Source organism: Perognathus longimembris, chromosome 4 (genome assembly GCF_023159225.1).
Source record: "Perognathus longimembris pacificus isolate PPM17 chromosome 4, ASM2315922v1, whole genome shotgun sequence".
Lineage (NCBI taxonomy): Eukaryota > Metazoa > Chordata > Mammalia > Rodentia > Heteromyidae > Perognathus > Perognathus longimembris.
The window spans coordinates 36,893,611-37,013,675 of NC_063164.1; the positions used below are offsets into that span (position 1 = coordinate 36,893,611).

Below are 120,065 nucleotides of genomic sequence, written 5' to 3' on the forward strand. Positions count from 1 at the left end.
TTTTTGTAAGTCTTGCAAGGGGTCTGTCAATTTTGTTTATTTTCTCAAAGAACCAGCTTTTAGTCTTATTTATTTGTTGAATGGTATTTCTATTTTCAATCAGATTTATCTCTTCTTTAATCTTTGTGATCTCTCCCCTCCTAGTCGTTTTAGATTCTGTCATTTCTTGTTTCTCCAGTTGTTTTAGTTTCATCGTGAGGGTATTCACCTGCTCTGCTTCCATTCTTTTAATGTGGGTGCTGAGTGCAATGATCTTGCCCCTCAGTACTACCTTAGCTGTGTCCCATAGGTTTCTTTGTGAGGTGTTTTCTTTGTCATTGTGGCTTATGAATTCGTTGATTTCATCTTTAATTTGGTCTGTGGCCCAAGTGTTGGATAGCAGCGTGGCGTTTAGCCTCCAAGAGTGTGTATAGCCTCTGTGGTATCCTTTGTTGTTGAGGGTTACCTTTAATCCACTGTGATCAGATATAATACATGGGATGACGTCAATACTTTTGTATTTGCTGAGGTTCTTTGTGTGGGCTATGATGTGGTCTGTTTTGGAATATGATCCATGGGCTGCTGAAAAGAAGGTGTATTGGGTCTCTGTAGGGTGGAAAGTTCTATATAGGTCTGTTAGATCCATTTGGGAAATGGTGTTATTTAGGTCCTCAGCTCCCTTACTAATCCTCTGGGTGTTGGATCTGTCTCTTGGAGAAAGAGGAGTATTAAAGTCACCCACTATGATTGTGTTTGCGTCTATCTTGCTCTGTAATTCTGAGAGAATTTGCTTGACATATGTAGGGCCTCTTTTGTTCAGTGAGTATACATTTATCACCGAGATTTCTTGATTCTGGATTTTTCCTTGTATTAATATGTAGTGTCCTTCTTTGTCTTTTTGAGTGGACTTTAATGAGAAGTCCAGCTTGTCTGAGCTCAGAATGGCTACACCTGCTGTTTTGGTGGGTGCATTTGCTTGGTAGATCTTGCTCCATCCTTTCATTCGAAGCCTGTTTTTGTCCCTTGCTGTAAGGTGGGTCTCTTGTAGACAGCAGATGTCAAATTTTTGTTTGCGAATCCATTCTGCCAGTCTGCTCCTCTTTATCAGGGAGTTTAAACCATTTATATTTAAAGAGATCAAGGATAAGGGTGTTTTTTCTCCTTTCATTTTCTTGTTGGGCTGTTTTTTCCTCTTTTTTTTTTCCTGTCTTTAGTGAGCTGGTCTTTCTGCTGGACTTTGGCTATTGAAGTTTCTTTCTGATTCTGTCTGTGTGTCTTTTACGATCTCTGTTGGGTGGGGTTCCCCTCTTAATATTCGCTGCAGGGCTGGTTTTTTATTCACATACTCCTTTAGCTCCTCTTTGGTGTGGAAAGATCTGGTTCTCCCTTCGTATGTGAACTCCAATTTCGCTGGATATTTGATCCGAGGTTGTAAATTGTTATTCTGAAGTACTTGGATGGTGTTCTTCCACTCACTTCGAGCTTGGTAAGTTTGTGTGGATAAGTCGGGTGTTATTCGAATCCTCTTCCCATTGAAAAAAGTTTCCTTCTTCACTTTGGCTGAATTCAGAATTTGCTCTTTAATCTTGAGGTCTGTAGTCTTGAATATTATGTGCCTTGGGGTGGCTTTCCTGGGGTCTGGCCTGCCAGGTGTCCTATAGGCTTCGGTTACCTGGATGGGGTCCCCTGTGAGATTGGGGAAGTTTTCTGCAATAACTTTATTGAGAACATGATTAAGCCCTCTGTTCTGGTATTCGGCTCCTTCTTCTATTCCAATTATGCGCAGATTATATCTCTTGTCTTTGTCCATTAGTTCCTGGATTAGTCTTCCCTGAAGCTTCACCTTTTCTTGGAGTGTGGTCATTTTCTGGTTGTTGTCAGCTGCTTCATCGTCCAGGTGAGAGATTCTGGATTCTATATGGTCCACTCTTTGTGTTATGGTTTCAATTGCGGAGTTTATGTATGTCAGAGAGCTATTTATGGTTGTCATATCAGCTCTGATCGTGGAAATTTCTTCCTTTAAAGAGTTGTATTTTAAATCTATTTTTCATGCATTTCAATTCTCAGGATGTGGAGATTTTCTTTAAAGGAGGCTTGCATTGTATCCATTTTTGCTTCCATTTCTTTAATTGAGGCTTGCATTGTATCCATTTTTGCTTCCATTTCTTTCTTGGCTTCCTGGGTGTCCTTCCAGATTTCCGCTCTAAACTCCTGGAATTGTTTTCTGATTTCATTTCTGACGCTTTCGATCATTCCTGTTAACATGGCCTCATTTGCTTTTTTAGTCTCCATCTCTTCTTCATTCGTGTTGCTTGTTGGAGCTGGCGAGTTGGCTTGTCCTTTGATGAACTGAGTTATGTTTCTTTGTGATTTGCACATCTGGAGGTCTGTGTAGATCTTCCCTCCATTCTGTGTAGGCATGTCTACGGCAGCAGGTGCTGTCGCTGTGGCCCCGCCCACCAGTGCAGGGTACGCCTACCAGAGCAGGCGCTGTCACCGGGGGGCCCGCCCTCCTGTGCGCTGTGGATCCACTACAACAGGCACTTTAGCGGGATATGCCTCCCAGAGCAAGCCCCCGGTTGTTGGGTTGTGCTCGCGCCCTCCTGCGAGTCCGTTGGGGGGGGGCGGTATGTGTGGGGTCCAGTGGGATCGACTATCCAGGTGTGGCTTGGCACCCTCAGACCTCGCCTCCGCTGCGAGGGGGGGACGTGATCAGGCTCAGGTGACCCTGCTGGGCTGGTATTGCCCACCAGCGCCTGTGATTTTAGTTGTAAGAGTCTGCTAGGTCCAGGCGCCTCGGGTGGGGTTTGCACTGCCCGCCAGTTCAGGAACCTGTGGGGCTTTGGGGCTGCTCCGCCCTTTCCCTGCTAAACTGACTTCCCAGCGCCTGATGGGTGCTCCCCGCCTGATTTGGGGGTTCTTTGTTCCCTCGGGGTGGGGAGGGGGAGGGAGGGAGATCTAGCTTCTTTGTCGGGCTTGGGTCTCTGATAGCTGGTCTCCCGTTGGGGGAGGGGATAATGGGGGCACTCACAGTTGCTGCTTTGTGTGTGTGTCCCGTGAGCCGTTGGCCCTTCAGGGGTTGGCGAAGTGTCGTGGTGGCTTTCCCGGTTCCCTCTTTCTGCCACTCTGGGTTCCCTTGTCCGAACCTGGTGTGGACCCGAACTTCTCGTCGCTGCCGGTGTGTGTCTTGGTCCACACCCTGCCTTGTGTCCGTGGGGTCTCCCGCTATATGAATTCTGTGCTCCTGGCAGCCTGTCTGCTGATCGCCGGGTTCCCCTTTCCCAGCCTGGCCCTATTTGGGCCAGGGTCGGCTGGTGGGGGGAGGGTGCCCCGGAGATTCTCCGGCTCTGTGTAAGTTTTCGGTTCTTCTTTTTTGCTCCTTTTTGTTTTCCTGCGTTTCTCCACTGCTTCTGGGTGCTGGTTTTGCTGGGTTCTTGATGGGGTGTTGGGTGTTGGAGTTCCCAGCTCGCTATTCAGTTGGAGCGAGTCGGGGTGCCTCCCTATTCTGTCGGCGCCATCTTTCTCTCCCATCTTCTGGTTCTTATCAGCTGAATCATCATCCAAAAGAGAGACTCGAGATTCAAGATGATCAATTCTTTGTGATGTGGCTTCGAGTGTGGCTTGCATTGAGGCAAGTGAGCTGTTTAAGGTTGTCAGATCAGCTCTCATTGTGGTAATTTCTTCTTTTAATGAGTTGTATTTTGATTCCATTTTTTTATGCATTTCATTTCTCAGGATGTTAATGTCTTCTTTAAATGAGGAGTGGACTGTATCTATTTTTGCTTCCATTTCTTTCTTGACTTCCTGAACAGCCTTTGAGAATTCCATTCTAAATTCCTGGAATTGTTTTTTGAGTTCATTCTTGACGCTTTTGATAATTCTGCTACCTTAGCCTCCAGTGATTTTTATTCTCCATCTTCTCTTCATCATATTGTTTTTTGGAGCTGGCGAGTTGGCTTGCCCTTTCATAAAATTTGTAATATTTCGCTGTGATTTATGCATCTGGGATGAAGAAGTTATAGATTGATTCCCTCCTGCATCTCCTTTCAGGCGCCTGTAGGTGGCGACCTTGGCTTGGCTTTGTGCTGGTTCCTGCTGGTTTGCCTGTGGGGACTTGTTTGTATCGAGCTGCTGCCTTTAATGCCTGGCTCTGAATAGCCTGTGGACTCAGCAGGGCAGGGTGGCCTGTTTCACCTGGTTGAGAGCTGCTTGCCCTGGGGGAGGGTCCTCCCTCCTGGGCAGAGGGACCTTCTCCTGGGCGGAGCTGGCTGTGGAACTCAGCTCCGTTTCTTGGTGGGAACTGGGTGTCCTCTGTAATGGGGCGTTTATCTGTCCCGGCACTGCTTACTCTCCCATCTGATTGTTCCGTGCTTCCAGTAGCTGCTCGCCACTTTTGGTTTGATTTTAGAAATTCAGGCTGCTGGAGAGTTGGCAGCTACAGGGTCGGTGGGGTGGGGCGGGGCACCTCTGGCTGAGTTTACCTTGAGTCTGTGAGCTTTGGCCTGGGGGCGAGCCTCCCGACTGGGTGGGGGGTGGGGGGGAAGGATGTACTCCTGGACAGAGTTGGCTTTCACTGTTCAGTTACCCTTGCCCTTTTCAAAGATGGTCCCTTCATCCTCTTTCCCCTGGCCTGCTTTAGTCCCAGTCTGCTATGACCGGATCTATGCCAGAGTCAAAGATGGCACTTTGCTCTGGCAGTGGGGGGAGGACTACCTTCCAGATGCTTCTCAGTGGGTGCGAGTGAGAATGTCTTTCGTGGGGTACTCACGCTTTCTCTGTGATTTGGGCGTGTCAGTGCTCAGCCTGCGATCCGCATCTGTCTGCTGCTGTCTGGAGGGTTTCTTCCTGGTGGCCGCTGTGTGCTTTAGGTGTGCGGAGTGCTGAGCACTGTGCAGGCACCAGTGCCTGCATGGCAGCAGGATGCCACCCGGAGCTCAAATCTGTGTTTTCAGGCCAGCAAAGTCTATTTTTTCCTTCCTGGCCAGAATCCCTATACTGTTATAACTTACTGGGGCTGTCTTTCTAGGAGTAAAAGTTTCTCTGGAGTGGTAAAACTGGGATGTCAGAGGGAGCTTTGCTAGGGCTCTGCTGCTCCTCCGCCATCTTCCCAGAAGTCTCTTTTCTTTCTTTCTTGTAATGTGGTTATAACTCAGGACTTCCATATTGCTAGCAAGTTCTCTATCACTTAGGCCACACTCTAGTCCCTTTTGACTGTTTAATGTCTTTGTTGTTGTTGTTGTTGTTGTTGTTGTTGTTTTTTGGCCAGTCCTGGGGCTTGGACTCAGGGCCTGAGCACTGTCCCTGGCTTCTTCCCGCTCAAGGCTAGCACTCTGCCACTTGAGCCACAGCACCGCTTCTGGCCGTTTTCTGTATATGTGGTGCTGGGGAATCGAACCTAGGGCCTCGTGTATCCGAGGCAGGCACTCTTGCCACTAGGCTATATCCCAAGCCCTGTTTAATGTCTTTTTAAAGATAGAATATACTCACTACTTTTTGTCTGGTTGTCCCTAGACCATGATCCTTCTACCTCTGCCTCCTGAGTATCTGAAATTACAGGCATGTGCCACCCAGCCCGGCTTTGTATCTTGCAATTTGTGGTTGAGCAGAAGCAGACCCTTAATGTAGGAGTATAAACAAATGTTACCAAATATTTTGTAACTCTCTTGACAATGTGTGTGGCATCACCTTATTGTGAGAACTTTTAAATATATGTCTCACTGTCCAGACATTGAAGGGGAGGCTGGAGGATGAGAATACAAGCATCATGTGTAACCAGTAGACTATCTAGAGTGCTAAGAAGGTTGCATATCATAATAGAGCAGTGTGAGGATTAGGTAGACAATGTGTATGACATTCTCAGCACTATGACAGGCATGGAGTTAGAGCAAAGTTAAGTGAATATTATTGTTGGAAAGAATGGCGAGGTGTGTATTGCAAGATCTCAGAACTGTCAGTAGAGGGAGCACAGTCACTGGGAGGTAGAACAACAACACAGGAAACCCTTTGTACAAGACTCCATTCAAGTTTGGTGAAACAAGTTACCAGCACACAGATGAGCTGGTAAGACCCACAGCAGACTGTCCTTGGCTTATCACTCACTAGCTACTTGGTTCATAATCTAGGTGATACAATGTGTCTTCATGTATGTACATATTCTGTCTGGCCAGCATCCAAACCCAATGCATGCTACTTCAGAAAGCAGCATGGAGGAGAAGCAAGGTTCTATCACAAAACTAAAACATGACCAATGTATGGTATGTATGAGATGGGAGAGAAAGTTGAGCTGGCTCACTCTTGCTGATAGCAAAAGAGACAGCCATTTCTCTTCTTCTCTGTACTATTATAAGCAGCTCTGCTCAGCATAGTGAACAGCACAGCCAGGAGAACAGACATGGACACCATTGTTATTTGTCAGTGTGAACCTGCCTAACTCTCTGGACCTGTCCTCTCTCCATCTCCATTGGTCCATCGGTACAATTAGGGGGAAAGGAAGGGTCCTGGGTTGATCACGTGACCTCCAAAGTTCCTCATTTCAGTATTACTTTCTTACCAACAGCTATTGTTTACAGAGTATTTCCTTTTAGCTCATTAATTACATTGGATCTTTGAATCAATGTGGGATATAACACCCCCATTTTCTACGGACAGGGAATCTGGATCCCTGTGAATTCAGGTAAGTTACCCAATCTTGTACTGTGAGAAAGTGACTCACCAGAATGAAAAATCTAGTTTCCTGCAAGCCTATAATCTGGAATTACCCTTTAAGAATGAAGCCACAAAAATTTAGGAATAGGGCTTATGATTATAAGGGTCTTTTTAAGAGAGGAGAAAGGAGTTTGGGGGGCTTTCAAATTGGGGAAACTATAGGGAATTCATTTTAATACTTAATTCTTCAATCAAGGGAAAAATGTTCATTTGAGCAGATTTCCTCATGACACACACCTCCAAGCAAATCGTTTCCAGTGGGTAGAGTATTTCAAAAATAGCAGAGGTTGTCTGCATATTTTTTTAAAGTAATATGAAGGCAACTTTGCCTTTCATTTTATCTGTACTAAGATTCGAACTCAGGGCCTCACATTTATTGTTTTGACTTTCCACTGTGCTGATATATGCACCAGAGAAGCCAAGCAACTGGGCTAAAATTGTTGGTGCCTCCATGCCAAGTGATATAGCTGGTTATTGGATTCTCTTCCTCATCACACACTTCCATGAAAAATGTAAAATACCAGTTTAACTGAAGAATGTTCCTGTGAGGTGGTAAGAATGAATCATTTTTTCTGAATCTCAGCTCTCAAGGATATGTCTTCTTATCTATGTGAAGAAACAGGAAGTACACATAGAAAGGTATAATAGTTATCTGCAGGAGTGACAGTTGTACTGTTGTGTGAGTTGCCAATGTGAGCCTGTCACTTCACTGTCTGTTTCCAATAATAAAATTAAACCTTTCCAGCCAAAATTTAGGAAGACTTTGTAGTCATGAACTTGACTGTGCCCCAGTACTTAGAGTGCTTTTCTGATGAGATCAGTGATGTTTCACCCACTGTGACTTTCTGCTATTGTGAGATGAAATGTTTTGGCTTTGGAAAACCTGCATCGTTCAGTGGACCAATATTTTCCAAATGACCAATATGCCACAAAATCATGTGTGGGTGTAATTTCCATTCACAACACAAGGCAATCCAATGAATTTTAATGTCATTATACATCTGAAGTTGGTTGATAAGAGTTTCAGATCGCACAATACACCTAGCCTTTACTAAATTGCAGCAGACTGAGTTTCTATGTGGCATCATAGGAGAAATATTTTGTCTGAAAAGACAATTATAATACACTTTCCTTTTCAAACTACATAGATGTGTTCTAAAATGCCATTTAAAACTTATTAAATGAAGAAGCAGATATTAGGATTCAGCTAGCTTCTCTCAAGACAGATATAAAGAGATTTAAAAAACTTAAGTCAGGGCTTGGAATGGCACTCAATGGTAAACACATACCATGGATAAGGCCCTGGGTTCAATTCCAGGTACCAGCAAAAGAAAGAAAAGCAATGTCATTCTTCTCTATTTTTATGTTGGGAGGCAAACTTGTTTTTCATAAAATATTGTTTAATACATAATGGGCATATCACTGGAATTTTAAATGCATGTTTTTTGGAGATGAGGTCATGCAAGCTTTACTTCCTGTGTGAACAGTGACCTGGGTGTCAGTCTCCTGAGTAGCGAAGGTTATAGGTATGCATCCAGCCAGACTTAAGTTTTCATACAGTAAACTGAAAATTCATAAATAATTATATGCAAGAATTTGGGGAAGTCATTAATAATATTTTGAAAGGATGCAGTATCTTAAGACAGTTTGACAGCAGCTGGAGGCATCTCAAGGTGCAGTCCTCACAGGAGAAAGGGAAAAACCCTTAGCTCGTACAGCAGGCACTCAACCGTCACGCACTACGGCGACAAGGGCATTCCAAACCAGTGTGACTGCACACTCCCAGGAAGTGAAAAGTGCCAAATGAGTGGTCCACACCTTTGCCGTCCAGTTGACAGCCACCTGCCTGATGTGGTTTTTCAGCACTTGAAGCTGGTCTGAACGGAGATGGCTGTAAGTGCTGCAGAATATCCACCAGACTGCAGCAATTTAGTAAGAAATAAAAAATGCAAAGTAGCTAATAATTTTTTTACATCTGTATGCTGAAATGTTAACATTCGTGCATTGGGTATTTGTAGTACTAAGGGTAATTTCACCTATTCTTTTTCCCTATGAAATGTGGTTACTGGACAATTTAAAGTTCCATGTGTGTCTTGCATTTTATTTTCCTTGGACAGTGCTGGTTTGGGCAAGAAGTGTGGTAGCACTGGAGGGAAGGGGGAAATTGCTCCGGGTTGCGGGAAAGGCTTCACCAAGGACAGGATGTTAATGAGTGGACAAGTTGGGAGAGGACTCTCCAGGTGAAGGAAAGAGGAATAATGAACAGCAACAGGTTCATCTGGGGAGCAGAGGAGTTTGGACTGAGTTACACCATGAGATCCTGACAGGAAACAAATGTTTCTTCCACTAGGTTGGGACCAAGCTGAACTGAAGTTTGAGTAACAGGATAGGGACAGGATAGGCAGTGGCTTGAAGAAAAGGAGACTTCCAGTTAGGATGGAATAACCAGACTTAGGTACTTTCTTCATAGAATGAGTACCTAGACACTTGTGAGCTGGACGGAAGTGACAATTGGGCTGACCTGAATAGTATATTTAGAGCAATAAAAAATTGACATAAGGGTGGATTAGCCTTGAGGGGGATGAGAGGAGAGGTGGAAATGAAGTGCACAATAATCATGTCACCTGGAGTGGAGGAGACCTTGGAGGGAACATTTATGTGGCAGCTGCTCAGAGAGTGGTGGGGCAAGCCTTTTCCCTGTGTGGATGGTTCTAGGTGCCTGTGATCACACTGAACCATGCTTCTACCTTGCTTCCTATGCCTTTCACTTCCTTTGCCTTCATGTTACCAATTATTTATAGAACTCTCACTTCATTCCAAGGAATTCACATGTGACTCTAAGTAAATGAGTTGAAAAGATCACTGATGTCACTTTGGCCATGTATCTGATCCTCAGTTTCATGAAACAGGATGTAGAATCTGATTGGAACAAGGCTCCCTCCAGCTCTGGGATTCTAGAACCATGTGCATGTCACAAAGGGCTAAGAATCCACCTGCCCCCTTCCCAACCAGGTACAGAGCTCTTAGTGCAGGAGGATGCTGGCCCATGAGGGCCGACATTAATGACCTGTGCAGGAGTTGGCCCAACCCCCTGGGGGAGGCTGTCCTCCAAGTGAGCAGACCCGGCTAGAATTGAAACACAAAAGTCTATGAGTTTGGAGGTTTATGAATTTAGGGTTAGTGATTGTGGCTACCCACCGCTTCTATCCCAGGGGCTGCCCTACCAGGATGTGTGGAGTTTGAAACTAGGAACACAAGGAAACAAGGGCTTAAGCTCTAGGTAAGTTTTCAGAGGATCCTGGGTTGTGTATGGAAACCACTGAAAAAGAAAAAAGGAGTATATGTCCCTGATCCTCCAATTTCTTCTGGCAGCCTTCATACTCTTGAGAGTAGGGAGTAGGGAGCTGATGTCCTGCAAAGGGCCTTCAGCTTGGCTCAGCTTTTTTTTTTTTTTTTAAGCCTTTCTAGAATAGAGTGAGTGGGAACGACCCAAGTAAAGTCCCTGGACTCAGATAGTGACGCACAGGAAAGCCTCAAGTGGGTGGAGAAATGCAAATCCCCCTCTGACATGGCATCAGTGGCTGTGCCCTGGGGACTCTGAAGGGAGTTTGACCTTGAGGGCTGTGCTGCGGGGACCTGGGCTGAGAGCCAGGTAAGCTAAACTGGGCAGACTCAGCCTCTACTCAGGAGGATCTGCTCCTGCAGGGTGAAGATAGGGCTTTCTTTTGCACTTGGAGTTTGGCTTCTTGCTTCTTTTGAACGAGGAGGGATGACAGTAAGGAAGGAAAGAAGGAAGGAAGGAAGATAGAAAGGTAGAAAGGAAAGAAGGAAAGGAAAGGAAGGAAGGAAGGAAGGAAGGAAGGAAGGAAGGAAGGAAGGAAGGAAGGAAGGAAGGAAGGATCAACCAGGAAATTCAGATGGGCAGGTCTCCCAATCAAGGCCAGGAATCCAGGGAGGCTGAGCCCGGGGGCTAGAGGTTGTGGCTGCAGTAGAGATGGGTCCTGGGGGCTGAAAGGAACCCCCTCTTCACTTTTGTAGCCAGTGCTAGAGCTGACAGAGTCTGACATGAGTTTGGCTTATAAGAGCTTCAGAAAGAAAAGCCTTCTGCGAGGGTAATGGGTGATTGTGGTTTTTGATAAGTGATCTTAGGGCAAGCCACCTCCTTTGCAAGAATCTGAGAAGCCAAGGCTCTGAGAACCAAGGCTATACTACTAGACTTCAAAAGGTGGAACGAAATGTCCCCCACCCCCAAAACAGATAGGTATCCAATTTTCAGAAGCTAAGACATAATTGTTTTAGCACAGAGAATTCACCCTCTATCATAGAGAACACACTGGCCTGCAGGAGGCCTGAACACATTTATTTCTCCAGGCTTGCCACAGACAAGAATGTCTTAAGCTATTTCCCCTTCTCAGCTCTTATTTCAGCTCTTTGAAAAAGAATTTCAGGTTTTCATAGTGCTTTAAGATAGATTAATTCTTCCTTAGAAAACAGATTTTTCATCCAAATCATAGCCAAGACTTCACAACAATAGAGTTAAAATTGCAATGCAATTTTCAGTTCCTGCCCTCCACTGTCATTATCTTGAATAAAGTGATAGAGCTATAGCAGGGCAATGTTGATACTAGCCTAGAAAGAGATATTCCTGTTTTATGTGTAATGGCATGTTCAGCTAGGATCTGGAAAGTTCTGCAGAGGGAGACCTCAGGTCTATCCTTAGGAACTGTATGTCTTGGGCAGAAGTCATTTTACCTGTTTGGTCCTTAGGTTTTTGTTTTTAACTTTTGAAACTGAATGTTTGCAATCCACTTCCCTATTCATAACATTAAGAATGCTAGTCTCTTTTCATTTAATAACATTTGCTGAGCTGCCTACATTATGCCTAGCATTGAAGTATGCAAAGGTTTCATAAATTTAAAGTAATATTAAATTAAAGTTAGCTTTTCCCCTACTTGCTTTCTCTTTGACAAACCATCAGAAATAGTTTTCTTTCTATGACTTTCGATGACTTACTGAGAGCTCAAGCAAACAATGCTCAAAAATGGTTCATTATGAAACCTGAAGAATGCATATATGAAACTTACTGTCAAGGTTGTTGTAGAAGCATAAGTAAACCTTAGCTTTTCTTTACAATATGTTGAAATATTGTGGTGATTAATAATCTAAAAGTTTCTTTCTCTGACCTAGTATTTCTGACAAAACAGTAAAAATTCTACATTAGAAGAAAGTGAAGTGTGGTAATTTTAGGTGACAACATCATGTAAGTTTTCTGGAGTTCAAGAACGAGTTCACAGCCTCTGTACTTGGTTGGAGTGGGGTTATGTGGAGGAAACATGTACTTTTTGTTTTATGACAAGATGTCAAATATGTGTCAAGTGCGGCTTGTTCCTCTTTAAGGAACCTGAGGGTTACTTAAAGGTGCTACCAAGTACTATCCAGATACGCACCAGTCAAATCAGAGGTAGACTTAAAAAATTTTGCCTAGATATAGTAGATCACTATAGAGGTGAATATATTTACTGGTCTAGAAGCATTTGAACAGATATAACTATAAACCCATGAAAATAAATGTATGAAATTCTTCAAGAGGCTAATACAGAATCACACCAAAATTTAGGAACATTCAGCTGACTCTAGAAACCAGACAAATCTGAAATAAAGAAAAAATCATTCAAGCATTTTCATGAAATAGAGGTTTTAGCATAGTCTTGGTTGTGATAGCCAGTGTTATGCATGTATTATCTGTAAGTCACTCAGAGTCTAATAGTTCAGCAAGGGACAAGAAGAGGGCAGCTGGTTGAGAATACAGATTCCTATAAAAAGTTGGGAAACTGTACATTTGGTTGTGGGGTACAGTTAAAGCTTCCTGGAGAAGGGAACAGAACAAATGGTTATGCTAAGCAAGGTAACATGAGGTTTGGGGGCAGAGGAAAAACACTGCCTTGTTCATTAGTGATAACTTATGAAAAAATAGAGGAATTGCTAAATCAAAACAGCATTTTTCTGTCTTTGAATGACTGTAAAAGTAGAGAAATTTAGGGTTGGGTAAAGTGGTTCATTTCAGATATTCTGGAGGTAGAGAGAATTGTGGTTTCAGGTCAGCCCGGGGCAAAAGCATGAAGCTGTAACTCAAAAATTAAGAAAAGCAAAAGAGGCCAGCAGTTTATAGGCTCAAGTGGTAGTCTAGCAATGAAACACATATAGTTACTACCAACCAACAATATTTAAAAACTATTATTTTATCCCTTCTTTTTATAGCATGTCTCAATGGAATCAAGTCCAACAGTTAGAAATCAAGTTTTTGGAGCAAGTAGATCAATTCTATGATGACAATTTTCCTATGGAAATACGACATCTGCTGGCCCAGTGGATTGAAAATCAAGACTGGTATGATTGAACATTTTCCCTAGAAGTGATTGTACAAATGCTTTATGCTCTGCCCGTGTGGATTTATTATATGATCTGCATTTGACTCAGTAGATAAATTCTTTTCAGGTGAAGAATTCTTCAAGGATTTAAAAGGCTTTCTTAACAGAGGAGAGCTAAGCTAGCCTGGGCAGGACTCTCCATGAGACTCTTTTCTCTAATAAATTACTTAAAAAGTGGGAAGTAGAGCTGTAGCTCAGGTGGTACAGCACTAGTCTGGAGCAAAAATAAAAAAAGAGAAAAGAAAAAAAAGTTTCTGAGAGGCAGCACCCAAGTCCCAGAACCAGCACAGAAAAGAAGAAAAGAACTGTTAACCTTTGCATCGATGAAACCTTGGTGGTTTTGATGTATTGTTTTTTTGTAAACCAACTCTCCTGAATACTTTATGTCTTAACCAAGAAAAGATACTGTTATGTCTTTATCACAGACTGAATGTGATATCTTTTTTTTTTTTTTTTGCCAGTCCTGGGCCTTGGACTCAGGGCCTGAGCACTGTCCCTGGCTTCTTCCCACTCAAGGCTAGCACTCTGCCACCTGAGCCACAGCGCCCCTTCTGGCCGTTTTTCCATATATGTGGTGCTGGGGAATCGAACTGAGAACTTCATGTGTAGGAGGCAAGCACTCTTGCCACTAGGCCATATTCCCAGCCCCAAGAATGTGATATCTTGATAGCACACTGATCAATGAAATGTTCTTTTCAAGAACTCTTGTTTCACCTTTTCTGGAAGCTTTCATTCCCCAACCCCTGCACATGCCTCATCCTGCTCCAGCTAGCCATCTAATAGACTTGTATTCTCAATACCTTTCTTGGCCTTTGTTTTCTCTACCCTATCAAAATTGGAACAACTTCAAGGCATTGACTGTACTGACTATAATGGGCCTTTGTAGGTGTGAACTACTTCTGAAGAGCTGCTTTGATGAGAAACTATGCACAAATCACAAAAGCACTGTTCACCTTGTACATTTAATTTTTTTGCTTCAATTATCTTATTATTGTTATTATTTTTGCTTTTTCTGAACTTCAAAAGGTTTTACAGGGGGTTACAATTGGACATGTCCATCTAAGTGTCTAGCACTTCCTTTCCAGAGTCAACTCTTCCATCATTCTCCCTGTGTTTTCTGTTCCTTCCCCTGACCCCTGGACTTCCTCCACATTCCCACTTCCTTTATCACAGAGGTGTACTGAGTATTTTTCAATCATCTTTTTATTGTGATGTTGAAGTTCAGTTCAGTGGCATTCAGTTTATTCACATTTTTATGCAATTGCCACCATTGTTTATCCACAGAACTTCATTTTCCCCAACTGAAACTCTTGTACTCAAGCAACAATAATTTCAGTTTTCCCAACCCCAGTCCCATTCTGCTGTTGTATTTTTTTTTAATATTTTAGCTACTTCATATAAGTGAAATCATACAGTTTTTGTCCTTTAATATCATGTTTTGAAGCAGTAGTATGCTGGTCACTTGGTGTAGTGTTTTCCAGATTGATTCATGCTATTGTTGAATATCTTTTATTTCTTTTTCTTTTTGTGCCAGTTCTGGGGATTGAACTCAGGTCCTGGATACTTTCCCTGGGTTTATTGGCTCAAGGCTAGAGGTCTACTCAACACTTGAGCCACAGCTCTACTTCCACATTTTTTTGGTAGTTAATTGAACATGAATCTCATGGACTTTCTTGGCCAGTCTGGCTTTGAACTTCAAAACTCAGCACTCAGCCTCCTGAGTAGCTAGAATTACAGGTATGAGACACTGGCATTTGGCTGCACAGATATTATTTTTTTTATGTCAAATAACATTTCATTTAACTATTCATGTTTTTTTCAGTCCATTCATTTCAATGGACATGGGGATTGTTTTCCCATTTTTGCTACTGGCAATGAAGTTGCTGTGAACAGAGCTATTCACGTATTTATCTGTTTGAGTCCTTGCTTTCAATTTATTTTGCAAACATGTCCAAATGTAGAATCATTGGCTCTTATTGTAATTTTATTTTTAGTATTTTGAGTAACTTACATACTGTTTTCCACAATGGTGTACCATTTTACATTCTCATCAGCAATACAGGTTTCTATTTTGTAATAATCCTTGCCAACACACATCATCTATTTTGTTTTGTTTCTTTGGTTTTGATAATTGGCATCCTAATAAATGTGAGGTGGTATCTATAGTTTTGATTTATAGTTTCTGAATGATAAGTGATGTTGAATTTTTTCCTGTGTGCTTTCACAAAGCTCTAAGTGGTTATTACTGTGGAGCAGACTTAACATTTTAAAATTCACATTGCAAAAACGTAGATATATTACTAAGATTTTTCTTGGTGAGTAATAATACTTTTGTTTTTTAGGGAGGCAGCTTCTAACAATGAAACCATGGCAACAATTCTCCTCCAAAACTTGTTGATACAACTGGATGAACAGTTAGGCCGTGTTTCTAAAGAGAAAAACCTGCTCTTGATACACAATCTAAAAAGAATTAGAAAAGTTCTTCAGGTGAGAAAGCATTCTATTTCTTTGAAAATATTTGTATTTGTAAGGCTTAAATTTAGTAAAGAGAGTCAAACATGCATCCTGAGGTTATTTTTAAGCCAGATTTAAGGGCATAACATTTTTGGAATTCTTTCATTGTTTAAAACTTTACAGAGGGGTTTATTCTTCATGAAATTTTAAATCTAAGATAAGTGTTACTTATGTGGATTGTTTGCATGTCATCATCAAGTTCAATAGCACTGGAACAGGGATTTATAAGACAGTACTTTCTGACTATTGTCCAACCCTCCCCTGCTTCTGTCCCTTTATAACAATTAGAGTTAGTATTATTCTCACTCATAAAATGAATGGAAATATCCTATGAATATGTTGCAATTGCTGAACTAGTATGAATACGTTCTTATCAACTTAAAATACAAGGCTTCATTAAGATTCATTTTTCTGTGGGCTGGGGATATGGCCTAGTGGCAAGAGTGCTTGTCTCGTATACATGAGGCCCTGGGTTCAATTCCCCAGCACCATATATACAGAAAATGGCCAGAAGTGGCGCTGTGGCTCAAGCGGCAGAGTGCTAACCTTGAGCAAAAAGAAGCCAGGGACAGTGCTCAGGCCCTGAGTCCAAGCCCCAGGACTGGCCAAAAAAAAAAAAAAAGATTCATTTTTCTGCCAATAATTCTATGGACTTCAACAAATATGTAATGTGGTGTGCCTACCACTACAGCATAGTGGGGAAGAGTTAATTGGCCTAAAATCTTCTATACTTCAGTTATTCATGCCTAGAAATCTTTTTACTCTCTGTACAATTTACCTTTACTATAATGTCATACAGGTTCATCCATCAGCATATAACCTTTGTAAACTGACTTCTTTCATTTAACAATAAGCATTTAACTTTCCTCTACATTTTTTATGGTGTGATAACACCTTTCTTTTTGCCACTAAATAATGTTCCTTTCCTGGGTCAGGGGCTAGGACCTGTAATCCTAGCTATTCAAGAAGCTAAGATCTGATGAACAAGGTTCAAAGCCAGCCCAGTCAAGAAAGTCCATGAGACTCTTATCTCCAGTTAACTATAAACAAAGCCAAAAGTGGTGCTGTGGCTCGAGTAGTAGAACACTGGTTTTGAACTAAAGAGCTTAGGGAGAGCACCCAGGCTTTCAGTTCAAGCCCTAGAACCAGCACACACAATAACATAGGAATATTCCCTTGGACTTCAATTGGAAGTACCAAGTTTTACTCATGTTTGGCAATGCTGAATAAAGTTGCTATTAGCATTCATGTGCAGATTCTTGTGTGGATATAAAATTTCAGTCCATTTGAGTAAATACCTAGAATTATAATTTCCAGATCCCTGTTCTTGGACTGTCTTGCACGTACATTTTCTTTATTCAATTTCCTTTCTTTCTCCTTCAGATAGAATGGCTTCAAAAAAAGGCAAAAGGGGGGCTGGGGAGATAGCCTAGTGGCAAGAGTGCCTGCCTCGGATATACGAGGCCCTAGGTTCGATTCCCCAGCACCACATATACAGAAAACGCACTAGTGAGCTGGAAAGTAATTTATTGTGTTTGCTTACTTGTATAAACACGCCTGGACACTACAGAATTGAGTGTATTTAACATTAGACTTTTATAGTTGGGGAATTTTTAAGTCCTTCCACAATTAAAAAAAAGTGGGCTGGGAACGTAACAATGCAAGAGTGCTCGCCTAGCATGCACAAAGCCCTAGGTTCAATTCTTCAGCACCACATAAATAGAAAAAAGCCGGAAGTGGTGCTGTGGCCCAAGAGGTAGAATGCTAGCCTTGAGCAAAAAGAAGCCAGGGACAGTGCTCAGGCCCTGAGTCCAAGGCCCAGGACTGGCCAAAAAAAAAAAAAAAAGGCAAAAGGTGCATATTTTTAATTTAATAATTGAATTCATTTAAAAATACAAGTAAATACGAAATAATTCAAAACCTACTTCATAGAAATAAGCACAATAATATTGGATGAGCACTTATTTTCCCTCATCTTTAATGTTTTTGCATGTTTCTCTTTTAGTTATCACTTGCTAACTAGTGAATGAATTCATCCTTTCATTTCTGTATGTCATTTGTACCATCTTTTGTAGATGCTATACAGAAAAAAAGCTTTTTATTTTCTCAACAAATATTATTGAGCACCTATTATATATTTTTAATGCTATATTATTATATATTATGTTATTAAGCTTTGACTCACATGTTAAGTACTAGAAATACAAATGAGGGAAATTATGAAGCTTATAGTAAAAAATAAAAGCCCTTCATGATTCATGTGTTTTAGTTTTTAAGTTACAAAACCATATAGCTATTCCTCAAAAGTCAGTAAAGCAGGGGAAAGAGGCATCAGCAGTTTCATCTGATAAGGGACATATTTTTTCTACCAACTGGAACACTTGGTTGAGAGTTTTGGTATCATTCTGTGGTTAGTGATTTTTCTTAGACTATTATAATGTCTCTATCAGTGAGAGTTTTTAAGTCGGTGGGTGAGGATTACTGTCACCCACATCTCACTGTGGCCCTTTACTTGGAGGGCCTTTCTGTGTGTTAAAAGCTGAGAACTCTTTGAAAATTGAACCAAGGGTGGGTCCTTTCTTGTGTGTAGTCTGTAAATCCATTGTTTGACTCTGAATATTCATTGCACTGAGACTGTGAGGGTACCATGGTGTACTGACACATTTTACAATATCACAAGGAAAAGAAAAGAAAAAATATCCAAACACCTTTGCTTTACCCAGTGTCTTCTCTCATGTGAATCTGTCAGATTGTATCTACTAACCCATTAGCCCCTCTTTTCTTCCTTCTGTGCCACAGCCAAGGAATGGAACCAAACTTGCAGCCACCTTGTATAACTCTGAGTGAAAGGGTTAGTCTTCCTTCCCACTTTGCTATTCAAAGGTGGCAGCCAATTTGTCACTCATGACACAGTTATTTCTGTAATTACCCCCAAATATACAAAATATGTCTTCTTTTAAGATAGCCTGGTGCCTATATCACAGCACTTGTGTTTTAAGGGTATAAACCAATGTTGCAGGATGCTGGTGGCTCACACCTATAATCTTAACTTTTTTTTTTTTTTTTCTGGCTGAGAGCCAGAGAATCAAGGTTCAAGGCCAGCCTAGGTAGAAAAATATGCATGATTCCAAGTCCAAAACAGCCAGCAAGCAAAACAGAAGTGGAGTCATGGTTTAAATGGTAGAATGCCAGCTAAGGAAGCAGATTGAGAAAGACCTGAGTTCAAATTTCAGTACCACCAAAACATATTTTGTTTGCTGAATTATTTTCAATAGCCAACAGAAGGTGGATGGTATGCATTGTAATTCAATGTGCTGGCCACACAGCACCAAGACAATTAAATGTGAAATTAAATTGAAATTTCTTTCAGGAATCATTTTGTGCAGATTCCTTCAATTTTGTATCTTGTCCAAGACTAGATTATTCTTTCTTCTAATTAGTTAATGAAATCATTATAAATCCATAATACCTGCCCAAATTCTGCCTTTCCATAAAGTTTATTCCAGAGCCGGGGGCTACTTTATGGAATATGTATAGTGAGCAATTTGCTTTCTAGATGACAGTTGGGGACTTGTAAAAAACAGAGCTTATATAGTTTGGTTTGGTATTCAATGAGACTACCACATAGCATTTATTAGTCTGGTTCTCTTACTCAGATTGTACTTCTACTTTTCGTATGTATTTAGTATGTATTGACCTGAAGTCACAAAGTGAAGAAGGCTTTGACAAAGCTATTATGGTCAAAGACTTTGCAATCTAGAATGCAGACAAATATTTATTATAGAGTATGATAAGCATCAGGGTAGAGGTATCTATGATCATACCTTTCAGAGTTGGTAACACTCAAAGTGGTTCTAAAAGAGCAATTTAAGAAATCTTAGATAAAAAGAAAAGCAAGAGCAAGCACATGACAATTTGAGATTGTCTATCTTTGCAAACAAGTGAGGCAACTGAACATTAAAAGGAGGTTTATGTGGAAGTTTAGTATTAAACTAAATCTAGATCTAGGCAGTGGGGAACCATCAAAGGTTTTCTAAACCAAAACATTAAATGAATATGTGCTTTATTAAAACCATATGCAGAGCTAGATTTCTCTCTAAGAAGAGTTAACCCTGTATACTGAAAGTTATCATCATTTCAGCTCCTTTTTGATATGTCCTCATATCATCCTAACTATATAGATTTTATATTCCTGAATATAAATACTAACTGTAATATAGCAAAAGGAAAAAGTACCTTAAACTATTTATTTAACAGAAGTCAGGTATGAGACCTGGTTTAGAAGCATGTCTTCCTAGGTACTTGTAGCTCACACCCAGGCACTGCAACCAGTTTCTCCATCAGTTCCTGGATGAATTGTATGAGCTACAAGTATCTGCTGACCCAATGAATGTAACAGAAGCTCACAGAGGAACTTCCAACCCAGCACACAGCCCATAGCCAAGAAGAACTTTAGATTTCTACAGCTTTTAATGACATAACTGACCACTCCATACAGAAACACTTCCCAGTGGGGAAAGATATGAAGATACTCAATGCCATTTGTTGACTTTGTCCATCTATTGACTTCACTTGTTGGGAGTACCACTATAGGAGAACCGTGTCATTTTGCTAGAAGCTTTTACATTTTTTCTCAAAATAGTTTCCTATTTTAGTTGTTCCCATGGCATAGAGATAAAGACCAATAAAAAAGCTGTCTATGCAGTTCTAAATCCATTGTGATCTGCAAACTTATCTAAGAGATACTTAAACCCAGATGGAGACAGTTCACAAGGCTTTTTCCTTTTTCCAGTTTCACTTTTTATATACAATTTGTAAAAGCAAGCTTAATAAACAAAAGCATAAAATGGGAAGAATAAATATATATTTCTTGTAAACAAAGTCAATATACTCCAAACCAGTTCAAAACTTGTTATGTTTTAAAATTGTGATTTAAATGAGTAATAATGAAATCAGTGAGGTAGTTAGTATGCAATTTTAGTTCATAGGAACTGAGCAATTGCCTTTAACTGGTCTAAACCAATCCCTTCAAAGATATCCATTTTAAATCACCAATGAGAAGTACATGATTTGGGAGAGATGTTGGTTTTCTAAGTTACAAGGCATCCCAGGAGTCTTTAGTCTTACCTTCTATGGAAGTGATCTGAGAACAATAGATTTTTTTCTCCACAGACTACTATCTTTCATCAAATAGTCCCTTTCAAGAATTAAAACTCAGGGCTGGGAATATGGCCTAGTGGTAGAGTGCTTGCCTCATATACATGAAGCCCTGTGTTTGATTCCTCAGCACCACATATATAGAAAAAGGCAGAAGTGACACTGTGGCTCAAGTGGTAGAGTGTTAGCCTTAAGCAAAAAGAAGTCAGGGGGCTGGGAATATGGCCTAGTGGCAAGAGTGCTTGCCTCCTACACATGAAGCTCTCAGTTTGATTCCCCAGCACCACATATATGGAAAACGGCCAAAAGGGGAGCTGTGGCTCAGGTGGCAGAGTGCTAGCCTTGAGCGGGAAGAAGCCAGGGACAGTGCTCAGGGGACAGATTCTGGGGCCCAGGAATGGCCCCCCCCCCCCAAAAAAAAAAAGTCAGGGACAGTCCTTAGGATCTGAGTTCAAGGCCCAGGACTGGCAAAAAAAAAAAAGAAAAGAAATAATTGAAACTCAGAGTGAAGGATTGTAGATGACTGATCTTGTGTAGTCTAATACCATAATCTTCTGACTGCCCACTTTGGTTGAGAGTATCATAATCTCACCCTCAGCTGGCTCAGTGAGCTCAATGAGGAATAAATATAGGCACAGATAGCAAGAGCTATGATGATACCTGAAAAATGGTGTCAGTTATATACCCATGACTGGAAGAACCTGGTCTTCTTATTTTATCTGAGAATCTGTGCCTCAGTAGACAGATATGGGGATGGAGAAATAAGTCATGCTATATGAATATATATAATTATATGTAAACACATATGTTATATATATGCTAAATAAAAGGACAACTTCCTTGTATAAATCACATCACATCTATCAGGATTTATATTTAAAGTTATCTCATTGGCTTTCTGTAGCCAAGCATGTCATTTAGTTAACTTTTTATACAAACAATATTGTCTTCCCAGAGATGTAGAAAGGGATAGAAGGGATAGAAAGAGGCAGGGATTTCCATGTAAGGTGAGAGAAACAGGCATAGAAAGGAGAACTAGGAGAACTACTTGGAAATTATTAAAAGTTTCAGTGAAAAGGTACAGAACATTCCCCACACCCCAAAGTCTTTCCTGTTCTCCCAGACAAACCCCATGCACAAAAATGACAGCCACTGCTGTAGTTTTTTTTGGCTGACTTGAAAGTCATGTGAATAAAATTTTACAGGATAATCTTCTGGGATTAGGTTAATTTGATTCTAGATTATCAGGTTCATCCACTGAGCTAATTGAGTGGTGATGGTGATGAAAAATGTGTCACAGAGTTTTAAGATAATTTGGCACAAAAAATTGACGTATACTGAGTGAATAAATATGAACTGTGTGCAAGAGTGAAAAATAACAGGGGACTTAGCCATTTAACTTGGGTGATTACAAAGATGTTGATGTATAATGAAGATTAGATTTGGGAAAAGAGGCAGGGTAACAAAATGAGTTTGATATATTCTACATGATGTGCAGTAGAAAGCTAATAGTAACTAGAACTAACATGACTGTATATTTTCTTGTCTCCTCTACAAACATGAACTTGAGTGCATTAGTTTTTTTATTCTCAGTGCTTTACACAAAACCCTGCACACAGCAGGGGCTTTGTGTGTTACATAATAAATGAAAAGTGGAATCTTGTTTTATTGCAATGAGTACCCTTAACTATCGGAACAAGCATTACCATTGCAGGCGTAGTTTAATCAGGATCCATAAGTGCTATTTACATTATGATCTTTTTCTTGCTGAAGTTTCTTGTGAGGATGGAAGGAATTGGCTCTGCAAAGGAGTGTGTTTAGAACCACAGTTCCATGTGAGAGAAGGACAGGCTAGATGGGACTAGAAGCAGGAAATGCTGAGGAAGTCTTTGACAGTGAGCATCTGGCAGCTGAGAGGAAGTACACTAACTCTGAAGAGGAAGAAAGAACTAGGCTTCACCTTGGGAAGGGAAGTGATCTTTCTGAACCTATACTAACTCCCCAGGAACTAAGTAAGTCAAGAGTTCTCACTCTTTGAACGAAAGGAATACAGAAGATTTTGAAGTTCCTCACATACCAAGATACAGTACAATGACAGTGATTGTTAGAGGTTCACTTAGAAATCACATAGGAGGATTTCTGCCACTTTGTAACTGGCCACTCTGCTTTCAGGAGAAAGTAACAGTCAAACTGAAAGATTTATAGATTGAGGTCTAATATTGTATCATATTTCTGCACAATATTAGAGCAAAGTGCATCACTTTAAAAATGTATACACAGAGTATTATACTCAAATCTTGGATGGACATCTCAATGGTCAAGATACAGAATTTTCCCCATGCTTAGAAGTCTCTTCCATATTTTTACCTAGTCTATACCACTCACAAAATGACAATAATTGTGATTTACACTGCTGTAGATTTCTTTTGGCTGTCTTGGAATTCATACAAATGAAAATTTACAGAATGATTTTCTGGGATTGGATTATTTATATTCTCCATTGTAAGATTTATCCAAATGGTGTATACATTGATATTTTTCTTTTATCAGTTATATATAGCTTTGTAACTGATGATAAAAATATAATGCAACTTATCCATTCTCATGTGAGTGGAAACATACTTTTTGTCTAATTAATGTACAAATTTTGTACATTATTTATAATACATAGCTTTTGGATATTATGATTAAAACTTTTAAGTATTATTATTTGTGTCTTTGAGTAGGTATAAGGACTTCTTTTGAATAGGGTCCTGGAAGTAGAATGTTTGGGTTTAGGAGATGATACACCCAAATTTCCACAGTCTTCAAACTATTTACACTACCACAAAAGGCATTGTGGGTTCAGTGGCTCTACTTCCTTTACCAACTTATGTTGTCAGTTTTTATTTAGTTGGGTCATCTTCGTGTGTTTGTAGTGCTGTTTCATTGTAATTTTCATTTCCTTTCTCCTGATGACTAAGCAGGTTAAGAATAGTATGTTAGGTGGCTATTTTAATATCCTCTTTTCTAAGTGCTTGTTGACATTTTTCCCATGTAAAAATTGCTTTGTTTTTATTGATTGTAGTCCTTTATATCCTCAAAATGAGTCCTTTCTTGAATACATGTATCATAAGTACTTTTCTTCTACAGGGTGGTGACTTTCATTTCAGCCTTCTGAAAATGACATCTTTTAGTGAACAAAAGCCCTTAATTATAATGAGATATATTTTTAAAAAAGCTTTAAGCTTAGTGTGTTTTGATCACTGTCTTTAAAATCTTTTGCTTGTTTCCATCAGAAAGATGATCTTCAAAGTTTTCTTCTGAGACCTTTATTGTGTTAACCTTTTAGAGTTTGATCTTTTGGAATTGACTTTTGTGTCTGGTATATGACCAGAAATCAAGGAAGATTTTTTCATATAGATAAGGCAGGTGACCCTGAAGTATTTGCTGATATAATCATATCTTTGTCAGTGTATTGCAATAGTATTTCTTTCCCTGGATCAGGTGACTTGTATTTATGTGGCTCTTTGTTAATCCATCTTTCCTTGTACTTATACAACTAATTTACAGAATTATAATGTGATATATTAAAGGTCCATACATCTTGTTCTTTTTCTTTAGGATAGTCTTGACTTCTTGATGCTTGCAACATTCATATAATTGTTAGGAATATTATCAGGAAAACTAATAACAATAGATGTCAGCTCTAACTTTTTTTTTTTTTTTTTTTTTTTGGCCAGTCCTGGGCCTTGGACTCAGGGCCTGAGCACTGTCCCTGGCTTCTTCCCGCTCAAGGCTAGCACTCTGCCACTTGAGCCACAGCGCCGCTTCTGGCTGTTTTCTGTATATGTGGTGCTGGGGAATCGAACCTAGGGCCTCGTGTATCTGAGGCAGGCACTCTTGCCACTAGGCTATATCCCCAGCCCAACTCTAACTTTTTAACTCTACTAAATTTAACTTGTGAATAACTTTGGTTTGAGGTGTTAGAGCAAAGGTAGGCAAGTCTCAGAAGTTACTGAGCCAGCAAACTTCATGCTTCCTAAGCCAGGCTGAGGGATTATTTTTAAGTTTTTTCTCTTTTTGTTGATACATGTTAATATTATACTTACTGTCTTTTAAACAACTTGTTACAAGGGGGATATATAGATATCTCTATATAGAGATGCATAGATAGATAGATCTCCAACAATGCTTCTTAAAAATAGACATGCAAAAATCTTGAATCCTATCTTTAGCTGATAGCTACAGTGAATATTATAGTATATTTCCTACCGACATTAACTTACTTTAAATTTAATATTTTATAATTTCCTGTCCTAATCCTAATATTTCCTTTCCTAATCCTAATATCCTATATGTATAGTAAACATCTTCTATGAGATTAAGCATTATTTCAGCATTATTTTCATCTACCTATTGGACACTTATTATTTTGTACCAATATTATCAGGTGATGCATACAAACCTATTGTTAAACTTTCATTCACATTTATGATTAGGTTGCTAGACAGTGAGTTTTTACCCCATGCATCAAAATCACTTGGGGTGGTATAGTTTTACTACCTACTAATGATGAGTCTAAACTAGTATATTAATGAGGACAACACTAGCTACTGTGCTGTCAACAAAATTTTATTTACTGTGCCATTAACAGTCAAATGCTTAATATTCTGGTAGGTAAGTGGGTGGCTTTCCTTCCTTTGGGAATCTAAGTTCCACCCAGTAGAATTGTGCTCTTTTTAGGGGACCAGAATGCTTCTCCAGAGAAAGAGCTTAATGTCACAGCTCCCTCTTACCTACCTATTCATTCTATGGATGGTGCTATGAAAAGATTAAAATTCCAATAACTAATATACTGGAATTGACTTTGGTCTATGTAGTTCTTTTATGATAATCTTAAATAAGCCTCTTTTTATTTTTATTATTTTATGGTGGTACTAGAGTTTGAACACGACAGTCCCTCACATCTCTTTAATTGCTGAGTCTACTGCAGATGTGATTCATTCCACTGATATGGGAGGATGACTGTTACTGAGCCATCAAAACACAACACCAGGTTTAATGATGGCCAGCTGGCACTGGGGAGGAAGTAAAAGATGAGATTCTCACCAACTATTGACATTTCAATTATTTGAGCTCTTAAAAACTAAGCCCAACTGGCCTATGTATTTTTTAAAATCCAGATTCACAGACTTCATTCCAAGAATGTCCAGAATGTAGGGCCTAGAAATCTGTAATTCATAAAGGTTTCACTAGTGATTCTGATCAATATAGTAAGGATAAAACCACAGCCTTAGGATAAATTTCTAAGCAGCGGAATTACTATGTCAAGGGATATGAAAAATGTGAAGGCTTTTGATAAGAATTGCCAAATTGTCTTCTAGTGATGCATCAGCTTATGTGCCCACCGCTGTGTGTAAAAGCTCATCCCCTCATCAACATCCAGGACTAGACAGTGTTTTAATCTTGGCCAGTTTTATGAATGAAACATGGCATATCTGATTTATTCCAACAGAACTGCTAGTTTGTTGCTTTGGTTCTCTTTGAAGACAGGCTCTGTCCCATCTTTCTTTCTTCTTGAACTGTGTAGGCAGATTCATCTTCAGTTAGGATTGTAGATCCTGCAGCCTCATTTGCAATTCTGCTGGAGCAGGTGGAAGGTGGGGATGAGAAAGATGGGTAGAGCAGGTAGGATCCAGGGAGTTTACGAAGCAGAGATGTATCCCAGGTAAGCCCACAAGAACTGAAATGAGCAATGGAAGATTTTGGATAGGGTTATTTTGTATTCCTAGTCTATGCTCTTGCTCATGTCTTGCATGCCACCATCAGCCTCCAGCCCACATCCTGCTCCGTGTGCCATTAAAATCCACATTGATCATTCCCTCTCCTGCTCTCTCACAGCTCTTCCTGTCCAAACAACTCATCCTCATACTTAATCACATGCCGCAATTGAGAATCAACTCAAAGTAGTAAAGTTGTAATGAAAGTTGTAGATTTTAGGATAAGAAGAAAGCCTGAGGATAGCCTGAAAAAGAATCCTGTAGTCAGAGCAGCCTCAAAGAACTAGAAACTAAGCCAGGCACCTGTAATCAGAGCTACTCAGGAGGCCGGGAATTGAGGATAATAGTTCAAAGTCAGCAGGAGCAGGAAATCCTATGAGACTCTTATCTCTAATTAACCACTAAAAGGCCAGAAATGGAGCTGTGGCTCAAGTGGTAGAGCATTAATTGAGCAAAAGTATTCAGGGACAGTGCCTAGGTCCTGCATTCAAACCTGAGAACTGGCATACACACACACACACACACACACACACACACACACACAGAATTAGAAATTAGTGTTTCTTTACTGACATGAGACCACATATACATCAATGTATATGTATATACATATATATATATTTGTTGTTATTGTTGTTGTTTGTTTTTGCTAGTCCTGAGGCTTGATCATAGGCCTGGACGCTGTCCCTGAGCTTCTTTGTGCTCAAGGCTAGCACTGTACCACTTGAGCCACAGTGCCACTTCCAGCTTTTTCTGGGTAGTTTATTGGAGATAAGAGTCTCACAGACTCTTAGGCCTGTGTTGGCTTCAAACCATGATCCTCAGTTGGCAGCCTCCTGTGTTAGGAGGATTATAGGCGTGAGCCACTGGCACCTGGCTACACACACACACACACACACACACACACACACACACACACACGCAATTGTTTTGCAACGCAAAACAACTATGTGTAGATTTCACATATAGAACATTAATCTTGGTCTCTCCCAAATGAAGTTATGTTTGGGTTGCCTTTCTAGGAAGTGATAGATTTCCAAAGCCTTAACTCACCCCCTATGGTCATCTCTAAGAAGTTGGAGTAAATTTACTTTCAATCATTCTCTCATCCCACAAGTGTGTACTGAGGAGATTCTCTGCAAAGACTACTGATGTTGAGAATGCAAGAGGCAGCAAGCAACAAGGACTCTGGAGGTGGAGATCAGAATGTTAATAGTTCAAGACCAGTCAGGACAAAAATTACTAAGACTTCCACCTCAATAACAAGCTGGGGATAATGTATTATGTTCAGCCATGCAGGACACATAAGTAAGAGGATTATGGTCTGAGGCCAGCCCTAGACAAAAAAATGTGATGCCTTACTGGACAAAAAAGTGTTAGAAGCATTAGCTCAGATGGTAGATCACCTACCGTGCAAGCATGAAGCCCTTGATTCAGACCCCAGTACAAATAAAAGGCCCCAAGCAAAGGTATCTGCTGTCTGCTCTCATGATGTTTATAATCTGCTAAAGAGGAAGACAATAAACAATGCAATAACCACTTTAAAATATTCTAAATCTATTAGGCTGTTCTTTCTAATTTGTCATTGATCTATACTGATTTGTTTTTTCCAATCCTGGGGCTTGAACTCAGGGCCTGGGCATTGTTCCTGAGAATTTTTTGCTCAAGGCTAGCATGCTCCCACTTGAGCCACAGTATCATTTTCAGATCTTTCTGTTGATGTGGTATCAAGGAATCAAACCCAGGGCTTCATGTATGCTACATAAGCACTCTACCACAAAGCCACATCCCTAGCCCCTACATTGATTTTTATAAGCTAATTGTTTTTTAGGTTACTTGGTTATTTCTTTCTAAGCTGAAATATCATTAATCACTTTTTCTTAGGCTCTTCTTTTAATTGACTTATTTATTCATTTATTTAGTTAGTTAGTGCCTGTTCTGGGGCTTTTTTCATGATTAATTGGAGATGGGAGTCTCACAGACTTTCCTGGATGGACAGGCTTTGAAATCATATTCTTAGCTAAGCAGCTAGAATTACAGATAAGAGCCACCAGTGTCAGGCTACTTAGGTGCTTCTTTATTATAACGGAACTGATTCTTCTTTAGCTAAACTTTAGCTTGCAAAATAATTGCATAGCATCAAGAACAGTTGAGGGAAAGTTTAAGTCTGCACTGGAATGTAGCAAGTGACAGGATCTTACATACAGGAAAGTTGGTAGCACACTGAAGGTCTAAAAGTGAGGCACTGATGAAACATTTTGCTCTTGTCAGCACCCGTGGCCCAAGGAGTACATGAGAACTTCACATTGCCAATGGAAGTAATGCATTGTGTCATGACCCTTATCAAAATGTCCATGGTCAAAGGTAGAGTTCATTATAAGCATATGAATGTTGTTGTTTTTCTGACAACCCAGAAGAATCTTAAGATTCCATGGTTTCCACCAAAAGGTGCATTTAACCAATTCCTTGCTCCTCCAAGAATTAAGCACCACTATATAATCTTTATGATCTTATTTCCAAATATCCCTGCTTGAATCATCAAGAAAAAGCTTAGTATTTAAAACCAGTACATTTTGAACCTTCCTCAAATTGATGAGTGTGGATGAATATAATGTTGATATAACATAAAGAAGACACACATTTATCAAGGACTTCTTCACTTTGTGCAATGGCAGGAAGTGAGCCTGTCTGAGGACACAGGTCATTAAGCTGCCTGGACTGTAACGTATTAAGTGCCCCATGCAATCTGTCCTGGAAATAGGGAGCTATGAGCTACTTTAATTTTGCTCCAATGGGAGCAGAATTCTGTCTAGCTGTGCCTTAGTGAATAATGGCCAGATAAGACACAATAGAAATAGTCCATAAACTTTTGGGAGAATCTGATAAGATAACATCACAATCAAAACAGATGTTTACAAAATAGCAGAGCTCTGCAAGGCACTAAAGCATGGCTCACAGTTCCTGTCATGCACAAAGGAGCCAGGCAGAGAGATGAACTGGTGAGGAAATCCATCCTATACCTCTCTTACAAAGCTGGGTCCTGATGCAATAGCAGACTGCCTGGGTGGGTCTACTGTAAGGCCAGCATCTGCCGTTAATTAATCTCCTCACTACTATGAGAGTCCCTGCCCTTGCTTGACTGAGACACACCCAGTTTCTTGGACACATGGGTTGATGTTGTCTTTGAGCCTCACTAATAGAAGGGATGCAGAAGAGAGATCCTAGTATGCGAAATTAGTGATTCCAGAGGCTGTTGAAGTCTTCTCATGAGGACCAGCTTATGAGCCCATACAATTTCAGTCTTTCACATGCACAGCTCTGTTAACAGGCCAGGAGCAGGAATATAAGTTGCTTTTTGTTTCCATGGGTAAAGAGACTGTTGTGCAAGTAATTTAAAAAATTCTTATTTGTACAAGGGGAAAAGCATGTAGGTGGAAAGGAGACTTTCCTTGTGCTTAGTTTGGAATGCAGTCTTGTCAAATTGGCTCTAAGAAAATACATTTTTTGTCACTTTGCCCAAAGTGATGAAGAAAACTAGACAACCCAGATGAAACCTAACTCCTCCAGCAGAACCTAGCTCAGATCACTCCCACATTGAATCTATCCCTAACCACCTACACAGGACAATTTTCTTCTCTGAGACCGGAGCTGTTGCTTTGTTCATGCCACTGAAATATCAGGCATTTGTGGCTTCTTCTATTGATGTTGTCTCTTAGCTTGTGAGGTTTGGAGAGGGAACAGCCAAGAATCACTTTGACAAATGGGTTCTTGGTGAACTGATTCTGGAAGAATCAGTGTGAAAGCAGAATTGTATTTATTTCAACTCAGGATCCTCAATAGTGAGCCTGGGATCTAGCATATATGTTTTGGAATTGAAAAACAGAGAAATGAGTTTTTTCCCCTGTCTCCAAAAGTAGTATGTAGAAAGAACCAAATACAGAATATAAAAAGAAATCAACATTTTTTGACAGTACTGGGGTTTGAATTCAGGGTCTTATGTTTTCTAGGCATGCTTTTCTGTCCTATTTTTTGCTGATTATTTTGGAGTTGAGAGTCTAGAGAATTTTTCTTCCCAGACTGATCTCAAATTGCTAACTGCTGGAGCTCAGCCTACTACATAGCTAGGATTGCAGGTGTGTGAACTACCACTACTCTGCAAAACTTTTTCTTCATATTGGGGATTGAACTCAGGGCCTCATCAAATGAAACTTCTTTTTGAGCAGTAGTAGGATTTGAACTCATGGCCTTGAGCTTGGTTAGCAGACACTCTACCATTGGACTATGCCTCCAGCAACCCATTAATATCTTTGATTACACAAACTAAGGCACATCAGTAGATTGGTTTTGAAAATAAAAAATGATAATAGCATTGATGACAGCACATAAATAAAAGCCAAGGAACTTTTGTCAGTGACAGAGGGAACAAATCTCCTAATCTTCTCAATCAAACTAGCCAGCCTATGTAGATGGAGAAGTCTGTCTTCTTCCATTTTTACATTTGCCATCTCTCCACTCTATGATCCATACAACACTAGCTTTGTGGGGAGGAGAGCCCCAGTACTTTGTAGACAAAAGTGCTATCATGCTTGGTAAGATGTGGCATAATACAGATCCCACTGGGACTGACTTCATACTTTCAATAAATAATCAGCTGAAAAATAGAGAGTGGAAAGCACAGTTATGTAATTGAAAGTGGTGACTTCCTGTTAAACCTTATGGGGGAGGTGAGAAGAGAACAGAAAGAAACTATACTTAAATGCTTCATTTTTTGAGATTTCATTTCTTTTGCTTTCACCATTATTCCAATCTGCATTGTGTATTCCCTGTTTCTTATTCTGAATGCAGAAGAATCTTAGAAAAGTAACATTTTAGATACAGAAGGCACCTTATAAATAATTGTTGATAATCACTTCTCAGCTTTTTAGCAAAAATTTAATGAATGCAACAAGTAATCATCAAAACTTACTTTGGGGGAAAACATCTTCCTTTTGATATGTGGTATTATTACCATGACTTTGCTGAGACTTTAGGCCTACAGCTTATGTCTTTCTTAGCTTTAAAATCTATATTAAAAACTGAATACAACAACAGTTAAGGCCTGAGTTTTTCATTATCCTCCCTGGTTCCCCTACCACTCTCACAATTCGCTTTGATAAAGTCTAAAAGGTACCTAAATTACAAAACAATTGTAGCTCAGAACAAATTATAACAGCCACTTCCTGCATATCACACCTTGCTCAGACCACAGCTTTCTTCAGAAATAATGTATTTTAAACATCAGATCTGATTAGATATAAACTCTAGGGAACCTCTTGTTTGTGGTGAATGGGTAGAAGGAGGGAGAATATAAAAAATGATACACAAGAAAACATTTTCTCTATATAATCCACTTTCTCTATTGTACAAACTACTGACACTTATGTAACATTTTCTGCTGCTCTTGGGAGAACTACTATGGAAAAAAGAGTACTTTGAAAAAATAAGAAATTTCATTGTTTACCTTTATACTACTTTTCTTGACTGCCTGCTGAAATTCCAATATGAAACATTCTATAATTTATCTTTAACCTATTTAATCTCTTCCACATTGCATCCAAAAAGCAAACTTGGGCCTAATGTTAGCTAGTTGCCTTCTTACATCTTCCTGAGAGGCAAAAGGTTTCCTTAAGTCTCTTACACCAACTCAACCTTGAATTAAAGTTTGATTACCTTGTGTAGGTTCTCTGAGCCCTTTTAAAATAAAGTATTTTATTATTCTACCAAATACAGCACTTCCTTTTTGTTCAATTCAGGGAGTTCTGAGTAAGTACTGATCTCCGGGGACTGAAGCCCTGAACTGTGTGACCCTGCTGCAGCTCTCAAACGTAAAGGAGTAACCAGAAAGGAAGGGCAAATCAAGAGAGAGAGGAAGTGAGGCTTGGTTGGAGCTTTCTCAATATCCAGATGAGAGTGAGACAAAAATGGTCACTCAGTACAAATTTGTGGAAAAAAGTAAACAAAGAATGCAAGTGCGGGCTTTAAATGCATGGGAAAGATAGTCATAAAGAAAGATGTGAGCAGGTCTTAAGGTGAACTGTGCTATTTGTGAGAAAAAACAGTGGTAGAAAAGCAATGGAAGGCTTGAACAAGCTTGAACTAGGATAATTAGTGAGTACATTTGGCTGTCCACTTGAGTTGAAGACAGGCAAGAGCAACTTAATAAGATTGACCTTTGCAGAAGAGAATGCAGAGTTGAACAATTCTTTTAGCATTGTTGTTGTTGTTTGTGCCAGTACTGGATCTTGAACTCAGGGCCTACATGCTGTCCCTTAGTGTTTTTCTTCAAGGCTGCACTTGAGTCACAGTTTTTTACTGGTTAATTGGAGATAAGTCTCACAACCTTTCCTTCCCTGAGTTCAGTCTCCTATGTAGCTAGGATTACAGGGGTGAGCCACCAGTACCTGGCTAATATTTGCTAAACTATGGAACTAGACATTGTGTGTTTAATTCTGAGGCACAGAATATTTGTTATTTTTGAGAAATTTCCTTGAATTTCCTCTTACGATTTGTTCAAAAAGCCTTAGACTTGAAGATAATGTCTGACTCTACTTCCAAATCTACCACTGGAAACTAGGTGACTTTCTCCTTTTTTTTGCTTCCATGTTCTTAGCTGCATAATGGCGGAAGTAATGTCACACATAATTGTCAAAATTAAGATTGCCAAGATTATGGTTGGGAAAACTAATAACAATAATGAATGAAGCTTTTAATTTTTATAGACCAGTTTACTATTTCTTCTAATTTTACTATAATCCTGTAGTACATATAGATCATGCCACACTATTTGTCTTAGCAGAAAAGAAAAAAATGCAATCACATATCCATATAAATCCATCCATCTTAGAATAAAGGTGATGCTTACTATATGGTTGGTATACAACTCTACTGGGTAGTACATATTTTCTTTACCTCACACAATACTTGCAAAAATCCTAGTAGATACAATCAGGAATTGTGGCACATGCTTATAATTCCAAAATCTGGCCAAGGAGCTGAAGAGTTTAAGGCCAGTCTAGATTCCGATGAGACCCTGTCTAAAAAGCAAATTAAAAAAAACCCTGCAAGGTATTGACTGCTACCTCATTTTACAAGGGAGGTGATTTAGGCTTGGAAAGGTTACATGAGTGTGCAAAGTCACATAACTAGAGTTGAAAGTACTAGATAAAATCTCCTTTTCTGGGGCTGGAGATATGGCCTAGTGGCAAGAGTGCTTGCCTCGTATACATGAGGCCCTGGGTTCAATTCCCCAGCACCACATATACAGAAAACGGCCAGAAGTGGCGCTGTGGCTCAAGTGGCAGAGTGCTAGCCTTGAGCAAAACAGAAGCCAGGGACAGTGCTCAGGCCCTGAGTCCAAGGCCCAGGACTGGCATAAAAAAAAAATCTCTTTTTCTGAGTCTGTAGTTTATGCCCAGGGTGTTACATTTGTAAGTAATTTCCCCAAATTTGTTTTCGTATTTCTTCCCAAAAAGGACTTAATGCTATCGCAACTGTACTGAGGTATAAAGATACACAGGGAACATGCACTTCCATGAGGCTCTACCCACAAGACCATCACCACAATCAAATAGAGAACATGCTCCACTCCTCATTTTCCTCATGCCTTTATAATCTCTCCCACCTCCCCCTGCCTGATTGCTAATCCCCGGATGATGGTCTCTGTTTTGTTTGTTTGTTTTTTGGTACTTTCATTTAAACTTGGGTATCACTGGAATGAGAAGAATTGAAGGCAATGGAAACATTAAGGATGGTTAACATATTTAAGCTTCTCCTTACACTATTATAGAAAGACTTCTGGGTAGCATTTCAAGCCTTGGTTGAGTTCCAGACAAACATCACAAGGTACATGACTCCTAGAGGCCACATGATTCATAGTAGCTATGTTACCAGATTATTTGAAGGACTAGTTAGGCCAAGAATAGACCTAAACAATGTGCACAGGACTGTACACATAGTAGGTCTTTGTTGAGTGAACGCCTGCCTGAAAGGGATCTCCTCCTCTTAGCTACATATCTGGAAACCATCACTCCTGCTCCCCACTTCTCTTGAATAGAATTTCCTTTTAGTCTCTGTTTAATATCTATAAATTGGGGAATAATTACTCCCAGAGATGCTTTGAGAACCATAGATCAGCAAGTGCTCAATAAACAGTGAAAACGCTTCTTTTCTCAGTAGCAGAAACATCTTTCTTAGTATATCACTGACACCTTGTCACTGTATGAACTACTCAGTTGGCAAGTGCATTTGATAAATAAGAAAGTAAATAAAGTAAATTTTTGGTGATTTTTTCCAGTAGAAACCAAGAGGTTTCTGTTTTTGCCAAATGGAAAAAGGGTTGTCACGCAAACAGCTTTTTCTTTTTTCAGATCTTTTAGCAGGCATGGAAAATTTAGTTAAGAAAAATTACTTTGTTAGCGAATGTCTTTCTCAAATGCTAAGCAATGTGCACTCAGTGTTTTAGAAACTTAGGGGGCTTTCCATTGTGAATCGTGCCTATTTATTTTAGCTGTGACCTTCTGGCTGGGTTAAATCAGTGAGGCCTGACCACAGAATCATGGTCATAGGGCAACTTGTGTCCTCCTTTTAAGCGATTCATCACCCATTTCTTAGATGCTAACCAAGAGGTATCCTTTCGCTTTAAATGAGTAACTTGCATACATGACCTGGTGAAGTGAAATCAGCAGTACTGGTCTCTCTTCTTCTTCATTGTCTGCTGATGCTTCTACCTTTTAAATTTGACTTCTTCATCCTGAACACGTAAAAGTCAGTTTCTGAATCTATTTCTCACCACTGCGCATCAGAGAGTATCTGTTTTCAAATGGATATTCATCCACAAAGAACAATACTGTCATTAACATTCAACTACAGTACACTGTTCCTTTTTTCCTAAACAATTTCTGTGGGGTTTTTTGTGAGTTAAAATGATGGATAATGTCTGATAATCAATAATATCAATATTGATATGCTTCGTGAATGACAAGAATAGATTTTAGATATTATGAAATGACTTTTTATTAAAAAAATAAAATGTGGTGGTTTGATAAAAGAATTGTTAGATACTTTGGGATCTTCATCCTGTGGAAATTTTGGTACTTCCCGACATAATAAATACTTGCTGGAAAAATAAGAGCTACTATTGAGATTCTTGTCACGCTCCATCAGAACATCAGGAAAGGATGAGGAAATTTAGGTTGAAAAACAAATTATATCTGGAACCTAATTCTAAACTGAATGTAATTATAATCTGAGAAAACTGAAATCACACTTTCTAACCCTAAAAACAAATACCTTACCATATTAAAAAATCCAGAAAAAAATTAAAAGGAATAGTAAAACACTTAAGTATATTAATTCACAAATCAGACCCACCAGGATTTGAATACTGGCTCATACCATAGGGTGGTGATGAGGACTATATGACATAAATCATGGAAAGTTTCCAGTATTACCCTCTCAAACAGAATGTAGGATGGCATGTATCTCTAAAAGCAAAAACTTATAAAGAAGAAAAGGAAGGCTAGTAATTTTTCATTATTCAACTTCCATATGGAGGCCAGTACTGGAGTTTGACTCTGGTGTTAAAATGAAGAATATCACACCAAAGACCTCACCAAAACTTCTAACTTCTGAAACCGTTAAGCATTTTTCATCTTACTAATGTCACTTGGACATTGTGTGAGAGAGAGAGAGAGAGAGAGAGAGAGAGAGAGAGTGTGTGTGTGTGTGTGTGTGTGTGTGTGTGTGTGTGTGTGTGCATAGCAGTCCTAGGGCTTGAACTCAGGGCCTGGACATGGTCCCTAAGCTGGCACCCTGTCCCAGGAATGGAGTGTTGTTCTGCTCAGGAAGGTGTATTTGCTTTTCCTAAAATGATTGGCTGGCTCATAACATTCCCACCCCCCCAAAAAAATCTACTGAAATTGGACATACTCTTTTTTCTAAGCACCTACTACACTATGAAACTTAAATGGAATTTGGCTTGTGTTTTTGATTTTCTTCTGCTCTGCCAAGTTGGAAATGTTCCCAGGCCAAGTAATTTGCCAAAAAAAAAAAAAAAAAAAAAAAAAAAAAAAAAACCCACAAAAGCACAAATGAGAAACTCAAAGAGTTACAAGTTCTTTAGTAGTGCCTGTATGCTAATGGATAGGTAATTACTTCTGGCTTCAGACAGCTGACATCAAAACAGAAAAATTAAGAGTTAGAATTCTAGTGCCATTTAATCCAACACTCTTCATGTTTCTGACGATTCACTCTAGGCCATTATGACTTAACCAGAATTCTTCAGTAGCAAAACACTGCCCAATTTCTCTCTGATCCTGCTTTTTGCCCTGCAGTCTTTGCTGAAAGTTCAGTGATTCAGCCACAGTCTCCGGCCACCCCCTGCAGGTTCCTGTGCTGATGCCAACACAATTCCATTGTGGAGACTAGGAATTATTTCGTTTCTGTTCATGCCGATTACCAAAGACAATTGAATACTAGGTTTATAAGTCAGGAACAACATCCATATCTACAACAATGAAATGACTCTATAAATTGTGACTTACCCTAATCATTCAATAGCACGTATGTATGTACGTATTTATTTATGATGTTTTAAAAAACAAGCAATATAGAAATATTAAATACAAACTATGAAATACTAACCTGCATCCAGAGTTAACATAGGATCTATTTATACCAGGGAAAAATTAAACTGGAAGGAAATACATTAAAAATGTTACCTGTAAATTAAGAAAGAAAAGGGCTGGGAATATGGTCTAGTGGCAAGAGTGCTTACCTTGTATACATGAAGCCCTGGGTTCGATTCCCCAGCACCACATATATAGAATATAGCCAGAAGTGGCGCTATGGCTCAAGTGGCAGAGTGCTAGCCTTGAGCAAAAAGAAGCCAGGGACAGTGCTCAGGCCTTGAGTTCAAGCCCAGGACTGGAAAAAAAAAAAAAAGAAAAAGAAAAAGAAAAAAGAAAAGTTACCTGTGTTTATTTTTAATTAAAAATTTTTAGGGTTTATTTTTCTATATTCTTCTTCAGTTCCATATTTTCTACAATGGTTATGGAATTTATTTATAATATAAAAGAATGCTGTTTAATAGAATCTAATAGTCTCAGAATCAGTACAGAGTATTTGGTAGTTGTAAGTCCATTATCCTCATTTTAAAAAGTAGCATGAACTTACTGCATACTATATATGTCATCCACACATGACTTTGTTCTGTGTAGAATACAATTTGGCTTTTATTCTGAGCCAAAAAGCCATGGAGAATTTGGATAGAGAAATAGCATAACTCAATGTGTGTGTATAATATAAAATACATATTACATAATAATATGTAATATATTATATAATATAAGTATATATATATATATATTAACAGGGACATTCTTACTGCCTTGTTGAATGAAACTTGGTGAGCCAAGGGCAAAGGCAGGAACTGAGTTTTACATAGATAGGAGGAAATCAGGTTAAGCAGTATGGTAATGATAGAGGTGGGGAGGATTCAGGATAATTATCTATCACAGTATTAGACTGTGAAACCTACTTTCCCACAATCTGTAATTTATCATATACAACATTTAATATGTCTTTTATTATGTTTTTAATGGTGCAACCTGTGGTAAATCTACAAGGCTTTAAGTACAAAAGAACCATGTCTTAGTCAAGGGAGTTCCCAAAAAACAGTAAGGTACTACTTTTAATAATTTTCATCATCTACCGGTAAAACACAGGAACAGTAGAGTTTTTACAATGATTCCTTTAAAGGATAGTACTTTATACTATAACAATATATATCCTTTTGGTCATGGAGTTTTAAAAAATATATTTATATCAGTTCCAAAACTTTTATGCAGTTTTCTGGTCCAATAAATCCCCAACTCTAAAAACAGAGCATTAATCTTCATATATGCCCATTGTGAATTTTATTTTCTTTTTTTGGTAATTGAAAACAAAATAGTAATTTTAAAACTTTATATTTGGAAATGCCTCCTTATCTTCTTCCAAAAAAAATGTTAGTTAGAAAATGTTAGAGCCAAACATGAGGAAAACATGAATTATTGACTAAATATGGTTGGATTTTTATATTGTCATAGCTTTGCTTGATTAGAAAAGATGTTTTTTTCTTTGTACAGATGACACATAGTAATTACAAGAAATTTGGAAAATGAATAAAAAAGAAGAAAATAATACCCTCCATAATTCTACCAGTCAGATTTGTAGTCATTATTATAGTTTAGTTTGTTTTTTAAGTATGTTATAGATGAGTAAATGCATATTTTCACAAAAATATGATTATATAGCTATTTGTTTAGATTTTGACATCAGAAAGGCTCTGATACCTAGAAAATTTAGCTACCAAATTATTCATACTTTCAAATTACAATTGCCCATTAGATATATACAAATCAATTTGTATGTATTATAAAGATGGAGCCAAGAGGAAAACTTCAGATAATCTTCTTCAAGTTAACAGAGAATAATTGACGTTAAGGACATAATAGTATCTCAGAGAGATTTTCTTCTTTTTTAAAATTAATTTATTTGTTGCCAAGTGATGAACAGAGGAGTTAACAGTTTTATACCTAAGGCAGTGAGTACATTTTTTATCAAACTTGTTACCTCCTCATTCATTTTTCTCCCTCCTTCCCCCTCCCCATTTCCCTCCCTGACCCCTATAAGTTGTACAGTTGGATTAAGGCATATAGTTTTGTAAGTATTTCTGTTGTATTGGTTCTCCTTTTACCCTTTGTCTCTCCATTTTGATGTTACCCTTCCCTTCCCTTGCCTACTTCTAATAAACATGTGTGTGTGTGTGTGTGTGTGTGTGTGTGTGTGTGTGTGTGTGTGTATAAAATCCAGGGTATCAAAATCAGTAACAGTGACAGCAGGGGTAAAACCATGGGGAAGAAGACAAAAGAAAGTGGCATAATTTCACATGGTACATTGAAAATAACAATGACAATTGTAAACCACTTATTTCCATGACTTGGAGCTCATTTCACTTAGCATCATCTTATGTGTTCATGTGTACATAGCTATTGAGCTATTGTGATCTTCTGCTAGGACTATCCTAAATGTGTACTAATTATTACCAATGAGGGAAACACAGAGTCTATGTTTCTTTGGATCTGGCTCACTTCACTTAGTATAATTTTTTTCCAAGTCCTTCCATTTCCTTATGAATGGGGCAATGTCATTCCTTCTGAGAGGCATAGAATTCCCTTGTGTATATGTACCACGTTTTCTTGATCCATTCATCTACTGAAGGGTATCTGGGTTGGTTCTATATTTTAGCGATGGCAAATTATGCTGCAGTGAACATAGTTGTACTGGTGCCTTTAGAGTGGTCTTGCTTATAATCTTTTGGGTAGATGCCCAAAAATGGGGCTGCTGGGTCATAGGGGTGTTCTATGTTTAGCCTTTTGAGGAATTTTCATACTGCTTTCCAAAGTGGCTGAACAAGTGCACTCCCACCAACAGTGTAGTAGGGTTCCCTTTTGGGCACATCCTCTCCAGTATCAGTTATTATCAGTTTTCTTGATAAAGGAAAATCTTACTGGGGTGAGGTGGAATCTCAATGTTGTTTTGATTTTCATTTCTTTTATGGCCAGTGATGTCGAGAGCACTTCTTCATGTGTCTCTTGGCTCATTTCCTCTTCAGAGAAGTCTCCTTTTAGGTCTTTAGCCCATTTATTAAGGAGGCAGTTGTACCTTTGAGGATTTGTTTTGGGGAAACTTAATTTTTTGAGTTCTACATATATTTTAGATATGAGGCCCTTGTCTGTTGTATGGCCAGTGAAGATCTTCTCCTAATCTCAGGGCTTTCTATTTATTTTACAAGCTATGTCTTTGCCGTGCAGAAGCTCTGCAGTTTGATGCAATCCCATTTGTTCAACTTCTCTTTGATTTGCTGTGTTTCTGGGCCTTTATTAAGAAAGTTTCGACCTGTGCCAAGGAGCCCAAGGGAAGAGATTTTCTTGGTGTAAAATAGTTAAGATGAAAAGGTAATATAGAAATGGTGAAAAATAGTATTGCGCTATTTTGAAATAGAAATAATACTTAGGATTTTTTCTTTAATTCTCATAATAATGAAAGAGGTATTACATGTTAAATCTTAATGCATTATAATTAAATTAATGATAAATATTAATAGTGGCTACATTTTAGTTTTTGTTTGTTTTGTTTTGTTTTATGCCAGTCCTGGGGCTTGGGACTCAGGATCTGAGCACTGTCCTTGGCTTCTTTTTGCTCAAGGCTAGCACTCTACCACTTGAGCCACAGCACCATTTCCAACTTTTTCTATATATGTGGTGCTGAGGAATCGAACCCAGGGCTTCATGTATACAAGGTGAGCACTTTACCACTAGGCCATATACCCAGCCCTAAATTTTAGTTTTAAAATCTAAGTAGACATCAACTTGAAATTACATTCAATTCTTTCTAATTTTGTTTTTAGGAGTTCTGATAAAAGATAAGAGATTAACTTTTTCATTGTTCCACAATGCCTGTGATTCAAACCCAGGACTTTGGTAACAAGGTCTTCAGCTTTATAATTCATGATATAAAAATCTCTCCAAGCTTTTAGATAAAATGTATTGTAACATTAAAATATAAGCTACCTGGACTTTTTATGTCAGAACATGAATGAGGTCTATTTCATTATCAGACAAATAAAACTAAATCAGGAAAAATCAACCCTGCTTTCTTCTAATAAAATACTGCCTAAAGATAAGTCTGTAATCTGTAGAAAACAGTTTAACAGTATAACAAGAGTCTTACAAGCACAACTTCATGTATTAGAGGAATATTATACTTCTGAAAATGATTTACTACATCATATGAAGATATTTCCATGTACATAACACAACAAGCAGGCAACTAAAAGGAACAATAAGTTAAAATGAAGAAATTGAAAGAATGATATGGGAAGTGGTGATTGTTATAGGAAAGGATTATATAGTGGGGGAAAAAGAGAAGCAGGAGTAGAATGAATCTGTGTAGGACAGAGTTGATAACTAAGGTAAATGGATGACGTGGGAGTCATACCTGAAACACCCAATGTGGTATTAGGAAAGAAAATACTCTATGTAGATCAGATAAGAAGAGTCAACATGAAGATAGTCGGTGGGAGGAAAAGAAATGGAATGGAAAGGAAATGACAATATGTTGAAAATATATTCTAGAAAGGACATTTTTTGGTTGACTAAGAAACGGTGTAGATATACATTCATGAGATTCAATAAACATATGCTAAATTTCTTATGTTGACATGGAAATTTCAAACCATAAATTTTGCCTCATACAGCAAAAATTAGGTTTCAACAGCTGTTTTGTATTCCACAGTTGCCTGTGATAGATGCAAGACTGGAGATGGTGAAAGTGGTAATTGTTTATAAGATACAAGCCCTGGGGATGGAAATATGGCCTAATGGTAGAGTACTTGCCTTGTATACATGAAGCCCTGGGTTCTATTCCTCAGCTCCACATAAACAGAAAAAGCCCGAAGTGGCACTGTGGCTCAAGTAGTAGAGTGCTAGGCTTAAGCAAAAAGAAGCCAGGGACAGTGCTCAGGCCCTGAGTTCAAGCCCCAGGACTGGCAAACAAAAATAAAAGGTACAAACCCTTTCTATCAGCATGTGAAGATCCACAAGGTTATGAACCAGTGGTTGCAAAATTCTTTCAATGAATTCAGTGATGATTGCTACTAACATGGCAAACCATGTATGTATCATACAAATAATGAAGATAAAAGCAAAAGAAATACAGACATGTAAGATAAAAGAAGTGGTGGAGTAAAGTAAGTGTGGTGATGAATGCAAATCAATTTTTGTAAATAATAAGGTTCTTGCTTAGAATTAAAACATTAATTCAACTATGTTTTTTTTTTATAAGCACTCACCTAATTTCAACGATTAGAAGACTTCAAAATAAAAGCTTGAACAAAGATATGTCAGGTTGATACAAATAAAAACCAAAGTATGACCACTCTGTTATGCTGTAATAACTAAGAAAATTAAAATGAGATAATACAGCTGATGTTTATTTGGTACTAAGGATATCTAAGATCTTATTTAAGAGTCATGATAATCATAAAGTTATTAGACAATCTCAATTTTCAACCCCAAATAAAAATAAGAACAAATCTTGTAATACTATGAGAGAACTTCAAATGGACATTTATGGTTCCAGCTTACAGAATTTATGGAGTATTAAGTAATATTGAATCAGTACAACTATAATATAACAAGTATAAATACAAAAGATAAATATGGGACATTGTTCTATTATTATTATTTTGCCAGTCCTGGAGCTTGAACTTAGGGCCTGGGCACTGTCCCTGAGCTTCTTTCACTGAAGGCTAGCACTCCCACTTGAACCACAGTGCCACTTCCAGCTTTTTCTGTTTATGTGGTACAGAGGAATTGAACCCAGGACTTCATGCATGTTAGGCAATTACTCTACCACTAAGTCACATTCCCAGCCCAATATGGGACATTATTTTTAGATCATGAGGCATATCTTCCTCAGTCTCCTAACATATCAAATGGCAAAAATATAAATGAGAAAGATGCAATACTAATATATCATAACATTTGATGGTTACATAAATAATCTAAATGCAGACAGTAGAAATACAACTATATAAATCAGAATAGGGCTCAAATGAGCATTAAATCTACTATTAAAATGTTGTTGAAAATGTTAATGCACTGTTACATAAAAATAAAGATAGGTAAAAACATACAGTAAACTCTGAATTGTATTTTTAATTGTGCTGATTTTTAATACATATGCATATGTTTATTTACATTCAGAAAATTTAAATGATTTCTGTCAGATCAATTGTTCTGTTCAGATCAATTATCTCTACATATGGGTGATTTTTGTTTTCTTCGGGATTTTTCAGTAAGTCTTAGTGATTTTGCACCTTGAAGTTTTTCTACAAAAGGATATTTTTATTTTCTTAGGGATTTTTATAAATGTTAATGATTTTGCACTCTAAACTTTTTCTGCAGAGGGTATTTTTTTTATTTCTGCAATCAAAAATATGTGTGTTATTGACCTTTGTTTAATGATTGACTGTAATCTTTGAACAACCCACTCAGTTCTCATCACTTAGAAGGAAAGACAAGGTAGAGGTTTTTTAGTGAGGAAATCAAGGCTAAGGGGGATTTTCTTTAAGTGTCATAGTCAATAATGCCAGGATTGGATCTAAAGCCCTTGACTTGCAACCTCATATCCTGAGCACTGTCTAGTGTGTTGCTCTTGGTAAAGCCTATTACCACAAAGGTCTTGTTTAAATGCTGCTAATATCAGGGTCCAGAGAAATAATATACATAAGTCCACAGGTTCATATAATTTTTTTCATCCAGAAGAACAGAAGAAATGGTGATAATTACCTCTGAATCAGAAAGGAACTGGGAGGATGAAACAAACACATTTGAATAGAAGGTGAAGTTAGAATAAATGGTAATGGAGACCAGAGCCAGTCCAAAGGCTCCCATCTGAAGAATAAATGTCACTTAGTTAGCATCTCACCTCCAGTGGTCTTGTGAGAAAATCATTTGAAATACAAGCATATTGGTGTGATCTGCATGCTATAGCATCCCTAAGACCACTTTGAAGTGTCACTACTGGTTGAAGACTCATAAGCGGTATTGGGTTCTACCCTCATGTCCAAAGCTGATTTGTAGGTCATTCAAGCACTAACTTTCCATTATATATTAGCCATTAGCAACCCTTCAGTTTCATTTCTCTCAGAGTTGTGTACTATTAATACTTGGTCTATAGCTGAATTAAAGTTCAGAATTTTGTTCAATGGAAAAATATACAGAGGAATTTTAAGGGTCATTTCATAAAGGTCAAAATCTTCAGAAAGTAGTTTTATTTATTCTGATTGGAACAATTTTCCACTTCTTTCTTTAGGAGCTCTAATTTTCTAAGTTTTGCACATTACAGAAATTATTCTAAAACTTTTACCTGCTGATTTTATTGTTAGGATGAAATAGCTTTGTATTTACTTTCCTTTGCTTCAAGAATGCAAATATTCATTTAAAAATCAAATGATAAAAGTCTAAGAAGAAAAAAAGGTCTCCTGATATTTCACCAAAATAAGATAGATAACCATCATTAACATTCTAGTCACTATCTTTTTGTACTTTTATTCATAAATGCTCACATATTTTCTATAACCTTGGTCATATCATATATTCTGCTTTCATTAATTGCAAACTCCTCTTCCCTAGTTTTTTCCTTACCTCCATCTACATCATTACCCTTAAAGACACCAGTGTTAACAACTAGATACGCATCCTTTCATATCTGTGATTACCTAAAAAGTAAAAAATACATGTTTATGCCTATTATGTATTCATGTGTATATCTATGGAATTTTATTAATGATGTGATCATTAATAAAAGTAGTTTTTATTTATAAAATTTATTGTTCATTTGTCTACTTTCTGAGTTTCATATCACAGAAATCCTTTCATATTAATGGCACCAAGTAGTCCAATGTTGTAAATATGCCATGATTTACTGAATTATTCCTTTTAAGTGTGTAATCTCTTTACCTCCAATTGTTCTCCACCATAAGCAGTATTACAAAGAACCTCCAGCATGCAGGAAGAGAGTCCTCGAAATGGACTTATAACCAAAGGCATAACATTGGAAATTTTAATAGATATTATGATTGCTCTCCTAAGATATAAAATTCAAATTTCTATCAGCAAAGCCATTGAGGACTTCTTTCCCATAATTTCATTAAATATATGTATACATATAATATTGTTCTTTTTAAATTTTCACCAATGTGATTTGGAGGAAATAATAGTTCCCTTTTTTCTTAAATTTGGCTTTCTCTGAATATTTGTGAGTCTGAATATTTGGAATCCTTTTCCATAGTCAGGCAAACTTTTTCGTAAATTTCCTATTCATTTCTTTATATTGGACTTTCTCATTATTTTCAATGGGTTCTTTACATCTATCAAAGTAATTACTTCAAAAAATACATTTCACATATTAATAATTCATATGTTACTAATACTTTCCCTGCTCTATCATGTCCTTTCACTTAATGACATCATTTTCCATATCAAAAAGAAAAAAATCCCTGGGTTGTAATAAAAAAGAGTTTATGCTTTTAATATAGTTTCTGGGAGCCTTAGCTTGATTCCTAACCTTTAGATTACTTACACGGTTTCCTGAATTTTACTCTAACATTTCTAATGAGTTTAATCTATATGGAATGCTTTCTACTGGGACTTTAGTTCTGCTCCTAAATTTAAGAGACAATTATATGCACAATATGTCTTTATTTGTTTTGTTTTGAGACCCAGTCTTTCTGTGTAGCCTAGCCTGAGCTCAAACTCAAGATTTTTCTGCTGAGCCTCCCGAGTGCTTTGGTTACAGGCCTGTGCCACTATGCCTGGCTTAAGATTTTTTAAAGAATCTATTTGTGTTTTCTTTAAGTAGTTGTACAAAGGAGTTGACATTCAACAGAGTCGTTTATGAATATAGTGCCTCTTGATCAATGTTACCCCATTTAACATTGTCACCCATTCTTCCCATCCTACCTTTCCCCTCATTTTTCTTTTTAAAAAAATTTATTTATTAATTAAATTTTGTTGACAAGGTGTTGTGCAAAAGGGGTACAGTTACATAATAGGGCAGTGTGTACATTTCTTGTGATATCTTACACCCTCATTTTTCTTTCCCTTCCCTAGATCAGGTAGGCATATATACAATACACAGTGTACCAAAAACATATACAGTAGCCAAGTGGCATATGCCAAAGGAAATTTACCTAGAACTTTAAATATAATGTCAACAATAGAGTTTGCTTATCCTTGTCTTATATGATCATACATAGATAGCTTTTGAGCTATTGTGATCCACAGAAAGGTGGGAAATACCATTTGACAAGAAGTTTTTTGTTTCACAGACGTAGTCTCTACCGTCCCCCCTCCCCCACCTTCACAGTCATATATCAGGGAGATCACGCCCCTTTGTTTTCTGTGTTCTAGGCTTGTCTCACTCAACATTATTTGTTCAAGTTCTGACCATTTCTCTGCGAATACCAATATTTCATCATTAACTAATCACTATGTGATATTCCCTTGTGTATAGGTAACACATTTTTTGTATCCATTCATCTGTAGAGGGGCATCTGGGGTTGTTTCCATATTTTGGCTATTGTGAATTGTAAAGCAATAAACATGGATGTGCAGATGTCTTTTTGATATCCTGAGACCTGTTGTTCAGGATAGATGCCTAGGAGTGGTATGGCTGGGTCACAGAATATGTCTATGCTAAGCTTTTTGAGGAACGTCCATACTGTTCTCCAGAGTGGTTGTACTAGTTCGCACTCCCACCTACAGTGGAGAAGGGTTCCTCTTTCCCGACATCCCTTCCAGTATTTGTTGTTGCCTGAGTTCAGAGTATAGGCTATTCTAACTGTGGTGAGGTGGTGTCCCAAGGTTGTTTTTATTTGCATTTCCTTTACTTCCAGGGATGTTGAACATTTCCTCATATGTTTCTTTGCCATTTTTATCTCTTCTCCTGTGAAGTCTCTCTTTAGCTCCTTTGCCCATTTAATAATTGGTTTACTGGGTTTGGAGGGGGTTAGTTTTTTTAGTTCTCTGTAGATGACGGATATTAGGCACCTTTGCCTGTTGCTGTGCTGTTGAAGATCCTTTCCCATACGGTTGGCTGTCTTTCTAGTTTGGTGGCTATGCCTTAGCCATAGCTATGCCTAAGGCTATGCCTTAGCTGTGCAGAAACTTTTTATTTTGTAGTAGTCCCATTTGTTGAGACTCTCCCCTATCTGTTGTGCCCCTGAGACTCTATTCAGGAAGTTCCTTCCTGCGCCTGTAAGTTCTAGCATCTTTCCTACTCTGTCCTTCAGTAGTTTCAAAGATTCAGGTCTGATGTTGAGGTTCTTGATCCGTTTTGAGTTGATCTTGGTGCATGGTGATAGGCTAGGGTCTACTTTGAGATTTCTACATGTGGCTGTCCAGTTTTCCCAGCACCAGTAGTTGAAGAGGCTATGCTTTTTCCATTGTATGTCTTTAGCTCCTTTGTTGAATATCAGCTGACTCTAAGAGTGCGGCTTTATTTCTGGGTCTTCTATTCTATTCCATTGGTCTTCAGGTCTGTTTTTATACCAATACCAGGCTGTTTTTGTTGTGATGACTCTATAATAGAGCTTGAAATCTGGTATTGTGATACCTCATACTCTGCTTTTTTTGCCTAGAATTGCTTAGGCTAGGTCTTTTGCTGTTCCATATGAATTTATGGATTGCTTTCTCTATTTCAGTGAAGAATGTAGCTGGGCTCTTGATGGGGATTGCATTGAATTTGTATAACAATTTAGGCAATATGGCCATTTTCACTATATTGATTCTGCCTACCCATGAGCATGGGAGGTCTTTCCATCTCCTTGTGTCCTCTTTGATTTCTCTTTTTAGATTTTTATAGTTCTCATTAAATAGTTCATTCATGTCTTTAGTTAGGTTGATCCCTAGGTAATTTATTCTCTTTTTTTAGCTATTGTAAATGGTATTATTTCCATAATTTCCTTTTCTGCTTGTGCATTGCTGATGTACAGAAAAGCTGCTAACTTTTGTGGATTGATTTTGTATCCTGATACTTTGCCAAAATGGTTTGCCAAAATGCTTTATTAGGTGTAGGAGTTTGGGGACTGAGTTTTTTGGGTCCTTTAGATATAAGATCATGTCATCTGCGAGTAGGGATAGTTTGATATCTTCTTTGCCGATGTGGATCCCTTTGATGCCTTCCTCTTGCCTTATTGCTATTGCTAGGGATTCCAGCACTATGTTGAAAAGAAGTGGGGAGAGTGGGCATCCTCGTCTTGTTCCTGAGTTTAGGGGGCATGGTTTTAGTTTCTCCCCATTTAATACGATATTAGCAGTTGGTCTGTTGTATATGGCTTTTATTGTTTTAAAGAATTTTCCATCTATTCCTGTTCTCTCCAGAGCTTTTAACAAGTATGGATGTTGTATTTTGTCAAAGGCTTTTTGGGCATTGACTGAGATAACAATGTGATTCTTGGTTTTAGCTCTGTTTATGTGGTGAATTACATTAATTGATTTATGGATGTTGAACCATCCTTGTGTCTGTGGGATGAAGCCTACTTGATCACGTTGTATAATTTTCTGGATCAGTGTCTGGATCCTGTTAGCTAATATTTTATTGAGGAGCTTTGTGTCTGTGTTCATTAGTGATATTGGTCTGTAGTTTTCTTTTTTGTTGGGTCTTTGCCTGGTTTGGGGATGAGTATAACATTAGCTTCATAGAATGAGTTTGGGATTTCTCCCTCTGTTTCTATTTTTGCTGAAGAGTTTGAGGAGTATTGGTATTAGCTCCTCACTAGAAGTTTTATAGAATTCATTGGTGAATCCATCCGGCCCTGGGCTTTTCTTTGTTGGGAGGCTCTTGATTACATCCTGTATCTCACTGTAAGTTATTGGTTTATTTAGTTGATTTATTTCTTCTTGATTCAGTTTGGGCAGTTTATACTTCTCTAAGAATTGATCCATTTCTGTAAAATTATTGTTCTTTAGTGAATAAAGGTTCTGGAAATAGTTCCTTATGATTGTTTGAATATCATGTGTATTTGTTGTAATTTTTCTGGTAGAGTCCCTGATCTTACGGATATAAGTATCTTCTTTTTTTTTTTTTTGGTAAGTCTTGCAAGGGGCTGTCAATTTTATTTACTTTCTCAAAGAACCAGCTTTTAGTTTTATTTATTTGTTGAATGGTCTTTCTATTTTCAATCAGATTTATCTCTTGTTTAATCTTTGTGATCTCTCTCCTCCTAGTCATTTTAGATTTGATTATTTCTTGTTTCTCCAGATGTTTTAATTTCATTGTGAGGTTATTCACCTGCTCAGATTCCATTCTTTTAATGTGAGTGCTGAGGGCAATGATCTTGCCCCTCAGCACTGCCTTAGCTGTATCCCATAGGTTTCTTTGTGATGTATTTTCATTGTCGTTGTTGCTTATGAATTTATTAATTTCATCCTTAATTTGCTCTGTGACCAAGTGTTAGATAACAGTGAGGGGTTTATCCTCCAAGTATTTGTATAGCCTCTGTGGTATCCTTTGTTATTGAGGGTTACCTTGATTCCACTGTGATCAGATATAATACATGGGATGACGTCAATACTCTTGTATTTGCTGAGGTTCTTTGTGTGGGCTATGACATGGTCTATTTTGGAGTATATTCCATGGGCTGCTGAGAAGAATGTGTATTGGGTCTCTGTGGGGTGAAAGACTGTACAGATCTGTCAGTTCCATTTGGGATATGGTGTTACTTAGGTCTTCGGCTCCCTTGCTAATCCATTGTGTGTTGGATCTGTCTCTTGGAGAGAGTGGAGTATTAAAGTCTCCCAATATGATTGTGTTTGGGTCTATCTCATTCTGTAGTTCTGTGAGAATTTGTTTGACATAATTAGGGCCTCTTTTGTTCAGTGAGTATAAATTTATCACCATAATATCTTGATTCTGGATTTTTCCATTTATTAAAATGTAGTGTCCTTCTTTGTCTTTTTGAGTTGATTTTAATTAGAAGTCCAGCTTGTCTGAAATAAGGATGGCTACCCCTGCCGTTTTGGTAGGTGTGTTTGCTTGGAAGATCTTGCTCCATTCTTTCATTTGGAGCCTGTTTTTGTCCCTTGCTGTAAGATGGGTCTCTTGAAGACAAAAGATAGCAACTTTTTGTTTTCGGATCCACTCTGTCAGTCTGCTCCTCTTTATCGGAGAGTTTATACCTTTTATATTCAAAGAGATCGTGGATAAGTGAGTTTTTTTTTTCTTTCCTTTTTCCTGTTAGGCTGTTTTTCCTTGTCTTTATTGAGGTGCTCTTCCTGTTGGGCTCTAGCTATTGTAGTTTCTTTTTGTTTCTGTGTGGGAGTCCTGTACGTTTTCTGTTGGGTGGGGTTCCCCTCTTAGTTCGCTGTAAGGCTCTTTTTTTATTCACATAATCCTTTAGGTACTCTTTGCTATGGAAAGATCGGGTTTTTCCCCTGAAGGTGAATTCTAATTTTGCTGGATATCTAATTCTGGGTTGGCAGTTGTTGGCCTGGAGGAGTTAGATTGTGTTCTTTCAGGCTCTTCGTGCATTGTAGGTTTGTATGGAGAGGTCTTCCATGAGTCTGATCTTTTTTCCATTGTAATATAGCTCTTTCTTCATTTTGGCTACGTTCAAAATTTGCTCTTTATTCTTCAGATCTGAGGTCTTGATAATTATGTGCCTAGGCAAGGATTTTCTAGGGTCTGGTCTGCCAGGCGTCCTATAAGCTTCCGTTACTTGGGTGAGGTCCCTTGTGAGATTGGGGAAGTTTTCTGTAATAACTCTATTGAAAATGTGTTGTAGACTTCTGCTCTGGTATTCCTCTCCTTCATCTATTCCAATTATTCGCAGGTTATATCTCTTCTCCCTGTCCACTATCTCCTAGATTAGTCTGCCCTGGAGTTTGACAATTTCTTGGAGTGTGGTAATCTTCTGGTCCTTATCAGCTGCATCGTCATCCAAAAGAGAGATTTGGGATTTGATATGGTCAATTCTTTGTGATGTGGCTTCGAGTGTGGTGTTCATCGATGCCAGTGAGCTGTGTATGATTGCCAGATCAGCTCTCATTGTGGTAATTTCTTCTTTTAATGAGTTGTGTTTTGAATCTATTTTTTCATGCATTTTGTTTTTCAGGATGTGAAGGTCTTCTTTAATGGAGGAGTAGACTGTATCCATTTTTGCTTCCATTTCTTTCTTGATTTCCTGAAGGTCCTTTGAGACTTCCATTCTAAGCTCCTGTAACTGTTTTCTGAATTTGGTCCTGAGGCTTTCAATCATTTCTTCTATCTTAGTCTCAGTTGTTTTTTTATTCTCCATCTCCTCCTCGGTTGTACTAGTTTTTGGAGCTGACGAGTTGGTTTGACCTTTCATGAAATTTGTAATATTTCTTTGTGATTTACGCATCTGGAGATCTGCACCTGTAGGTGGCAACCTTGGCTTGGTTTTGTGTTGGTTCCCACTGGTCTGTCAGTGGGGACTTGTTTGTGTCCTGGCTCTGGGTTTGAGTTTGGCTGTTGAACCCTACTGCCCAATGGGTGAGCGGACTGTCTCAGTTGTTGCTGCCGAGATGGTCATCCTCACTGCACTTAGGGGTGGGTAGGTTCTGTGTCTTTCTCTGCAGGACTGTGTTCTGCCGCCATGTTGTGCTGACTCTTGGGTGCCCCTGTTGTGGGTTCACGGGTCTCTGATTCAGCGTGGCATAGAGACTTTGATTCTTTGATTCTTTGATTCTTTTCCTGCTGTTGCTGTGGGTCAAGAGAGCTCACCTCTCAGATTGAGAATTGCCACTGAGGGGCGGCCCACCTGTGCGAAGTGTTCCTGTCAGAGCAGGTGTTGCTGTTGATGGTTGGCCTGCCCACCTGTGCAAAGTGCACCTGTCAGAGAGCAGGTGTTGCTTCTGAGGGGGCAGCTTGCCTACTTGTGTGCTCTCGCGGGGGGTTGGGAGAGAGATCCTCCTGCTGGAGGGCTAGCACGCTGACCCACGTTGGTCCTCTGGGGGGCACGTGCGTGTGCGCTCTTGTGCTTCTTTTGGGGGTGCGCTGCCCTGGGTTGTTGGAGTGTGCTTGTGCTCTCTCGCGAACCTACTGTGGGGGTGGTATGCATGGTCCTCAGCAGGTTCCAGTGTCTGGGCATGGGTTGGTGCCCACAGACTCTCTGCACCTCTCCTGTGAGGGGGCATGTGCTTGGGCCCAGGTGACCCTGCTGGGTTGATATTGCACACCAGCAAGCCTGTGAGTGTTGTTCAAAAATTCCGCGCAGACCAGGGTGCCTCAGGTGGCGCTCAAATGCCTACCAGTCCCTGGGTCCCTGCTGGGGGGTGCGGTGGGGGCTGGTGCAGACATTCAGGCTCCCCAGCTGGGGCTTTGGGGGGCGCTGGCCTATGGTGTCTTCCGGTCACTTTGTTGGGCGCTGCTCCACCTGCTGTTAGCTCCTGTGTCCTCCCAGGAGCTGTAGGGTCCTAGAGCTGCCAGATATGGGACTCTTTTGTTCCCTCAGGGTAGGGAAGGGGAGGGAGGGAGCTCTAGCTTCTTTTTCCCCTTGTGATGAGCACTACATGAGGTTTTGGTTCTCTGCTAGAGCTGATCTCCCACTGGGGGGGGGGGGCAATGGGGAACCTAACTGATCCTGGATCCTGGATTGTGTGTGTGTCCCGCGCTGCTGTGGGCTTTTCCGCACTGGGATGTGGCGATCGATGGTTTGGTGGTGGCAGTCCCAGCTCTCCCCATCCAGCTCTCCCCATCTGCACCATCTGGTTCCCCTGCTGTTGTTGTTTGTTCCCAGCTGTTCAGTCCCGTGCCGTCGTCTGTCTCGGTCTGGTCTGCACACAGTTTGGGGCCCTTGAAGCTCCTGCTGTCTGGACTCTGCACTCATGGCAGGACTTTTCAGCTGTTGCTTCTCTGGTCGCTGATGGTCTGCGGTCCCATTTACAGGTGCTGGGGCCGTTTTCCCAGCCTGGCCCTGTTCTTCATTTTTCTTAATTTTTAGGTTATGCATTGATTTTTTTGCCATTTAAGAAAGAAATTTATATATACAATTCATCTTGATCTGTTGTCCTTCAACATCTTCTCTCTGCCTCTACCCATACCTTCCATTATTTTTCTCAGTTTTGTGGCATATACAATGCATTTTTGCCTACATTTTACTCATTTCCCATGTTCAAACTTCTTCCCCTTTCCCCTTAACCCTATCTCCCTTCTAGCAAGTACCCATTTCCTGATACTTCTTTTGTTGGGCTTTGACTTAGTTTTTCTAAAGAATTATACTATTTGCAGTCTCCATAGAGTGTATTATACTTCAGTTAATTCATTTATAATTGTTTGGGTACCACTCAGTGTGTTTCCTTGTAAATATGTAGGCACATTCTAGCTCCCACAAATGAGGGAAATCATGCAACCTGTGTTCTCTGGGTCTAGCGTACTTCACTAAGTATAATTTTTTCATAGTCTTTATATTTCCTTACAAATGGTACAATATCATTCTTTCTGATGGAAGAGCAGAATTCTATTATGTGTGTGTAACATATATCTATAATCACATTTTCTTGATCTGTTCATCCATTAAGGGGCATCTGAGTGGATTCCACATATTTGCTATGGCATATAATGTTGCAATGAGCATAGTTGTGCTGTAGCTTGAGTGTGGTCTCTTAGATAAATAAATGCCCAAGAGTAGAATTTCTGGGTCATAGGGAAGCTCTATACTTAGTCTTTTGAGGAACCTCCATACTGACTTCCAGAGTTGCTGAGCAAGCTTATATTCCCACCAGCAGTATAATAGAGTTCTCTTTTGGCCACATCTATGCCAGCATTTGTTATTGTTAGTTTTTTCGTTAATGGCTATTCTAAATGGAATGAGGTGGAATCTCAGTTGTGTAGAGATGTTGAGCATTTCATGTCTATTGGTCATGTTTATGTCTTATGAGAAGTGTCTCTTTAAGTCATTTAGCTTATTTGTTAACTGAGTTGTTTCTTTGAGTTTACTTTTTGAGGGTTAGATTTTTTGAGCTTTAAATATATGCATATTAAGCCCTTGTCTGATAGATCAAATGGGATTTATCTAGGGATGCAAAGCTGGTTTAATAAGTCAATAAGTCAATTCATATAATTCAACACATCAACAGAAGCAAGAAGAACCACATGTTCATGCCATAGATGCAGAAAAAGCCTTTAACAAGATCCAACACCCTTTTATGATAAAAGCTCTCGAGAAGCTAGGAACACATGGAACATTCCTCAATATAATAAAGGCTCTATACAATAAACCCACAGCCAGCATTACACTTAATGAGGAAAAATCAAAACTGCTATTCATCCTAAAATTTGGAATGAAGCAAGGATGTCCACCTTTTCCAGTCGTCTTCAACATAGTACTGGGATTACTGGCAAGAGCAATAGGACAAGAGAAAAACATAAAGGGGATATAAACAAGGAAGGAAGAAATGAAATTATCCCTTTTTTCAGATGACATTTATGATCCTGTACTTAAAGGATCCTCAAATCTCCTCCTCCAAGCTACTAGACATGGTCTAAGACTTTGGCAAAGTAGTAGGGTATAAAATCAACCCACAATAATCAGTAGCTTTTCTGTCTGCCAACAATGAGAATATTGAGACTGAAATCAGAAAAGCAAACCCATATGCAATTGCATTAAAAAAAGTAGGAATTAACTTAACCAAAAATATGAAGGACTTCTATAGGGAAAACTTTAAAAATTTGAAAAAGGAAATTGAAATTCTATGCTCCTGGATTGGAAGAATTAAAATCGTGAAAATGGCAATATTGCCTAAAGCAATTTAAAAATTCAATGCAATACCTATCAAAATCAAAATCATTCTTTAATGAGATAGAGAAAGCAATCTAAAATTTTTTATTTTAGTAGGTAGAACAGTGTTGGAGGAGTAGCAATATCAAACTTCAAACTCTATTACAGAGCCATAGTAAAACAGCTTGATACTGGCACAAAAATAGGTCCGAGAACCAATGGAACAGAATACAAGACCCAGAAATGAACACCAAGGCCTATGGCTGGAAGAAAGACAGACCCTTCAAAAATGGTGCTGGCAAAACTTGGTATTTTTATCCCCAGAGTTAAGGAGAATGGCTGGTTAAAGGGTTCTTTATGATATAAGGAAGGGTTCATCAGAAGTATGTCTTACCACATAGTGAGCAGGTGACTCAGAGTACCATACTTGTTGGAAGGAAAGCCTCATAGTTCAATTTGGAAGTTTCACCTCCATGATATTTGTCAACCAGGGAGAAGATCTCATCTCAGCTTTGAGAAGCAAAATTGCCATCTCCAGGGATATATGCCTCTTCCAACCAATCTCAAGATTCTAGCTTTTTATCTTTATTGCTACAAATTGTAGGACAAATGAAAACTCCAGAAGGAATTAGAGAGAGGTATTTATCAACCATGGATTAAATAGTATGCCTTCTCCATTTCTTTTTCATCTTTGAGAGGATTATAATTATTCATTTATTCATCATCCCATTTGATCAATCAGCATTTGTGAGCTTTATATGAGGTGACAGCGACTTCAAAATTGATCCTGAAGAAGACTAAGACCTTTTTTGAAAGACTCATATGAAGAATCAGATATAAAGGTGTAAATGCTATTTTACAACACAGCAGGCATTATACACTGTGCAGGGTTGTGGATACAGCATTCCTTACAAGCTAATAAGTTTCTTAATAACAAAGTGGAAAAAAAAAACCCAAAAGACTTCTGGATCAGAGACAAATGATTGTATTATTTACAACAAAAGACACAGAGCTCCATGTTTATTTGCATACCAATGCGCTCCAAGTTCTACAGAGGTGATGCAGTAGGCCTATCGGGATGCCTGCACACTTAATGGGGTGTATTACAAGAAAGGAATTGAAGAATTTACTGATTTTATAATTAGAGAAGGGAGCCCACTCTGACTACAAAGAGAGTACCTCATTCTACAACGTTGCCTGCACTAAGTATGACTTTGAGAGTTATAAATGGTTAGAGCCTTGCTTTCCTGTTATAGCTTGTGAGATCATACAGGATATTCACACACTATGGCTGATTTCCTTTACCAACCAGCATAGAATTGCCAGGGGTGCTGACACCTAAGAAACATCAGCAAACGTTTTCTACTGGTTGGTTTGTAAACTAGCATTACATCTATGTTAATGTTTCATAGATAATGCTTGCCCTGAACATATTTATCATAGAAAATAATGAAGTGTCCAGGGAAGATAAAAGTAAATGAAGTTTACAGCCCAAAGAGCCTGGTAACAACAACAACAGCAGCAACAACAACAACAACAACAACAACAACAACAACAAAACCTAGCTCTGATTTGCCTTATGGGCACTGAATTGCTACCTGTGTGAATTAATATTTTATTCAAAAGAACTTTCAGCACATTTGTGTGACTGAGCAAGTTCACAAGAAATGCCAAGGAAGTCCCTGTTGTATAATTTAAAAAAAAAAAAAACTGTAGCCTTTGTTTTTCTGGAGTTTTTTTGTATTTATAGAAATACATTCCTGGAACACAACTCAAGTCTTATTCCATTGGCTTAATAATCAGCTTTTCTCAATTCCGTGAAGTTAATAGGAAGATTTTTTTTTGTCTTTGCTGATTTACTACTTATCAACTTTAAGCTCTTCCATCATCTCTTGAGACACTATAGAAAACTATTTATGTTATTAGAGAGCTTTGCAAGTTACAAAGCTCTTTCTCAATTGTGAACATGATCCTTGGGAAGACACTACAATGAATGACATTGTTATCCAAACTGACTAGGAGTGCGGCTAAAACAATAAAAATTATTAAATGACTCAACTGAGGTCACACAGCTACTAACCAACCACAAGGCTAGATCCTCTGTGTTTCAAGGGCCTCTAGCTGTTTTGGGCAGTGGTTTTCATGATGGGTTAAATCCTCACAGAGCTAGGACAGGATGCAGGAAATGTACTCAGAATTTACTCAGAAGAAAAATCAGATGCCTTTAATAAGTATTTTTTAATGTATGCCAACAAGTTACATATATATATATATATACACACACACATATATATACACACACATACCTATAGATAGCTCATTTTTAGCTAAAGATACAAACACTGTTATTAGCAGAAAGTGTAACCAGGCATTAATAATGTAGACCTATTGAGAGCCTACACCTGCTTCTCTCTTTTCAAGGAAACACACGTGATAAAAGAAATTAAAGCTAAATTCACAGGTGAAGACAAGCAACTTTCTTTGAATTCCTTCCATTCTGATGAGGGGATTAGCATTATGAGGGTAGATAAGCACTGACATGTCACTTCAGTCTTAGAAAAGGTTTTCTAAGCAGTCTTGCGTTTACTGTAAACTGAGTAGAAAGTACAGTTCCTACACATTCCCTTGGCCGCCTCTCACCGGTTTCTGCTGCATCTTATATTAACCTGGTTTATTTGTTGAAAATGAGGAATCAGTATTACATTATTAAAGTCATTCATGCACATTATCGTTGTGTGGATTTTAACATGCATAACATTAGACACACCCCCATAGTATCAGAGAGGAGAAGTCCTCTATGGTCCGCTTATTCATTTCTCTTTCTTCCAGACGTCTGGCAACCACTAACATTTTTTTTTCTCAAATTTTTATTATCAAACTGATGTACAGAGAGGTTACAGTATCATACGTTGGGCATTGGATACATTTCTTGTACTGTTTGTTGCCTTGTCCCTCAAGCCCCCAACATTTTTGTGGTCTCAGTAGTTTGCCACTTTCCTGAACATACATGCTTTCATTTTTCTAACTGACATTTAAGGTTTAATTTTCTATTCTTTCTTCTCCTCCTCTTTCTCCTTCTCTTTTTTCTCCTTCTTTTTCTCTTCCCTCTTCTTCTCTGAACATTCTAGGATTTTAACTCAGAGCCTCATGCTTGTTAGACATAGCCCCAGAACTTTTTTTTTCTTTTTGTTATTTTTCACATAGGGTCTACTACTTTCAGCCAAGGGTTAGTCTTAGACACCAATTGTCTTGCCATGCCTCCCAAAAGCTATCATATACAATGTGAGAGTGGCAAAAGCAATTGCCAAATTCCTTATAACAGATAAATGAAACCCCAGCACAGTAAGAGTCTGGAGTAAATGATTCATGCCTTGCATACAGCATTATCATTAAGATGTACGAGATCTATTTATCCAAAGTATCCTACTGACTGAACAGAATGCATTTAATTTCCAGCATGAAGCCATTGACAAATAAATGAAAATACCTGTTTGATTAAAGAGGTAATGCTAGAAAGTAGGAAGGTGGTCTAACTCAGCGATACTTAAAACTACATTACCAGTGCAAAAGAAAAACATGTTTTTTTTAAATTAATTTTTGCAGTATTGGGGGTCCAATGGATACAGATTTTTTAGTCTAGGTTATCAAAATAGAGTATCATGTGACTTTACATCTACCTGCTGGTTACTGAAGTTGTCACTGTATTTTTAAATTATAAAATAATGCCTGAAAAAAATAAAACTATGCCTAAAAATAAAACTTCTTTAAAGCTGTTACTAGAGTATTACAAGAGTAGATGGATGATGGTTGACTAACTAGCTTAACTAATAACAGATCAAGAGTTTTCTGGAATTGATATCAGGGGATCTGCCATATATTCTAGTTCTCAGTTACTTCATAGACATCTATCTGAGCAATTAAATAATCCCACCTTGAAAGTATAGTCATATAATTTGTAATGGTGATGGCATGACTAGACCACTGTAAGAAATCCCTTGACGATTCAGCCAATAATCAATGGGGATCATTTGCAGAAGAAACTTGAGTGTTGATTAGTGTTTGAAAACCTTCTGCGGAGAATTAGATTAAGAATTTTCTACCATCAAAATTTTTAGAAGGGCTGGTTGCTGGAGGCACATGCCTGTAATCCTACCTACTCAGAAGGCTGTGATTGGAGGATTGCAGTTCAAAAACAGCCCAGGAAGGAAGACTGTGAGACTCTTATCTACAATTAACTACTTGAAAACTGGAAGTGGCACTGTAGCGCAAGTGGCAGAGCACTAGCCTTGAGCTGAAGAGCTCAGGGACAGCACTGAGGATCATAGTACAAGCCCTATGACTGACAAAAAAATAACTTATAGAAGTGAGATCACAGTTATTTATACTCTAAGAAACAATCCATCATCAACATTCTGATGATCCACAACCACAATTTTAAGAAAAAATATGAAAGGCAATGAATCTAAGAGTGGTTCAGAAAAGCTAACTCTGAATAAATGAAAAACTTTAGGGAATACATCAACCAATTTATTTCCAGTACATTTCCTCTTCACGTATGCACAGTACTGAATTCAGCACCTAGATCTATGTTGAGACAAATTCAAAGAGTTCTCATTAAAATAAAATAAAAATTTGAGGGGCTGGATTAGTGATAGAATGTGGATTAGTGATAGAGTGCTTGACTGGCATGCAGGAAGTCCTGGGTTCGATTCCTCATTATCACATAAACAGAAAAAGCCAGAAGTAGTGTTAGCCTTGAGCAAAAGAAGCTTAGGGACAGTGCTCAGGCCCTGAGCTCAATCCCCAGGACTGGAAAAAAAATTTTTAGGTAATCAAAAACACACCGTAGTTACAAGCTGCTTTGTTGGATGGCAAACCCTTTGTATAACTACTTAAAAAAAGAAAATTTTAAAAATAAGCAGCAAAAAAACATTATGTCATACATAGTTAATTATTTCTTCAAAGTAAAAAGCATTACAAGAGATAAATGTTGATTCATAACAATGAAAGGTTTTACTTATGGGTAATATGTAAAAGTCTATATGTGTCTGATAAGCTCAAGGAATAATATGAAGTAGCTCAACACACTAAGGAGACAAACATCTAAACAAAACAAGGAACAAATTTGGTTTAATAGACATGTATAAAATATATGTATCCAAAGCCAGGAACTGGTGGCTCATGCCTGTAATTCTAGCTGCTTCAAAGGCTGAGGTCTAAAGACCATGGTTTGAAGCCAGCATGAGCAAGAAAATCTGTGGGTATCCAATTAACCACCAAAAGTCCCAGAAGCAGAGTTGAGGGACAAGTGATTGACACTAGCCTTCAGCACAAAAGCTCAGATACAATGACCAGGCCCTGAATTTAAGCCCTAGGATAATTTGTGCCAGTCCTAGAACTGGTACATACATACATACATACATACATACATACATACATACATACATACATTCTCTCTCTGTCTCTCTCTCTATTTCTCTGTCTCTGTCTCTCTGTCATATCTACAGAGAGAATGTGGGTACGTATCCAACAGCTGCAGAATATACATTCTTTATAAGTTAACATAAAATGACTAAATCACCATAGGCTAAGCCAAAAACAAATCTCAACTAATGTGGATAATCGAAACAGCCAATATTCTGATCAAATTAAACTAAATTAGAAATCAAATCTCTCTGAAGTAGAAAAAAAGTCTTTATGCTTGGAAATTAATGAAGAATACATTTCCAAATAAGTCTTAGAACAAAGGTAGAATCCTGATGGAAATTAGATGATTAAAAAGGAAGAAAATTTTATTAACACTTGCAGGAAATATTATTTGCCTATGCAGGAAATCCAAAAGTAAAGTTTTACCATTTCTAAAAGTAAAACTTTAAGATTGATTATAAATATTAAAAATATATTTTGGGGGGGCTGGGGATATGGCCTAGTGGCAAGAGTGCTTGCCTCGTATACATGAGGCCCTGGGTTCGATTCCCCAGCACCACATATACAGAAAACGGCCAGAAGTGGCGCTGTGGCTCAAGTGGCAGAGTGCTAGCCTTGAGCACAAAGAAGCCAGGGACAGTGCTCAGGCCCTGAGTCCAAGCCCCAGGACTGGCCAAAAAAATAAATAAATAAAAATATATTTTTGTTATTCTAACTTGTTGGGAGACCAAGATCTGGGGAGTTAAAGTTCAAAGCTAGTTTGGGCAGAAAAGTCTGTGACACTCCATCTCCAGTTAACTAGGAAAAAGCTGGGCTGGAGATATGGGTCAAGGGATAGAGTACCTGCACGAACAAGCAAGCCAACAACACTCTGAGTTCAAGCCCCTTTGTAGACAAAATATATATTTAACAAGCATATATTTAATGAGCTTTAAGAAGTTTGCTGGGTTCAATACAGTTATAAAATTAATTATATTTCTATACATCAGCAAAACATTTAAGAAATTTAATTTATTCTAATATTGAAAAATACGAACTATGGAAATAACAAAAGACACTTCAGCTTTCTGTAGAAAGCTTTGATATCTAACAGATATTATAGACAGTCTAAGCAACTGGATTAGAACAAAATTATAAGCATGCCAAGTCTGTCTAAATTTATCTAAATAATTTCATTGAAACTGTGTGTATGTGTGAGGGTGTGCACGTAGTTCATGTCATTGAACAAACTGAAATTTATATAGAAAACATAGTGACATCATGATTTAACACAAAGCTCTAATGATGATCTGTTGGTAAAGCAGATAGAATCCAAAAATAGAATGGTCCAGAAACAAGCCATTTACACATGGACACTGGATTTATTTCAGTGTTGGCTCAGCAGAGCTGTGAGAAAAGAAGAAAATGTTGTAATGTTGGATTCATACGGAAAAGCATAAAGAAAAATCTTTACTAACAAGCTTCAAGGGAATTACAGTGAACAAGAGGACTACAAAGATTTTGAAACATTTCTTAACCTCATTAAAAAGACACTAGGCATGAAGGAGAAGATGAATATATCTAACCCAAATATCATTAAAAGTTCCTTCACAGTAGATGATATGGAGAAGTCCCCCTAGAGAGTAAGAGATACTTGCAATACCCATACACAAGAGAAAGTAGATCGCAAAACAAGTAGGCAGTTTCTCTCTTTCTGGCTTCCTTTTTCTCCCTTCGTTTCCACCGAAATGCACTTAAGGGTTTGTTTTGAAGTCCATATAAAAATAGTAGCTACTGAAAGGTGAAGGCAAGTACTTTTTTGATATTTAAGGAAATAAAAGTGTTCATTTGCTTTGTGAATGTAGAGTGATCAATTTCCATAGCATGGTTTCATACCTTTAAATGATGCATTACGTTAGGAAAAAATAAAGTGGAAAGATATCCTGGTTAAAAATAACGTTACTTCTTGGGTCTTAACAAAAGAGAAAAAGTGAGTAATTTAACACCATCAGATATGGGGAACATCAAAATGGAGAGACAAAGGGTAAAAGGCAATGCAACAGCAATACTTAGAAGACAATATGCTGTAAGGCAACTGTACAACGGGGGGGGGGGCAAAAGTGGGGAGGGGTAAGGTGCAAGAAAAATGAGGGAGGAAGTAATAAATGTACTCATCTTACATATGAAACTATAACCCCTCTGCACTTTGACAATAAATAAATAAGTTAATTTTTTAAAAGATATGAGGAAACTGAATTTGAAAAGGAAGGTAAAAGAAGTTTAAGAAAGGAAATGAAGAAGTGCACAACAAAACAAAGAATGTTGAAAGATTAAGTGAGAAAAACAAAGACAAATCCTGGGGATTCTTGTGGTGGAGAGGACTGCCTGATCTCAGGACACGTTCCCAAATTTATGTTCATTAACAGCTTCTACATTCAGTTGGAAAGAAGTTATTTTTTATAGCAATGAAATATAATAATGCATAGCTTTTATTGAGAAGATAAATGCAAGTTAGACAAAAAATACATTAGGTGACAAAATTAACAATGGGACTAAACTATCATAGAATAAAATTGTCAACAGAAATCATGAGATCCTTGCCTAACAAATAGCATAGTTTCTTCACCTTCTGAGTTTGGTAATTCTGTCTTATTTTTCTCCATTGGGAGATTTCTGATTTAAAAGCAGAGGGACATTTCAAAGTTTGTATAAGATTGAGAATCCAAAAAGGTGGTACTTGCCATAGAACTGTTAAATAACGTGCATCATCTGATAAAACTGTAGCAGTAGTCATAGTCATAAAAAAAGTATAACCAGTATCTCTAGATTTTTATAACCAATGTCTCTAGTTTCTAGAAGAATCCTTTGATTTACCCAGTCTCTGTAATCTACTTTTACCAACTGTTACTTTTTCACTTCAAAGCTTTTTTATTTCCTTATATTGACCATTTAGCTATTGCATAATTAGCAATAGCCCTTTCAGAAAGGAGGGCAGAGGGGGAGCTAAATATATACAGTGGTCTACTGTACCTCTTGCCAATACTTTCTTTTAAAAGAAATTTAGCACTCCTGACTAAAGTGATGGTGATATTCCAATTAGTCTTGGAAAACAAGACAGGCAACAGAGATGCTAGAGGTATTGCAGGCAAGATGAAGATTGGCAAATTCTAACTGTGGGCAGTATAAAATCTTCAGTATTTTAATTTATACAACATTCTTGATGAATGATTAGTTCCACAGGCTTCTTGGCAACAGTCTTAGTACTTTTAATCTTGGCAATAACATATATGTATGCTTAGAGATCATAAAAATGTTGTTGACATGTAGGTATAGTTTCCTTTTGTATTCAAATAGAATTGTCCACATGAATACCACCAATTAGGGACCAAATAAATGTGTTAAGCATGAAGCACAGAGTTAACAAGTGCAAAGCTAGGACAACCCTGATTCATATAACTCATAGGGAAGTAATTCTTATATCTGAAATCTCCTCTGAAGATTAGTTGACTGGCATGTGTTTCTTAAAGAGGTACCTGAGGGAAAAGTGTTACTTTTTTTTTTTTTTTTTTTTTTTTTTTTTGCCAGTCCTGGGCCTTGGACTCAGGGCCTGAGCACTGTCCCTGGCTTCCTTTTTTTTTGCTCAAGGCTAGCACTCTGCCACTTAAGCCACAGCGCCACTTCTGGCCGTTTTCTGTATATGTGGTACTGGGGAATCGAACCCAGGGCCTCATGTGGCAAGCTCTCTTGCCACTAGGCCATATCCCCAGCCCCGAAAAGTGTTACATTTTAAAAATCATTTTTGAAGACACAGCAATATTCTTTCATAAAGAATCTATGCTTGTAATATGAACGTCTATAATTTTATAGTGATATAGAGTACTGAAACAAGTACTGAATAATTTCATTACTTATTGAGAGATTTTTTTCAGTTGGTGATATTTTTATATAATGCATATATTCAAGCTTTTATTCTATTTCTGTGCACTCTCTTTCAGGGGAAATTTCATGGAAATCCAATGCATGTAGCTGTAGTTATTTCAAATTGTTTAAGAGAAGAGAGGAGAATTTTGGCTGCAGCTAACATGCCTGTGCAGGTAATGTTTTCTGAACTCTTGATCTTATTTTTTCACCTTGAGCAACATTTTCTCCAACAGAAAACTAACCTCTTCAATCCATATTACTGCTATTGCCATCCTTCCAGTTCGCTTGTATTCAGGCTGAGACTTCCGTAAGCAGTCCCTTGTCTCTCTTCCATATTAAGATAATTCATTACTGAATTTTTCCAGGTTTTATTTCTAGGGCATTTACTATACCTTCTTTTCCATTTCCACTATGTTCTGACCCAGGATCTTACCATATTAAGGTTGCAGGATTCCTAATTACTATTTACACTCTGCTTCCTTCAGTATATTATCTTCACAGATGGATCTTATCCAAACCCTTCACTGTCTTTTAATTTCCTACCTTTTAAGGCCATACCAGCCGCAGCAGGAATTCTTACAGAAATTCCACAAATGTTGGTTGTTGGATTGTTTTGAAAATAGTTTTCCCTGATGTTCTAGATTATATTTTATCCAACTACCCCACATGAATTGAGAGCCTCCATCCAAGAACAAGAATCAATAGTTTTTATTTTTCAGCTAATCCTTACAAAAAGAATATACAAATAATAATGTTTCCAAACAGAAATCATGGCACTATATTTATCTTGGATGGTCTACTAGGTATATTCTTTATTAAAATTTCTTAGGCTTATTGTCAAGTTATGGCTATTTCCAGGCTTTGAAAGTTAACTAACCCTTCTTACATGATGACAGATGGTATCACTTTCATTTAATTTTAAAAACTGTAATAAACTTATAAAGTACATGTAATTTGATTCAATGCTTTTTGAATAAAAATTAAGACACTATCATAATACATGATGTCTCACATGTATTTTCAGTTGTCCTTTTTTTGTACCTCTCTCACCTCTAGTCATTTGCATATATGTGTTGTTTTCTTCAAATGTCAAGTATCAAACTGAAATGTTTGTTTGAGTACATGCCCAGCCAAGTCGCTCTGAAAATAATCTGCCATTACCACACACCACTGTGAAAGAAGCCCTGCATTCTAACTTTCAACTAGATAGACGAATAATGGAGACAAAAATGGGAGAAAGGGAGTTTTTATAAAGGTATTATTCATGTGAAGAATGTGGTATAGTGGGAGAACGCTAGATCAAAATCAAGGACATGGGTTTCCCTTGAAATTCTATCACTGGGGCTGGGGATATAGCCTAGTGGCAAGAGTGCCTGCCTCGGATACACGAGGCCCTAGGTTCGATTCCCCAGCACCACATATACAGAAAACGGCCAGAAGCGGCGCTGTGGCTCAAGTGGCAGAGTGCTAGCCTTGAGCGGGAAGAAGCCAGGGACAGTGCTCAGGCCCTGAGTCCAAGCCCCAGGACTGGCCAAAAAAAAAAAAAAAAAAAAAAAAGAAATTCTGTCACTGGTCTAGTGTGGATTTTAGTCACATTATCATCATTTCTAATCATCAGTCCCCACTCAACTGCAAGGTAAAGGTGGTGCTGACATCCTCACTCTCATTTCTAGATGTTGTACAATGATATACATAAGGTTCCCACTTGATGTCAGATTATTAAAGGGCCAAGAAGTGGTGCTTGAAGAAGCTGCTTGTCATTCCTGTTTAACCAGACTCACATTTTCACATTTTCACTAGTAAACCCACTTTAAAATTTGTTTCTTACATTTTCTTTACTAAACTCCATTTTAAGATTTTAAATAAATCTTTTCTCAGTAGAGTCAATATTCTTAATTGTGAATTAAAGTCCAACCTGATTTTATTACAAATTACATGTATTGGCTTTGTAGATTTCAAAAGTAATACAGATGTGCTTTAGAAAATTAGGGACATTTGAAAAATTATAAAGTCATCTGTAATTTTACTATCAAAGATAAAAACATGTATTCTTCTCATATGTACTTGAGTTGACACATCTATATGTATATTCAGGTATTTATAAGTACATAATACATATATAGTGTATAAATGAAAACAAGAGAGTCATATAGTGGCTGTTGGTGGTGGTAATGGAGACGTGGCTTGAACTTAGCCTCGGTGCTATCCTTGAATTTTTTCACTCAAGTCTAGCACTCTACCACCTTGAGCCACTTCCAGTTATGTTGTGGTTAATTGGAGTCTCACACAGTCTCCTGCCTAGGCTGGCTTTCATCTCAGCCTCCTGAGTAGCTAGAATTCCAGGCATGAGCCACTAGTGCTGGCTCATATAGTGTTTTTACAATATGCTTGATTCCCTAAAATATAATAGGATTTATATAGACCAATCAAATATTTCCATTAGTCTGATTTACTTTGCTTTGTTGTGGAGCTCATACCTAGGATCTTGCACATGTTAAAAGACTCCATCACAGAGATACACTTTTAATCCTAATAGGATAATTTTTTTATGGTTCTGACATGTTCTATACTACCTTGATTCAAATCTCAGTTCCAAGTATATAGTACATGTATTACATAATTACAAGCCTCTTTTGTCAGCAGTACTGAAATTTCAAAACTTTCCATTTTTCAGGGACCTCTGGAGAAATCGTTACAAAGCTCTTCAGTTTCAGAAAGACAGAGGAATGTGGAACACAAGGTGACTGCCATTAAAAACAGTGTCCAGGTGAGTGATCTCATGTGTATGTCTCAAAAGGCAACTTGCTGTTCCCACACTTGGAGCCTTTCTGCTGCAAGCCCAAACTCAGCATATAGAGAAACCACTGGATAACTTGTTAACAAGACAACTCTTCACACATATCAGGTTGGCATGTGGAGAATTTATTTGTGGGAAGCTTGTCAACTCCAATTTGAACTTCTCTGATTTAGAGCTATCAGATTATCTTTCTTCTTGAATATACATCAGCACTTTATATTAAATATGTCTTATCACCGAAGTTGTTTTTATTGGCATAAAATTTCTTGTAATATTTCTTTATTACCCTTTGAATAGCTGAGGGCCCTATCATGTATTTCATTACATATTGGCAAATTTTGTCTTTTTTCCTTCTAGCCTGGTGACATTAATTTCATTGATTTTGAAAATACCTTTAAATAACTTTCTACTATTTTATTTACTATTTTTCTACTATATCGTAAATATCTTTCTACTATTTAATATACAAAAAAATTACTTTTCCTTTCTAAAGCTTGTATGTCCTGAAACTTGTATGTCTGAACAGTAGGCAGGGGAGTTAAAGGAATGTATTTCTAAGCACATCCTCCCAGAGTTCTGATTCTCCATGGCAATTTAAACAGGCTCACAGAAGTCTCTGCTGATAACATTACAGTCAGGCTCTCAACATGCACTCAGCCCCAAATGCCTCAGCATATTACAGTGTTAGAAACAAGGACACAGATGATTCTACACATGTATTACTATAGGTTATTGTTTTATCATAGTAAAAACACTAAGCACATTTATCAAATACACAGTTTTGTTCTTTGAGTGTTGCACCCAACATGTTTAACTATATGTCTGTCTGTCATCTATCTATCTATCTATCTATCTATCTATCTATCTATCTATCTATCTATCTATCTTTTGGTGGTGCTGGGGATCAAACCCAGAACCTCTCGTGTGCTGGGCAAGCACTGTACCATTGAGCTACATCCTCTGCCTCTTACGTTCCTTATAATTTCCAAGACTTATAATATTACAGAGGCCTACTTTATTGAGTCCCAAACTCATCCCTTTTTCATACCTATACACCCCCCTACCTGCTGTGAGAGTTGGCTACTTAGGGCTTCTGTAGAGTCCTCCACAATCAACTCTGGGCTGCCTTCAGACAATGACTAAGTGATAAGACAGGAGGCTAGGCCCCTTGTCTTAAGCTGAGGTCAACTCTGTAGGTCATGTTCCTGGATCCCTTATAGAAGTACATAAAAGTTAGGCCATAGTGAATATGCCATACTTGTTTAGCCTCTCCTCCTCCATATCCCTCTCCTTCATGCCTTTTCTCCTGAGAATGTACCTCCAACAAATTCTAGGAACTGACTTCCTATCCCAGGCTCTGAATCCAAGAAACCCTGGTTGACAGATAGTCAAAACAATGCCTGTCCATCAATATACACCTCTACTCATGTTATAAGCTCCATCTTTCCATGTTCTGGAGTATGATGCTCCTATAAGGATCCTCACCCTATCATGAGAGTTTTTGAAGGTCATCGCCAGATATTTTCAAATATGCAGTCACTGAAATCTGAAACTGTTTTGATAGACTTTTTGGAGTTGTGGTTCAATACACTTTTCATTCATTTTGATATATTTTTATTAGAAGATTCAATATTACCTTCTTTTAGCTTCTACTTTAGAGATCAAAGCATGAAAACTAGCATATCTGTGCTTTAAAACTATCATACTTTACTTTGTTACATTTTTCTGGGCACATAGGTTCCCTGTTCTTTTAGTAGCCTGTAGTCTTCCACAGGTCTTTGTCATTCCAAAATTTAATGTTAAAGTGAAATGCTATAAGCTATTAGAATGAATTGAAAAGAGTGAAATTGGTAAAGATAGACAAAATTCAAAATCTAGCTTTGGTATGTCTTGTGCTTCACTATTTTCACACAAAAAGTGGATTTTTTACTTTGCAGGTTGCCAAGGGATAGTGTGCATGAAGTTGAAGCTTGACAAAATCTATTGAAAATTTTATAGTTGTTATTGTTATACAGATAATATACTGTGTTGTCAATGGTCTCTGGTTTTCTTCTTTGCTGAAAATTCTAAATATCAACAGTCATTTGAGAGAGTGAGAGAATAAGGAGAAGAGTAATCATTGCTAATGCTTATGCAAATGCTTTTGATGCCAGACACTGACTTAAGCAATTTAACACACATGATCTTACAACAACTTTATGAGGTAGAGACAGTTAGTACCCTCTTTCCTCTTCACTATTCCATTTTATAAATGGAGAGAAGGAAATGCAAAGAGGTTTTCTCAGGTTCATACAGCTTAGTAAGTCATAGAACTGGCACACAAATTTTGACTTTCTAGTTCAAAATGTGTTACTTTCATTGGCTAGTAATTTAACTGACTGAAATTTAGAATTTGTGGAGAAAGGATTAGGAGTGGAGCAATGCATTTTTTCATAATAGACAATAACAAACTTCGTTTTTAAAAATTCTGTTGGAATAAGTAGTAGAGATTTTTACTTTCAAAGGGAAAAGAAGTAGTCTGAAATCTAGGAAACAGTGTGGGTTTAGCTTTGGTAAAGGGTGGGAGACAGCTGGATGAGCCACCAAATTCTTCAAGATAAAGTCATGTGCCTTTGGAAAAATAAGTCACTTTGCTGTGTTTCTTCATCTAAAAAGAGCAAAGTTAAATGCTTCACTTGTGTGAGGACTAAACAAAATAATATTTGAAAAGCTTTGAGTGCAGATCTTGACATTGAATTACTGTTATGACTGAACAAGAAAACATCACCAGGTTAGGAGAAAAGTGAAGTCAAATCTCAAAGACAGGAACAAACAGGAGAAAGCCTGAGTATATGTTAAGATGTAGAAAAAAAAATATTTAGGCCAAATTATGAATTATATCATATTCAAAGGGAGACAGACAAAAAGTGATCATTGAGTATTAATAAATAGTCAAACAGAACTACCCAAGAGATCTTAAGAGAGCAAAAATACATATTTTCTCCTTTAGAAATTATATTCCATCACTTAGAATGAATTGGGAAGAGATGGGACTTCAAATAATTCCTTTACAAACACAGAGATAAAGGTAGTTGGAAGAGCTAGTTCAGTCTGATTCTTCTAGCATTTTTCAATTTTGATATGAATTAGCTCTTCAAAAATGCAGGCCGCTGTAGTCTTCGGATGCCATTGGAGATTGAAGCACCAATGTATTGTTTTAAAATACTTCTGATATTGTTTCATTGCCATGCTCAGACACTGCAATATACTTTGTTATTTTCTTTTGACTGAGTGTATTTTCTTTTGTGTAAAGATGACAGAACAAGACACCAAATACTTAGAAGACCTGCAAGATGAATTTGACTACAGATATAAAACAATTCAGACAATGGGTAAGTTTTTGTTCTGCCTGTAACTCTACCTTAGGATACAAAAGCAGCATTACTATTAGGATTTATCCTTACTGACAGAGTTGATAAAGCAAATTTGATCTGCTTCCTTAAATGAGTTTTTTTCCTTATAAATAGGATGTAACCGAGCATATTACATTGTCTTTGCTTTTGTCTTCTTTCTACATATATATATATATGTGTGTATATATATATATATATATAAACATCAGTTGTGTGTTTATATATTACCATCCAATTGTGTATATTACCATCTAATTCCAAGTAAATTACAAATTTTATGAGATATCACCCCTACTTCAATATACATCTCCCTCAAATATGAATGTTCTCTGAGAGAATCAAACTTTCACAACTAATGAAAGTAAAATAGCTGCCTAATATTACTAATATAATCTGTGGGTATTTCTTTTGAGCATAATCTTGAAGAATTGTAAAGTAGAAATGTACTTAATGAAAGAAAATTTGGAAAATAAAAAAGAGGCTTAAAAGTATAAATCACAAGAAAACCACACAATGTACAGATAGCCTTCCCCTGTGTATTTACATACAAGTATATCTATGTACTTATTTTTTATTTTTTAAATTTTTTTAATTTTTATTAGATGATGTACAGAAGGGTTACATTTACATTGGGTAGGTAATAAGTACATTTCCTTTCATACAGTGTCATCTGTTCCCTCATTCTCTCCCAGTACCTCCCTCCCATCTCTACCCACAAGCTGTATAGTTCACTTACATCAATGTCCAGTTCGCTCTGCTGCTGCACTTTTTCACCCTTTCCCTCAAGTTCTGTGCCCCACCACACCCTCCTGCAGATATACATGTGAATATATCATCTAGAAGGTAAAGAATATAGAATCATTAGAAATATAAAGGAAAATTTTAAAAAAGACTTTTGTTTCCATCTCTTAGGAGTTTGTTTCAGTATGTATATTGTTTTATATAAATATAAAGAGGCGTTTAAGCATTGAGCCTTTGTGATTTTTCTCCTAAGACTATATCCTCTTTTGGTTTCACTGTATGTGAGTACCTAGAATCCGGTGTAATTGGTACTTATTTAAAAAAAATTGTATATAGAGTTTTATTTATTTCATTTTAAAGTTTCTCATGCCAAAAAAGCTTCACAAATATGGTTTAAATAATTGTGTAAATGTCAAAATACAAGGGCACCAAAATATATTTGAGACTTTGTGGTTGAGGTTGTTTCAATGTTTTTTAAGAAATGAAGGGAGAAAATTAAATGTTCACAAGATGTAAGACTTAAGATTTACAAGTGATAATGGAGTAATAGTTTAAAGTATGCTGCAATTAATAGGACAACTGACAACATTCCAATTAGGTTTACAGTGGCTGACAGGTTGGTACCCATGAGAATTTACTGATTTTTGACCATTGTACTGCCTATGCAGATCACAGAGAATGCTGGATAAGGCATATTGGGACTCTAATACTTTTGCAACTCCTTTGTATTATTTCAAAATATTGTTTTTTTAATAAAACAGACAGGTCAGATACAAATCTTAAATTTACAGTATCTTTGTTAAAATGTATTGTGAGGGAAGTACAGATGATTGAGATCACATGTTCAACTTTTTCTCAGTGAAGTGTTCTTTGTTTTTCTAGCATCTTCAGTATGTTTTGACTTTCATGAAATACTGCTGAACATGTCCATGACTGCTTACATTTTGTCCTTTAAAAGAAATAGCACAAATATGGCTTTAACCAATTGTCAAAAGGATTCATGAGCATAAGGGGGCTTAGGATCACTATAAATTTAATCAAGCAATAGTTTATTGAAGACAACCTCATTCTAAATTCCATGTGTAAACTTACATAAACTACCAACTTTAAAAATTAGAACAGGGCCTAGTGGCAAGAGTGCTTGCCTCATATACATGAAGCCCTGGGTTCAATTCCCTAGCACCACATATATAGAAAATGACCAGAAGTGGCACTGTGGCTCAAGTGGCAGAGTGCTAGCCTTGAGCAAAAAGAAGCCAGAGACAGTGCTCAGGCCCTAAGTCCAAGGCCCAGGACTGGCCAAAAAAAATTTAAAAAAAAATTAGAACATAACCAAGCACACTAAATAATAAAGCTATTTTAAATTTAAAATATTATGATTTGAATTACTTTAGTATTTCCCAGTGATGCATGTCCTTTATAAAGAATAAAATGATCATTTTAATCCCTTAAATCAATATGTATTTATTTTGCTTATTCTACCCTGACTGTTAAAAGAGAAATGAAAGATAATCAAGAAGATAAATTATAGTGAAGACAGGAAATTAACAAAATTTTCAATTGATAAAATGTTACTTAAACAAGATTTTTGCACATAAGGCATCTAAGAGTTATTGAGTTCTTGAATTATTATATCCATGAATGAATTCCAGAAGATTAGAAATTTGCTGTAATTTTTTTTCTGGGCCTACTTACTCATAATTATACAAGCAGATCATTTTTCTCAACGTTGTTTTTACAGATGAAAATGGTTAGTGTGACTACTTACTATATTAATGAAGCTTAGTGTTTACATCAAATAATATTTGTCTCTTGCATCTCTTCTCATTTATGAAGTTATCGGTGTTTTGTTTTGCTTTTAGATACTTTTATAATTATATATTTTTCCTAATTTCCTTCACTTTTCCAACTTCTAGTTTTACTTCAAAGCAAGCCCATTTTACAAAGACATGGGGGAAATAAAAGAACTTAATCTTCATTAATTCTTGAGGGTAACCAGGTAGTTACTCACATCTTCTGAGAATGAGTAGACTAGGGAAGATGGATAAAGACAAAAGAATGGGTCAACTATGGTTAAATAATGACCACAAAGGAAAGCAAACAAGATTATTGTTAATGAATAAGTACTTGATTAAAAAAAACACATTAAAAGAACCATTTTCTAGCTCTTCCATCACTAAAAAAACTCTGAATAAAGAAGGGTTTTCCCTCTAAATCTGGATCTCTGCCATATGTCTGGATAAAATTCTTTCTGACCAAATGGGGACTTAACTCCTGAGCCCCAGCTAGTCCTTTGTGCCTAGGTCCCTCCACACATCTAGGGCTGATTTAGAAAGGCTGCTTGAGGCAGGCTGTATTTCTTTTCCTTTGTAGATCAGGGTGACAAGAACAGTCTTCTAATGAATCAGGAAGTATTGACATTGCAAGAAATGCTGAACAGCCTGGACTTCAAGAGAAAGGTGAGTGGCAAATTTGAATGTGGCCATTTGCCTACTTTCCTCCTTTTCCTAACTCTAGTCCTGCTGAAGATAAACAAGTTCTTAGATATTCTCAATTCCATTAACACAAATGAGGAAATCCCAGAGAGGTTTCTGAGAACCCTACTTTGCTATTAGACATGTTTCCCTTAATAACTTTGCAAATCCAAATTTCTCTAGAGCTTATCTTGCTTATGTGATACATAGCTGCACTGTAGCTATCATAAATTTCAAAAAGGAAATTTTACTCATTTGTGTTTTGTTTTTTTTGCTGTTTCAGACATGGCTATGTTAGTAGTGGTTCTTAATGTTGAGAGGGGTTACATTGCACATAAATAATTACTTTATGACTATTAAACTTTTACTGGGAGAAATAAGTGTTCTGGTTTCACATTTGAGAAATGACAAATACTTAGATTTCAGAATAGTTCATTTGCAACTGAATATATTCAATCTAACCTCTTCCCAAGGAGAGCAAGAATTGCTTTGTTTTGCTGTGTTTGTTTCAGTGAGGTTTTTTTTTCAAAAGAGGAAATATCTGTCAATTTTCTAACTCTTTGAAGGTAAAAGAAATTGAAATTTAGCCAATAATTGGTAAATCAAGAGCTAACTTTAAAAGTTCAGCATATTTCTGCATAGGAATTTGTGTGCATAAAAGTAGATATAAAACTTATTTTTTACCCTATTATGAACAGGTACAAATAGGTTTATAAGAACACAGTTAATTCAGGAGAAAATTTAATGTTTTACACATAATGTGTGCTATATATTTTACATGTGTCATTTTACCTTAGAAATAAAATTTTAAGGACAGAAGGAACCTTGGAAGCAATTGAGTGTATCTCCTGATGTACAGCAGAGATGACCAAGTTCCAATGAGGCTAAATCTTTTGCCCACATTGACATAGCCATGGCAAAGCTAGAACAGAAATGTTCATCTTCTAATACTTACTGAAAGTTATGCTTTCCCACTATGCCTCCCCAAATCCAAATAAAGTTATAATAAACATTAACACAGACTCGGGGCACTAGTGGCTCACACCTGTAATCCTGGCTATTCAGGAGGTTGAGACTTGAGGATTGTGGTTAGAAGCCAGCTGGACAGGAATGTCTGTGAGACTTTTATCTGCAGTTAACCACCAGAAAACTAGAAGTGGTGCTGTGGCTCAAAGTGGTAGAGCATTAGCCTTGAGTGGAAAAGCTCAGGGACAGAGCCCAGGCCCTGAGTTCAAGTCCCACAACTGACAAAAAAAATTAATACAGAAAGGATCAAATTTTAGTCAGTATACTCACAAGTAAATGAATAACCATATTTAGAGAAACTAAGTGACATTTGTAAACACCCCTTAAGTATGTGGTATTATGACTATAAGACTCAATATTGTCACAGAAATGACCAATTCTGCATACTGACACTGAAAATGTGTTATGTGAATGTGAAACACTGGCCATTCTTCGTTCTTTATATCATTGTCTAATTGCAATAATTTAATTGCAAAGTTAGTGCATGGAAAAAAGAAGCAAAATACTTGCTCAAATGGCTGCTTTCTTTGGCAAATCTATTCACTCATTGTCTTTGTTCTTAGGAAGCTCTCAGTAAGATGACACAAATAGTAAATGAAACAGACTTGTTAATGAACAGCATGCTGATTGAAGAGCTGCAGGACTGGAAAAGGAGGCAGCAGATTGCCTGCATTGGTGGACCACTCCACAATGGGCTTGACCAACTTCAAAACTGGTAAAGTGGATTGGGTTTAATTTCTAGTGAAAACTACAGGAAGTTAGAAAACACACAAAAAATACCTTCCCTCTCTCTCTCAGCCAGAAAATATAGGTTTACCAGGAGCTTCCTGATGGCATACTAGCAGCTGGGAACTCTATTGCTGGACGTGGAGATAGAATTTTTTTTTTTTGCCAGTCCTGGAGCTCTAACTTTGGACTTGGGTACTGTTTCTGAGCTCCTTTTTGCTCAAAAGTAGTGTTCTACCACTTGACCACAATGGCACTTTCAGCTTTTTCTGTGATTAATTGGAGACTTTCTTCACTGGGGTGGCTTTGAACTGTGACCCTCAGATCTCAGGTGTGAGCTACAAGCACCCAGCAGAGATAGAATTTATATGTGTTCTTTGTTTACTTGATAAGGCATTTATAGAACATGTAAAAGTTGCTTAATTTGGGGGCTTGGAATATGGTCTAGTGGTAAAAGTGTTCACTTCATATACATGAAGCCCTGGGTTCGATTCCTCAGCACCACATATATAGAAAAAGCTGGAAGTGGCACTGTGGCTCAAGTGGTAGAGGGCTAGCCTTGAGCAAAAAGAAGCCAGGGACAGTGCTCAGGCACTGAGTTCAAGCCCTAGGACTTGAAAAAATTAAACAAAAGAAAAGTTGCTTAATTTTAACATGCAATATTAGGGGGCGGGGGAAGATGCAATTGTATATTTTAGCTGCATTTTTGTTCGTTCACTTTCCAAATATTTGTACAATGAGATGGTTTTACTGAGTATTTATAACGTAGAAGGCCCCCATAAACAGTTTCATCTTATAATGCAATTGTAACTTATAATGTAATTGCATGTGTGTACATAAATAAGGGGTGCAATTATACTAATAATTTGTAAATATCTTTTTGTTGAAGTCAATCTCTTCCTCTACCAATTGAGGCACAGTGCCAGTTTTTTGGCTTATAAATGTTTGTTTGTTTGTTTTTTAAGTCAGATAGATCTCAAGCTTTTGCCAGAGCTGACTTTGGACTTTAGTCCTCCTACCTCTATCTGCTGAGTAAATGGGATTATAGGCATCAACTTTCTCACCTTAGAATTACCTCCTACAAGTTAAAAAAAAAAACCCACAACTTTTTCCCTGAGCTCTTCAGTTCAAGGCTAGCACACTACCACTGGAGCCACAGCTCCACTTCTGGTTTTCTGCTGGTTAATTGGAGATAAGGTTCTCACAGACTTTCCTGCTAGGGCTGGGTTTGTACCTCGATCCTCAGATCTCAACCTCCTGAGTAGCTAGGATTACAGGCATGAACCACCAGCTCCCAGCCAAGTAAAATTTAATACAAAAAAAATCATATAGTAAATTGTGACCCTCTCTCACTAAAAACTGCCTGAGTAGTCATGCTTATAAAGCAGAGTGTGTAACCAAGCTCAGAGACACAAATGGCACAATTTTCTACATATATAGAAGCTAGATCTAAAATAAACTGGGAAATAAATGCTCAATTATACAGGACTATAGGCATTCACACAGTGAGACCAAAGGAAGATACTCTAAGGGGAGGAACCCAAAGGCACAATGCCTCTGATCCTATAAAACAATACTGAGGGGGCTGGGAATAAGGCCTAGTGGTAGAGTGTTTGTCTCACATACATGAAGCCCTGGGTTCAATTCCTCAGCACAACATATATAGAAAAAGCCAGAAGTGGTGCTGTGGCTCTAGTGGTAGAGTTCTAGCCTTGAGCAAAAAGAAGCCAGGGACAGTGCTCAGGCCCTGAGTTCAAGCCCAGGACTGGCCAAAAAAAAAGAAAAAAAAAAACAATACTGATCAAAATGAAAAGTAGGGCTGGGGATATAGCCTAGTGGCAAGAGTGCCTGCCTCGGATACACGAGGCCCTAGGTTCGATTCCCCAGCACCACATATACAGAAAACGGCCAGAAGCGGCGCTGTGGCTCAAGTGGCAGAGTGCTAGCCTTGAGCGGGAAGAAGCCAGGGACAGTGCTAAGGCCCTGAGTCCAAGGCCCAGGACTGGCAAAAAAAAAAAAAAAAAAAAAAAAGAAAAGTAAATAAAGAAGTAAGTAAGGAGTAGGGCTCATTTTAAAACATGGATTTTTCCATGGAGAGGTATTTGATTCTCCAATCTCACTATACTGTGTTGTTATAAAAACAATATAAACAATAAAGAATTTAAAAAATAATGACATTCATATGAAAAACTGGCAGTCTGGACATTTTTTTTTTTTTTTTTTGCTCAGGGCCTGAGCACTGTCCTTGGCTTCTTTTTGCTCAAGGTTAGCACTCTACCACTTGAGCCACAGCGCCACTTCCAGCTTTTTCTGTTTATGTGCTTCTGAGGAATCGAACCCATGGTTTCATGCATGTGAGGCAAGCACTCTACCACTAGGCCACATTCCCAGCCCCTGGACAATTTACAATTTTTTCCACAGCAATATATATATATATATATATATATATATATACATATACATTTTATAATACATTACACAGAAAGATTTGTTGTTGGGCCAAATGGACTTCTGGACTGAAATGAAGTGTTTTCCCCCATGGGTCAGTTGGAATCGCTTTACTCATTTCAGTCTTTCTTATTTTTCCCTATTCTGATTTAAGCCACTACTTCCATTTTTGATATTAGATCACTACATAGTGAATACTGTGGATCTTTTGTCAGAAAAATCACTGGTCATTTCTAATACTTAGAACTTAGAACTTGCACACACATGCATATGTGTGTAAGAGGGAGCCAGTTTTACATTTTTCAATATTCTTACACATAACATTCTTTTTTTTTTTTTTTTTATCTTTTTTTTTTTTGGCCAGTCCTGGGCCTTGGACTCAGGGCCTGAGCACTGTCCCTGGCTTCTTCCCGCTCAAGGCTAGCACTCTGCCACTTGAGCCACAGCGCCGCTTCTGGCCATTTTCTGTATATGTGGTGCTGGGGAATCGAACCTAGGGCCTCGTGTATCCGAGGCAGGCACTCTTGCCACTAGGCTATATCCCCAGCCCCCACATAACATTCTTCATGTCATGTTTCTGCAGTCTTAAATTTGCTCCTTTTATTTTTAGTGAATGTCACACATATATATATATACATATATATATTTAGTAGGCTTAAACAAAGGCCAATTAAAAGGTATTTGATTCTAGATATTAACAAAATTTCATACATGATATTTGTAATTGAAAGTATAAATTAGAAAATTGAAAACATTTCCGCTTATATAATGCATAGTCAAGAAGGAATAGATTAGGAAAATAATAAAGAACTGTCACTAACCTTAATTGGAATTAAGTGATTCAATAACTACTTTAAAAATCGCTTAATAAGTTACTATTTGTGCAACATGAGCAGTTATTAAAGTGTTCAATCATTAAGTGTAAATGCACTCATTTTCTGTTCAATAGCTTTACCCTATTGGCAGAAAGTCTTTTCCAACTCAGGAGGCAATTGGAAAAATTAGAAGAACAATCTACCAAAATGACATATGAAGGTGATCCCATCCCAGTGCAGAGAATCCACCTCCTGGAGAGAGTCACCTTCCTCATCTACAACCTTTTCAAGAAGTAAGTGAAATGTTGATTACTGGAGGTCTCTCTGCCATCCTCAGTTCTATATTACTATAAGGACACCTGCCTGAGGTTCTGGTGTTTAAGTGAAGGAGTGGCAGGCAAGCATTGAACAATGAGTTTTAGGAAGAAGTGAATACCACCCTCTGAAAGTTCCAGAAACCACATTTCTCCTCCCTATGACATTTCCCCCTAATGCTTCTCCTTCCAGCTGACTCAGTTTTCCATCAACTAACCCCCTCACATCACCCATTTTACATTTTAGCCAAGATTTCAAGGGTTTCTTCTTAAGTGTGTACCAAGAAATGAAGGGAGGGGAAGTTTTCTACTTAGAAGTTCACTGATGAAGACAATACTGCTATGTATCAGAAATCCTAACATTCAATAAAAATGAAAAAAAAATGAACTCTCTATGTTTAATATGATGGAAATTGACCTTTAGTAATAACTCAAGTAATTATTTATTGTTGCTGAGTAGGGACAATCTTCAGGCATATTCTGTCTTGCAATGATTTATGGGAAGCTGTTGGAAAAAGTGGAGTTCAGTAGGAGGTTGAACATCTTTTAGGTGTAGAGAATTTGGACTTTAGTAGATAAGAGTTTCCTGTTTCTCTGTAGTTTGTGGTTGGTCTATATTATCAAATAACACACTTTATTTTCTTTTCATTTAGTTCATTTGTGGTTGAACGCCAGCCCTGCATGCCAACCCACCCTCAGAGGCCAATGGTACTTAAAACCCTCATTCAGTTCACTGTAAAACTGAGGTAGGCAGACCACATCCTATTGTTTGATGCCCGTGAAGCCCTAGCTTCTGTGTTTTTCATTCAGCTATTTTGTTTTTTTCAGCTGAGCACATGCTGTTGGTTCAGCACTGAGCTTTGGTAAATTCCTAAAAAACATAGACATCCCTGCTAGTCAAGAGCATAACAGTGTGGGATATTAATGAGGACATGAGGGATATTAGCATGAAAATGTGTGATTAACTGCTGAAAATTTAACTTTAGAGAGGACTGGAGAGATAAGAGGAGAAAATTGCAGGAGAGAAAGCCTGAAGAATTATGGCTTTGGATCCTGTTCTATAATAATGTGGACCAGGGAGAAATAGAATAGACAAGACAGATGGAGAACAGATTGTGGAAGCATTGAGTATCTTGTCCAGGAAATGCAGTGGCATGGTCTTCCCACAATTTCCCAGGCACTAGCTTTTTGGATTTTCACAAACGGAACACCATAGTTTTCTGTATGTCTCTTATTGTACACCTGACTTAAAGACATATGGCTTTGTCATTTTTTTCTTTGTTTTAAATATGTGTTTCCATTAGCATGAACATTCAAAACTACACTTTTCCTAACAAAATGTGTATAGTACTTTCAGACTGGAGGCGTGGCTCAGGTGGCAGAGTCATGAGCAAACGAAGCCACACCAAGAGCACAAGGCCCTGAGTTTAAGCCTCAGAAGTTCAAGAAGACAGTGCCAATAAGGGAAAGCAGGATAGCGATGTGGCAGCTACATTTATCAATGACCCACTAAACCTAAAATGCCTGTTGAGCAAAAAGGGAGGATTGGAAAACCCAAAATTCTGAGTAGAAGAGGTCCCTGAATAGGTACCACCTTGCATGTTTGTGAACGACTCTTTCTATGAGGATCCTGTCTTCTCCCTGAGTGCCGAGTGCTCCTCTTCTGTCTGAACTGTTTCCTCACTATCTTGTAGATGATCTATTATTTATTATTTACTGTGCAAGGGTTTCCCAAAAAAACCCTTTCTACCATAGCCCCGCATCTTCCCATTTCAAAGGGAGGGATGGAACTCTGTTACCAGTCATTGCCACATCAGCATCTCACAGCGAAGCAATCCTTCTTGAAGCAGGCGAGAAAGGAAGATATGACTTCACATCATCTTCATCACCTACTATCAAGGACTTTTTACTCCATATACCTCAAATCCTGAAACCCATCCTGTGTTTTGCATAGGATATTTAAGGAATCTGTGCTATAGTACACCTACACTTTGGTTTGAGTTGTCTGTGATCTACAATTTAAGGGTTTTGCCTATGAGTTTTTGCCATACTCTCTGTATTCTATCTTTTCTTTAATTTATGTAAAGTCATGCCCACATTTCTCCTTTCCTCAGTCTTTACTATGGCTGTTTCCAGGTACCTGGGCCTATACTGAGTATATATGAGGAGCTCAATATATGTGAAGTGGATGAATAAAACTTGGAGTGAATGTGTGAGTAAATGAATGAGTGAGTGACTACATCAGCAGCTGTACTGAACCCACAGATAGACATAGCAAAGGATGCTCTCTTAAGAAGCCAGGAGAGTGAGAGAATAGAGGAGGGGCTGATACCAAAAAGATTTAAAAGAATTCTCATCTGAAACTTAATCACTTGGTTGTTTGAAATAAGATCTTTTTTAGTTATGAACATTTTTTGCTGTTTCTTAAAATATAGTATATGTTTGGAGACTTACATTTTATTGAATTTGAATTTCCCATATTCATTTCAGAGACCAGGGTCCTTCTCAGTATTTTCTATCATAAAACACTTAGCACTTAACTTTATAAAATACTTTTAAACAATATTAATCTAATATGAGTAGACCTGTGAGTAGACCTGTGAAGAACATTTCTTGTATCTGTACATTTCACTCAGATTTGGACGTTAAGCAAAATACAGAGTTGTTTTTCTGATTGAGCCAGTTTATTAGCTAGCATCAACTGAAGGACTATGCAAACATTTTTCAAATAGATGTCAATGATATTGAGGGGTTGATGTCAACATTAGTACTAACAGTCTAAAGAGGAATCCTGCACATCAGCAGCTAGGTGCTGGTGGCTCACTCCTGTAATCCTAGCTACTCAGGAGGCTGAGATCTGAGGGTTGCTGTTCAAAGTCAGCTCAGGCACCAAAGTCCATGAGACTCGAATCTCCCATTAACTACCAGAAAACTGGAAGTGGTGCTATGGCTCAAAGTGGTAGAGCACTAGCCTTGAGCTGAAGGGCTGAGGAACAGCACCTAGGCCCAGAGTTCAAGCCCCATGACCACCACCACCAACAAAAGCACATCAACATATAACTGGAAATAATGTAAGCTAAATTTATATGTACATGCTATGAATATAATTCTTTAAATGTCAAAAATCTTTTTGATATTTTTAATTAAAAATTTTGGTTATTGTTTTGTTCCAGACTTCTAATAAAATTACCAGAACTAAACTATCAGGTAAAGGTTAAAGCATCAATTGACAAGTAAGTTTTCTAATTTCATTTCAAGACATAACAATGTAAGATTTTTAAATAAATTGTTCTTAATTCATACAATAATTTTGAACTTTAAAATTTACTTCTCTAACTTTCCAAATCAATATCTTCACATAATTGTTTTGAAGTTCAAACATTTAACAGAACTTAAGAAGATTTAATTCTTAAAAATTTACTATAACAACTTAAAAGGAAATTCTGTACACTATCTTTTAAAGTGTCCTAGAAATTTTGGATAGATTTATTTAATAGCTCATTTTAAAGAATCTTCTTGTTTTTACAGGAATGTTTCCACTCTAAGGTAAAATACTAATTTTGTAGATTTTTTTGTTATTCTCAAAAGCTATATTGTACCCGAGACCATATTAATCACTAACATTTCTTCCTAGCAATCGAAGATTTGTCCTTTGTGGAACTCATGTCAAAGCCATGTCTATTGAAGAATCTTCCAATGGGAGCCTCTCAGTAGAATTTAGGCATTTGGTAAGTTTGGCAGTAAATTTACATAGGCTAAGAATCCAGTATTTTATTGTATTTCATTGGTGAAATTAAGGGCCATAATGAGAAGTAAAACATGCCATCACTGAAACAATAGAAAGAATATTGACTTTTTTTTTAGTTTTAATTTGAGTAGTTCTTTTTAATTGTAATTTAATTTATCATATTTTATTAGCATCAATTAGCTTTATTAGCACCAATTAGTAAGTTTTTTCTTTAAAAAATTTATTGTAAATGTGATGTGCACAGAGGGATTAAAGTTACATAGGTCAAGTAATGAGTACATTTCCTTTTGAACAGTGTCACCCACTCCATTATTCTCACTCTGTGTTTTTCCTCTCCCATCTCCCCTCCCACCAAAGTTGTATAGTCCATTTCTAACATAGTGTCTACTAACATCACTGCTGAATTGGTTCACCCTTTGTCCCACATTTCTATGCTTCCCTTTCCCATCCCCAAATCAGATAAACTTATATATAAGACAAAGGGTACAGAAATCAAATACACCAACAAAAGGGTACAAAACAAAGAAAAAAGGAAAAGAACCATAAACAGTACAATAAAAAAAACCTCTTGCTTCCATATGCACATAGTTATGGAGCTCCTGCAATCCTCTCCTATGACTATCCTCCTTTGGCCACACTGTGTGAATGTTTAGAGTGCTGTTTAATTAATCATGTCCAAGAGCAATTATTTTTCTTTTACTATCCATTGGTCTTATTTGTAGATTTACAGGTGCATCCTAATTGTTACAAATGAGGGAAACATGCAGCCTATGTTTCTTTGGGCCTGGCTTATTTCCCTTAGCATAATTTTTTTTCCAAGTCTTTCTGTTTCCTTACAAATAGGGCAATGTCATTTTTTTTTATGGTGGGAGCATAGAATTCCACTGTGTATATATAAACATTTTCTTGATCCCTTCATCCCCCGAGGGGCATCTGGGTTGACTCCATATCTTAGCTATGGTAAACAATGCTGCAATGAACATGGTTGTGCTAGTGGTTTTAGTGTAGCCTGGTTTGTGGTCATTTGGATAAATGCCCAGGACTGAGATTGCTGGGTCATAGGGAAGGTCTATGTTTAGTCATTTGAGGAACCTCCATACTGTTTTCCAGAGTGGTTGAACAAGTTTACACTTTCACCAACAGTGTAGTAGGGTTCCCTTTTGGCTACCTCCCCTCCAGCATCTGTTTTGTTAGTTTTCTTGATAATGGCCATTCTAACTGGGATGAGGTGGAATCTCAATGTTTTGATTTGCACTTCTTTTATGACCGGAGATGTTGAATATCTCTTCATGAAGAACACTGAACTTTAAGGTAGTTTGAGTACTTAACAATAGTGATGTAGTACCTAAGTCTATATAGTTGTTGTTCATTATACTTGGATGTCTGTCTTACAATGAAAGGGCAATCTTGGTTTCATTTTTTTTAAATCTCTCCAAGGAGCTACATTTAGTAACAACATGCATGGCTGAAGACAGTCTCCTTTTAGAACAGCTTGGGCAAATAGTTTATTCCCATTCATGTTTGCTTTGACATGTCTAGACAGTTCTGACACAGCTTCATCCTGTTGCTGCTTGTGTTTACCACTTCCTCTTGACCTAGAGTTCTCTTCCTGTCTTCTTTCTAATTCTTTGCAAGCTTTTAGATTCCTAAAGGTCCTACTGGTTTTCTTGCCAAAAAACATGTTACTACTCTGATTTACTGGCATTTAGTAGAATATGGTCTGAATGTTAGGGTAGCACCACTAATAAAGTCTATTTTCTGAAAAATAAAACTTTTTGGTGAACAGAACAATATCTGCCTATACAAATGTATACCAGCATTTTGTTTTTTTTATTTTATTTGGTTTAGTTTTTAGTACTTACTTATGTTGAATCCTAGCTAGGCAGCAAGGTTAGGTTTCAATGAGTTAGAAGACATCTGAGTTACTGTTCTAGAAATCAAAACAATGACCAAGAAAGTCATAGCAGTAGCAGAAAATGTTACTCTATCTAAATCCTGTCATTTTCTTTTCCAAGCAACCAAAGGAAATGAAGTCCAGTGCTGGAAATAAAGGAAATGAGGTATGAAATACTTCCTTCTTAAGAATTCTTCCAGAAATAGAATCCTGTAATATTTTATTCTTACAAAGATCTGAAACTGCTTGATTTTATGTAAAACCAAGTCCATATTTCTTTAATTATAAACAAAGTTTGGTGACTGCAGGCAATATGCAACCTTTTTAAAGTAGAAAATAAAAATAGCATATCACAACACCCTCCAAAAAACATTTTTAAGCTTTTGGTACATATCATCAGCATTTTGTTTATGTATGTATTATTTTTAAAACCCATCATGTGCATTCTTTCATAGCCTTTTATTTGACAAAGCATTCATGCTGAATAGCTTTCCATGGCTTAACTCTTAGTGTATCCATAGCTTTGCTCTTAATGATTTGTTTGTATTATATTGTATTTTATAGGTATGCCACAATTTCTTTATCCAGCCCTCCAGAATAGTAAAATATCTTAAAAAACACTGAATTTCCCTTGGATTCGAGGGTAAAACAAAAAAGTAATGACCTATAATGTGAAAATCTGATGAAAAACAATCCTACTAATTCATTGTATCAATTACCTTGTGCTCTTATTTGTGTTTCACCAGCTGAATAAAGAAACAAACTGAAATAGTCTGACTACTCATATCAAGTCAGGAGATGACAGAGGGGTCAAACTTTGAATTAAAACTAATCTTGAAAACCACCTACAGATCTAGTTCATTTTCTATATGATCCTCATGCATATCTATGTATTTGGAAGTAGGAAATCTGGGTTTGGGTAGTAACTCAAAAATGTGATTTTGCCAAATGATTTGACGGAGAAACATTTTTTTTTCTTTTGAGTCCAAGAGAGCAATGATAATGCTCCCTATTTAGATATAGCATATGTAAGACAACCTACACAATGCAGTTATACAGATGTGAGGCTTGTTTCCAGTGCAGTCTGGAGATTTTTTTTTTTTTTGCCAGCCCTGGGGACTTAACTTTGGGCCTGAGCACTGTACCTGGCTTCTTTTTGCTCAAGGCTAGCCCTCTACCACTTGAGCCACAGCTTACTTCCAGCTTTTTCTATATATGCGGTGCTGAGGAATCAAACCCAGGGCTTCACGTATATGAAACAAGCACTCTACCACTAGGACATATTCCCAGCCCCTCCAGTGCAGCCTCTATGGATCCAATCTTCTGGCATTATAGTCACAACTGTTAGGATTATACATCTTTGAACTATTTGGAAGAAAAGCACATTGTAAATAAAAAATTATAAATAGATAGGAAAAGTTTGAGATACCTAGTGTACAGCATGTTGATTGTAGTTAATGATGAAATACTATGTTCTTAAAATGGCCAAAACAGTGAATGATGTTATCATAAGAATGATGACTAGGGCTGGGGATATAGCCTAGTGGCAAGAGTGCCTGCCTCGGATACACGAGGCCCTAGGTTCGATTCCCCAGCACCACATATACAGAAAACGGCCAGAAGCGGCGCTGTGGCTCAAGTGGCAGAGCGCTAGCCTTGAGCGGGAAGAAGCCAGGGACAGTGCTCAGGCCCTGAGTCCAAGGCCCAGGACTGGCCAAAAAAAAAAAAAAAAAAAAAAAAAAGAATGATGACTAAATGAAATAATGTATACGTTAATTAGCTAGATTTAGCATTACACTAAGTTTATAGACTTCAAAGTAGGCTGATGTAAATATATAGTAAATACAGATATGTGGCATATTATGTTTATATTATGCATGCACAAATGGTATGTATGCATACTATTATGCATAGTGTAAAATGCATATTGTAAATATACATTTGGTAAATAAATATAGTATTTATCCATTTAAAAATTAATAATAATGTTTCTCAGGTTGTCTAAGTTGGGATAACAATCACACTTACTCAGAAACTAAAAATTAAATACTAAAACAGAAAATAAATAAATCCAGCATCCAACAACTTCCAATCTATCACACCCCTACAAAACTACAATGATCTGTCACAAAAGGTTTCATGGCCTTTCATTTTTCAATGTGACAATTCTTCCTTCCCATAGATGTATATTAAAAAAAAACATTTTCCAATTACCATAGCCCTACCAAAGATAAGCTATTTTCTCCCTCATTAGAATTGGTATTTATGATAGAACCCCAAGCAAGTTTATTTTTGCCAAAAATGTCATATGGTCAGAGCTCTTGAATTTGAGGATGTTCTAGTCAGATAAATAAGTGAGAAATTCTTTCCCATAAAGGTTTCCTAAGCCACCTACTGAAAAATTAGCACATGCTAGATAAAAGTTTTATATATCCCACTGGAATTTTGATCAACATTGTCATTTAGTTTACTTCTGTGAATATTATTATCATGTATGAGTTTGAACAAACTAAACACAAGTATTCTGAACATTTCTCACACGTAAAAATAAACGTAAAAAAATCCAATGGGAATATATCTGAAACTTTGGCAGTGTATTATCATCTTGATAAAAAATAAAATCAAAACCTTTATTTAGATTTCTCTAGAGACATAAATCTAAGTAAATCATCTCCAACTACACAAAAAAGACATTTTCTTATTAATACTGTCTAGTTATAGTGCATTAAATTTATCCTGATAACAAAAAACAAAACCACTCAGTCATAGAATGTCTTTGTTTCTACCTTTTTTGGGGGGTGGGGGGGTGGTCAGGTTCATTATGAATTAAGCTAATCTTTGAGCTCCCCCTACTGATAGAATTTTAGTATGACCCAGGTACATTTTTTAAAAAGCTGTAGAAGCAGTTGACTGTTCACAAAACAAGCAGTTTAGTAAGACATTTTAGGTTTGGCTGATTAGTAAGGATGACCAAAGGAAAGTCAGGAAAAAGTAGAAGAGAACTGGAATGATTCGATTCATCAATCCATGAGGCTGGGATTGTATAAATAAATTTCAAGCAACAGGAAGTTATTGTTCCTTTGTGAGCTCCTACAGCAGGAGTACACAGCATGGTAAGAATTCATTGAATAAATCTTCACAGCCTTTACGATGCACTGGGAACTGTCTTAAGATCTTCCCACTTGAGTCACACACCCAGTCCATCTGTCCTTTATTTTTAAGGGCCAGATCCTGCAGATGTTGACTTTCATCAGCGTCATATGTTGATGGCCACCTAGGTTGATCCCATGTTTTGACTAATGTGAATTGTATTGCTATAAACATAAATGTACAAGTACTTTGGAAGTATATTGATTTAAATGCCTTCAGATATACACCCAGGAGTAGCATGACATAAGATAACTATCACAGGATAGTTCTATCTAATTTTGTTGTTGTTGTTCATTTGTTTGCTTTGTGCTGGTACTGGGGCTTCAGTTCAGTGCCTCATATTCTCCTTGGCTTTTTCCACTCAGGGCTGGCACCTCCCACTTGAGCCATACCTTCACTTCTACCTCTTTCATTTTTGAAAGAACTTCTGCATGGATTTCCATAGTGGCTGCACTAATTTACATCCCCACCAATAGGGTATAAGGTTCTCTTCCCCCACATCCTCATCAGCATTTGTTGTTTTCTTGCTGATAGCCATGGTCAGCAAAACTACTATTGTGAAATAGTTACTTTAACCTGAAGTGATTCAATGCAACCCCCATCAAAATTTCAAGGAATTATTCACATAAATAGGAAATACAATCATAAAATTAATATGGAAGCATAAAGGACACTGGAAAGTACAAGCAAATCTAAGCAATGAGGGCAATGCTGGAGGTATTTACAGTACCTGATTTCAAATTATACTTCAAATTAAATGGGTTAATTCATTAAAATAGTAAGAAAAAGTAAAAATTGCCAATATATGCATTAAAAATGTAAATCAAACCTACAATGAGATTCCATCTCATAGCAATCAGAAAGGCCATAATAAAGAAAAAATAAAAAGCGAAAACAAACAAATTAGTCCATCTACTATGAACAGAAGTATGGATGGTTCTCAAGAATCTAAAAATAGGGCTAGAAATAAGGCCTAGTGGTAGAGTGTTTGCCTCGTGTACATGAAGCCCTCGGTTTGATTCCTCAGAAAAAGCCAGAAGAGGTGCTGTGGCTCAAGTGGTAGAGTGCTAGCCTTGAGAAAAAAGAAGCCAGTGGCAGTGTTCAGGCCTTGAGTTCAAGTCAAAAAAAAAGAAAGAAAAACTAAAAGTAGAACCAGCATAAGATCTTGCTATACCACCTTTGGGTACATATCTGAAGGAATGCAAGTCAGGATACAATAAAGATGCCTCCACATCCATGCTCATTCAGCACTATTCACACTGGCCCAGAAATGCAATCCGACCAGGTGCCCAACAACAGATGAATGTATAAAGAGCAATGGAGGGGTTTTTGTTGTTGTTGTTTGTTTTTTGATTTTTTAACCATAAAGTAATTTTGACATGTGTAGGGAAATGGATGAAACTGGAAATCATCCTGTTAAGTGAAATAGGCCAGACTTGCAAAGACAGATATGGCATGTTTTCTCTTATATAAGAATTAAGATTTTTTTGTAAAAGATATAAAGCTGGGCACCAGTGACCTACTCAAGAGGCTGAGATCTGAGGATCATGGTTCCAATTAATCACCAAAAGGCCAGAAGTAAAGGAGTGGCTCAAGTGGTAGAGCTCTAGCCTTGAATGAAAAAACTCAAGACTAGGCCCTGAGATCAAGCCCCAGGATTGATGTGAGCGAGCACGCACACACACACACACACGCACACACACACACACACACACACACATACACCCCTGAAATTAGAAGGATAATTATTTGTAGGAGAAGGGGACATGTGGAAAACTCAAGGAGAGAGTGAATATAACCAGTGTGTACTATATACATCTATGAACATGTCACAATGAAGCCCTGGATTTGGTGGTGGTACTGGGGTTTGAACTCAGCTTCCTCTTGCCAGGCAAGTGCTCTACCAATGATTGTACCCAAAAATCTGTCTTATACAATTAACATAAACTGGAAAGAGGAGGGAGGGGGAGGGAGAAAGGTAGGATAGGAGATGGAAAGCAAGAAAGAGGGAAGAAAGGAAGAAGAAAGAAGGAGAGAGGAGAGAGGAAAAAAATAAAGGGGAGAGAGAGAGAGAGAAACAGACAGAGGATACTACCTAATTTAAGGCAACGGTTGATCCTCATCCTTCTCTGCCCATCTGCCACATAACCTGGATAAAACATGGTCATTTTGAAGGATTCTGGGCATTTTCTTTTCTGACTTCAGGTTCCCAATTATGTCTTATGTATGTCCCTCTTATAGAATATTATGTGAACGTCTTAATAATACCAACTACCAACTCCCTGACTTTGGGTTCCTCAGTTCTACTTTTATGGTTATTAACAACTCTGGACAGACATATGTATTAAATGATTGAGAATACACTAAGATTCCAGCAATAATACTTAAGTAAGCCCACATTCTGAACTCCCTTAAAATTGTAGGCCCCTGTGAAAGACTACCTGTCAGGATGCCTGAAGACTCCTGGAATTATATTTAGGTAAAGAGAGGAAAATAAATGACACCTTGTTCCCGGAAGATCCAGGAAATCCAAGCCGGTGCCTCAGAGCTACCTTTTATACTGGGGACCTGGGGGTAGGTGACACATGGAATATTTAGTCCCTCATCTTACTATCATCAGGCAGTTGTTAGCTGTTTTCCTTTCCTTTCTTTGGCTGGTGGTAGTGTTTGAACGTAGAGCTTCACACATGCTTGGCTTGATTGCTCACAGCTGCTACTCTGCCACTTGAGCCAGCCCTCAGACTTTTTGTTCCGTACTTTTAAAATATGTAACATATTTTTTGAAAAATAAAAAAAGCAGTTGAAACCCACTGGGTCAGACAATCTCTGAAGCCACGTAGAATTAAGTTGTTGTTGTTGTTGTTTTAATCCAAGAAAGTGCAACATGAGGGTATGGGGGTCAGATTTTGTGCATGAGCGTATGTGAGTTAAATAATTTCTTTTGGAATTTCTCAGCCCTTCCGGAGAGACTGTCCATATATGCTGCTACCAAAATCAAGATTAGCAATCTCTGCTCCTACTGTTGTATTTTTTTCAGGGAAGAGTCACAATGAAAAATGACTCTATCACCTAGACAGTCTAGTGGCCTGACTTTGAAACATCAGTCTATACTTGTAAAGTGAACATTCCCGGGAAATAACCTTTCCCAGGAGGTCCTTATCACACAGGGAGCCTGTTAGAGTGATTACTGAAATGTGAAAACTATGAATAAGGAAGCTGGGATTGCAGTCTCTCCAGTTTGCTCTTTGTCAGTAGACTTAACTGATAAATGACCATTTTAGCCACAGAGTAAGGTGTTAGGTGATTTTGTTTATGTACTGAAAAGGCATGAAGCACAAAGAAGATATTAGTAAAGCCTGGGTGACTTGAGTTTCATTTAACAAAATAGCCAAACAGATGTTCTTTCAAGGTCCAGTGTTCTCAAACACACTACTCACTCCCCAACTAGGCCAAACGTTTCACAGCATGTTGCTTTCCTTCTAAACTAACTGAATGAGTTGTGGCTCTTTCTTGAGAGAAGAAATTAGTATAAGAATATGACTGAAAATTCAGTTCCTTTAGATTACAACATCCATTCCATACCCTAATTTTACAGCTTCATCCTACTTGTCATGTTACATTAACTTCTTATGATGTTGTGATTACCTGCTATTTCTTATATGAGTGTACTACTCATTTCTTCTGTTCCCAGCATCAAACCCAGTGTCCAGCAAAAAGACAGGAGCTCAATAACTACATGGATTTTTTGTGTGCCAGTTCTGGGGCTTGAACTCAGGATCAGGGCACTGTTCATGAACACCTTATTTTCTTTCATTTTTTGTTGCTCAAAACTAACACTCTACCTGTTGAGCCACAGCTCCATTTCTGGCTTTTGGGTAGATAATTGGAGATAAGAGTCTGCCTGAGTTGGCTTTGAAATAGAATCCTCAAATTCCTGAGCAGCATGGACCACCAGCACCTGACAAATGAATGGTTTTCATTGTTTTCTAAATGCCACAGTTTCTATGTGCAACATATATATATATAACATATGCCATATATTATATATATTATAGCTGGCTTTAAAAAAAGCATAGGATTTTTTTCTCGGGCTTTTTCTTCTAAGTTGTTTCTATAGTTTTCCAGAGCATATAGAACACTGAGAAGAATGTAGTGGCATCAGACTGAAGGAAAAGTAAAAGGACTCTCGGGGAGAGTGCTGGTCAAGCTGTTTGACCAATTTCTTGCTTTATCCAATAGATATATTTGTGTAGCAGTACTATATAGTCAATCAAATTAGAATATTTTATCATAAGTACATATCATTAATATGGATATTTTACATCTAGTAATAGTCTCAGATGATTCGGATTACTGTAGGACATTAATCTTATCCCTGGTTGTTATCTATAATATTTTCCTGATCTATGAGGAATAGACCCCAGGACTGGACTGGTTTGGACTACACTGATAAAATAACCGAGATGGGGATTGATGGCTGTGGAAGTTTTGAAAATTATGATGCTTCCTTTTGTCAGAGATCTTTTTCTCCAGTCATTGGTAGTGTGTGTCAGCTTCCTTGCTAGGTTTTTCCTAAATAAATATCACTATTGTATCAGAGAATTTTCAAATAAACAATATAAATTAGTTTTAACCACTGAGACAATTTCTCCTCATCCATATTCTGTTTCAGTAAACTCATATCTAAATTCCCATTTCCCAAAATTAACAGACAATCCTGTATGTCATTACTCTGTGGAATCCTGGCTTTCATTCTCTTTCACAGCCTGTATTTGGAAGGTGCACACACAAGTACAACAGACAAATGTCAACTCAAAGAGCCAACAAAATTATTGAAGACTGACCCTATTACATTAGCTCATCTAAATGATATAAGCTAGCAAGAGGGAGAGTTGGGGCCTGTAATTTGGGTTTTCCTTACCTTAGACTCAGCACAAAATACCTAACATCTAATAACTATAATCTATGTGAGAATTTCTCCTCCATTCAATAACCAGCTTTCTAGCAGACACTAAGTGGTTATCCTACAATTTAACAGAGCCCTAACACCATCAGTCTAGAGATAGTGCCAGCTCCTACAGGGTAAGGCACAGTAAGAACTGTCCAATAGCAACGACACCCAGATAGTGATCTGCCCTTCTGACCAATAGATAGTAAATGCATTCCTCAGGTTCAACTGATTTGCAAGAGATGCTCAAAGGATTCAGAGAAATAACTACTTGATTCCAAAGGCTCTCATACAGGATAGAAATGGTCAGCCAGCAGGAAGAAACTGTTAAGGCAAGGTCTACAGGAAGGAGCATGGAGCGTCCATGTACTTTCTAGGCCTACCATCCTCCCAGAACTTCCACCTGTTCAGTAACCAAGAAGTCCATAAATTTGTCATTTTGATTTTTATAGAGGCTACACTAAATAGGAATGACTGATTACATTCTTACCACTGAGATCAACTCATCCTTCAGCCTCTTTCTCCTCCTCAGAGGTCAGAGTGTGACATGAAAGTCTTAAGCTCACTTTAGAAACCATGTGGTCTTTTCTTCAGGTTTGCTATTCTAGGTATAAGGGATGGCCTAGGAGGCACATATGAAATTCAAGGTCCTTTACGGAGATAGAAAAGGAGATGAGTTTTGATCCAGAAGAGCCACAGCCTATCCATGCCCTATTCCAGTGGGACATTGTGGAACTAGCACTAGTTGTCAATTAGTTTATGTAACGGCAGTGTTTCAAAGCAGGAAGTTTTATAAGTCAACTTTTAAAGATGTGGTATTAGATCTCTGTGCCTGAGGGTACATTCTTGTAGGATACTGCCCATTACTGAGCTGGATGAGAGTTGTGAGGGTATCTGTTAGTAAATACAAAAAGGCATTTGTGCCTTCTTCCACTGTCTCAGTGCTTTGCATTGTATAAACACTCATCTCATAGGGTAGTAAGATTTTCTGTCATTTAAAAATGCATGTTTTATCTGCCTTGATACTTATACAAATACCAGTTACTTCATCTTGTGCTCATCCAAAGAAACAGCAATTTTTTACAACTCTGTGAGAGGAAGGGGGAACTAGCTATTTGATGTGCTGATATATTGAAAGTACTTTCAGGGGTACTCTAAGGGACTTTCAGGCAGAATTTTCATTATAACTTTCTGCTTACCCACTAAAGAGTGATTCCAATCTACTCAATCTAACTCCCTGCAGGCAATATAAGATTACCATAATGATCTAGCTCAAAGGAGGGAAGAGATTTTTTTTTATTCTGTACTTCCTTTTTAGAAACAAATCTAATATGATCACTGCCAATAAAGGCTTCTATAATTATTATTCATATCATATTTGACTTTTTTTTACATTATTGAGGTTTTGAACTCAGGGCTTCATGCTGCCAGGCAGGTTCTCTACTGTTGAGCAATAATTATAGTTCTTTCATTCATGTGAAGGCCATTTTTTATTGTAATTATAAGGTGATGAACAGAGGGGTTACTGTTTCACAATTCAGGTAATGAGTACTTTTTTTTCCAGACAATGCCATCCTTTCCTTCACACTCCTTCCTGGTTTTTCTCACCCATCCCCACCCATAAGTTGTACAGTTCATTTTCAACAGTGTCTACTGAGTACCACTTGTACATTTGTTCACCCTTTGTCACTCAATTCTGTTCTCCCTTATCCCCCTCCAATGACAGATAAGTGCACAAAAAAAAACCCAAAAAAACCCTCTTGTTTCCATTTCCTGGAATTCATTTTGATAAATATTGCTTTGTATGATCAGAGGCACAGAGGCATTATGCACTTGGGTTCCTCCCGTTAAGAGTATCCTCCTCTGATCTCACTGTAAAGGCTATTTTTGAGACTTAAGGTTTTGCTTCCTGCACAGATGCACACCTGCCACTTTTACATTACCCCTTCTAGCTGAGATAATAGACAAATAGAACCATTCTCAGAATATTCTGTTGCATGGAATCTCAAGGACTTTTCTGCCCAAGCTGACCTAGAACCATGGTCCTTCCATTCTCAGCCTCCCCAGTATTCACAGATATGAGCCTCCAACTGGCAGCTTGACTGATTTTCATTATTTTTAAATGATTAAAATGGACTCTGAATTGTTATCAGTGCATATTCAATGATACTTCTTCCTTTATCCTTAACTGTCTCCTCCAACCCCACCCTGATCTCTTTCTCTCTATCTCTCTTCCACCCCCCTCTCTCTCTGTCTGTCTCTCTCTATTTGGTAATACTGGGGTTTGAAGTCAACACTTTATGCTTGGTAGGCAGGTGCTCTTCCACTTCAGTCACACTTTCAGTCTTGCACCTCGATTTTTCTAGTTTAGTTAAGTCCACTTCTGTTAGCATTTCTAGGGATTAATAAATTGTCTTCTTTGTCTCTCAAAATTGACCACATCCCTTTTGAGTTTTAACATAAAGGGGGCATACTGATTCAAGAATAATTCTCTTTAAAATTCTATCTGAAGTTCTTGTAAGCTTATGACAGGTTTTTGAATAAGCTTTTTTTTTAACAAGTTCACATGGCATGTTAAGAATAACTACAACAGTGGTATAACTCTTCTTTTCGTAACGTGGAGTTCATTTCACTTGGCATCTTCTTATGTGGTCATATGGGTGTAGCTATTGGGGTATTTTGGTCTTCTACCATGACTGGCCTATTCATGTACTAGCTATTCCCTATGAGGGACACCATAGGGTTTATGTTTCCTTGGGTCTGGGTCACTTCACTTAGTTTGATTTTTTTCTTAAGTCCTTCCATTTCCTCATGGATGGGACAGTGTCATTCCTTCTGATGGAGGCATAGAATTCCGTTGTGTATATGTACCACATTTTCCTGATTCACTCGTCTGCTGAGGGGCATCTCGGTGGGTTCCATGTTTTAGCAATGACGAGTTGTGCTGTGATGAACATAGTTGTGCTGGTGGCTTTAATGTGGTCTTGCTTGTAGTCTTTTGGGTAGATGCCCAAAAGTGGAGGCTGGATCATAGGGGAGCTCTATGTTTAGCCTTCTTAGGAATCTCCACACTGCTTTCCAGAGGGGTTGAACAAGCTTGCATTCCCAACAACAACGTAGTGGAGTTCCCTTTTGGCCACATCCTCTCCAGCATTTGTGATTATAAGATTTCCTGATAATAGACATTCTTACTGGGATGAGGTGGAATCTCAATGTTGTTTTGATTTGCATTTCTTTTATGGCCAGTAATGTAGAGCACTTTTTCAAGTGACTTGGCCATTCTCATTTCCTCTTCAGAGAAGTCTCTTTTTAGGTCTTTAGCCCATTTGGTGAGAGGGCTGTTGGTTCTTTGATTGTTTGATTTGGACAAATTTAACTTTTTGAGTTCTGTATATATTTTAGATATCAGGCCTTTTTTATCTTTCCCCAATCTGTGGGCTTTCTATTTATCTTGGAAGGTATATCCTTTGCCCTGCAGAAGCTCTACAGTTTGATACAGTCCCACTTGTCCAGCCTTTCTTTGATTTGTTGGATTTCTGGGCCTTTGTTGAGGAAGTTTGTTCCATTACCAAGGAGTCCTAGAGTTTCTCCTATTTCTTCTTGTAGAGTTTTCAGGGTGTTTGATTTTATTTCCAGGTCTTTGATCCATTTGGAGTTGATTTTGGTGCAGGGTGATAAATAGGGGTCTAGTTTTAGTTTATTACAGGTGTTGACCCAGTTTTGCCAGCACCATTTGTTGAAGAGGCTGTCTTTGTCTATATTTTTAGGTTCTTTGTCAAAGATTAGGTAGCCTTAGGTCTGTGGGTTCATTTCTGGGTCTTCAGTTCTGTTCCATTGGTCCTCAGGCCTGTTCTTGTGCCAGTACCAAGCTGTTTTTATTACTATGGCTTTGTAGTACAATTTAAAGTTTGGTATTGATATTTTTCCTGCACTGTTCTTTCTACTTAGGGTTGTTTTTGCTATTCTAGTTTTTTTTTTTATTGTTCCATATGAATTTCTGAATTGCTTCCTCTATTTCATTGAAGAATGATGTTGGGATATTGATGGGTATTGCATTGAATTTGTAGATAGCTTTTGGTAATATTGCCATTTTCACTATGTTAATTCTCCCAATCCAGGAGCATGGGAGGTTTTTCCATTTCCTTAGTTCTGCCTTAATTTCCTTTCTTAGGTTTTAAAGTTTTCATCATAGAGTTCTCTCACTTCTTTGTTTAAGGTTATTCCTAGGTATTTTATGGTTTTTGAGGCTACTGAAAAAGGTGTTGCTTTTCTGATTTCAGCCTTACTCCTCAGGTGGTTGGCATATATAAAAGCCATTGATTTTTGAGGATTTATTTTATATCCTGCTACTTTGCCAAAGTTTTGGATCAGCTCTAGTAGCTTGGGAGTAGAGTCTATGGGGTTCTTTAGGTATAGGATCATGTCATCTGCAAAGAGAGAAAGTTTAACTTCATCTTTTCCTATTTGGATCCCCTTTGTGTTTTCTTCTTGCCTAATTGCTCTTGGCTAGGAATTCTAGTACTATGTTGAAGAGGAGAGAAGAGAGTGGACATCTTTGTCTTGCTCCTGATTTTAATTGAATAAGCTTTTGATCATGGAAATTCTGTGGGGCTTGGGCATAGCAAAATGCTGTAAGATCACAGCAGGGAGAATCTATAATTTCTTTCCTACTCCTTCCCCACCCCAACCCTAGAGGTATTCATTCCCAGAGGTATTATGTCCATATTGATGCTTCATTTTCAGCAGTTTACATATTAACTCAATTTTCATATAAAAGATTGAGCTATAAAATTCTTATGAGAATTCTCCATCCTTCTAAATTTCTCCCATCTGTACAATATTCTGTAACATGGGATCTAGATTACAGTTTTGCTTGATTAGGAAGTGAATAAAACTTCAGATATCACCTTATTAAAGTCTCTGAAGTAGAGGAAAATGTATGTGTCTCAACTACCATGTTTAACCAGAAGTGAATCTTTCTTTTTGCTGAACAAAATTATTATGTTAGCAAGAATTATTTCAGTATACCTACAAATGCATGGCTTATCCTATTAAGATTTGGTAAACCCAATGGACTAATTTTCAAAAATTAGCATAAGTTGCATTACAACAAGAATATGCTGTAATTTTATAATCCAGAAATCATCTTGTGTAGGACACTTTAAATCACTCTGTGAAAATAAAGAATTCTTAAACTCTGTATTGTTGAAAAAGCAATAACTGGAGAAATGTTCAATAATAAGAGGTATTTGGGGACATTAACTTTAAGACCTATTAATTTTTAGAAATAAATCTAATATTAGCAAGAATGCATTTGTAAAAAAAATAATAACAATTTGCTTCCCCTACAGGGCTGTCATATGGTGACTGAAGAGCTTCATTCCATCACCTTTGAGACACAGATCTGCCTTTATGGTCTCACCATTGATTTGGAGGTAGGTGTTTAAAGGACCATCTGATTGTTAATAATGTTTACTAATAATATTTTCAGGGATTGGAAAGCTCAGTTGTTTTTTAATTTTAGTACTTTATTCCATGTATTTTGTTTTGCATGATTCCATATATTATTTTGTTTTCAAAAAGTAATATATAAAATGTTCACTAGTTAACATGTTATTCTGCTTAAATGTAAGTGAGAAAAACTCATGAGCATTCTGAGTTTAATATAGGTTGAGTAATTTGTTGCCAACATTGCATTTTTGCTTGTTTGTTTTCTGGATATTTTGAGTCATAAATGCTCAATGGAAAACTTAACGAGATAGATAAAGTATACCTAAATACAAAATTTAAGTTAGATTTACAAATCAAGTAAAAGGAAGGTTTCTCTGTAGGGAGAAAAGCGATAGAAACTGCATTGCCAGGGATATTTGATCATATATTGATCTTTCAGTAATGCTCACCTTGATCAAAGACAAAACACACTTTGGAAATTAAATTGAACATGATTGACTATGAACTTTTTTGGCAGTACTAAGCTGCAAATTCAAAGCCTGGAGCTTGCTAGGCAGCACTCTACCCTTTGAGCCATACCTCCAACCCTCACCACGAGCTTCTTAAAGGAGGACACAATGTTTTGTTTGTACACCATTGTCAGTGCACAAAACTTAGCATGTAGCTGTAGATGCCCAATATGTATTGAATAAACAAATTCGTATGAGTGAAGACGTACTTTCACATATTATGAATCCTACTTACAGATTTAGAATTCTGGATTTTTTTTATTTTAGAATTCTGGTTTTACTTTTTAGTGAATACAAGCAAATTGTAAAAAATTGTTTTCGTAGGTTCCCTTCTCCTCTTTTGTCCCTAAACCTTTGTTTCCATTAGCTGTTAAGTTCCTCGATTGTGTATTTTACTGTCTACAGGAATCTGATATGTATTGTTGGGAAAGGACTATTATAAACTGATTAGCTTCCCAGCTTAATATGAGAAAACCTGTCGGTTTTTCACCAGGTAGAAAACCACATTACCAATAAAACTAAATTGAGTTTTGTAGCAGTAAGAGGAAACAGCTCTAGGTCCTACAGCACAATAAAATCCCCACTGTTAGTGGGGATTTTAATATTAATATTAATTAGTTAATATTATTATTAATTAGTTAATATTAATTAGTTGTTAAGTCATAATTTGAATATACTGATTTACTCCAAAAGTGGATATGACTTACAAGGAAGATGGATGTAATTTGCAAGGAAGATAGTTGCTAAATCAATAGACTCTCTGATTAGTCACATTTGAGACAATATGTGACATAAGGAAGTATTAGATATTTATGCAGTGTCATCTTTTGGTGCAGCTCCCTGATTGAAAACATCCTAAACTCTTAAAGGATTCCTGTTCTGTCTTTGCTGTGCTCTGGTTTATATCTGCTCTGAAAGTTCTGTTTTCACAGCTGTTTTAGCAACCAAACAGCATGGATGGGAAGAAGGGAGTGGGCTTGGGATGGTCTTTAAATAGCTGAGTGTTAACATCAGTGTAAGGTAGCACCACCCATAAGGACTAATTGTTTGTTTTAAACTAGACCAGTTCATTACCTGTGGTGATGATTTCCAATGTCAGCCAACTTCCTAATGCTTGGGCATCCATCATTTGGTACAATGTGTCAACCAACGATTCCCAGGTAGAGTTTCTAGTCCTATATTTTCTCTCATTTTTTTGGATTTATTGTTAACTCTGTGTGTGTGTGTGTGTGTGTGTGTGAGTGTGTGTGTGTGCATGCGCACGCATGCACATGACACATGTGTTTTTGGGTGGTTTTGTTTCTAGCTATATGGTTCCTCTCAGGCTATATTTAAAGTAACATAACCTGACATACTTAGATCCTTAGAGATTTCTGCTTAGCAAAAGTGAGAGACAAGAATTGGTTATTTCTTTAGGTCTTGTCAGCCCCCAACTACGTGTCTCACAAGGAGTTCTAAGGCCATTCTATGGCCCTGTTAACTAGCCAGCAGGGAAATTCCTCATCCCAGAATTTTATATCTAATTGCTGTCAGAATTTGATATCTGACCTCCTTAATTTACTCTGGACCTATCTTTTTCCCTAGCTCTTCTCCAATGGTAGAAAATTAGTTCCAAATAAGTAACCAGAGTATCCATCAATCTTGCCCTAACTACACTCTGACAGCACATTTTTTAAGTCGATTGCCTATAGATTTTATCCTTTCTAGGCTAAATCTAGGTTTTATTGCCATCTAGTGGTTACTTGATATACTGACCAAAAATTGGCTTCAAAGTGATCATATTCATAAATGTCAATAATTAATAGATGCTCTTGTTACCAGAAAACCAGGGAGGAAAATAGGGGTGGCGGGGTAGACAAGTCAGCACTTCCCTTGCTTTTCTCTTGCAAAATCTCAGTGTGTTGTCTTGGAAACCACTAAGGTCTAGAGAAAATAGGTCAAATGTAAATGACTACATTGCTTCTTAATTCAAAGCAAATGTCCCCCCTACCCCCCCAAAAAAAACTCTTTCGATTAGGCCAGGTACCATCAATAGAGGTATTACAATAATAAGTCAGTTCTAAGTGTCTTTGCTCTTTATCCCAATGTCCCTAGCAGAGAAAGCATATGTAAAATGGCTCCTTCCTTGGCCTCCGGTAAGGCTGCCTGAGTGCTCTGTGCCCTGCTTTCTCCTAGCCCAAAGAGAAAGGAGTAGAACTCATTAGAGGCTTCAAGGCCAAGAACGGCCCCTAAGATTAATTACCAGATCCCCTTAGGAGTTATATGCACAGATAGCAGTTGAGGGAAAATTGCTAATGCTCAGGATGCAGAGTCTGATATGGCAAACTCCATAGTCACTACCGCTGATGCTCGATTCTTGTTTTTCCCTAATGCCACCAAACTTCTGATAAAGACAAATATAATGCCTTTCAACAATACCCAAATGTCTATTTTATCACTTAAATTAACCATATTGATTTTTACCTGGATTTAGGGCTCCATTTGCTTCTGGGGGGGGGGAGGCATATTTTCATAAAATTAGGGACAGGAAAATGCTCCACAGATCATACAATGATTTTTAACATAATAGTGGAGACTTGGCTGAGACCTCCACAACAACTGAGTTGTAGAAAGCATATAAAGAATTTAAAATTTTTGTTTTTGAATTGGTTTAGCCACTCATCAATGAGTTCATGTATTTGACTGTACTTGGTCAAAAGCACAGGTGGGCTTACTATATTCAGTTTTTCTTCCAACACCAGGGCATAGGTGGGAAGACACACACTCCTGTGTCCTTCATAGTGTAACCCTGCACTTGGCTTTCTTCAGTAATATTCTGCTAGAAAGCCACCAAAATCATCATACCAACCACCACAGCCTTATTGAGTTCCAACATGAGTATCTGGAGGGCAAGATCATATTCACTTCCTCAAACGTAGAGTTACAGGGGCATTACAGGGGCACGTTGAACAACAACTAAATCTGGTTAATCAATTCTATCCTGCTTCAAAATTTAAGCTCCTACACATGGATAACATATTGTATTCCTAGCCACTTTTCCAGATACAATTCTCAGATACAAGGAAAACTGTCTTCCTAGAAATTCTTCTCTTCCTATTTTTTATTCATGGAAGGATGGCAGTATCCTTCACACATATAATGAGTCGATTAAGCAATGTTTCTTTTAGCATTGATACTACAAAAAAAGAGTATCTCTCTGATTATATATTGGGCAGTATTAATTACATGTATAATGGACATAGTTAATATTCCAGGGAAAGTTAGAAGATACTAAATGCTTCTACTAGAAAAGATGGGGGCTTGACTTGTATTACACTCAAAGAATGAAAAATCCTTCTAAGAAAAAAGAGTCAGTCTTAAAAACAAACAAAAACCAGAATGAGTTTGCATTCTGTATTGTTAACTTAGGTTACCCTAGAGCTTAAATTGAGAATCTAAATATTGACTCACAGGACTTTCTATGTAATTAACAAATATAATTATCATCCTAACTTTGTTTCAGAACTTGGTTTTCTTTAATAACCCTCCATCTACCACTTTGAGTCAACTTCTGGAAGTGATGAGCTGGCAGTTTTCATCATATGTTGGTCGTGGACTTAATTCAGATCAACTCAATATGCTTGCAGAAAAGCTTACAGGTAAGAGCAAGAAGACAGGGAGAATTCATCTCTGTATGAGAGTACAAATGTTTCAAAGATCCAGAATGATATTGCTACTATTAGCAATAAAAAGATTATCAAATGTCTGTGTTGCCTGGAACAGAATTAAGTGTTATATTCCAAAAGTTCTTTACAAATTACATTATTTTATCAATTTTATAGATGAAGGCCAGAGGTTATGCGACTGCCATATTAATTGGCTGGAACATATCAGACTGATCGTGGGCCAGGCTAGCCCAGTTCTAAAGCCCTACATTTCTATTCTGCATTTGTTTCCAGGGAACTCAACCTACTCTCACTAAATATGCTGTGAAACTTATAGTGCCTTGATCTTTGCTATTAATGTCTCAGTTGGCATTAACCAATGGGAAAATGGACTTATTTCTTGACCAAACACAAGAAATTTAATAGAAATTAAAGACAGTGGGGCTAGGAATATGACCTATGGTAAAGTGCTCACCTCATAAACATGAAGCCCTGGATTTGATTCCTCAGCACACATATATAGAAAAAGCCGGAAGTGGCACTGTGGCTCAAGTGGCAGAGTGCCAGCCTTGAGCAAAAAGAAGCCAGGGACAGTGCTCAGGCCCTGAGTTCAAGCTCCAGGACTGGCAACAAAAACAAAACCAAACAAATTAAAGACAGTGGTAATTTAATTCTGCATATCAGCTTGAGATTTCTGGAGTCGTGAAATAGTCATTGGGGGTGATATGACTGACCAAATAGTCCAAGAGTTCCTTTAAAAAATATCTATATTTTGACAAGTCTGGAGTGAACACATTTAGCCTCACAAAGATTCATATTGGATCTGCATGCAAAACAAAACTAGGGCAAAAGATGCATTTGCACAGCAGAAGCAGAATCATGTGGACTGAAGGGAAATTTATGTGATGAGGGGGGAGGACTGGCACTTATCTAATCAATGAGTACCTACATAAATGAGGACTTTACTTCATGTGCTCATCTTTCTTGATCCTTATTTAATTCCCAAACCACAATAGTGGATATAAGTACTTGCTGATGAGTGAATAAGGCTTTTAAAAACAGTAACTGATATATTTATGTCAATGAAAATAGTATAGATAGCAGCCATATCCTTGCAGATCTTGATTAAGTTTTTCCATATAAGTATAATTTTCTTAAAAATTTAGATAGAAAATTTTATATCCTTTCCCTGTTCTGTATAGAAAAAGCTGGTGGATATTTATCGGCTAATGAATTTTCAGTCCATTCCTTTCATCTCAATAGGAAAGACTCCTGGCAATACAGCTATACCTAACTTACAAAATCTGTTTGATAGCATTTATTTACAACCACAAGCCTGATCTTACTGTGTCTGATAAGAGACATGTTCGTGTCACCTTACCTAGGCCTATATTATTCTTGATTCCTAGAATGGCTTCCTTTCTCCCTTCTGATGGTTTATAACTTGCCTATTCATGGAATTTCCTAAAGCTATTATTAACCCCTCCCTCAAAAAGCTTTGTTCCTAGATAATAAATTTCGTAGTAGCAAGGATGACATACTTGTACCATACACAGCCCGTTCACCATAAACTCATAGCAGTTGCTAAAGAAACTCTTGGAAAGCAGGAGGAAAAGAATGAATTGGGTTCACTATTGAAGACTCTCCTTGTTGAATTTTTTCAAATTGTATCTTTTCTTTCATTTTAGTTCAATCTAGCTACAGTGATGGTCATCTCACCTGGGCCAAATTTTGCAAGGTACAAAGAGGGGAAGGATTAGCATAAATTAATTGTATCAAGAGGTTTTGTTATATTTATGACATGCATGACATATACTTTAGTTTCACCCCATCTATATTATTCTTTCTTAACCATCCTCACACCTCCCCCTCCTTTTTAAAGTTTTTTTTGGTGGATTTCATTGTACTATTTTTATATAATATTTACTTCCTATCACCATCTATAATCTGTAATATTTACTTCTTATCACTATCTCCTTTCCTTCTCCTTCTACCAACCAGTTCCCCTCACAAATAGTCCCCCTTTCACAATCATGTCATATTATTATTTTAGGTCAAGATGCCTCACACAAGTAAAATCACGTGACCTTTGCCTTTCCAAGTTTGTCTTGTCTCCTTTAACATGATGATCTCAAGTTCCATACATTTTCCTACAGAAGATTGTTCATTCTTCTTCAATGGTTGAATAACTCTATTATTGTTGTTATTATTATTATCTTTAAGTAGTTGTACAAAAATAATTCTTTGTTGTATGTAGAGACCACATTTACTTTATTCAATCATCTATTGCTGAGCAACCAGGCTGGTTCTAATTCTTGGCTATTATAAATAGTGCTAATATTAACATGAGTGGGAAACATGATTGTGTATTTTTACATAATGATTTTTCTCTAAACTGGGGTTTTGAACTTGAATAAGGGTTTTTTTAAGTTGTCAGGGGTTGTCCACTTTAGACCAACTATTTTATTGACAAATAGAATTTGATCTATTATATCAATGTTACTACTTAACTAATCATTACCTCATGTACTTACTGATTCCAATAGGAACACTTACCTGGAAAACCATTTACCTTTTGGACATGGCTTGAAGCAATACTGGACCTAATTAAGAAACATATTCTTCCCCTTTGGATTGATGGGTAAGTTATGGGGCTATGTTTTCCATATGGATTAAGTGCCTTCCTTCTGTTGTTATTAGATCTTTTTCTTTTAAATTATGTTTAATGGCATGGTTGAAAAAAAAAACAGCATAATTTCTCATATTCTTGAAAGGGTATTGGTGTATGTCTCTATATATGAGTGTTCCACTTAAGATTGACTTTGGGTATATGAAAAACAAAATTTATTTCTGTTCTTTGTAAATGAAGTAAATGCAAAGGGAATATTGATCAGATGAAACTATGCATTGCTCTAATTCTAGGTATGTCATGGGCTTTGTTAGCAAAGAAAAGGAACGGCTCCTGCTAAAGGATAAAATGCCTGGGACATTTTTGTTAAGATTCAGTGAAAGCCATCTTGGTGGGATAACCTTCACCTGGGTGGACCATTCTGAAAATGGTATGTGCTCCCTGCTATTTCTTCATCTGAAAAGAATGTTCCTGAGTTTGGTTATTGGGATTTCATTTTCCAGATGTGTGTAGTATGCTGACCTGTTTATCATTGTTAATTGGGTTGTTCCAGAACATGGTACAGAGGGGACTCTGAAAAGCCTGTTATAAAATCCAGATTGCAAGAAGTCATGTGTTGTAGCTATGAAAATATTGTGGTTAGGAAGAATGACACAAACAATGTCTTCTGGAACCTGAATAGTCCTCCACTCTCTGTTTCCAGGGGAAGTAAGATTCCACTCAGTAGAACCCTACAACAAAGGCCGGCTATCTGCGCTGCCATTCGCTGACATCCTTCGTGACTACAAGGTTATTATGGCTGAAAACATTCCTGAAAATCCTCTAAAGTACCTATATCCTGACATTCCCAAAGACAAGGCCTTTGGTAAACACTACAGCTCCCAGCCTTGTGAAGGTGAAGTTCTTTCTGTTTACCTTTTTCTTAAGAGTTTGGAAAACAACATATGAGAGCAAAGTAGATGACATTCCTTTTTGTCTACCTTTGTAAGATCTAAGCAGTGTAAGGAGGGTAAAGCCTAGAAATGATATGATCTATCAGCAGCTCCTGAAGAGGGACTGCTAGAGCTGTCTGTCTGATAAGCAAACAGCTACAAAAGTAACAAAAACTGACTGGATCACTGGAGTTTCTCCTTTCTAAAACTGGAGTGGTGCTGACTTCACATTTATGAAGAGTATGAATCATTTAAAAGCCTGACAAATGTGAATTTTGCAAAGGAACCCAAAGGTTTGTAAATTTTCTGGGTTTCACCTCTCTGTGATTTTAACAGCTCAGAGAATGTTTGTTATTTGCCAAGGATGGGACATGGGAATGTGGGCTTCATTCCCTTCTTTAGCATGTCTTTCCTGCTGCATGTACCCTCAGAGCCCAGAACAACATCTAAGCCAAACAGGTATTTGGTAAATATTTATTAAGTACATTAAGGAAAATTCATTAAATTAAGTATTTATGAATAAGGCACGTCTAATATTCTGTCACTTAAATGAAAGCCCAATTGGCCCTTTGTATTTACATTTTTCACAATCTTCTATGTCCACCAAGGATCAGAAACATTTTGTAAAAAAAAAATGCATCTGTATCAAACATGTATACACTTTTTTCTTGGCATAATTCTCTCAACAATACAGTGTGACATCTATTTTAAAGCATTCGCACAGCATTAAGAATTATAAGAAAAGATGAGTTAAAGTATATAATAGAACAGTATACAGTAGAATTTGTGTTATAAGCAAATAACACAACATTTTGTATCAAGGATTTGAGCACTGTAGATTTTACTGTCCTCTGGGGATCCTGAAACCAGTGCCCCGCAGATACCCAGGGATGATTGAGCATATTATCTATAAAAATCTTAATCTATAGCGACTAATCCCATCTTGTAGAATATCTGACAATTGTCATTCACAAATGGTGACTTGCTGCCTCTCAGTTTCAGCCCTCTAAGACAAAAATACAAACAAACCTTGAAATGAAAATTTCAACATAAAAAATTACAGTGGGATAATTACTCTTTCAACTTGGTACACTTGAGAAGTTTAGGAATTGTTTCCAAGCACAGTATTATGGTAGTACTACTAGTACATACAATGTTATTTTAAGAAATGCTGATGTCGTGCTTGAAATTTTTATGTAATAATAATGTTATGGTAAATTGTAACCACTCCGTACATCAACTTCACAATAAAATTAAATTAAAACATAATAATGGTATGGTAAATGTTAATACATGCCTGTAACCCCAGCTTGGGGAGGCAGAGGCAGGAAGATTACTAGTTCTAGGCCAGCCTGGGATATGTAGTGAGAAGTTGTCCCCAAAGCCCCAATAATAATTATTAATAATAATAACAGTTATGTTGGTTTCAACTTTAAGGAAAAGAATTTGCCTTGTATATATGCTTAGTCAGCTTTCTTTTACTGTAATAATATTGGAGATAACCAGCTTAATAAAAAAGAAACATTTACTCTGAATTACAGTTTGGGCACTTTCAGTCTATTGTAGGTTGGTACTGGCCATATAGGGGACAGTGGCCAGAAATACATGATGATGGGAGTATAAGGCAGTTCTCCTGATGATGTCCTAGAAGCAAAGAGAAGCAAACTTGAAGCTTTACATTCCTTTCCGTGACATGTCTGCTGTGGCATAACTTTCTTCCAATGGATTCCACCTCTTAAAGTTTCATCATTTCCCAATGGTACCACAGGATGGCAGCCTAAACTTTAACCATTAGCTTTGGGGAGTACCTAACCAAACCATACCAGTATAAATCCTCCAGTGTGGTAATGCGTCAAATCTTCTATATATAGATATATAGATGAATATAGATATATGTATAGGCATATTTATTTGTGTGTATATATAAATATACATGTATCTTTGTATATCACATTTTCTTGATCCATTTATCCATCTGGACTCTCAAATGCATCACAGGAAACAGATAATAAGTAGGTTATTTATTTTTAATTACGTATTTTAGAGATACCAATATGGTCAAGTTGGGCCCACTAAGAAATTCATTTTCTTGCAAACAATTTATTTACATGTCAGTGTCTTTCACTCAACAAAAAAGTTTGTGGGTCAATAACAACTGCAGTATCTCCATTCCTCTTAGCATTACTGATATTTTCCTTCATTTATTTTTCTAATTTTGTCAATAATGTTGAGAATTTTTCCCCCAATACTGTACCTTTCTTTTCCAGTTTCAAGACCAACTGAAAGGGGAGACAAAGGTTATGTTCCTTCAGTTTTTATCCCCATTTCAACAATGTGAGTAATTTTGGTCACATGTAAAATATTTATTACTGAATTATTTTAAGTCCTTTCCTGAAAGAGATTTAAGGGTAGAACAGAGTTCATATAACCAAGAATAAAACATTTTAATGCCCAATAAAACATTTTATGTCTCATTTCTTTGAACACATAAAGCTAGTCTTGAGGGCATATCTACTGTAGTCTATTATGACTGGAATTATAAAGTTGCTTTTTTACATGCCATTATATCACATAGCAGATTGAATGCTCTTGAGGTAAAATGATGAATTTGGAAGCTCAGTACCATGAATGGATGAAGCACTAGAAAAGAGCTCCAGACACAGTAGGCACTATGATCTATAATCTTCTAATCTTTGCAACCTTTTCCTGTTATCTCTTTAAGTCGGAGTGATTCAACAGAGCCACAATCTCCATCAGACCTTCTTCCCATGTCTCCAAGCGTATATGCAGTGCTGAGAGAAAATCTGAGTCCCACAACGATTGAAACCGCAGTATGTTGCCTCACTTCCAAAGCTGGTCTAGGGCATTTCCGGTGGGGAGAGGTGGTGTGTGAATGAAAGGAGCTGAAGTACTCCTTAGGCGTTTTACTAGAACAAATTAATGAATATAACACAGGATTCTGTACAGTTTGAGTGTTTCTGATTTTATAGGCATTGAATGTAGACTGCTTTAAGATATTTCCATCAAAAACCACCAGAGAGTAAAATGTCCTTAAGATTTCACTTCACAACACTGTCCTTGCTGCTGTCCGAAGAGACGCCAATGCTCAACTTTAACAAACACTTATTAGTCAATATTTGTAAGTGTGGTTTAGTATCTCTTTTCAAAGTTCCATCCACACATTCGAGTCTTATTTGCTTTACCAGTCCCTGGATCCTTTCCATGAAGTATGTAAACAATAGTAGCAGCATAATAATGCTCTGCGTTTTGGGGAGTTGGGTGATCACCTCAAATCATGTCACTGAATGCATCCATTCTACTTACTCTTATCCTCCAAGAAGTTTGTTAAATGATTAAAACTTTCAGGGGCTGGGGATATGGCCTAGTGGCTAGAGTGCTTGCCTCGTATACATGAGGCCCTAGGTTCGATTCACCTGCACCACATATACAGAAAATGGCCTGAAGTGGCGCTGTGGCTCAAGTGGCAGAGTGCTAGCCTTGAGCAAGAAGAAGCCAGGGACAGTGCTCAGGCCCTGAGTCCAAGCCCCAGGACTGGCCAAAAAAAAACAAAAACAAAAACAAAAAAAACTTTCAATTTATATGAAAATGAGCATAAATCTGAAGAGAATCTTTGGTGGAACCCTGAGCCCCAAGAGGTTTGTGCGTAACCATAAATCAAGTTGTCCTTAGTTCTTAGATATTTCCATGAATGAAAATCCACTGCCATCAGGCACTGGTGGCTCATGCCTATCTGTAATCCTAACTACTGAGGAAGCTGAGATCTGAGGACGATGTTTCAAAGCTATAGGAGCAAGAAAGACTTATCTCCAATGAATCATCAAAAAGCTTGAAGTGGAGGGCTGGGAATATGGCCTAGTGGCAAGAGTGCTTGCCTCCTACACATGAAGCTCTCCATTCGATTCCCCAGCACCACATATATGGAAAACGGCCAGAAGGGGCGCTGTGGCTCAGGTGGCAGAGTGCTAGCCTTGAGCAGGAAGAAGCCAGGGACAGTGCTCAGGCCCTGAGTCCAAGGCCCAGGACTGGCAAAAAAAAAAAAAAAAAAAAAGCTTGAAGTGGAGCTGTGGGGTCAAGTGGCAGAGTGCCAGCCTCAAGCAAAAAAACTAAGGGACAGCATCGGTCCCTGAGTTTAAGCCCCAATACTGGCACACAACAAATAGAAAATAAATAAATAAATAGAAAAAAGAGAACCCAACTGTCCTGTGATGGCTTAGTCCAATGCTGGCTGACCTTCACTCATTAAGTTATTTATATCTAACAAGTTCAGTTACATTTTTGTACCCACTTCTTTATTACAGTTTTGTTGGGATTGACACATTCTTAACTCAGTTTTCAGTTCACTTGAGAGAAGCCTTATATTTCAGACTGTTTAACCCCCAAATACTCTCCTAGATACTTTGTAAGTTAATTGGAATGAAGAATTATGGATTGATTAGGAAAGAAAGAAAGAGGAACGAAAAGGAAGGGAGGGAGGGAGGGAAGGAGGAAGGGATATAGTTGTCTAGCTCTTCGATAGTAGTATCTTTGCAAAACAGTATTTCTTTCAGTAACCATTTTCATTTTCTATTGTAGATGAAGTCTCCATATTCTGCTGAATGACAGGATAAACTGAGTCTCAAAGAAGGAAGCAAACGAAAAAGTTTAAAGACTGCTCTCTGTCAAAGAACACATCTTATTTCTTCAGCTTTGAAAATGCCGGTTTCCAGAAAAGGGTAGAAGTCTGAAGATCTCCTCTCACTGGAGTGACACCCCAGATGGGAGTGCTATGACTTGCAAAAAAACAACAGCTTCAGATAAACTTGCAAAATAAGACAACTTTAAGAAACCAGTGTTAGTAATATAACAGAAATCTCATTTGCGTGTGCTCCCTTCTGATTTTTGTTTCTTGGGGGATTATTTATGATTTGGGCTGCAGAGGTAGAAGGGTTAACATCTCAGGGCAAGTCAGGAATATTAGATTGTACTACTGCAGGTTCCAACCAGCAGATTCCAGGGCAACAGATGAAGAGACACCCATGCGGTGATTAACCCTTTCTTTCACCATAGCCCAAGGAATGAGTCTAACTATAGAGATAGTTAAATCAAGATACTTTCTCTAACCTCTACTTTCATATAGAGATAATTAAAGCCAAGATATATTCTCTGACCTCTACATTTATAAGCTCAGATTGGCTTGGGGTTTTCTTTTCTTTTTAAAGAAATTTTATTGTTAATATAAAGGTGATGTACAAAGGGTTATAGTTACATAAGTCAGGTAAAGGGTACACTTCTTTTTGGACAATGTCACTCATTACTTCACTCTCTCCCAGTTCTCTCTCCCATCCCTACCCACAAGTTGTACAGCTCATTTTCAACATAGTGTCTAGTGAGTTCTATTGCTGCACTTATTTACCCTTTGTCCCTCCATTTCTGAAGTGCCTCCTCTACCACTTCCAAAGGACATATAAACAAACAGAACTAAAAGAAAGGAAAACAAAAACAGCAACGAAAGTAAAAGACTCTTGTTTCCTTTCCTGGAGTTCATTTTGATAAATCTTATTTTGTACGACCAGATGTACATAGGCATTGTGCTTTTGTCCTCTCCTAGGAGTATCCTCCTTTGGTCTCACTGTGTGTGAATGCTTAGAAACCTGAATAATTTATTACATCCTGGTATATTTTAGATCTAGCTCCCACATATGAGAGAAAGCATGCACTGTTTATCTCTCTGAGTTGGCTTACCTCACTTAATATGATTTATTCTAGGTCTATTTGTTTCCTGGCAAATGACATAATGCTATTCTTCCTAAGGGCTGTGCAAAATTCCATTGTGCATGTGTACCATATTTTTTGGATCCATTCATCTATTGTAGGGCATCTGGGTTATTTCCACAACTTAACTATTGTGAATAGTGCAGCAATGAACATGGTTATACAAGTGTCTTTATGAAGGTCCAACACTCACACATCCCAAGCAAACACACAATCAGGCTAGCATCATTCAAACTCCAAGCACACTGGTCAAATCTCCTGCAGCCAGTCACAGTACCACAGAGCTCTAGGGTTCCCACATTGTACTACTCAAAACCAACAAGAATGACTGTCCTCACAGTAGATCCAAGATGGGAGAAATAATGAGCTATTCACAGAAGCCCAGAGGGCCCTGTCAACAGCCATGCCAACAGCTGCTTTCCACCACTGCCAGGACACCTCTCATATGAACGGGAGGGAATCCAGAGACTTTCCTGGTAGCAATCTTGGGCAAATTGCACTGATAACAATAAGCATTCAAAACACATACATGCTTAAAGAACATCTCATGAAATGAGGATGGGAGACAACTCTGGCCTTGGGTGATTTCATCTGTGGGTTGTACACACCTCTTCATCTCTGGGATAAGTAGAACTAGATGCGTTCAGTGGTCTTTTCAGTAATAGTCAATGGTTCCATGCATTTAACCTGAGAATGTGAGAAAAGGGTAAGAATATCCAACACTATGCTATCTCTGGTAAAGAGAAAAGGAGTAAAATCTAACGTATCACAGTAATTTTGTCCTCTATCAGACAAGCAGTTTTGCCCTGAGTACTGTCAGGAGGCTCTAAAGGAGTAAGGGAACCAGCCTTGGGTAGGAGGAGGTTTATCCCAGAGGAAAAACCTAGGATACATGTGGGTGTGTAGTAAAGCATAAGACTGATTAGATGGTTTCAGGGAGGTTATAGTACAGACTTTCTTTCTCTTGAACCCTTTTCTACAGGAGCCTTTGCAAACTGTCTTCTGAAGTTGCCTGAGACATACAGACCATGTAACAGCAGAGTTGGAGAAAACAATATACATCTGGGCATTATCATAGTTTTATGTCTAAAGGGGCCATTTCCTACCAACAAGTGTTCTAACAATGAGGCTTAGATGTTAAAAGGGCTGCCGATGCTTCTCATTTTCTGGAATTCATCCAAATTATCACTGATGCTTTCTAATCACCAAAAGTTTAAGAAGTTTGCCAGTAGAGCCTTTCACTGTGGCAGTTTATGAATTTTCACAAGCCCATAGTCATATAACCACCACTGTAGGACAGTATAATTCCACTAGCATCCTCACAAAGGGCATGCTACAAAATATGAAGGGCTACTTAGGTAGACCAGGGACTCCTTGTTTAAAATATTTGAATCACTATAGCACACTACATTAGCAATTCTTATGGAGAGGTATGGATAGAATTCAATGATTGGTAAACAAATGGAAATGTTTTTATTTGTTAATTTCTAACTAAAGTTTAGAATTTCCATCAATTTTGAATTAACAGCAGTAACTAGACCACTTTATTATCAAACCATAATCAGAACATTTCCATAACATCACAATTATGAGAACAAAATATTGTTTATGCTAGCAAAATTTGGAAATTACATTAGTCAGACCCACTGCTAGATCATGTTATTTTACTATCGAAGAAGCACTTACTCTATGTTATGAAGGTAGTTTCAATATGGTTTTGGAATTGATTTGATATCTTTTTAAATATAATTTGTTTCCTTTAATCTTACATATTTTATTTTTGCTAAAAACATTTTTCTTTGAAGCAGTTCATTGGTTTTGTTAGACTGCCAAAGGAAAGACACCAAAAGAAAGTTTAAAGAATAATAATAAAAGAAAAGGAAAAATAGTAATTACACCTAAGGAATAAGACCATACAACTATAGTTCTAGACAGATCTTTTCAGAGTTATACACTGGCCATGCACTGTTTTGTCTCTTCTAAGTTTTTTAATTTCATTGCTTCTTTCTCAAAGCTTTTCATTCTCCAAAACATACAATATCACAAGACCAACTGAAATACTTGCAGTTTCTTTGGTTGCTCAAGTTTCTCTCTCTCTCTCTCTCTCTCTCTCTCTCTCTCTCTCTCTCTCTCTCTCTCTCTCTCTCCTCTCTCTCTCTCTCTCTCTCTCACACACACACACACACACACACACACACACATTTCTACTCCATCCTCTAAATTTCCAGTCCTATCCTGTCCACTTTTTATCCATTAAACCTTCTTCCCTCATTCTTGAGGCTCAGGGTAGACTTCTTTCCAAATGCACACATACCTGCACAAGTATACGTGAGAGAGGCTCTCAAGTCATACTAGGCCTCCTCTATAGCATTCCTTCTGCTCCCTAGTGCATTGGTTGGGGCTTTGTTGCACACTCTGCATATACAATTATATCCTAGATATATCTAGCACAATGTGGTCTCAATAAACAGGTAATAATTCAGTCTTTGAACTAACAGAGGGCAATGGTTCCTTTCTTTTGCTCCTTGGCCTGTCTGCAAGTCTAGGCTAGAATTCTCTTTATAATGTCTTCAAATTCTAAACACATGGGACAATTCATCATGTTATATTTCCTGCAAACCACAACATGCTGTTGACACAACATAGGGGTTCCTCTCTATTCCACCTCACCCTTAACTTACAAGATCTGTAATGGCCTATAATCCACTGGACATTAGCTCACTCTAACTTCCATTTGGTATAAATATCATGTGCTTTTAACATCCCTGACACCTACCAACACTCAGATGAGCTAAATGTTTCCCCTGAAGATTCCTCTTAAGTCTACCTCACAATTCACCACCATTATCACTCCTGCAACTAGCAAAAGTACTGTATTATACTCTCTTACATCAGGCTTGTGAGTCATTTCCTTAGACATCTTAAATTGTTCCAGATTAAAAAATCTAGAGACCACTCAGCGAAAAGTGGGGGCAAGTCTCATGAAAATCCTTTAGGAAACTTTTCTAAAACATATATCCTATTACTTCCCTCACCCTCAATAAGAAATTAGTAGGTCTCTTAGAGCCTGTTCTGGGACCTTACTGATCGAATTATCCAGCAGTTTGTGTTCCCAGTGTTAACGATATTTACTTATTTATTTAAAAACTACTTTTGAGAACCCTGTCTTCCACAGGGTTTCCCAGATAAGCCACAAAACAACAATAGTGATTTTGACTATATTTAGTTTTCCCAGGGTTAGTATGTTGTAATATTCTACATAGACAAGGGAGACAGTACTTCAGTACACACATATATATCCTGGGCAATTGGTTTCATTCACTCATGAGCTCCTGCAGGAGAAAGGCTGTATCATAGCACAAAGTCCTTTCTGTAGTGACCTTGAGGAGAGATGAAAACAGACATAATACATCAGGACAGATTTCAGAAGTGCCATGAGGGGCTGGGAGTATGGCCTAGTGGCAAGAGTGCTTGCCTCCTACACATGAAGCTCTTGGTTCAATTCCTCAACACCATATATATGGAAAACGGCCAGAGGGGGCGCTGTGGCTCAAGTGGCAGAGTGCTAGCCTTGAGCAAGAAGAGGCCAGGGACAGTGCTCAGGCCCTGAGTCCAAGGCCCAGGACTGGCCAAAAAAAAAAAAAAAAGTGCCATGAGAATGGTAAAGGATCAAAAGCAGCAATCAGTAAAGGTTTGAGGAAATGAAAGAGGGCTAGGAATGTGGCCCAGTGGTAGAGTGCTTGCCTAGCATGCATGGAGCCCTGGGTTCAAATCCTCAGTACCACATAACCAGAAAAAGCCAGAGGTGGTGCTTTGGCTCCAGTGATAGAGTGCTAGTCTTGAGCAAAAGAAGCTCAGGATATTGCCCAGGCCCTGATTCTTTAAGTCCCAGGACTGGCAAAAAAAAAAAAAAGGCCCTGAAGAATAGGAAAGAGCAAGTGAATGGACTCAGCTATAAAACCAGCACCCCAAAGACAATTATGATAGGCACAGGACTCAGCAGGTAAAAACCGGAGTATTTGAACAACATAAGGTGGCCAAGAATTGGAGAGGTGTTTGGTGAAGTATGCCGAGTGGGATAAAATGAGTAAGAGAGAAAAGAAAAAAAAAAAGTATATCATCTTACAGGAAAAGTTAGAGTTCTGGATTTTATGGCAAATGCTGTAGAAAAGTTGAGGGTTTATATAAGAAAGTGACATTACAAAATCTGTTTCTTGCTGGACTGTAGTCCTAGCGACTCAGGAGGCTGAGATCTGAGGATCACCATATGAAGCCAGCCCTGGTGAAACTCATCTCCAATTAAACACCCCAAAAAAGTGGCCCTGAGGCTCAAAGTGGAAGAGAGCTAGCCTTGAGCAAAAGAGCTCAGGGGCAGCACCCAGGACAAAAAAAAAAAAAAAAGATTCTTCATTATATGTAAGTTTTTGTCAAGTCAATATCTAACAAAGTATAATGAAGAAATGCCCTCAAATTCTGAGCCCAAGTTTGTGTCTTCCATAGGTCTGGGCCCCTAGAAGAGCTCCATTCTAGGTTTCACACCCTCCTGTTGACATCAAATTCTTCGTACATGTTGAATTACCCTTAGTCTCATCTTGCACTGGGTACTTGCAATATATAGTAAGTATTGTGGGATTTAGGTAAGCATCACACTAGGGGGTTCTGGTCTTTCACAGGGGTCTGAGTTGTGGGGCAGGAAGGCAAGTTCTTTCAGACCCTGGAGGAGCTAGGTTGGTGGCAAACTCACCTTCAATAGAGAGCCCCTTAAAAGTAGGGTCGAAGCCTAAAGAATCTGTCTCCAGGCCTCCCCGGTTCAGTAAGACTGGCGCCGGGTAGGCAGGAGCCACGCAGCTTTCCTGTGCCAGGCAAACTCGAATTGATGGCCTGGCGACTAGGGGGTTCTGCATGACACTTTAACACATAAGCGTTCTGCAATCATCCTGAGAGGCAGAGGAGCTCGAAGACGCCCTCCCCCCCGCCACCCGCGAAAACAGAAACGCCTCTCCCACGCCCAGCAAAAGGAGGCTGAGACCGCAGTGCACCTCACCCACCGCACCTCCCGCCAGCAACCCTGGTTGCTGACACCCACGCTGGGCGCGGAGGAGCCGAGCGAGCTAGCCCGGGCGCCCGGCAAGCACCGGTGCAGATGGAGACCGTCACTGGGGAGGGGAGCGCCTCGGGAAGAATGGGGGTGGGGGGAACCAGACAGCTGCCTTCCAATGCTAACCCGCCCTTCACCCCATCCCCACCCTTCCCGGCCAAGCAGAGACACCGCGACACCGCTGGGCGTGGCCCGCAACTCCGCCCCACCTCCACCTGGCGACAGAGAGGGGGCGGCAGGGAGGCTCGTGGGCGAACAGTGGGAAAGCCCCGAGCCGAGCATGCGCACTGTGCCTTGGTTCTGGCTTTCGCTTTTCGGTTTCCTATCACAACTACAGTTTCTCGTTCCGGGCTGGTTTCCCCGAAAGCACGTGGGGCGGCTCTTCTGAGCAGCTGCATCCCTCCCGCGGAAACGCGCACGCCGACCGGACACGTCACGCCGCGCAGCGCCCCTGCTGGACACTCCTGGGATAACCGGGCCTTGCCGACCTCCTGTGCTCCAAACCCACCCCCACCCCCCCTTCCAGTACTGGAGGGCTTTCACTGGGAACCTAACAGTGCTCTTTGTAGACTTCCTTCCTTTTTTTTTTTTTTTTTTTTATGTATACAAGTGATCCAGTATCCAGAAACAGCAACGTTCTAGACTATTCTCTACATTTCTGTTTTTTTTTTTTCCACCAATAGGATAACTGTTTCCTGTCAACTGTGTTTATTTAATTATATGAATGGGTACTTTCCAATGTCATTAGACTTTGGAAGCACAGCTTTGATATTCTGGCATATGAGTTGTGCTTTAAGATGCTTCCAAAAAAAAGTGTGTTGTTTCTGATCTTTCAGTATTTTGAATGAAGCTTATTGCACACACACAATCATTTTAACCCCATAGCTGGTCATTTTCTTCGAATGGAATTTCTATAAGTTATAGAATATTATAAAAATCTTTCAGAAACAGTTACATTCTTCAATTGTAATGCCTCCTCGGGTTCTACATAATGTACCACTTGTGGTTAATGAAAGAACATGGTTTGCTTGCATGTAGCTATTTTCCTACAAGTACTCATGGCTTTCTTCTATATTGACAGGAAATGTGTACATAGAGCAATTTTGTTTGCTGCATTTTTAACAATGTGCTGGTATATATTTGTGTTTATTAAATGCGTTTGTCTTTTATTAAACATGAGGCAAGTTTCAGTATAAAATACACATGCAGAGAACTAAAGGAATTTTAGAAATCCTCTATGTCAATTCACTATACTATGTCAATTCACTATAAACAGGACTCGCACTTATTTAAGGATATTCTGTTACATAGTAACAAGGTATAGGATTAAAGCTGTGGAAGAATTCATTGGTTGGCATCTTTAGGAATTTCTATCATTAGACAATTTGAGTTATGATAATAATATAATATTAAAGAAGTATGGCAAAGAAACAATAAGGTAGCTCAGAGGAGAGGGAAAGTCTCTAAACATTTTACTGTAGGTATGCTCATTAGATTTGTAGCTGCCATATTGAAACAGATCAAGGCTATGAAGAAAAAGAACAGACAGTTGGTTTCTTGAATGACACACAGGATCAGGTATTCTTTGAAGATGAGATGCCCCAGGGGAAATAACATGGGAGAAGACAGCAGGACCATTTCACTTGAGAAGTTTTTAGAATGCTTTGTTTCCTCCCCTACCTGAGTTAATGATCTAATATGTAATGTGTCACAACAGAGCAAACAAAATTAAATCTCAAAACTCAGTGGGGTAAGAAAATTTATCATAACTTATGCTTGTGAGTCTAGAATAGGCCTGGGAGGTCTGCTTATTGGGGTCAGGCTGATCTGATCATTCCTGGGCACTCTCACACATCTGAGACCAAAATGTGGACAATGGCACTAATCTCATCTTGGCCTGGTGGTGTCTCATCGTGTAGAAGGCTAGTCTGACTTGTGGAGGTGGCAGGGCTCTAACATTTATAAAGCTAGGCTAAAACTGGCATAGCATTTCAGCTACTAGCAGAGCAAGTCACAGCCAGGCCAAATTCAGTGCATGGGGAAATAGTCATTACCTCTTGCTGAAAGAAACTTGAGGGGGGTATAGATAACAGAGAAGAAGAAGAATATGGTCATTACTGAATCTACTAGATCTTTTAATTTTTATAATTAGAACTATATAACTGATCATTTTCTTTGGCCTGGCTGGTAGGTTGTGGTTTTTTTATATATTTCTAGCTGTCATAAATATTTTTGTTATGAGTTGCTTTAAATACTTGGGGCAACAAGTCAGATATAGCCATTTAAATAACTGGAGGATTGGGAAATGCAAGAAGGGTGAATGAAGAATAGGTATGACTCTGTCCTTTTTTTTTCCAAACAAGAATAATTTTTTTTCCAAATAAGAGATCTGGATGGGCCAGGAATATGGCTTAGTGGTAGAGTGCTTGCCTTGGATGCATGAAGCCCTGGGTTCCATTCCTCAGCACCACATACACAGAAAAAGCCAGAAGTAGTGTTGTGGCTCAAGTGGAAGAGTGCTAGCCTTGAGCAAAAAGAAGCCAGGAATAGTGCTCAGGCCTTGAGTCCAAGCCTCAGGACTGGGAAAAAAAAACATCTGGAATAACTTCTAAGACTCTTTCCACTGCAATATTACATAAACTCACCAGTTACCTCAGTGCCTCATTATGCAATGTACGATGTGGTTTCTAAACTCTTTAGTACATTTGTCTCTATTTTTACCCCAGGGATGGAAAGTCATAAAGTTTGTCATACTTGTTATTTCGGATTGATTGCTAGTGACTGTTATGGAGTTTGAGCCCCCAGAAAAATGTTCTGGTGTCCAGAAATTGATGATCAATGAGACCACACAGGTGACAATCAGGGATGGGAAGAATTTTATTGAGTGATAAAGTACTGATACGCCAGGACTACACTCGAGGTCGGGATCTCAAGATGCAGCCCTGTGCTGTCTTAGCAGGCTGCTTATAAACCCCAAAACCACAGGAATTTTACCTTTAGCTTAACTATAGTGGTTCGTTACTTTCTAGGAGTCAGTCACAAACAGGTCAGGGCATCTTGACCTGTATTGGAAATCATCTGACCATCAGGTGATAAAACAGGATAAACTCTCCTGTGCAGGGGCTTAAGGCTGTGTGGGCAATACAGAGTGAAACAAGTTCAAAACAGGTTTGGTAAGTACAGCTTAGGCCAGGTTATTTTAAACAATACCAATCATAGTTGTTCAAAGCTAGTGTCAGTAGATGGTCAATTTTCTGCATTTACATCATTTCAGTGACAAAGGAGGCTTTTAAATACA

The 120,065-nt window shown here is 38.0% G+C and overlaps 1 protein-coding gene across 1 annotated transcript; it reads left to right on the forward strand.

The window, feature by feature from the left end:
• The first annotated feature begins 10,267 nt into the window (after nucleotides 1-10,267).
• Nucleotides 10,268-110,580, forward strand: Stat4 (signal transducer and activator of transcription 4). The gene is made up of 24 exons (XM_048345068.1): nucleotides 10,268-10,336; nucleotides 12,943-13,071; nucleotides 15,455-15,599; nucleotides 64,334-64,432; nucleotides 66,934-67,026; nucleotides 70,349-70,427; nucleotides 73,563-73,648; nucleotides 75,253-75,404; nucleotides 78,813-78,971; nucleotides 79,646-79,738; nucleotides 82,166-82,225; nucleotides 82,521-82,538; nucleotides 82,627-82,720; nucleotides 84,756-84,800; nucleotides 98,084-98,167; nucleotides 99,754-99,852; nucleotides 102,195-102,330; nucleotides 104,025-104,074; nucleotides 104,883-104,977; nucleotides 105,259-105,395; nucleotides 105,669-105,860; nucleotides 108,165-108,231; nucleotides 108,620-108,728; nucleotides 110,491-110,580. Exons 2-24 carry the CDS (start codon nucleotides 12,944-12,946, stop codon nucleotides 110,515-110,517), a joined length of 2,247 nt encoding a protein of 748 aa, XP_048201025.1. The 5' UTR covers nucleotides 10,268-10,336; nucleotide 12,943; the 3' UTR covers nucleotides 110,518-110,580.
• Nucleotides 110,581-120,065: the final 9,485 nt, after the last annotated feature.

Excerpts from the sequence above, each read along its gene's own strand:
- Stat4 (XM_048345068.1), top strand. The coding sequence starts at position 12,944 with ATGTCTCAATGGAATCAAGTCCAACAGTTAGAAATCAAGTTTTTGGAG. Across the intron at positions 84,801-98,083 it reads CTGGAAATAAAGGAAATGAG|GGCTGTCATATGGTGACTGA; the intron begins GTATGAAATACT and ends CTTCCCCTACAG. Across the intron at positions 102,331-104,024 it reads GCTTGCAGAAAAGCTTACAG|TTCAATCTAGCTACAGTGAT; the intron begins GTAAGAGCAAGA and ends CTTTCATTTTAG.